Source organism: Trifolium pratense, linkage group LG6 (assembly GCF_020283565.1).
Source record: "Trifolium pratense cultivar HEN17-A07 linkage group LG6, ARS_RC_1.1, whole genome shotgun sequence".
Classification (NCBI taxonomy): Eukaryota; Viridiplantae; Streptophyta; class Magnoliopsida; order Fabales; family Fabaceae; genus Trifolium; species Trifolium pratense.
This window is the reverse complement of record NC_060064.1, coordinates 6,903,481-7,026,356: the sequence shown is the minus strand read 5'-3', so window position 1 is coordinate 7,026,356 and position 122,876 is coordinate 6,903,481. Positions and strand designations below refer to the sequence as shown.

The following is a 122,876-nucleotide window of genomic DNA, read 5'->3' as shown; positions in this document are numbered from 1 at the left end:
AATTGCAATTTCTGAGATGAATCGGAATCGGAGTTTTGCAATTTCTGAGATGAATTGGAATCGGAGTTCGTGAGAGAAGGTGAAGAAGATGAACAGTGATCGCGGATGAACAGTGATCACGTTTTCACTGTTTCGCGTAAGAGAAGATGAACAGTGAATTTTCGTTACAATTATTCTGGAAACCATTGTGCTGGTTAAATGGTTTCAGAGAGTTAAAAAGTGAAACCATTTGTATTATAAAATGGTTTTATGTGTTTATTGAAATCAATATTGTGTTTTTATGGTTTTAAAAATCCTGGAAACCATTATGCTGGTTAAATGGTTTCAGAGAGTTAAAAAGTGAAACCATTTGTATTATAAAATGGTTTTATGTGTTTATTGAAATCAATATTGTGTTTTTATGGTTTTAAAAATCCTGGAAACCATTATGCTGGTTAAATGGTTTCAGAGAGTTAAAAAGTGAAACCATTTGTATTATAAAATGGTTTTATGTATTTATTGAAATCAATATTGTGTTTTTATTGTTTTAAAAATCCTGGAAACCATTATGCTGATTAAATGGTTTCAGAGAGTTAAAAAGTGAAACCATTTGTATTATAAAATGGTTTTATGTGTTTATTGAAATCAATATTGTGTTTTTATGGTTTTAAAAATCCTGGAAACCATTATGCTGGTTAAATGGTTTCAGAGAGTTAAAACGTGAAACCATGTGTATTATAAAATGGTTTTATGTGTTTATTGAAATCAATATTGTGTTTTTAATATTGAAATAATATTCCTTCATTATTATTACTATTACTGAACCAAATTAACATCTCAAGATTCTCTAACCAATAATCACTCAACAATTATAAAAAAAAAAATAAATTAATCACTCTACTTTGTCTCCATTCAACAAAAACACAAATATTTTATCACTAAAAAAAACCTCATCACAAAAAGAAAAACCAAGCTACCCAATTCGATTCTAATTCATACGTTCTTCATTGCCGTTCAAATTCGATTCTGAGGGGTGCGCCTAGAAATCTAAAAAAAAAAAAACTGGGGGTGCGCTAGAAATTGGGGGGCTAGAAAATGGGGGGGCGCGTAGCAATTGGGGGGCGCGCGTAGTAATATGGGCTTTCAGGCCTAGTAGGCTAAAAATAAAAAAAAACGTGTGCATCAGCAGAAAGGGGGTGGGGGGGGGGCGTGAGAAATTTCTGGGGAGCGCGCGAGAAATTCTGGGCTTATGCACCATGCATAAACATCCCCTTATGCATATTAACTTTTGCCGAGGAGAAGGAAGGAGAGCCAAAAGCTCTCTAGGAAGGCAATCTCCCATCATCGGGAGTAGTTTTCCTCGCGCTTCAACGAGGTTATTTCGTATGTGTAATTCTTTAACTCTTTTGTTATAATTATGCTTATGAGTAACTAATTTCCTTAGGTTAGGTTGAGTAGATGAACTTCTCTAGAACTACTTTCATGTAATTGGTTATTATATTATTGCAATTCCGTCTTTATTAATTATTTAATTGTCATCCAGGTTTAATGCTTTTCATTAGTATACGTATTAGTGAAATTGATCGATTGTTTTTGGGAGATTCTTTTGATATTCGAATTGGTGGGATACATAACTTGCGGGCTATTGTAGCGATACATAGTTTGCCGTTGTGACTTTTGAATTAACGTGCATCTTTAAAGCTTTCATAATTTACTACTCACCTAAGGGATTAGGGAGTTTGTTATTAGTGAATAGGGTAATAAGACACGGGAGTGATTGTTACTATTTAAGGGTATAATTTGTCGTGATGAACTAGACTTAATTTGAATCGTGAAATATAATAACAGGTTACCAAGAGGGAAAGGAAAGGGATTTGAAACAACCTAACTATTCTTCTCATCTTTATCTCAAACAAACTTTATTTTTATTGTTCTTTTACGTTCTTGATACAAACAAACTTGAAAACCCCCCATTTCTATTTTTTTAATCCTAATTTAGCTATTATTGAATTGTTGCACACGCAATCCATGTGGAGACGATCTTACTTACTTACTTATTACTTGAACGATTTTGTACACTTGCAAAATAGTCATCAAGTTTTTGGCACCGTTGCCGGGGATTGTTGATTGTTCAACGAGTCAATTTGAGTTAAATTGGGAATTTATTTTTTCAGTATAATATTTTAGAAATCCGAAAAAAAGAAAAAAAAATAATTTACTACTTTTAGTTTGATTTTGTTAGAGTTTATTTAGGATCTTTAGTTATCTTTTGATTCTGTTTTATTTTTGTTCAGATTATACTTTTATTAGTAATATTTATCATAAAAAAAAAACTCTACAAAAAGATTTTATTTTAAAATTAGTTAGATTAGATTTAACTTTTTTGTTTAAAAAAAAATAAAAATAATAATCTAGTCTTTAAATGTATGAAAATTATTAATACATATTTAAAATTGGTATTATCTTTGGTTAGAAAGCAATTTATTGAACGCGATACGCGCCTTTGAGGATATGAGTATTGTCCCGTGAGATTTACGAAATAAATGGTCGAATTGCTTGCACCTTGATCTTATTTTGAAGTGGTCTCATTTTTTCCGTGATGGGAATACGTGTGCGGACAAACTAGCTAGTTTAGGCCATGCTTGTACACAAATGAGGTGGTGTGGTCTTCTTTACCACCCACGGTCCCACACTACTGTACATGATAAGTTAGGACTCCCTCAATATCGTACCACTTAAGCTTGATTTATGTCTTGCTCCTTTGGGGTAAGGTCTAGTCATCCCGTATAATTATTTTCTTATTTTAATAATATGAGCTTCGGGTAAACGACGGGAACGGCGCAGGTGCCAAGTGCCAACATAGTTGAGATGTTGCTTCTTCACTTGATATCTAGACACCGTTAATTTATAAAAAAAATTAATACATACATATTTAAGTATCTCTTTATTTCATGGTTTGATCTTCAAATATGGTTTAATACGTTTTTATAGTTAATCGTTTGATCTTCAAATATATTTTTCCATAATTATTTTATTTCATTATATAGCAATTCTTTTGAGTAATTGTGGATGAATACTATTACTAGTATTACCTTTAGTACCTTTATACTTTTTTTCAGATACTATATTACCTTTAACTTTTTCTGATATTTGTGTTTTAGTGTTTTATAAACATATTTCACCCAAAAGAAATGTTTTCTAAACATGCACAATCATTTAATTATAGTTTGAAAAAATTATTATAAAATGATAAAAAAATTATTATATTGTAGATGTAGATCATTTCACATAAACTAATGGGAAGTTGTAAGCGAAGGAAAAATAAATGAAAAATTCCCTATATAAATGTAAAGTGTGCCCGACAGGAAAAAAATATTTGAAATTACATTAGAAATTAAGTTAAACTCTTTTTTGGCCTTTTTTGAAAAAATGAAAATTATTATTGGACGCATAGTAATATATAAGCTAAATTGCATTTTTGGCCCCCTATATTTCAGAAACTTGCGATTTTAGTCCCTTAATTTTCAAAATAGTGCTTTTGGCCCCCTATGTTTGTTCCCTTTTGCAAAAGGTCAATTTTGACCAAGTCAACGCTGATGTGGCAAGTCACTTAAGTGACTCAACTGCCACGTCAACTTTTTTTTCATTTAATAATTAAAATTAAAAATTTAAAAAATTAAATTAAAAGGAATGGAAGAAGTAAAAAATAGCTGATGGCAAAAACTTAAAATGTCAACCACTTACAAAAAATATGAAGAAATTTCTCATAATCAACCTTATAACGTAGTTGCTGTAAGTTCCTCATTTAAAGAACCTATAAGGTCTGGTCATAATCTTGATGTATTAATAAACAACAAAATGCAAACGATGTGATTTTTTTCTCACCCGACCCGACTGTCCAAAAATGCCGCTGGAGTTTCCGCTGGACTCAAATTTTTTTCTACCCCCCCACCCCCCACCCCCCCACCACCACCACTCTTTCTGACAGCGCATGCGAATGTAATTCTGGCGCGCTGCTCCTGTTAAAGGCTACGCGACGGTGTATGATTTGCTTTGCATCATTATGAAGCTATAAAACCTAATTAAAATTCTTCATGCGTGATTTTTTTGATGATATTCCTCCTATCATTTCTACTTGGTAAGTGCTAATTAACCTCCATCAACAATGGAATCGAAATGCTATTGTAGTTAAATACATCATAATGTAGTTGCTGACAATATGGAAGCTGGAGGATTATTTGTTTTTTTGTTTTAATTTGCCTGGCCTTTTCCATTCCATTTTATTTTTTTAATAATTAATTAGATGACAAAAAAAATGTGATGTGTCAGCTGAGTCACTTAAGTGACTTGCCACATCAGCGTTGATTTGGTCAAAATTGACCTTTTGCAAAAGGGAACAAATATAGGGGGCCAAAAGCGCTATTTTAAAAATTAGGAGACCAAAATTGCAAGTTTCTGAAACATAGAGGGCCAAAAGTGCAATTTAACCTAATATATATTCAATAATTTTTTGACTATTTTTTTTCATGTAGGGGTTGAAAATATATAGATTTATATAACCAGTAACTTAGGACAATTTGTGTTAAGCTAGTTTTTTTTTAATAAATAAAATAATAAATATTACATGAAATTCACACACAATTAAGAGATTTTAGGTTTAAACTAAAACACCACAAATATTATGCTTAAGGATTTAAGTAAAAAAAAGAAAAAGTATTTAAGTATTTTGTCAATCGACTTATAATTTATAGATAATTTTAAAAAAAATATGCAAAGCGATCAATTTTTAAAAGTTTATTTAACAAAATAATAATAATAATAAATAATTAAAAAAATATGCTACAATATTCCACATAAAAAGCTTTTTAGACCAAGACCATATCATTATATATGTTAGTATGAACTAAATCTTTTTTTTAGAAAGTATGAAATAAATCTTAAAGTACATTGACCATTTTATACTTTCAAAGGTAAGCTTCTGAACTAGTTAAATTTATTTATATAAAGTTTAACTAGTCACAACCTATTCTCAAATTTAACTATTTTTTTTTTTTGAAAAGAGAAATTCATCTCATTTAAAATGGTGATTAGATTAACTTATTCTACAAAATCCAGCTCATGTGTGTTCTTGTGATGATATTAAAGCCCTCTCTTCAATTACATTATTTTTAAAGTATTCCTTGTGTTGATTGCAAGGAAATTTTGTATACGTGACTAGACAACTTAGCTTTATCATTAGACTAGCAACAATAATTATGGTTAAATATATCTTACCATGAATTTACATAAAATATTATTTTCCATATATAAACAAGTCTTGAAGAGTCAATTAAATTGCCAATTGCCAATAATTGGAAATTTCAATATAAAAATTCTGAATTCACATGTTATTGAGAGAGTAGGTGTGAATGTGTGATAAGCTTAAATAAAAGGACAATATATCCCCATAGTGTGGAGCACCTATATTAGATTGTTGTAGCCCTGCTGTCCTGGATCCTCTCATGAGAACCAAAATATGATAAAATTAGGAAAATGTTAAACATTGGGATTTAGATTTTTTTGGGGTGTGATTGCATGCGATCAATAAATTTGATCGGTTCAATTTTGATTAGACGGTCAATATTTTTTGACTGTATTGAATTTTTAGTATCTAAAACATTAGTTAAATATATTAATAAGAAAATTTTATTTTCAAACATATAACTATTTTGAGAAACCTTTTAGCATGACACAGAAAATTAAAAATAAAAATATCAAATGGAACTATGAAAGCAAAATGAATATTCCTGGCCTTATTTATAAGCAAAAATCAATAAAAAATTTTGGCCTTAAATATAAGCAAAAGTCACCAAAACCAATTTTATTTAATGCTACTTTTCCAAAATTATCCTCATTAATTATTCTACTTTATAAGATGGTTGTAGAGTCTCAATGCAAAATTAAAATATTATAAGGTCATTTTAGTAATTGTAATAGAACTTTAACATAAAATCAAGACAAAAATGTTTTTCCTTAATAAGTGTGCAAAAGAGAATATTGTCTTATAAATGTGGCCGGAGGGAGTACATATAAAATACTAGGAAATAATGAATTTAGCTAGGGAGAAAATGTTTTTTCCTATTAACAATAATTGTTTTTTCCTATTAACAATAATTGTTATTATGATTATGTTTACATGAAGCAAGTTGATAAAAATACAAATTCCCATCACTTAAGCCGACATAAATAATTTTTGTTACCTAAAATGGGAGTATATTTCTCTTATAGTCAATGAAATCACCAAGTATTGGACCAATGATCAATGAGAATGTTTGAGATGATCCAATGAAAAATAGAAGTGTATTATTGAATCAACTAAGCTATAAGTTTTGGTGGACCATTCAACACAATCACTGCAATGACTCATTAAAGCTTTTGATTATGTGTACCAAAAAGAAGTAGTAGCTTTAATTTCACATTGTAAAATAAAATGTATAAGGAAGCATTTTGTAAATAAGAGAAAAAAATCCATCTCAATCCTCTCATCTTGTAGTGTGATCCTAGCAATTAATTGAACTAGTCGGCTGCCCGTGCGTTGCACGGGTTCGCCGGAACATGATGTTTATACCAATCATGGTTGTTATGCGCCGAGGTAATTAGTCATAAGTATATGGAAATTCCTTAAGGGACATCATTTATATACCAATCATGGATGCTATTAGCCGAAAAAGTTAGTCATGAACATGCGGAAATTATCAAAGGGGGGTGTCATTTAGGTCGCAATTGAAATAGTATCATGTCGCAATTAAAACAACGTAAATGAAGTACAAATTCATATTCAAAAGCTTAACCATTTGTCGATCAATGCAACACCGCGTTTCTTGGATTTTCTCTTTGATGGCAAGAGTGCATCTGGGATGTAAGACAAACGCTTCTCACACCCATATATTTCCAAATAATCATGCTTATGGAGTCGCAACTCATCAAGCATTTTCTCTTTAATAAGTTCATAATCATCCTCACTGTTCCTATCGGCTAAGGCTATCACGCGATAACCGCAATTACCATCACCTTTGACATCAATAATAGACTCAATATAGGGATGCATAAAATCAGGGATGTGTTTACTTTGATTAATTTTAGATATGTCACCATTTCCAACAGCCTTCCTAGCTCTTTTCTTTCCAACAACTGGGTCAACATTGTCCCTATCCGTAGATGAAGCAGCAACATCTAAACCAAATGAAATAGAAGAATCTGAGGTCATATGGTACGATATAAACCAATGGAAAGCAATTAAAATGTTGATTCAATCTAATCAATTTATGCAGTCAGACATACCTAGCATAATATTTTGAAAACAATATATACGAAATGCATATAAGAAAGGGATGATAGTTGTAAAACCTTGTGAAGAACAGCCATGGGACACATATTCTGGGGAAAAGCCAACACCAACTGCAACACTCTTGCAAATATCAGTAGGTGCAATATTTGTTATGTTAGACATGATTTGGGTGATTCAGGAAGATGGACAAAAGATCAAGAGTATGCAGACTGTAAGAATCACCACAAGGATTAAGTTAATATAACTTGTATATCTAACATAAGATTAGTTTATTAGTTGATATGGAATCAGTGGCTAGCAAAAAATCAGTATTTTATTAGATCACTCCTACCATACTTTTAGTTTTAAGTAGTTTATGAAGGCATAGTTTAATGTAATTTAACTGTCAAATATAACAGTAGGCCATAAGATTGCTCGCAATAATACATTAGATTAGTTACTAAGTGATAGCATAGAAGAGTTTGATAAAGGAATTGTACTTCAAACCATTAGCTGACATATGGATTGGATATTGGGCGTTAGACAAATAGGAAGATGAAGGGAAACATCACAATTAAGCAAGTGAGATTGAATAATAGTCTCATTGGTTAAAAAGTTGTAAAGTAAAATAGCTATAGATCACAATCTTCCATGAGAATAGCTGTTCATACGTCATAAACATGGATAGCCAAGGAAGCAAAAAGTTCTTTATGGTTCCAAAGCAAATGCAATTATTATAGAAGAAGAGTGAATGTTCTATGGAAGCAATGTGCAGGTCGCTGGATTGGTCAAGCAAGACACAAGTCATTATTATACTATTGTCTATATAGGTTCTATGGTTAAAGTCATAGGAATTAATTCCATTGGGCAAGATGCACTCTAGTACAGTGTACGTTGACAAATGAAGGGAAGATGAATAGTAGAATGGCTTGATTCATGGAAGGTAGATAGATTGGCATAGAAGTGTCTATCTGAGTAAAGTATTATACTGTTACATAAATAGATGTATAAACGGCGAACATGTCACCTCGAAGATAACAAATTACGTATATCGAAAACCAGACGTGCATATCGCGAAAGAGTGGACGAATAGACTCTAAGTAAAAGGATCGTCTTACAACGTCATATAAATAGATGGGATAAACGGCGAACATGTCAATTTGACAATAAGAGATTATATATATCGAAAACCAATAGTACATTAGGAAAATAAATGGCGAACATGCTGAATCGAACACAAAAAATTACACATATCAAAATCCAGTACTAAATATTACGAAAGATTGGTTCGATCATAAATGTAAACGATATAATCCGAACACATCATCGCATCAACATTATATAAGCAGGAAAATGAACGGCGTACACGTTAAGTATGAATAACTGAGTAAAGTATGAATAATATATTGAAAACCAATCGTGTATAATTCGATTAAGACAACAGGAATAAACGGCGAACATGTCACCCCGAACATAAAAAATTACATATATTGAGAACCAATAGTGCATATTGCGAAAGATTGGACGAACACTCGATAAGTGAAACGACCAACTTATACTGTTACATAAATAGATGTATGAACGGCGAACATGTCACCTCGAAGATAACAAATTACGTATATCGAAAACCAGACGTGCATATCGCGAAAGAGTGGACGAATAGACTCTAAGTAAAAGGATCGTCTTACAACGTCATATAAATAGATGGGGTAAACGGCGAACATGTCAACTTGACAATAAGAGATTATATATATGGAAAACCCATAGTACATTAGGAAAATAAATGGCGAACATGCTGAATCGAACACAAAAAATTACACATATCAAAATCCAGTACTAAATATTACGAAAAATTGGTTCGATCATAAATGTAAACTATATGATCCGAACACATCATCGCACCAACATTATATAAGCAGGGAAATGAACGGCGTACACGTTAAATCGACCGTAAAAAATTGCATCCATGGGGAAAACATAAAGGAAAAGGATTCGTTTGGCAAAAATGCTATGAAAGTTTATACCAATGAAAAATATAAATAACAAAATCGGATCCCATTATAACGGATAGTTTCGTCCATAATGGAGTGGACTATCTATCACAAGGCACGCTACAACCAATCATCCAAATAACTCACATAGATAGATACATTTAAGGAATTCTCAATTTGTTAGACAATAAAATCTATAATTGCTGTGTTCTAAGAGCCATCACTAAAAAAGCCTTGATTTTAATCCAAATTTCACATTTCCCACTCTAATTCTTCTTGTTTCCTTGTTTATATCAGAAGTTAGTCCATTGGTTAGTCCATTACAAGACAAAGAACTATTCTCTGATTGAGGACACAGGTCTAAAAAACTTCAAAACCTTGGAATTATTTCAAGATACATTGATTCATTGACCATCAAGACATGTTGTGAGGATATTTTGTGATCTGAAACTAAGTCACAAGCTTCAAGTGATGGTTGGTGGTATGAAGATATATATTTGTTAAGTTTACCTTGATATACAATATTTGTTGGATTGATTGAATCTAAAGGTATTAAAGTCAAGAACGTTGCTGCATCATTAATACATTACCGTATGAGATGCATTCTTATGATGAATAGACAATTAAGTTCCAAAAACCATACAATGTAATCACAAAAGAGAATACTATATTCATTGGTAAATAAATAGTACAATAGGATCAAATTAGATTCAATTATGATCATGTCCAGGATACAATTAGAAGGTAAGCTACACTGTCTAAAAAATCAAAAGTGAAAACTGAATAGCTACCATCTTGAAAGATTCAAAACTCAGAACGGCACTACAAAATGTTGCTGGGATACATACAAGGGTAAATAAGAACCATCGTTCAAAGGGTAACTGAGAGTGGTTTCTACTCCGATCTGAGGATAAACACAAGCATAGAGGACATGATCCCGTGTAGGCTCGTTGACAGCGAAACGTATTCTGTCACCTTGTAACAGCTGATGTTTTTTACAGAACTCCATCCAATAACCAAACACCTTGCAAGCTAGTTCACCCTCGTCATCAACGCTGAATTGTATGCTACATGGATATCGACATCCAGTATGATCAACCAATACCAATTTGCTAAAAGTAAATGCAAATGCGAATTCACCAAAACCATACCATGGCAAAACCTGCAATGGTATCAATTGATCTGCAAGTTAGTGTTATAATTGTATAAACATTTGTAGGACAGGTAAAAAAAATCACAATAGACAAACCAGAATTCCAGATTCAACATCATACGATGTCAATCTCTTAAAGTAAGAACGGCGGAATGACATCGGAAACACAAAAGGATTGGATGAAATTCGCGGGAGAGTTGCTGAACAAATTTTAGGGTCAACACCTCCAGTAGCCAATAACTGCTTAAAGGGAGGATCATGGAAAGGATATACAACTTCAGTACCCCATCTTGTCATGAGAGTTATGGCCAGAAGCTTGGGACTAACATACTTAAAACTGAGCCAACCTCCAAACCACATATGATAAAAATCCCTAACAGTGGTCCATCCCTGTTCAAAATACATTTCACTACATTTTTTCAAAACCCGGACCTCAATCTCATTGTGTTTTGGATCCTGCAGAATTACATGTTCATCGATCAGGTCACCGAACTCCCGAACAAAGCACTGAGGTAATCTACCAGATCTCTGCATCCAAAACATGCATTCAATCAATTAAGATATGTAACCATAAAGAATAGCAAAAAGGAGATTCAACAAATGAGTGAAACCATCCAAAACAGCACATCCATCAAACATCTAAAGCACATCTTGCAAATCTGGAATTTCAAATATACATGGACATGATATTATCAACACACACCTTCTTCATAACACCAGAACAATCAACATGGAAAAACACTGAGGTAGCCTACATAATACTCGCATCCAAAACATAATATACCATATCTTATTACACAAGTAACTGCCAACATGTTTGGACGCAGTAACATAAACACCAACCAGTAGAAATTTTTTCACACTAAATAGCATGTAACTAATCAATAAACATAGTGGACAATCCAAAAACTACAGTTCCATCAAATAATCAAAGCACATCTTGCAAATGAATAACTTGAAATAAGTATACATATAATAAAAATCAAAATACAATTCCTCAACAACATCAAAACAATCAAGATGACAACATGCAGTGTATAAAAACAAACTACTTGTTCAAAAAAAAAAAAACAATTGACAAATACAAATCTTTATGTAGCAACATATAACAAAACCAGTATAGATAGAATAATTTAGGAAACAGAACCAAACCATAATCTTACAAAACCAAATCATAATCTTACACTGTAAGGATCATACTCCATCTGGTATGTATTGATACTGTTAACAACTCCACATACATAAGAACCATGAACCTGATCAATCTCCTGAGCAGCTTCAACATTGAGAAATGCTGCACAATTAATGAATGCACAATTAGTCTGAGGCATGTTTGGCAAGAGGGATGATGGGCGAGCAAAAGTAAAAGAATGAAGGCAAATAATGAATGAGGAGAGGTTGATGATGAAAATATTGGTTAATAAACCGTGAATGTAGAAGAATGAGAAGCTATAGCCAATGAGAGAAGGAAGAAAACAATGATTACATTATGTGATGGTTAAGTTTGTGAAGCAAGCTACAAGATTGGTTAGCCAATAAGCATCTTAGAAGAACAATGATGATACAATGTGGAAGTTGACTTTGGAAATATAATGAAGTAAGTAGTAGCAAGTTCCAAGGAGGCCAAATGAGTGAATGTGAATCGTTTGGATGGTGATGTATGGATCATCAAACATCATGGATGGATGATAGACACATGGATTAGATGAGAATACAATCTTATGATAACAAATCACTACATAACAAATCACTACATATCACAACACAATTAGAGGATGATGTACATGTTTATGGGATGATACATAATTCTTCATGAGCATACAAGCAATACAAGAAACATATGATGAAAGCATGTACGTGGAACTGAATCATTGGGCGCATATATGAACACATTGGCAAGACACAATTGGTTATGAGACAAATGTGTGAATCACTAATTGGGTAGTTAATTAGGGTTTGCAATTAGGGTTGCAATGTTTATCATCTTTTATATATACTAGCAACCGCCCCGTGCGATGCACGGGTTTGTAGTAACCTCATTTATATAACAATCATGGTTGTTGCCAATCATGAATGCTATGGGTCAAAATAAGCTAGACATAAGCATATCGATATTAATCAAATTGGTTCATTCCACATTTAGTAATTTAATTGCAATATCATTACTTCAAGCATCTCTATTAAATTCATAGTTTTAGCGATTATCTTAAAAATTATAAAGATATTAAGTTATATGTAGAGGTTAATATATGGTGTAGACACTAAGAAACTATCTATTAAAAGTTGGGTTTAAGCAGAGACAATTTTTTAAACTCTATATGCAGCGTGCATAAATTATAGAAAGCGCCCATAAATTACAGGCATATATATTAGAAAGATACAAAACCTCTATATTAGAATGGAAAAAAAATTACAAATATATATTGATAATCGGAGAACAATAAAAAAAAATTGTGAATCTCGATCGACATCCAAAAGTTTATAAATCGGGTAATAAAGTAAGACATCAAATTGTGAGACCCAAGTGATATATAGAGGTTAATATACGGTGTGGAGACTAAGAAACTCTATTAAATTTTGGCCTTTAAGCGGAGTAAAATTTAAAAGCTCTATACGCAGAGATAATCAGAATTACAATCCAGGTGATTGATAATATAGGATCAATAACATTTGTCATGTTCGATCATGTGATTTTCCAGGTATTCCATCAATATGACTCTCATTTTACACAATATTTTCTCTCTCATCACGGCCCAGGATTTGCTAGATTCTATGAACAACGTAACTTTTTTTGTGTAACTGTGTTTAATCTTTTATGTGTTTGTTATCTGTGTTTTTTTGTGGTAATGTCCTTTTTGGCTGTTTATCTATATAGGATCCTAACTCTACTTCATATCCACGAGCACCGGATGTGTTTATCAACAAACGGATGCTCTTCAAAGTTGAATTGACTGATGCCATGAAATTATAATCATATTAAAGGTTTACATTGTTTGACACTTTGACAATCCATTCTCAAACCCTTCCAACTGTGTTATTTAAATGATAAAACACTAAAGATTTGAACTTATTCAAAGAGAAAACACAAAAAAAAAAAATTTGAATTGGAATATGAGTACTATAAAATTGAAAACCTTGAATGCAAATTGAACACATTTCATTAATAAAAGGAAACTGAAAGTTAGTTAGGAACCATGAAATAATTGATTTGAAACATGGTGAATCTAAATTATAAAACTTCAAACTATTAGCCGAAGATTGGATACATTTCATTAAGAGAGTACCAAATATTTCAAACAAAGACACCAATACATTAAAAAGTACATCCTAGTGACCAAAGTACACCAACACAAGTCAAGAGTAGGCCATAAAATACTGTTAATAGTCAATCCTTATGCAAAGATAAAGCTCCTTCTAAATAAACTACTAATATCTCTTCAAAGCCATAGCTTCACTTGCTAACATTCTCATTTACACTAATTAAACTACCACCTAATACAGACTCAAAGCATACGAAAGCGCCTATAGTCTATTTCCTTTACTCAGCAGCACCACCTATAGCTCCAATTGGTGAAGCAGATTCTGCTGCCGTTGTTGTGTGTACTACATGTTCATTCATTCCCGTTGCCAGGTATGCCGAAAGAAATCGAGAAATAAGTAAGGAAAATTCAGTCACTGACTCTTCAAGTAATTGACTATATTATATGATTTCATCAAAATTCAGAATTTCAGATAAATATATACAGCAGACATTCTGTAATCATGTTTACCAAGAAAAACAAAATGAGTTTTCTTACCTGCTTTTGATCGTTTTTTCATCTTTGTTTTTGGGAAAGAAAACTTCCTCAAGGGATGATGATGAAATCACATAAAAGATAATTGATAGTGTTTAAAGAATACCAAAATATAAAAGAGAAGAAATCAAAAGAATCAATAACTTCCTAAAACACTTTATCCACTGTATTTCATGGTATTGGATTCATCTTTGGATCAGCTTTGGACTCATTTGTTATGCTGGACCTGACCTAAGCATGAATGAATTGGTCTATAGCTTCAGTATATCTAAATTTTATGGTTCAGTATATCTAAAATTTTATTACTGTACTCCTAAGTAAATTGTTACATGAGCATGACCAAAAAGAGGGTACAGGTGTGAGGCAGCCCAATGTTTAGAGAAAACCAAATCTGGCCAGTATTCTTTGATAATAGTGTGATCCAGTAATAAAGTTGAATCACTTATTATTACTATAATACTATTAATTATGACCTTTTAAGGTTGAATTCTATTTCTATTTTTTGAAGGTTGAATTCAAATCTGGTGTGGTATAGAATAGACAGGTTCTTGGAATGGACAGGTCTAGGATATGGTTCTTGGAAAGGATTTTATTTAATAATAAAAGCAGTATGTGCTTAGAGGCTCTAAGCACATAACAAAATGATAGAATAAAACTAAGAAATGTTCTCTACTTAGGGTTGCAACTCCCAAAAAGAATTCATACTCAAATTTTTACTTTATAAGAACAAAATAGACATATCAGAGGTGTAATCGAATATGATTCAATTTTAAATTTACCTTTACCATCTTTAAACTCTCGTTTGTATTTCTCGTTACCTCAAAATTTGCACTTTTTTGCTATCTCCTGCAAAACAATATCAACATGTTAATAGCCAAGCATGACATCTCAAACAATGTGTAATGTTTATTCTGAACTTTCATATGTATGTGTGTGTGCAAAAGATCACCGTGAGTGCGTTTTTTGGTTGTTGCTGGTTGGTTGACGGTTGTTCAACAAAAATGACTAATCAAGTTCCTCAGGTATAACCGTAATTCCTATGTATCAATTGTCTCGGTATAACTGTAATTGATTGCAATTCACATCAAATAGATGAAAATTCAGGAACATTAAGAACATATAATACATGTGCTAAATGCTAATTAACTTCGCAAATAAAAAAAAAGATCATAATGTAAGAGATGCAAGAAGAGAAACTACCTCTTATAACAGATGATCAAAACCTTCAAGCTAGATCAAAATCCATCCTTTATCTGCAAAATGCTGCATCAAGCAAGTCTTGTGCAGTTCTTCCTGAAAACCTAAAAAAAAAATGAGGTAAGGATATCATGTCCAATTAACAACATCAAGTGATTATTTAAAGAGAGATGCAGTGTTTATGAAATCTATACCTAGGTATAGCAGTTCTTGGCATCCTGCATTTTTCACAGTAAAACTGGCCTCCAATGAAATTAATTTTGGATGCACATTTGGTGCAAGCCTGATAAAACTAACATGCATCAGTATCAAACTCAGACAGAGCCACAACATATCTCCAACAATAAGATCAAAACTCTGTTTAAACACCAACTAATAGCAATGCCAAGCATATGTTTGGTTAAATGTGCAGTGTCTGCAAAGTCCATACCTAGGTACCGTAGTTTGTGGCATTTTGCACTTGTCACAATAGAGTTGTCCTGCAATAAAATTGATCCTGGAAGCACACCTAGTGCAAATCTGGTAAAACCAACCGGCATCCATATCAAAATCACAGGCCCACGCCAAAACGAAACAACAACATTTCTACACCAATAAGAAGTGTATTGCACTTATAAATTAGCCACCGACCAGGATAATTAAATAGAAAAAACAAAGAATTACATAAAGAAACTAAATGAAATGAGTTCATTTGAAAATAGAAATTCAAGTTGCTCAATCACTAAATGAATCCCTTCCAAGAATTAGAGAGCTTGGCCTCTCACTCTCATAACTATCCAATAATTACTTTCCCCTTTTCTTTTCTTAAAAATAAATAAAAACATAATTGCCAGAATAAGAAGTCTAACATGCACCTTGCTATATATATATATATATGTTAATGCTTAATGCAATGCTGTCGGCTAGTCAGAGTGATACTGATTGACTCAAATCACCTGCATGTATGCATAGATTCCCCAAACTCCATACCAAGAACCAAATGAGAGAGTTTATATTAAAATTAAATCATATTAAACAGCACAAACTAAAGTATAAACCAGAAATAGTTGCTCTTTGTGATAGTGATAAACTGATAACTTTTTTTAGAGCCTTGCTTTGTTGAAACGGTTAAAAATAGTATAGATCAAAGTGATTATGTTGAGACATGACTACAGGCATGAACAAAAAAGTGGAAGAGAGGTCCATGGAAATATAATGCAGCAAAAGCACTTAGATTGAACTGCTTAAATAACCAAACCGTAGATAATGTCAGTTCATAGTAAGATTAAGCAAGTACCTGTTGCAGCTGCAGCAGTAAGAGTTATAAGATCACCCGGTGTTTGAATATCAACTGCAGACTTGACGGTAGAAGCGACACTGTCAAAAGCAATAATTGAAACTGAATCAAAACTACCCTCAAATCAAATTTCATGTTACTCACTCTTGTCCCATGATGGATTCAAGAAATCACATATCAAAACCTACACTAAAAAAAAAACTACAAAATCGGAAATTATCAAAATCTCAATGTAAAAACAACCAAGTGGATAAGTACACTACAAAAAATGATTGAATAAAGTGCACTGAGTTAGATAAACACACTTACTCCAAATCTTCAAGGGTGGCATCCAAGACCTTACATTCAGCTTTTGAAGAAATCTTGATACATAAACCAGTTCTATCCAAAATCATAGTTGATAGATGTGTCCTGCATACAGCAGCAAGAACCAAGTGTCAAATAAAACATTAATTGACTCCTTAAATTGTAAAACTAAAAACACAACTAAAATTTTGATACCATAATCCGGCATTTGTAGAAAGAATAGATGAAATGAGATCTTGCTTCTTCAACTCATGACCACAACTCTAAAAATAAAAAAATAAATAAATAGAATAATGATAAATTTTATAGCTGCCTCATAAATAAGAGAATTGACAGGGAAAAAAGAGAGGAAATAACATGTACAAAATGAATAACATCTGACTTATGACTGCTCTATTAGTATTTATATAGAGAAACACAGTATTATGTTCAATTGTTTGACCCGTATCTGTCCACATAGTATGTCCCTCACTATGTAGTCATCAGAAGCCATTCATCAATGTAGGAGCATTAACTATGGATACAACCAAATTTAGCAAGGTGAACAAATGATAGACCTACATGCTCATACTACAGTCCTATACAATGATATAATAAAAGTAATAATCAAAATAAAAAGATGAACAAATGTATTAGGAAAGGCATGTAATATCTGAAATATTGACACAATTTGCAAAAGTAGAGCAAGGACGAAAAAGAAGTAAGGAAACATGAACAGCATAGATCAAGTTGAGATTTGGATAGACCTATATGAAAGTTCCTTCTCCTTTCAGTGTTTATTAGAAAACCTATTCAGAAGAGAAAGTATTTAAGTATAAGCTTAAGGACAATACAAATTAAAATGGCAGGGGGGCACTTACTCCAAATCTTCAAGGGTGGCATCCAATACCTTACTTATCTACTTGGTACTGTTTCACAATTGTTCCTTCTCTTACGGAAAATACCCATTCCCTTACCCTGCAATTATCATTCAAGAATTCAAGATTAGAAAACAGTATAAAACAATATTGCAATGAAATTAGACGATAACAATATTCATTGTTGTTTATCATCCTCCATCTAGATTTTCTTCCAAACCCAGGAAAAGATGAAAAACTATTTGAAAAAGAACAAAAGAATAGCATATAACAGGCCTCTAAACAGAAGTAATTAAGAACAATAATCACTGACAATAATTCTCAAAATGTTTAACAAAAATAAAATTTACTTGTCTGCAAAATTATAATTCTCAAAATGTTTAACAAAAATAAAATTTACTTGTCTGCAAAATTTCATTTCAATGAAAGAAATTAGAAATGTCGGAAAAAATTGGCTTCATAAATTGATTTTACGCAAATAAGGACCTAAAAACCCTAATTGGAAAGGAAAACCTTTAACAGAACAACACATTATGATTTAACACCAACCAACCTTGATGGGTAAATGACTTCAACACCAGTAACTTCCTTTGATATAGATTTCAAAAAAATCTCTGATGGCTTAACCCTAGACAAAAGCCATACCCCTAATCTGCAAAAACCCAAAACTACATTTAAGAATCAAGAACAAAAATTTCCCAAAAGAACAGAAACAAAAAACTTGAAAATTACTAACCCAGAATCTTCTTCTTGAAAGATCCATCAGGTGCCTTTTCCAAACCAACCCAACCATCATTCATCTGCATCAAAAGAAGTCATTAAAAAACAAACACATACTGTAAAAAATTTAACTAAAAAAAACCACCAACACACAAAAATTAGTAGAATCATCTTTACCTCTTTCTGAAATTGTGGTCATAGTGATTTTTCTATGGAGGAGCCTTATCCTTCTATGGAGCCTGCAAAAAAACAACATAGAAAACCAATTAGAGAGATGAATATTGACAAATTGAGAAAGATGAAATCTAGAAGATGAATTTAGAGATACATCACCATCCACCATAACCACCACATCCTCACCAACAACAAAAAAAAGCAACGAAAAAAAACAAAAATAAATAGAGCATACAATTTGAGATCGAACCAGGAGAAAGAAGGAGCAAGAAGCTTCATGCCGCCGTTGCCAAGCACCGCCGTGTCACCACAAACGGCCACAAGAACTCTCTCGGCCGGAACTCCTCCTCCTCGCCAGAACTTCTCTCCCGCCGGCTTCTCTCACTCGGCCACTCCCTCACTCTTACGAGTGATTGATTTGTAGATGGTGGTGGAGGTTGTGGTGTGGATGTTATGGTGAAGGATGAGATGGGGAGGAGAAAGAGAGATGAAAGTGTGAGGAGAAAGAGTGAGAGCGTACGAGAGGGGGGAGAGAGAGAGAAAAACTTGACAAATGAAAAAACACTGGGAAAGAAATAATAAAACCACAATTGTTTCCATAAACTACTTGTGTCAATTGTTTCTTTAAACCAGCAATCTCAAAACCAGCCATGAGACATGCAAAGAATTATATTAAGCCATGTGTAAGATGTGTAAGATTCATATAAACCTAAACCTAAGCAAACCTAGAGCCACATGTAAGATGGCTATTTGAATGTCCTCCAAACCCTAGATGAAAAGCAACACAGCAAAACCTAAAATGAAATTAAAACCTAGGTGTGTCAAGATTGTATTGGCTGCTAGGAAAAAATGTCAAAAGCCAATTGGACAAAGATTAGGGTTGCAAGTTAGCAAAGGAATTAGGGCTGACAAATCAACCTTGCTTTTAGTATAATAAGATATATAGATTATTATCAGTGTCTTTATAATACTAGCCAAGCATGGCCCAACATCTAAATGCTATATTTGCTATGATGGGACATGGTATCATACAAGGTTCACTCAAACTATGTATAAATGAGGATTTGAGATTGCTCAACAAAAAAAGTGTTAGTAATAAAACAAATTAAAAAAGTGAGGACTTGAGAAAAAGAATTTTGGGCTACATTAAAATTATATTTTTCAATATCCCAATAGTTTGGCTGAAATTGATTTCATTATGATGAAGAGGTTAGTTTCTTACAACACGGTGAAATATTTTTAAATTCTGATTGAAAAATATGTATATATTTAATATCGGAAGACAATATTTTTATTTTTTATTTTTTTCACCCTCTGGTTCCTAAGGGAAGGGGGTCATAGTAGTCCAGAGTTCGGGACGAGTTCTGGCATCAAGTGATTTCAGTTCCCTCCGAAATAAAGTTGCGGGGATCGAATCGTGGTCCTTCATATACCAAGTTCAACGTCAATCACCACTAAACCAACTAACATTTGGTCGGAAGACAATATCTTGAATATGATTATCTCTAGCTAGAGAATTTATGGAAAATATAAAAATAAAGACTTAGGAGGGTGTATTGAATTGAGATTTCAATGGATTTTAAAAGACTTTTTTATAATAAAAATGTCTTGAGGTATTCAATCAAGACTTTTATAAAATGTAAATAAATCTCGTGGTATTCAATTAAGACAATCAAGATTTTTTTTTCAATCCAACGAAATCTATTGGTATTCAATTAAGATTTCTCATGATTTATAAAATGTCTTGTGGTATTCAAAAATATATAGATTTGAATGGATTCTTTCTTTGAATGGATTTTAATGGATTGTGTGAGACTTTTTAGTTGAAAATACATATACATTCTTCTTTCAACAATCTCACGTAAAACATCAAGACTTTTTCAAACTCACTCCAGACTTTTTTTCCTGTGTGTTTCTTGATCGTTCTCTCTCACTCCATATTCTTTTTCTCCACCATCACAATTCCCTAACATATGCAACTCAACCATTCTTTTTCTCCACCTGAAGGTTGCCATGGAAGGGACATACATAATATTTCTATTCCTTTGAAACTCAATTGATCAAAACAATTTTCTGATTATTTTTTTTTTATTGAAAACGATTTTTCTGCTGCCTTATAAAATTGATCTTTAACATAATTTTGTAACCAAGAAATATATATATATATATATATATATATATATATATATATATATATATATATATATAATTTTGCAGCTTTTTATTATGATGAGTGTTTTCTGATAAAGTTTTTAGTTCTCTTGTTCTTTTTTATGATTATTTTAAAAAAAAATTGATTCATTGATTTTATTTGTTTATATTAATTCCTTGATGTTTTTTAAGGAATGATTGATTGATTATTATATTTTTGGAAGAAATTTGTATTGAATTTATTGAGTCATTTAAATGTTAAAATTTCATAAAGTTCTTTGAAATCTCAAAAGTCTATGTTATAAAATCTCACAGAGTCTTGTGTTAAGAATCTTGAATGTAAAAAGTCTTTTAAAAAGTCTTTTAAAATCTTACAAAATCAATATAATCTCATAAAGTCTTTTAAAATCTTCAAGATTTTCTTTTATCAAAATAGTCTTTTGAAATCTCAATCCAATACACCCCCCTTAAATGCAATTTTACCCCATGTTTTGAAAAATGCGGAATTTTACCCCCCTTATTTTATAATTTGTTGGATTTTGCCCCCCACCAAAATTCTGCACAAAATCTGCTTCTGAGCCTCAAGTTCAAAGCTTCGCACATAACTCAATTTGGATCAATAATACACAAAACTGATACCGAAACAACCGTAATCGAGTTAGCTTTTCACAGAATCAAAAATCACACTAAATTTGGAGTTATAGAGAGATTAATTACCGTTTTAATAAAGGTCTGTCCAATTATTAATTCTACAAAAATCTACTTGTGACCTTCAAATTCAACATCGTCTACCGAATGCATCGTAACCCCAAATTAGACGAAATTGAAATGCCAACAAGGGTAATTTCGTTAGCTTTCCATACATGTAAATACTATTCAAAAATGAGCTACAGGGTGAGAGACATGACGAAAATACCAGTAGTAGTTTCATACGATAATTAATTTGAACAGACATTCACTAAAATGGTAATTAATCTCTCTCTGTAACTCCAAATTTACTGGAGTTTGATTATGTGAAAAACTAACAAATCATTAATGCATTTTAAATTTTGAAAATGGTCTATATTTTTTTTTAAAAAAATCGAGCATCTTCTACGCACAACTGTAAAGACTAATCCCTCGAGCCTTGTGGGACCCAAATGGATGACAAACTCTTCCTAAAAGTTTTAACACTATTGCATGCCCAAGTCAGGGATCGAACATAGAGCTTTGGTTAAGCTAGAAGAAACCTGCACCATTTCATCTAAGTGCTCTTGGGTAAAAATGGTCTATATTAAGGGACAAAGAAAAGTTTGAAAAAGATCTTATAATTAAATGCAGCGAAAATAGTAGAATATAATAATTTGAAAGTTGTGCACTCGATCAATATTAATTTCTGTAGTAGAATATGAGAAAAATAAGTAATGTCACATATTTTTAATAGAAAAAAAGAAAAAAACTTACTTCACTTTAACACAAATAAAATGTTAAATACATTTTTCTTAAGGAAAATAAAATGTTAAATACATGTAATGTAAGAAATATAATAATAGCATTGAGGACTGTGAGTATACGTGACTCCCATGCAAAATTGTGAGTACTCACATTTTACTTCCCTTATAGAGAACCCAATGTGTGAGATTTTTCAAAATAAAAACAAAGCAAAAATTGTTAGATCAAAAGCTCTATTGCATTCATTCAACCCAATCAACTGTTTTGGTTACAACATTGAGTGCCAATTTATAGGCAATGTAAACTAACAAACTATGCTAAACTTAAGGTGCAAGCAACAGATCCTAACAAACTAATACAGTTGGCATAACTGCCAAAACCAACTTGTACAATAGTTTTGCAACTGTCAATACAGTTTGCAATCTCAACATTCCCTCCCTTAAACTAGTTGTTCTAACCAACTAAGTTTACAACAAAACTATGATTCAACTTTGAGAGAGAGGATTCATCTGCACTCCAAGCATGCTTCTGAGTTTTTCAAATGCTTCCAACTTCAACGCTTTGGTCATTATGTCTGCAACTTGATCTTGAGAAGCACAATGTACTAATTCAACTTTACCATCACAACATAGATTTCTTAAGAAATGAAACCTTATGTCTATGTGCTTACTCCTACCATGTAACACAGGATTCTTGCTCAATTTGATAGTTGAGCTGTTGTCACAATGCACAGTCAAGCATTTCTTCAATTCAAATCCCATGTTCACTAGTATCCTTTGTAACCAGATTCCTTGGCACACACAATGTGCAGCTGCAATGAACTCAGCTTCAGTGGTGGAGAGAGTCACCACTGGCTGTTTCTTAGAGGACCAAGACACAGCACCAGAACCTATTTTGAACACATATCCAGAGGTGCTTTTCCTATCTTCAGTGTCACCACCATAGTCACTGTCAGTGTAAGCAAGCAATTTAGCTTCTTGCTTTTCCTTTTTGTATCTGATTCCCAGTTCAAGTGTGCCTCTGATGTATCTCAAAATTCTTTTGGCAACCACCATGTGAGACTCCACAGGATGTTCCATGAATCTTGCAATCAAGTTGACTGCAAACATAATGTCTGGCCTAGTAGCAGTCAAGTACATCAAACTTCCTACTATCTGCTTGAACTGAGTAGGATTCACCTCTTCTCCTTCATCATGCTTAGAGAGTTTAGTTCCAGTTACAACAGGACTGCACACAGCATTGCTTTTGTCCATGTTGAACTTTTCTAAAATCTCTTTAGCATATCTCTGCTGACCTATGAATATTCCTTGATCATCTTGTATTACTTCAATGCCTAGAAAATGTCTCATTTTGCCCAAGTCAGTCATATCAAATGTAGTCATCATGGACTCTTTGAATTGACTGAGTGCATTGTTATCATTTCCTGTGAAAATAAGATCATCCACATATAGACTTATAATCAACCAGACATTACCATGTTCCTTCACAAAGAGAGTGTGTTCATGAGAACTCTTTACAAATCCTTCCTTGATGAAGTAAGCTTCAATTTTTGAATACCAAGCCCTAGGTGCATGTTTCAATCCATATAGAGCTTTGTGAAGTTTGTAAACTTGCTTTTCCCTCCCTGCTTTCACATATCCTGCTGGTTGTTCAACATACACAGTTTCTTTCAACTCACCATGAAGAAATGCACTCTTCACATCTAGTTGAAATACATCTCAGCCTCTTGAAGCAGCAATGGCCAATAAGCTTCTAATTGTATCCCACCTAGCTACTGGTGCAAATACTTCTTTGTAATCAGTACCATATCTCTGTGCATATCCTTTTGCTACTAATCTTGCCTTGTACTTTTCTATTTCTCCTCTCTCATTGAGTTTAGTCTTGTAGATCCACTTGACACCAATTACTTTAGCACTTCTGGGAAGATCAGTAAGTTTCCAAGTACCATTTCTTTCAATTGCTTCAATTTCTTTGTCCATAGCAGCTTTCCATGTTGAACTCTTCACAGCCTCTTCATAAGTAGCAGGATCATTGCTCAGACAAGGAGTAACAGTCATCAAATTCATAGAGTCTTCTTCTCCAGTTTCTTCTTCTGTCATAGTAGTATCATAATCAGCATGCCATGGTGGTGGTCTTCTATTTCTCCCTTGATTATTCAAGTTTGAAGTAGAAGTTCCAATGTGATCTATGACTGGAGAGTGAGTATCTGGTGAATTTGGAGGAGTGCTAACTTGACTGTGCACATCTTCATCAGTGTCTGCAGCATCACTGTTTGCAGCATTTTCAATTCCTGCATTGACATTCTCTGCTTCTTCATCACTAATTTCAACAAGTCTTTGTGAGGTTTGTGTACTATCCCATTTCCATTTTGCTTTTTCATCAAATTTAACATCTCTGCTGATGATTATCTTCTTGGTAGTGGGATTGTATAGTCTGTAAGCTTTAGACTCTTCACTCATGCCAAAGAATACACATTTTATACTCTTGTCATCCAGCTTCTTTCTCTGAGCCTCAGGCACATGAACATATGCAATACATCCAAATATTTTGAAGTATTTTACTGAGGGTTTGATAGAACTCCATACCTCTTCTGGTGTCATGTTTTCAACTGCTGCAGTAGGGCTTCTATTAATCAAATGAATTGACCAATTGACAGCTTCTGGCCAGAATTCTTTAGGAACATTTTTGCCTGCCAACATACACCTAACCATCTCCATTATAGTCCTATTCTTCCTTTCTGCTATGCCATTTTGTTGAGGAGTGTAAGCTGCTGTAAGTTGTTTTTTGATTCCATTTAATTCACAGAATTCCTTGAATTCATCAGAATTGAATTCTCCACCCCTATCAGTTCTTAAACAACATATGATCTCACCAGACTCCTTTTCTACCATACATTTGAACCTTTTAAAGTTTTCAAATGCACTAGACTTGTCGACCAGATAGTAAGCCCAAGTTTTCCTGCTGAAATCATCAATAAAAGTGAGCACATATCTCTTGTTACTGTTGGAGGCTGGAGTTATAGGTCCACAAATGTCAGAGTGAATCAGTTCTAACCTCTTTGAAGCTTTCCAATTACTTGACTTAGGAATGCTTTCTCTATGTTGTTTTCCTTTCAGACAATCAGCACACACATGTTTGGAATCTTCTATCCTTGGTAATCCAATCACCATATTCTTCTGCTGCAGGTGTTGAATTCCTTTGATATTTAGATGTCCATATCTACAGTGCCATGTCTGACTTACATCATCACTCTTGGCTTGAAGACATGCTAGTTTTGCTTCAGCAATTATGGGAAAGAGTTTGTTTGAAGCCATCTGTGAACTCATAATCATTCCTTTGTCTTGGTGATAAACTTTACACCAATTGTCTCTGATCACAAAAGCAAGATTCTTCTCTTGTAATTGACCTAGACTCAACAAATTGTTCTTCAATTTTGGTATGTAATACACACCAGTGATGACTTGAACTATGCCATTTAACTGCAGTTTGACATTCCCTCTTCCCATAACATTCATCTTTGAATCGTCTCCTAGCCTCACAGTTTCTCTAAAACTGTCATCAAGATCATGAAACCATGCTTTCACACCACTCATGTGATTACTGCATCCAGAGTCAATAAACCACAATTTGGAATTTGAATTTGATGAATCTTCATCATAGGCCATTAACAAGACCTCTTCACTGTCATCAAATTCAGCATAATTTGCATATCCACCCTCCCCAGATTGACATTCATATTGGAAGTGACCAAGCTTATGACATTTATAACATTCTATACTTTCTTTATTGATTCTTTTACCTCTGCCTTGACTTGTCTTAGCACCTCTTCCTCTACCTCTTCCAGAATTTCTGTCTGCATAGTTAACCTTCAAAGCTTGATCCTCTTCTTTGGCAGGTTTCATCTTTTGTTCATGCACAATTAAAGAACCTTGCAATTCATCAATTTTCAATGTCTCCACATTGCTGGCTTCTTCAATGGCACAGACAACATAGTTGAACTTGCTAGTCATGGACCTAAGAATTTTCTCAACCACAGTTCTTTGTTCCATGACCTCACCTTGAATCTTCATCTTGTTTACAATTGAGAGAGTCCTCCCAAAGTAATCATTCACTGATTCATCTTCTTTCATACGCAAGATTTCAAATTCACCCCTCAAAGCTTGCAATTGAGCCCTCTTGACTTTTGTGGATCCTTCAAATTTCTGCTTCATAGAATCCCAGATAGCCTTAGAGGAGGATTTGTCAAGAATTGTTTCAATGATTGTTCTATCAATCGATTGAAACAAGTAGTTCTTGGCTTTGAGATCTTTCAATTTTGCTTCTTTAGCAATTCTTTGTTCTTCTGCAGTGGCACCTGCTGCAAGAACTGGCACACCAGTTTCAACGATTTCCCAAAACTCCTTTGATTCCAAGAGATTCTTCATCAACATGGACCAATGATCATAGTGACCATCGTATTTTGGTATAGGAAAACCAAATTCTTTGTTTTCTGCCATTGAAGTTTTTTTTGCAAGAACTTCAAGAAACTACAAGATGAAACTGAATGCAACACACACAATCTTTCTACACACACGTGTTTCCCTCCCCAGAAGAAAAAGATTGTAAAACGAGTTGATTTCACACACACACACACTGTTTCCCTTCCCTGGATGATGATGAATGCAGTGCTCTCTCTCTGTGGCTCGATGATACCACTTGTTAGATCAAAAGCTCTATTGCATTCATTCAACCCAATCAACTGTTTTGGTTACAACATTGAGTGCCAATTTATAGGCAATGTAAACTAACAAACTATGCTAAACTTAAGGTGCAAGCAACAGATCCTAACAAACTAATACAGTTGGCATAACTGCCAAAACCAACTTGTACAACTGTTTTGCAACTGTCAATACAGTTTGCAATCTCAACAAAAATTACACCAAACTCGGAAAAAAAATCGATGAAGAATGAAAACCATATACCTAAAATTTGACATCCAACTCAAAAATATTACATTCTTGACATTTAGTTCTATCATCTATAAGCCAATTTGATATAGACCAAAAGCTTCCACTTCATGAGCTGTTAACCGGAGCAAGAACATAGAGTTTAGGCATATATATGAAAGCTACATTCTCATTCCTTAAAATAAAATGGCAACAACATTTTGATCCATGCAAAAAGAAACATCAATATTATTTAAGAAAAAATATAATATTTTTGTTTTACAACCAATATCCGGCTCATTGGATTGAACCACATAATCTGATTCTGACGTCAATTTTGGCATTAAATGGTTTCAACCCCTTCCGATCGTCATTGCGAGGGATCGAACTATGATCTTCCCTACCAAATTCAGTGTCAATTATCATTGGACGAACTAACCATTAATAATATAATACTTATTTTAGGTGGGAAATTAATTATATACTAAAACGACATTTATTTATTTATTTGACAAACAAAACGACATTTATTTATTTTAAAAAGGAAATAAGTGGTTTTGCACAACTGTATGAGGTCCCAATTGAGTGTGAAATCTCATCTCATCTCATATCTCATAAATAATAACAATAGATTTGGTTTGAAATTCATTCCCCATCTCATAGGTATGCCCCAATATTTAGGCCTTGATAATCTTTTTAGTGCTTTATATATATAAGCCAAATGTCTCCCTCTTTAGAGAAAGCATATCAAGATATCAAGATATATATCTCAAATTATTAGAACTATAGGTTTAGAAAAAATATTGTAAATTTATTGAGATATATTATCCTTTTAAGTCCTTCCCTTTAATATCCACCACAACTTAAAACCATTCAATAACTCAATACATGTCCACGATTGTATAAATAAATTATAAATTATATTTATAATATAACCAAACATGTCCCCTTCAAACATCAACCCAAATGTTTCTAAGGTTATCTTTATTTTTCTTTTGTATTATTATTTCATATTTCATATCATATTTTTCTAACACTATGCATAGCGCACCAAATGGGAAAATCTAAATAATTTAGAATCTTAGTCTCTCAAAAACGACAATAAATCAACTTTGGAATGTGACTTTTATTTTACAATGTTTTGTTTGATTGCTTATGTCGTGGACAACTTTTTTGGTTAGAGTCATTCAACAATAGCCACATGGAACAATAAGGTTACCATGACCTTCAATTTAAAGGATTAACATTAAGATTAGGGTATTTTTGGATTCTTGACTATGCAATATAGTACCTAAGTTTGGTCCCAAACTAAAAAAAGCAAATAGGGCACTACACGCTTCTTTGGTCCTATCCCTCTCTCAAAAACAGACACTTTTGTTTTTTATTTTTGTTGCTTTTTTCTTTTTTCCATCTTTTTTCTAATAGACCCCCACCCTTAAAAATATTTTTTTTCTTTGGTCAAACAAAACTTTATTAATTTGGGCCAATTTTATCTTTTATTTTATAGCCTCTTTTTGTTAGCATAAAATGTGGAAATGATGATTAAAAAAAAATCTTTGCCTTTTTCTTTTCTAAGTTTTGAAGCTTGTATGTATATTCTTAGAGTGAGTGGAGTGTGGAACCATACTAAGCTACCTTTTCACAAGGAAAATTCTAGCATGAAGTCACAAAAATCACTTCTTGGAAGAAGTTGCCATTGTGACCAATTAATGAAACAGTTGAATTGGTCAACTGTCACATAAGATTATATGGTACAGAAGACTTATCATACATCTCTTTATCAATTTTTCTTTCAAATAAGTCCCTAACAAATTAAAACTTACAAAATTACCCCAAACTTAATATTGTTTTATTAATTATAATTATTATAAAAACTTAAAATCAATTAAAACATCACAATTTCACAACAACATCATCCTTGTTCAACTTCCATTTCTATTGAAAAAAATTCTCTTCTTCTTGCAACATAAGGTTCATGAATAAATCAAAAAAAAATTCTTCATCTTCATGGTGATTGATCGGATTTGATGTATTAAAGTTTATGGTATAGATGGTTGAAGGTAGTGGCTAGAGTTTCTCTTGACTCTTGATGAGTTATCTTTATGAAAAAAAACATTAAAACAAAAGTTACAAAAATAGTAGATCTGAGTTCATTATCAATCGGTAGAATGAATAGATCTGGATTTAAAGTTGGAAAATAAGAACCAACATACCATAAACGTATTTTGAAAAATTTAATTTTAGGTTTTTTGATTTAGTCCATTTGAATTAAAATTAATATCACAAACGTATTGTAAATAATTTCTGTGATGTTTCTGGATGATTAATCGTTATTTTTGACGTTTAAATGGCTTGAAACCTCCGGGTTTTATGCTGGATTCGCGGGTTGAAACCGGGTTGAAATTACCCGGCTGAAGGTTGAAGATGATGGCTAAATATTTTTATAAGCACTTTTTTTATAAATATTAAGTGACGCAGAGAGTATCACAATTTGTTCATGTGTCGCACTGGTCAGCTTGTCTTACATATCAATGCAAGGTCGTGTGATCGATTCCCTTCCCAGACATTTTTTGAATTTTTTTTTTTAAAACAGCCATTAAATAAAAAAAAAACAAATGAAGAATTTGACACAAGCGAGTTTCGAACACGGTACTAGCAGAAAACGAGACTAAGCACTTAACCACTAGGCTATGCACACTTCTTTGATATGAATCAACTTTGTATATATATATTTCTATTTCTCTATCCTGTTAGGATTAATACATATTATTTGTCAATTTTAATCATGTAATGTATCATGTATGCATTAACATTAATAGCTTATTGATTATGCAATTTAATTATTCTGAATTAAATTTCAATATTATTTATATAAATTCAATTAATAAGGAAGTCATCGAAGACCTGATTTCTATGAAAGGGACGTGAAGTTTGACTAAAATCTACCGACATATACTTCAAATTTTGAATTTTATCAATCCGACCCTTCAAATTCACCTAATTGGACTGATAAACGATTGAGAGTTGAAATTTTCATGATCGAACTCCGAATGCATAGACAGATTGAAATATGAGTGTCGAGATAAACCTAGTTTTTATGAAAGAGTCGTGAAGTTTGACAAAAACAGTCGATATTGCTTGCGAATTTCAAATTTTATCAATCCGATCGTTCAATATCACCTAATTGGACTAACAAAAGATTGAGAATCAGAATTTTTACAATCGGACTCTGAATGGATAGACAAATTGTAATAAGAGTGTCAATGGAAACCTAGTTTATATGAAAAAGGTCATAAAGGTTGATAAAAACTACCGACATTTACGGCAAATTTTGAATTTTATTAATCCGACCGCTCAATATCACCTAATTGGACTGACAAATGACTGACAAATGTTTACAATCCGACTCTGAATGCATGGACAGATTGTAATATGAGTGTCGACGAAAACCTAGTTTTTGTGAAAGGACAGTGAAGTTTGACAAAAACTATCGACATTGATTGCGGATTTCAAATTTTATCAATCCGATCGTTCAATATCACCTAATTTGACTGACAAACAATCGAGAATTGAAATTTTTACGATCGGACTTTGAATGCATATATAGATTATAATATGAGTATCGACGTAAACCTAATTTCTATGAAAAGACTGTGAAGTTTGACTAAAACATTTTTTATAGCCACTTAACCAATATCACTATTTGTTAAAAATTTGATTTTTACATATATCAATACAAACAATGGACAATTTCTATTTTTTTTTCCCAAAAAACAAGCTAACTATTTTCAAATAAAAACAATAATTCTCCTTTAAGTATACATGTAATATGATAAAGGAAAATATATAATTTTTTTATAATCAACTTTGTGTAAGTATTAGTTAAAATAAATCATTGATAATGTTTTTTTTTTAAGAAACTAAAATCATTGATAATGTTGAGTCACTTGACACACGTAAAATATATTTCCGGAATGCAATTTAATTTTTTTATAATCAAATTTGTGTTATTATTTATAACTTAAATTTTTGTATGAAATATAATTATTTGTCTAATTTATATATTATAATTTTTTTAACGGCCCCCCGAATTTTATTTCCTAGTTCCGCCACTAGTTGAGACTACACGACGATCTGTCTATACACCCGGAGTCCGATCATCGAAATTCTTGTTCTCATTTGTTTGTTAGTTTAATTAGGTGATATTGAACGATTGGATTGATAAAATTCGAAATCTCCAGTCAAAATTTGTAGTTTCAGTAGAACTCCACGACATTTTCATCAAAACTTGTTATCTGTTAAGACTGTTAATATGATATGTTTATACATTCTGAGTCTGATCATCAAAATGATTTTACTCATTTGATCATTAGTCCAATTAGGTGATATTGAACGGTTGGATTGATAAAATTCGAAATCTTCAGTCAAAATATGTTGTTTCAGTCGAACTCCACGATCCTTTCATAAAAACTAGTTATCCGTTGAGCTATTATTACGATATGTCTTTACATCCGGAGTCCGATCATCGAAATTTTTTTTCTCATTTGTTTGTTAGTCCAATTAGGTGATATTGAACAGTCGGATTGATAAAATTCGAAATCTTCAGTCAAAATTCGTAATTTCGGTCAAACTCCACGACCCTTTCATAAAAACTAGTTATCCATTGAGACTGTCATTACGATCTGTTTATACATCCAGAGTCCGATCATCAAATTTTTTTTTTCATTTGTTCGTTAGTCCAATTAGGTGATATTGAACGGTCGGATTGATAAAATTTAAAATATCCAGTCAAAAATTGTAGTTTCAGTCGATTAACAAAAGTGACTGAATTAAAATGTGAATTAAAGTGTTGTAACAAAAAAAAAAGAAGTGAATTAAAGTGAAAAAAAGTATTAGATTTCTTTTAATCGATTTTAATATATTAGTAGTAGATTTTTTTTAGCAAAATTACAATGAAATATATAAAAATTGCAACGTGGTTGAATGTAATAAAGATAAATTATTAATTTTGGTGGTAATCAATTTTAATATATTAGTACTCCTTTCGGTCCTATATATAAGAAAAATTCCACTTTTTAAATTCACCGTTGAACTGATGTATCTAGACAATAATATAGTCTAAATACATAAATTTTACAATAAATCTAAAAAGTGAAATGTTTTTTAAATACTCCCTCCGGACACAAATATAAGAAAAAATGAATTTTTTAGATTCATTGAATAATGGATGTATCTGGACTATATATTTGGCCAAATACATTAATTATTCAATGAATCTAAAAAGTACACTTTTTCTTATATTTGTGTCCGGAGGGAGTATATGACCGGAGGAAGTAGTAGATAAGCTGGACAATACAATGCATAGAAGGAAATTTCAACACTTTTTTTTGTTACGGTAATTTCAACACTTATTTGTTTAAGTGACTTTTTGTTTTTTTAAGTGATTTTTTATTAACCCAATATACTTGGGAAACATAATTATGCTATATTTTCAGACTTGGGAAACGTGGTTACCAATATAGCCATGAATAGCTTAATACATAGTGATAATTTAAATACAACAATAATAAAGTTAATTACAACCATATTTTCATAATTACCCTCAGTTAACTTAATAAACTTTCTAAATTGGTGGTTATAACTGTCATTTTCGTTTTAATAATCCAATTTTAACTAGGAGGGAGTAATGTACTCTTGAATAAAATGAATCAAATTCAAACCGTAAACAAACAAACTTATTCAAAAAAAAAAAAAAAAATCCCATTCAAACTAGTAATTACTTTCGCAGGTAGATATCTCGGGGAAACCAAACGTTTGTGAACCATTGTTGATACTTGATAGTCTTACTCCCTCTGTGATGCTTTAAAGTAAATTTCTTTTAACCTGCCTAATCCATTCACCTCTTCAATTACTCCGCTCGTTTTTTTTTTAATAAGTGTGCAGTTAGAATAATAACACAAAATTAAGAAAGTAAATTTTTGCACCTTATATTCCTATTATACCCTCATTTTTATTCATCAATAAATTTTATTTTTTTGCACTCTTTCAAATAAATTTATTGTTGTACAAAAAAAAATATTGGTAACTCGACACTTATAAAAAAACGGAGGGAGTATATTTTAACGGAGGGAGTATATTTTTCACTTTATTATTATTTAATCTCAATGTAATAATAACACTGCCCTATAAAGTATGTACCAAAAAAAAAAAAAACACTGCCCTATAAAGCCACTAGGTTTGGTCTAGTGGTGAGGGGCTTAGGTAATATGTTATAGGTCATGAGTTCGATTCCCACTCATTGTAAACCAAAAAAAATAACACTGCCCTATAGTTTGCCACACTCCAACCGTTTCTCCTTTGAGCTTCCACTTTTAATTTCAAACAACAAATATAAAAATAAGGGTTTTTCCAACCTGTGCAACATTACACAGGATAAGGAGTAATTATTGCACCACTTTATTGATTTCTCCAAATTGTGTTAATGAATCAATTAATGCCTTTTAAAAAAAAAACTATTTCTCTCTCTTATTTTTTCTGAATTTTGAATCTACGTTCTTTATATTCTTTCTCTCTTTCTCTCAACAACCACTCCTATATATAAATTGGCTAAAGATCCTCAACAAAAAAAAAAGGAAAACGAAGCCACAACCGCTGCCATTACAAAAGCGTACAACAAGGTAAAAATCAAAAAGAAAACTGGAGCCACCAACTGCAACACTAAACACAGAAAAAAAAATTTAAAGTTTAACAATAAAAAATCTAATTTAAGCCAGTAAATTTGGTCTAATTTTAAAGGCGAACCACGTTTTTGCCATATATATTTTTTCCGCTGTATTTTGTGAATTATTTTTGTTTTAAAACAACCATGAAAAAAAAAAAACAAATCAAGATTTTGGCACCGAAAAGTTTTGAACACAATACCAGCAAAAAAATAAGGTGAACAACTTAACCACTTGGCTATGAGAATTTTTTGGTAACCTATGCACTCGGTAGCTATATATATGTCTATTTCACTGTGTTGTTAGAATTAATATATAATATTTGTCAATTTTTTTTTTGACGAAATATTTGTCAATTTTAAATTTAATCATGTGATGTATGCATTAAAATTAATTGCTTATTGTTTATCAAATTTAATTATTTTGAATTAAATATTAATAATATTTGTATAAATTTAATTAATAAGGAAGCCATCAAAATCAGTTTTTCTAATATATAGGGCTGTGAAGTTTGACTAAACTCTATCGACATTTTCTGCAAATTCTGAATTTTATCTATCTGACCGTTTAATATCACCTAATTGAACTGACAAACGATTGAGAATTGAAATTATTACGATGGGACTCCAAATGCATAGACAGATTGCGATAAGAGTGTCAAAGGAAACCTTGTTTCAATGAAAGAGCTGTGAAGTTTGACGAAAACTACTGACATTGACTGCAGATTTCAAATTTTATCAATCAGACCGTTCAATATCACATAATTGGACTGACAAACGATTGAGAATATGATTTTTTACGATCAGACTCCGAATGCATAGATAAATTGTAATAAGAGTGTCAGCACAAACCTAGTTTATATGATAGGACCGTGAAATTTGACTAAAACTACAAACATTTACTGTAGTTTTTGAATTTTATCAATCCGACCGTTCAATATTACCTAATTGGACTGACAAACGATCTAAAATTGGAATTTTACGATCGAACTCCGAATCTATAGACAAATTGCAATAAGAGTGTCGAAAGAAACCAAGTTTATATGAAAGTGCTGTGAAGTTTGGCTTAAACTACCGACACTGACTGCAGATTTCAAATTTTATCAATCCGACCGTTCAATATCACCTAATTGGGCTGACAAACGATTGAAAATCGAAATTTTTATGACCGGACTCCGAATGCATAGATAGATTGTAATAAGAGTGTCGATCGGACTCTGAATGCATAGTCAAAGTCTAGGGTTAATAGTGTCTCAGTTGAATCGAAGTACAATCTTAAATAAAAATATACTTTATTTTTAAATTATACTCTATTTATTTAGTTTTTAATTCATTAACTTCAATCGGAGTATAACCATCAACCAAAGTTTAGAGTTAATAGTGCTTTCAGTTGAATCGGAGTGTAATGCTCAGTCAATAACTAGGGTTAATAGTGCTTAAGTTGAGCGAGAGTATAATCTTAAGTTATTTTATATTTTATTTAGTAAAATTGTACTTTGTTTATATAATTTTTAAGTCATTAACTTCAGCCAAATTATAACTATGAGTCAAATACTAGGGTTAATAGTGCTTCAACTTGAACTAGAGTATAATATTCCGTCAAAATCTAGGGTTAATAGTGCTTCAATTGAACCGAAGTATGATCTTACTTTATTTTCAAATTTTACTTTATTTATATACTTTTTAATTCATTAACTTCAATTGAAGTTTAACCGTCCGTCAAAGACTAAGATTAATCGTGCTTTAAATGATAAGTCATTAACTACAAAAGTCTTATTTTTAAAGAGAGAAGTTCTATAATTTTTATTGTAAAAAAATTACTATAATTTTATTTAATTAAATATGCTACAACTACGTCATAATCAATTAATTCTAATCCATATAGGCATGATTAAAATGTAAAAATGGTACAACACAACTTAACAGAAATATGTACATATGGATTGTATAAAATTAGCAAGAAATGTTTGCTGCCAAGCTGGTAAGTGTTGCTGATTTGTAGTTAACAGTTCCTTGTTCGATTCTTGCTTGTACCAGTGTTGCAATTTTTTTTCGCTGTATTTTAATCAAATTGTTTAAAAAAATATAATTTACAAAAAAAGGTTCGAACAGGATTCGAACCGCCGACATGTTGGCAACCTAATAATGAATTTACCGCCGCGACAAGTGAACGTGTTGTTATTTTGTTTGCGTCATGTAATATTTATAAAAGTAGCGTAAGCATATTAAATAAATCGTCTTCAACCTTCAGCCGGGTCACTCCGACCCGGTTTCAGACCCGCGTTGTACCAGCCTCGATTCCAGTAAACACAATAGCTTCAAATTATAACTTCAATTAGATTTTGAATCTCATAATCGATTTTGGATGAAAAATCTTTTTTTGGTTACACTTTGATGATAAATCTAAACTAGAAGGAAAAGTGTTTGAAATTGTCAAACTTGATACAAAATAGATCTGAGTTCACTTGTCTTTGGGCTACAGATCTGGGGTTTGCTTTTGCAATTATCCACACATCAAAAGAATGAGTTTGCTTTTGTTGTTGTTCAATGAAAATGGAGGATTTGGGTGGTGAATGAAGAACACATGAAGAATGGAGATGAGAGATAATGAGGGAATTTGAACTTTTAAAAAACAAATTAAGAGTTGGATATTAGTTTTATGATTTAAATTTAAATAAAATAAGTTTTAATTATTACAATAATTTTAATTAAAACAAGGACTAATATGCAATAACTAAAACTTTCATTAAAGGATTCACCATAGACCTTCATTATACACTAAAGCTTATGTGGAATGAGCTAGCATTCTATTGGACAGTTGACCAGCTTCTTTTAAGAAGTCATTTTTGTGACTTCACCATAGAAGTCATTTGGGCCAATTTTATCTTTTATTTTATAGCCTCTTTTTGTTAGCATAAAATGTGGAAATGATGATTAAAAAAAAATCTTTGCCTTTTTCTTTTCTAAGTTTTGAAGCTTGTATGTATATTCTTAGAGTGAGTGGAGTGTGGAACCATACTAAGCTACCTTTTCACAAATACAAAAATAGAGTCAGCTTTTTTTTATCATGAAATTATTAAAGTGCTCAATATAGTATACATCAAGAATTATTTCATTTAAAAGTTCTGTTGATGTATTAAAAGTCATATTATTGCGATTGTGAGGAGGCTGAAACTACTTTATGTTAAAACTGACTCCCGAACCAGATTAGTTGGTCTAGTGGACCGAAAAAAAAATCATATTATGTATTAGGGTTTTTGTTTGTTTATTTCATAGTCAAAGTATCAAACTAAGGTATAACATCTAAATTAACTACAACAACAACAAAAGAATTAAAAAAAACATGACAAGAACTTTAATGTGGCAAATGCGAGTGAAACTTGTTATTCTATTTCTAGACTTATAGTATAATGTATGAGGAACATTTTGTTAATTACTAGTAATACCATTGTATGAAAAACCCTTTTTGACCTTTTTAGGACATTATATTGTGGCTTTTTAAAACCATGCAATTTGAGAAAACCTTTGCGCTTGCATATATTTCTACTTTCCACTACTTTTGTTTTTTATTTTCACTCCATGCAAATGCAAATGCAATGCAACATATTCAAAAAGTATAGGAACACTAAACAAATGCACATAAACAGTGCAAATGGAAAATTAAATATATGAGAGAAAAACAAAGTAGATCTGAGCTCAATGCATAGAGGTTTGAGCTACTTACCCCATACTCACATGCAGTGGCGTCCCTGAGTTTTCGGGGGCTCTGTGCGAAATATGAAAGTGAGCCTTTAATAAAAAAAAAAACGTAACTTTTTTTTATAAAAAAATCATCATCGATTTAAATTGCAAATAACATAAAATTATAATCATTCTTGTAATAACATAAAAAAGATCCATAGTCGGATCAAATATATCATTCTAGAATCATTCTTGTAATAACTAACAAATCTCGCATTCTAGAATCAAGAGAATCCCAAATAGTTGGATCAAATATATCATAACCAATATCATTCACATCAACATTTTCGGCACGAACAATTTCATTATAATCATCAACATTTTCATTTTCAACATCAACACTTTCATTATCATCAACAACATTTTCAACATCAATATTATTATTAACATTTTCAGCATTTTCAATATCAACAGTTTGAACATCAACAATATCAGCATCAATATTTTCAACATTTTGTGGTTCTTTTATAATAAATTTTTCGATAGCTCTGATGAAAATTTAGCAAGTGTACTAAATAGCCGTCAAGTAGTATAATAAAATCGTTCTTTCCGCAGGGATTGTTGTAAATCAATTGTAAATTGAAGACATACTCATGTAAATTGACATAAATTGTAAAAGGGGGTTCTTGTTTGGTTTCAAGTTCAAATTTTTTAAACTTTGGAATTGCTTTGGTGTTTAGATTGATGTAAGAAAAGCGATTGGTCCTTTTTGGATCATCTAATTACTATTTCTCTTGGTAACGCCATGTATGATAACGAATTATTCAAATTAGTTTCATGATTTGATTAAAACACAATTGATTATGTCCAATGTCTTGGTAACATAATCCTCTCTCATGATCATCAATCCCTAATTTCTTAGTAAGACCTATGATCATGTGAGGAAGAAAAACTTTAATCTTTTAATCTCAATTAACAATCCAAAATTTCTTAAGTGAAAATTAATTGATCAATCGTTCCTAGATCGATGATTTATTCCTATCGTCATAGTAAAACAAATCATTGCAATCATCATATAAGTCGCGAATTCATACAAAGCATTAAGCACAAAGAACAATCAATAGAAACTAACTTCGTAATTCATTAATCATATCATATGACAATCACATAGTTCAAGATCAAAAGTAATTAGAATCACCTAAGGACCAATCATGAGAATTTAGCTAGACATTGCAAATTCAGAAATTACATCAAATAAAATGAAAGAAAGCATGATTACAAGAAGAATCTTGATGTGTTTCCACACTGGAATCCTTGCTTGGTCGCTCTTGATCCTCCAAAATCGCTCCAACAGCTGTTCTTTTGCGTAAAAATTCAATCATGATCCAGATCTGAAGTTTCCCTTTTATAAAACTGATCAAAAATAACGTTTTCCGCCTGAGGCACAGAATTTCCGCCCCAGGCGTAAAAAATTACGTTTCAGGCACAAGAAATTCGCCTGAAACGGCAAAACAGTGAGCAATCTTGGTTCTTCAGCAAAAATTCCGCCTCAGGCGGAAAAACTTCCGCCCCAGGCGTAAAAGTACTTCAATTTCCACCAATTTTTATCTGCTATCTTCCTTCGCATGTAGCTTCAAATCAATGTCTTATTCTTCATGATTTAAGTCAAAAAACCTCTAAAATCACTTGAAAATGGTCTTTATTTCCATGTAATGACTAATGTCATCACAACCCCAAACTTGAACTTTTCCTTGTCCTCAAGGAATATCTCAATCTCCAGGAAAACAAAACACTACCTCGATCCATCTGGCTAAACAAACTCAAACCCAATCAAGTTAGACGTAATTTGCATGATATTTCAATGATCAATTTCGTCATGATTCAAGTACACACAGTTTCAAATTTAGGCAAACAAAGAGCATCAAACAAAGATTGACCATACTTAATTTCTTCACACCCTCTCCGACTCTCCTGTTTAAGGGTAATATAATCACTCAATCAACACATCATAACTAGACTACTATAAATTTGCAGACATTCTCAAAAATCAATCACCATGTCATGAGCACACACATTAGAGGACTTTTAAAGGTTATAACGTGGCCTGGTTAAAAGGTGGATGGTGGCTTTTCTTGGTAAGTGAGTAAAAAAACTTGAAGTCAGATACCACTGAATTGAATAGATACAACACCCCACCCTACTTTGTAAGAATTGATACTAGAGAACAATTTTCTTTCACAAATTTTTCTTTCAAGGAGTTCCTTTTTGTTTTCAAGAAGATCACCATGATTATATATTTTTTTTATTTTTCTTCTTTTTTTTTTTTTTTCGATACTTCTTTTCTTGGTGAACTTCTGAATTTTTCTTTCATAAATTTTTTAGTTCTCATACCCACCCCAAACTTAAGTTGTTGCTAATTCCAAAAGCAACCCCAAACTTAGTGACATGCATTGTGCAAAAACCACTAAAGGTATCTAATTCTCCAAGAAAATCATTTTTTTTTTTTTTTTATATATCTTGGGTCAGATAACAAACAAACATTTTTCTTTAAGCTCAAAAGGGGTTAAACAAAGGATAAACAATGATAAGGGTGGCTAGAACAGGCTCAAGGTACCAAACAACTTGCCTCGTGTGTACATCACAACAATAAATCAATTAAAGAGAACATGCGCAAATTCTAGAGACATAGCTAAGTGTGGAATTCTCATAATCATCAAAAGAAATCAGTGTTTGGGCTCAAAATCTCACAGTTTTTGGCTGAATTAAACTATGGTCAATATTTGTGAGAGTCCCTAAGCCTTGCCTAAATCATCACTATGATGCATCCGAAACAATTAAAAACATCACAAATTCATATCACGCATTTGGTCAACAATTTTGAATCTAAGATGATAGCCAAACAAATTTCCATAGTGTGAGGTTTTCAAAAAGACTAAGACATTCAAAGAAAACAAAACGACTAGCTCAAGTACTTATTATAGACCAACATCAAGCATGCAACAAATTAAACAAAAGAATCATAACACACAGGCCAAAAAGAATCTATAGAGGAGAAGGACAGTAATGGTGAATGGCACAAAACCTCAATCCTGCTCGGGCATGTTATGATCATGATCAAAACGAGGCAGATTTCCAGGAAATTGCATTGATGAGGACCCTCCTTCATCTGGAAGGCCAGCTGCCCTCCTTTGGCGAATGTAGGTAGCACGGTTCATTTCATGTGTAGCCGCCATGCTCCTAACTCTTTGATTGTGAGCTTCATCAAAATCATGCATTGTTGGATATCTCGGATAGAAATATGCCGGGACTTGCTCCCGGTAACGCATGGATTCTTGCCATAAGGCGGATGAAGTGTCATAGTGGTCCGCCATATCAATGCCCTGTTGGGTGCTCATGTCCATTTTCCACACCATGTCAGCAAGAACATTCACCTCAAATTGCGGAGCTGGAAAACTCTCCATTTCAGGAGCCTGTGGCACTTCATGGTGCATCACATTTTCAACATTCTCCTCCCTTTCTTCACCTCCTCCTTCCACCGTGTAATCCATCACATCATCCACATCAGCAAATGGAATGAATGTCTTCCCGAAAGTTTTTCTTCTCACATCTCTCACAAAAGCCGTAGTGACTTTTCTAGGCTCTTCCATTTGATCATCATCAAAAGTAGCAACATTTTGATCCAGACACAGTTTAGTGATCAAACAGAGATGTGTTAGACTATATGACCCGGGATCTTTCTGGATAATTGCAGACAAATCATCACTCAGAATCGTGCCCAAATCTATGTCTTCTCCTAACAATATAGCTTGAAGTGCTAGCCCTACATCCATAGGAATCTCAGAATTGTTCCCACTTGGCTCCACGTTATTTATCCAAAATTCAGCCCAAATCCGTGGAATATCCAACAAATGAGCGGTTTTAAACCGCTGGGGTGGGAGCTGTCTAGATGGTCTCACCCACATACTTCCGGGTGCAGTCAGCTGAGATTTTAAAGCCTCACGCTTATCTGATGCCATGGTTGCCCTATTCTCACGTCGATGATTCAGAACACAGAATTCAGGAACATTAAAACGAAATATCCTATTTATAGTTTCCGGGGAGTAGTCTACATCTACCCCGCGTACTTTAGCAATCCGTGGTGACGAATTTTTCACTCGCCATGCATTACTCAAAAATTCTAATGCTAAAGTACGATTTCCAGACCGAAGACAGAAATTAAACTCATACCAATGCCTGTTGCGGAATTCTGCTTCAATTAAGGGAAATGCTAGCACTTCATCCGTGAGACGCTTTTCAGGTTTGAAGTCCTTACTTTTGAGAGTATGGTACCGATTGTAGGCTGTTGGACGAACAAAACGTGACCGAGGAATTTCAGTCACAACCGGCGTCGGAGGAGGTGGTGATTGCTCTCTAGGCGGTGATGATGGAGGAGAAGGCGAAGGTGACGGTGTAGGAGTTCGGACTACTCTCCTTTTCTTCACCACTTTTGACCTTGATTTTGAAGACCCAACTTCAACTTCTTTATCCTTTGAGGATTTTTTGAATATGTTCTTCATGGTGAGAAAGGTAAAGATTGAGAAGGGTGATGGGTTATGGGTGATTGATGGAAAAGATGAAGATTTATGGTGGTTTTGGATGAATTTTCGTGTAGGGTTTTGAAGGGTTTTTTTTTTTGATTTTTGGTTTTGGAAAAATTTGAAGAATTGGTTGTTGTTGATGATGGGTTTTGAAGAATAGAGTTGGATGGAAGAAATTTTCGTGGGTTTGGTGTTATGGGTGTGAGAGAGGTTGTTGTTTTAATGGGGTTTTGAAGGATTTGGGAGGTTTAGGTTCAAGAGGGGTTTGAGATTTGAGGATGAAATTGGTGAAAGAGAATGGGTGAATTTGTTGTGGTTGTTGTTTTAATGAAGGATTTGTGTTGGGTTTGAAGGTTTGGATGGTTGTTAATGGAGGATTTGTGTGAGGAAGGAGATGAAGTTTTGTGAGAAAGGATAAGGTTTGTTGAAGAAGATGAAGTTTGAGAGAAAGAATGAGGGTTTCACCTTTTTTTACGCCTAAAACGTGATTTTTCCGCCTAGAACGTGGGTTTTTACGCCCCAAACGGCAAAACAGAGAGCAATGTTTTTTTCTTCAAACTTTTCCGCCCCAAACGGCAATGTTTCCGCCCCAAACGGCAAAATATTGAGCAACCCAATTTCTTCAGGATTTTTACGCCCCAAACGTAATTTCTTCCGCCCCAAACGGCAAAACAGTGGGCACCCATTTTTCATCATTATTTTTACGCCTTAGGCGCAATTTCTTCCGCCCCAAACGGCAAAACAGAGAGGACATGAATTTTCTTCAAAATTTTTACGCCTTAGGCTCCATTTTTTCCGCCCCAAACGTAATTTCCTGGTTGTACACTTTTCACACTCCTCTTTTTTTTAATTTGACCTGCAAAACACAAAAAAATCAAAAGAAAAACTATTACGGTTAAATAAAACCTTGGGTTGCCTCCCAAGCAGCGCTACTTTTAGCGTCATTAGCTCGACGGTCTCAAAACCTTAAGGGTCTTCGAAAAGTACTGCCACCTTGTGGCGATTAAAATCTCCTCCCTTATAAAACTTGAGTCTTTGTCCATTTACTTTGAAAGATTTCTCCTCCTCTCCTGGTGTAAAAATTTCCACAGCCCCGTGTGGAAAAACTTCCTTAATGACAAACGGACCAGACCACCGAGACATCAGCTTACCCGGGAACAACCTTAAACGAGAATTGAATAACAAGACTTGCTGTCCTTTCTTAAACTCCTTTCTTACCAACCCTTTATCATGATACTTCTTTGTCCTTGCTTTAAAAATCACGGCATTTTCATATGCTTGCATCCGCCATTCTTCAAGTTCGTTCAGCTTAAGCAATCTTTTCTCACCCGCAAGACCTGCATCAAAATTTAAAAATTTCACAGCCCAATATGCCTTGTGTTCTAGCTCAACCGGTAGGTGACATGATTTGCCATAAACTAGTTGGTACGGAGAGAACCCCAAGTGTGTCTTGAACGCGGTTCTATAAGCCCAAAGTGTATCATTAAGCTTCATTGACCAGTCTTTCCTTGAAGTAGAAACCGTTTTCTCCAGAATTTGTTTCAATTGCCGGTTAGATACTTCAACTTGTCCACTTGTCTGAGGATGGTATGGAGTGGCCACCTTGTGCTTGACATTGTATTTCTCCAAGACATTCTCCAAGTATTTGTTACAAAAATGTTTGCCTCCATCACTAATGAGAATTCTAGGAACCCCAAACCGAGTAAAAATATTTTCTTTAAGGAACTTCACCACGGTATGAGAATCATTCGCTTGGCAAGGAATAGCTTCCACCCATTTTGTAACATAATCTACACACACCAATATATGAAGATTAGACCGTGAAGATGGAAAAGGTCCCATGAAATCAATCCCCCAACAATCAAAAGGTTCTACTTCGAGCATTTGGTTTAGAGGCATCTCTAAATCAACAAGGCAATTGAGTCATACTTTTAAATTTTATTGTTTTATTGATTAAGTTTTTGTTTATTTTAATTATAAATATATATAAAAAAAATATATAATTTCTGAATTTTATTTTCATTTTCATTCTTGTGTAGTGCAGTTGCTTCTTAAGGTATTTTCTGGTTGTTTATGCAAGGTAGGAGAGTAGCAAGAGAACTAATCTTTGATCCTGAAATAGAGAAAACAGCTAAAGCAAACAGAAAAGCAGTTCGGTTAGCCCGAGAGGTTGCCCGGTTAGCAGGTGTTGCACAAGAAAGTAGTGAAGAAGCGGTTTCTAGTCCAAACACATCGGACAACGAAGCCAACATCATGGCTGAGAATCCACCACCACCTCCACCAGTTGTGCCTGAGAGGATGTTAGGTGACTATGGGCAAAGAAACAATGGAGAGCTTGCCAATCTGGGTTTCCAACCGAGAAATCATGTGTCATTTGATATCAAGAATTCAGTGCTCAGCGCCCTCAAAGAGAATCAATACTCAGGGGCAGAAACACAATGTCCAAATCTCCACCTGGAGCATTTCTATGAAGCTTGTGACTATACAGACCCACCAGGAGTATCTGAATCAGATAAAAGATTAAGGCTTTTCAAGTACTCGTTAACTGGAAGAGCTAAAGACTGGCTGGACACAATACCACCTAACACCATCAATACTTGGCAAGAGCTAGAGATGAAGTTCATGGATAGGTACTTCCCAATTCACAAGTATCTTGAAAGAAGAGCTGACATTACAAGTTTTGAGCAAGGAGACTCCGAAACATTGTATGATGCCTGGGAAAGATTCAAACTGAGCCTGAAAAAGTGTCCTAAGCATGGGCTCGATAGTCATACTCAAATGCAGCATTTCACACAAGGATTGAGAGCTCAAACTAGAATGTTTCTAGATGCATCGGCAGGTGGATCTTTGAAAAATAAAAATCAAACTCAAGCTAGAGAGTTGGTGGAATCCATGGCTCAAAATGAGTACAGAGTTGAAAATGATCGTGGTGCAAAGAAGAAAGCAGGCATGATAGAGCTTGATACTCAAACTGCTCTTTTGGCCCAATCTACATTGATGAATTCTCAAATGGCAGCTGTGTTGAAACACCTCACTAGCACTCCTAATGCCCAAATGCCAGTCATGGCAGCTAATGAAGTGAAATGTGATTTTTGTGGACAAGGGCATGCTAATGGCCAATGTTTTCCTGAAGGGTCAGAAGAGGCAAAGTACCTCGCCAACTTCAAAAGGAACAACCCAAAGTATGATCCATATTCAAACACTTATAACCCAGGTTGGAGAGATCATCCAAACTTTGGTTGGGGAGGAAATCAAAACGCAAATCAATCTCAACAACAATCTTCTTCACAAAACTCTCAACAAAGGAGACCTTCTCAATTAGAGGATACACTTACTCAATTCATAAAGGTGACTCAAGGGAACTTCGAAGCTATGAAGGTTAGCCAAGATCAAATGAAAGCCAACCAAGATATTGCCAACAAGAATCATGAAGCTTCAATTAAGAACTTGGAAACTCAAGTTGGACAATTGTCAAGGCAATTCGCGGCTACTCAAAATAATGGTTTTGAAGGTTCTACAAAGGATAATCCGAGGAATGAAAGTTGCAAGGCGATTAATTTGAGAAATAGAGTGGTTCCTTCACCTGAGAATGTAACGAAGAAAAAGAGTGAGTCTAGTGTTGAGGAAGTGAAAGAAAAAAATAACGTTGAGGGAGAAGTTGAACATGAGAATGAGGGAGAAGTTGAGAATGAGTTGGAGAAAATGATTGAGATTGAGAAAGAGGAGTTAGTTGAAGATGAGAAAGAGAAAAAAATTGAAAAAGAGAATGATGAGAAGTTAGTTGAAAAGAAAGGCAAGGGTCTAGAGGAGAAAGAAAGTTCTGTCCATGCCAAATTGCCATATCCGCGCAAGAAGAAGGCAAAGGCTAATGATCACCAACAATTCAAAAAGTTTATGAAGATGCTTCATGATCTCCAAATTAACATTCCTTTTGCTGAAGTGTTGAAACAGATGCCTGTCTATGCCAAATTCATGAAGGAACTTATGACAAAGAAGCGGAAACCTCTTGACGATGATACAGTGGAGATGACAGAGGAATGTAGTGCCATAATCCAAAAGAAACTTCCTCAAAAGAAGAAGGATCCTGGAAGCTTTACCATACCATGTTCAATAGGTAACATCTCCGTTGGTCGAGCTCTATGTGATTTAGGAGCTAGCATCAACCTAATGCCATTGTCAATGATGAAGAAGATACCCGGAGCTGTTGCAAAACCCACAAAGATGCAGCTCTCTTTAGCTGATCGTTCTATTGTACATCCTTACGGTGTACTTCATGATGTGTTGGTAAGAGTTGCGGAGTTTGTTTTCCCGGCAGATTTCGTCATCCTTGATATGGAAGATGATGCAGATGTAGAACCATTGTTGTTGGGTAGACCATTCTTAGCTACCGGAAGAGCATTGATTGATGTTGAGATGGGAGAACTTATGTTGAGAACACATGGGGAACAAGTCATGTTTAACGTGTTCAAAGCTATGAAACACCATGATGATGAGCCACAATGTTACAAGGTTGACGTGATTGAGGAAGTGGTAGAAGATGTCTTAGTGGAAGAAACACCATCCTTACCTTTAGAAAGAGTAATTGTTAATTCCATCGATGATTTGGAAGAGGAATGGGACAAGGAGATTGAAATTTGTCTCCGTCAGCTTGAATCATGTAAAAAAGAAGAAGCACAAAAAGATTTTGAAAATGTGTATGCTGTGGAAGAGAAAGCTAGTGGTAAGGAGGACCTAAAAGTTACTATTCCGGAGTTGAAAGAGCTTCCCCCTCACTTAAAATATGTTTTCTTAGGAGAAGATGCTTCACAACCGGCAATCATAAGCAGCAGGTTGAGTTCTTTGGAAGCAGAGAAGCTAACTAGGGTCTTGCGAGAAAATAAAGAAGCCATGGGTTGGAGCATCTCTGATTTGAAAGGGATTAGTCCCGGATTCTGTATGCATAAGATAAAAATGGAAGATGAATACAAACCTGTGGTGCAACCTCAAAGAAGACTAAATCCAACCATGAAAGAAGTGGTGAAGAAAGAGGTTCTTAAACTTCTAGAAGCTGGTATGATTTATCCAATCTCGGATAGTGCGTGGGTTAGTCCTGTCCATGTGGTCCCGAAAAAAGGTGGTATGACAGTTGTGAGAAATGAAAAAAATGAACTGATACCCACTCGCACCGTCACTGGGTGGCGGATGTGTATAGACTACAGGCGGTTGAACTCGGCAACAAGGAAGGACCATTTTCCTCTTCCATTCATGGACCAAATGTTGGAAAGGCTTGCAGGGCAGGCCTATTATTGCTTCTTGGATGGATATTCTGGGTACAATCAGATTGTGGTAGACCCAGAGGATCAGGAGAAAACAGCTTTTACTTGTCCTTTTGGAGTATTTGCTTACCGGAAGATGCCTTTCGGGTTGTGCAACGCACCGGCCACATTCCAGCGGTGTATGCTATCTATTTTTGCTGATATGATGGAGGACACAATCGAGGTATTTATGGATGATTTTTCTGTGTTTGGTAAGTCTTTTGATAAATGTTTAGCCAATTTGAATGCCGTATTGAAGAGATGCATAAGTACCAATTTAGTTTTAAATTGGGAAAAATGTCATTTTATGGTTAAAGAAGGTATTGTGCTTGGACACAAAATCTCTTCAAAGGGCATTCAAGTTGACCAAGCAAAGATAGAGGTTATTAAGGAATTGCCCCCTCCCGTTAATGTTAAGGGAGTGAGAAGTTTCTTGGGTCATGCCGGTTTCTATCGGCGTTTCATCAAAGACTTTTCGAAAATAGCTAAGCCCTTAAGTAACCTCCTTGTGAAGGAAAATGAATTTAAATTTGATGATGAATGTTTGAATGCTTTTGTTGTGATTAAAGAAAAGTTGGTCACCGCGCCCATAATCGTTGCACCTAATTGGGATCTCCCTTTTGAATTAATGTGTGATGCAAGTGATTATGCGGTTGGAGCGGTGCTTGGCCAACGACATGCGAAATTTTTCCATGCTATATATTATGCAAGCAAGGTTTTGAATGAAAACCAAATCAATTACACAACTACTGAAAAAGAGTTGCTTGCAATAGTATTTGCTTTGGAAAAATTTCGCTCTTATCTAATTGGATCGAAAGTTGTTGTTTTTTCAGATCACTCGGCACTTAAGTACCTCCTCACAAAAGGCGACTCAAAGCCTAGACTCTTGAGGTGGGTACTACTTTTGCAGGAATTTGATTTGGAGATAAAAGACAAGAAAGGTGTGGAGAATGTGGTCGCTGACCATTTGTCAAGGTTAGAAAATCCAATGGTGACCACAAAAGAGAAGTGCATTAACGAAGAGTTCCCGGATGAAAAATTGTTGATGGTTTCTAAAAGGCCTTGGTTTGCTGACATGGCTAATTTCAAAGCAGGAAATGAAATTCCGGAGGACTATTCCTATCAACAAAAGAAGAAATTCTTTAGAGATGCTAACTTCTATTTTTGGGATGATCCATACCTATTTAAGGTGGGGCAAGATGGCTTGATCCGTAGATGTGTTGATGAGGAAGAGGCACAAAGCATAATGTGGCATTGCCACAGTTCTCCGTATGGTGGTCATCATAGTGGTCCACGAACAGCAGCAAAGGTGCTTCAAAGTGGTTTCTTTTGGCCGACACTGTTTGCAGATTGTGTAGAGTTTGCTAGAAGATGTGATAATTACCAGAGGACCGGCAATGTTTCAAAGCGGGATGAGATGCCTCTAAACCAAATGCTCGAAGTAGAACCTTTTGATTGTTGGGGGATTGATTTCATGGGACCTTTTCCATCTTCACGGTCTAATCTTCATATATTGGTGTGTGTAGATTATGTTACAAAATGGGTGGAAGCTATTCCTTGCCAAGCGAATGATTCTCATACCGTGGTGAAGTTCCTTAAAGAAAATATTTTTACTCGGTTTGGGGTTCCTAGAATTCTCATTAGTGATGGAGGCAAACATTTTTGTAACAAATACTTGGAGAATGTCTTGGAGAAATACAATGTCAAGCACAAGGTGGCCACTCCATACCATCCTCAGACAAGTGGACAAGTTGAAGTATCTAACCGGCAATTGAAACAAATTCTGGAGAAAACGGTTTCTACTTCAAGGAAAGACTGGTCAATGAAGCTTAATGATACACTTTGGGCTTATAGAACCGCGTTCAAGACACACTTGGGGTTCTCTCCGTACCAACTAGTTTATGGTAAATCATGTCACCTACCGGTTGAGCTAGAACACAAGGCATATTGGGCTGTGAAGTTGAACAAAAACATTGGCCATTAGCATGCCCTTGTCCACAAAAATCACATTTCACTTCATTAGCTGCCATAAGGCGGATGAAGTGTCATAGTGGTCCGCCATATCAATGCCCTGTTGGGTGCTCATGTCCATTTTCCACACCATGTCAGCAAGAACATTCACCTCAAATTGCGGAGCTGGAAAACTCTCCATTTCAGGAGCCTGTGGCACTTCATGGTGCATCACATTTTCAACATTCTCCTCCCTTTCTTCACCTCCTCCTTCCACCGTGTAATCCATCACATCATTCAAATCCTAAGTAAAATAAATTGCCTTGTCAAAATCACTCAACAATCCCCGGCAACGGCGCCAAAAACTTGATAACAAATTAGCAAGTGTACTAATTTATCGTTAAGTAATAAAATTTATAAAATTCGTATCCGCAGGGATTGTTTCAATATCGACAAAACAATTAAATTAATTTAGGATTAATAATTAAAATGCAAATGGGGGGAGTTTAACTTAGTTTGGATTTTTATCATAAACTTAGAAATAACTTGGGATTCAAATTGATGGAAGAAAAACGATTGATCCTTTCGGTTCATCTAATTACTACTTCTCTTGGTAATTTCATGTATGATTACAAATTAGTCAATTTAGTTTCATGATTAGATTAAATCTCAATTGATTATGCCCAATGTCTTGGTAACATAATCCTCTCCCTTGATCATCGATTCCTAATGTCTTAGGTAATCTATGATCAATTGAGGTTTACAACCTTTAATCTTTTAATCTCAATTAACAATCCGAAATATCTTAAGTGAAAGTTAATTGATCAATCATTCCTAGATCGATCATTCATTCCTATCATCATAGTAAAACAAATAATTGAAATCATCACACAATTGATCAAGTCATGTAAAGCATTAAGCACAAGGAATAATTGAAGAAACTAACTTCGTAATTCATTTATCATATCAAATGATAATCACATTGTTCAAGAGAAATAATAATCAAAATCCTCTAAGAACCAATCAATAGAATTCAGCTTCTCATAATTAAATTAATAAGCAACATAATAAGGAGAAGAACAAGACCATAAACTATGTTGCTGCTTGTTGATACGGCCAGCTCCTTTCGTTCTCCAGGGTGTGCGTGATGTTCCGTTTGCTCTAGGGTGTGCGTGATTCCCTTTTTCTTCTTGTTGTACGTGATTATCCCCGGCCTTTCTCTCTCTCTGCGTAACTCTCCTTCTGTCTCCAGCTCCTCTTACTTATAATAATCAACGAAACCTCCTTGTTTCATGTTGGGCCACACAAGCATAAAGTCCACGTTTCTTTTCTTTTTAGACAAGCCCATCATATTACAATAGTTAACTCCCTCTTTGCTCATCATATGACACACTAAACAATGAGTAAGTAAATTCACAAAATAAAAGCTACACAAAATATATATTAATAGAGAAAAAGACATAATTGATTCAATAAACCAAAAATTGTAATTTATTTAAAATGACTCTAAATTAAACATTAAACTAATAAAATGATATTAAAAACTTAATTAAAAATACTCTAAAAATAGCGACCGGTGAAGACTCATCACAACCCCAAACTTAATTTGTTGCTTGTCCTCAAGGAACAATGCTTTCAAAAGAGTGCAACTCAAACACCCAACCAAACATTCATGTTAATCTATCTCCGTAATCAATAAGAACAAAACACGTCATTTTACATAAATTATCATACTCAAGGTCACTTTCATCTACTAACAACCAATCGGAAATTCAAAACAATTCATCCAACATTCATCCATCAAGCTCAATTCTCTTTTCACACAATCTCACTAAAATTCTCTCAAGTGTTTAGGGACATACACTCAATCAACACAATCTACACCTTTCTACCATAGGCTTGCAAGGACTCTAAAAATCGATCGACATACAATGAATATGCACCTTTCGAGGACTTTTCGGGTTATAGCGTGGCTTAGGTTTATTGAAGGGTGGATATTTTTGGGAAACTAGGTAGAAAAACTTGAAGCATATAAGATCACCTATTTCAAACAAAAGTGGACAAAGCAATTGATCTCCCAAAAATCATCACATTCATACTAGAGAACTTAGTTTTCACAATTTTTTTCCTCATGCAAATGAATTCACAATGTGTGAACTCATTCCATGCTCACATTTTTTTTTTCTCAAAGAAGTCCCTCGACAAATTTTATTTTATTTTTTTATTCATTTTTTTTCCTAACATGGTGTTATGCATTTTGCATTCTCTTTATTTATTTATTTTTCATTTCTTTCACCATTTCCTTTCTTTTCATGAGGGACATTCTCTTCATTTTTTTTTAACACAAACTTTTTCAAAATATTTTTCTTTTAGTTCTCTAGTATCCCACCTCAAACTTAATAGGTTGCAAATCCCAAGAGCAACCCCAAACTTAATGATGAGCATTGTGCTCAAATCACAAGTTAGGTGATCAACTTCAAGAAAATCATCTTCTTTTTTTTTTTTTTGTAAAAATTATGTGGTTTTCAAAAAGAAGTAAGATCAAAACATTTTTCTTTCAATAAGGCTCAAAGGGGCTAGCAAGAGATTGTAATATTCAAGGGTAGGCTACAAAGGCTCAAGCTCACAAAAACGTGCCTCGGTGCATTATTCATCGCAATCAATCAATTAAGAGAATTCAAGCAAGTTCTAGAGAATAGGAGAGACGTGGAACTCACATAGTCAAGAAAGAAATTCAAGTGTTTAGGCTCAAGACCTCACAGTTAGGATAACAGAGAAGAATTAGAGCCATTAGAAATCATGCTAAACAAACAGAAATCATTTCCTCAAAAATCATCAGCAAACTAATATAACCAAAGAGCAATCAATAATGTAAGTTGACAGTTACTACTTAGATGGAGAACAAACTAACAAGCACATTCTAGTTAAATGCTCAAAATCAAGTCACACATAAAATATTAACTCAAACAGATAAGGATAGAGTAGTGACAAATTCATTCAACAGTGCTTTTTATTACTTAATAAAATGCAAAAAAAAAATAAATAAATTAAAGACCGAGTTACCTATCATGGGTTGCCTCCCAAGAAGCGCTTCTTTAACGTCATTAGCTTGACGCCTTAACCACTGTTAGGGTGGCATAAATGATAGCAAGAACACGTCATCCTTCTTCTTCCTCTTGTTGGTTAAGAATTCCATGAACTTAGCATAGAGAAGCAAATGTTCCCATCTTCCAACAACTAAGCTTTTGGAACAAGCACTCTCCCACCTTGGAGAAGAATGAGATTTCTTTTGCAAGAGATTTTTCTCTTTAGACTCCATTGGTTGAGACTCAAACGTTACATAGAGATCAACATGATTTACTCTTCTCATGTCATTCTTCTTGTTTTTCAATTTTTTTTCTTCTCCAATAGCATGATGTTTCATCTCCATCTCAACCAACTTCTCACACTCATTTGCCTTTTCAACAAGATTACCACATTCAACTTCAAATCCATCAAATGAACCTTGATTTGACCTCAAAAATTCCTCCAAAATCTTTTTGAGTTGAAAGTTGTAATCAATGTTGATCAGTTCGCGCTCTTTTTCATTCAAACAATACTCCTCAAAATAGTCATTGTGATGATTCGGTCCACAAAAATCACTTCTTGCCTTCAATCTCGAAATATGTGCATCCAATCTCTCTTGTGCATAAGATAGTAAACATAGTTGATAACAAATGATATTTATTTCTTTGCAATCAACCAATCTATTATCAATCCATTTCATTGCTACAAAACTTAGAGAAAATTTTCAGCAGCAAAGAAAACTAAAGTAGACATAAAGAGAAAATTCATATATACAAGAATAAAAAGAAAATAATAGAAAGGAAAAAAAAAATTAAAAAAAAATCCTAAGTAAAATAAATTGCCTTGTCAAAATCACTCAACAATCCCCGGCAACGGCGCCAAAAACTTGATGAAAATTTAGCAAGTGTACTAAATAGCCGTCAAGTAGTATAATAAAATCGTTCTTTCCGCAGGGATTGTTGTAAATCAATTGTAAATTGAAGACATACTCATGTAAATTGACATAAATTGTAAAAGGGGGTTCTTGTTTGGTTTCAAGTTCAAATTTTTTAAACTTTGGAATTGCTTTGGTGTTTAGATTGATGTAAGAAAAGCGATTGGTCCTTTTTGGATCATCTAATTACTATTTCTCTTGGTAACGCCATGTATGATAACGAATTATTCAAATTAGTTTCATGATTTGATTAAAACACAATTGATTATGTCCAATGTCTTGGTAACATAATCCTCTCTCATGATCATCAATCCCTAATTTCTTAGTAAGACCTATGATCATGTGAGGAAGAAAAACTTTAATCTTTTAATCTCAATTAACAATCCAAAATTTCTTAAGTGAAAATTAATTGATCAATCGTTCCTAGATCGATGATTTATTCCTATCGTCATAGTAAAACAAATCATTGCAATCATCATATAAGTCGCGAATTCATACAAAGCATTAAGCACAAAGAACAATCAATAGAAACTAACTTCGTAATTCATTAATCATATCATATGACAATCACATAGTTCAAGATCAAAAGTAATTAGAATCACCTAAGGACCAATCATGAGAATTTAGCTAGACATTGCAAATTCAGAAATTACATCAAATAAAATGAAAGAAAGCATGATTACAAGAAGAATCTTGATGTGTTTCCACACTGGAATCCTTGCTTGGTCGCTCTTGATCCTCCAAAATCGCTCCAACAGCTGTTCTTTTGCGTAAAAATTCAATCATGATCCAGATCTGAAGTTTCCCTTTTATAAAACTGATCAAAAATAACGTTTTCCGCCTGAGGCACAGAATTTCCGCCCCAGGCGTAAAAAATTACGTTTCAGGCACAAGAAATTCGCCTGAAACGGCAAAACAGTGAGCAATCTTGGTTCTTCAGCAAAAATTCCGCCTCAGGCGGAAAAACTTCCGCCCCAGGCGTAAAAGTACTTCAATTTCCACCAATTTTTATCTGCTATCTTCCTTCGCATGTAGCTTCAAATCAATGTCTTATTCTTCATGATTTAAGTCAAAAAACCTCTAAAATCACTTGAAAATGGTCTTTATTTCCATGTAATGACTAATGTCATCAAGCTCCTGATTGAGATTGAGTTAATTTCTCAAGTCTTATCTTTTTCTTACGCTTTACATATCCACAATCATATTTCCTACCCTTAGGAAGTGACTTAGGAGGCATTGAGGGAAAAAAATAGAACCTGAAAATTCTCACTGTTCTGGATCGATTCCGCAGGACCGCAACATTGAAGTAGAACCAAATAGACAACATTGAAGTTGAACCGGTAAAAAAAGAAAAAAAGAACGTAATTAGCAATTAAAACAATCCAAATAGAACAACACATTATCAAACCAAATAGGACAATAAACATTAAAACATTATCATGTTGAAACTAGGAATCTCCGGCCGGAAGGAATCACATGTTTACATAGAATGGGAGTAGGATTTGTGATTAACATTATAGCTAAGCTACTATAGTTTCAACATTAGTGGAAATTAAAAGAAAATCAGTAGCAAAATTAACACTATTGGTAATTATACTGCATAACTACAGTACGGCTATTGGTAATTAACTAATTATATGGGAACACTATTGGTATCATTACTAGAATAGCAAAATTAACTTTGGGAGAAAAAGAATGATGGGAATTGGGAATTGAGAAACACAATTAAAATAGCAAAATTGTGATTTTACATTGCAAATTTTAGAAACCCTAACTTGTAAAATTTAGTTTTTACCTTTGAGAATAGAAGGAAGGAGGTTAAGTGGTTAACCGACGCCTGGTGATGGTGGCAGGAGGCAGGTCGACGCCGGCCTGGTGGTGAATTAATGGAGGCAGGTCGTAGGTTCTGAAAGTGAAAGAACTTGCGAACACAGAACGCAGAAAGAAGGCAAAAACACATAACGCAAAAAGCTGGCTTCTTCTATTGCTGCTTTTTTTTTTTTGTTAGGAAAACATTGTTGGGTTGGGCCTTTACAACAGTTTCTAACATACATAATTAATTTTTACACCCCCTAACTTACTAATACTACTACCCTATAATTTTTTTTTGAGGCCCTCGATTTTAAGAGACCTTGTGCCACGGCCCATGTCGCACATGGGCCTAGGCCGCCCCTGCTCACATGCAGTTCTATCTGTCATTTGATTCAAAACTAAAGTTTTATGCAGTGGTCCTCTGCCCTTGTTTCATATTAAACTCATTGTTATAGTTACTATGATTAAATATTACTAATACCCAATTATGCTTGGTTGAGATGTTCTCTTTCAGTTTAATCAGACATCTTGGATTCGACTTCGGGTACAATCTTTGAAATGCAATAGTGTTAGAATTTTTGATAGCAAACTTTGTTGCTCATTATAGTTATATTCAACTCAAATGATTAGTCTCTGCAGTTACGTACATATCATATCTAATTTTTAAAAATATTGAATACTATAGCTATAATCACTATTAATATTGTAGTATGCGAGCAACAAACAAATGGTAGCAGCAGTACAATTAGATTTTAACATGTGGCAAGCATGTGAATCTTGGGCCCCTCAACATAATTTAAACATATAGTTTTTATTTTCACTTGGGTCTCTACAAAGTTTGAATTGTTTTTTGTTTTACTAGTAGAAGGGAATATATTCTTTCAAGAGGGAGACTCTGATGGTTCAGAGTTTGATAACCTCACCTAGCTGAAAAAGCTTTTAAGAAAGCTTTGGAGATGTGGGATTTGGATGTTAGCTTCACTTTTAGTTTCACTTTTTAGTTTCTTTTGATGTCAAAATCTCTACCACCAAAAAATAAAGTGTAAATTTTTTAGCATTGTCAATTGGTTAGATAATTATTTTGATTATGAATACACAACTGAAGATTTTGGCATGGCTACAAGGTCCATAACTTTTCATTAAATGTCCTTTTCTTTTATTTATCATCATTCATATCCCATTTTGACCTGTAAAATGGCTGGAAAAGTGGAAAAATAAAGTGGACCAATTATGATAATGAAACTTCTTTGATGTGAGTTGTTGAGTTATTAGAGGCATGCTTATCATCTTCATAGAAAAGATAAAACTTTAATTAATTAAAACAAACATGTTATACATGGGTTGTGCTTATTTTGCATTGTTCAATTAAATATGGGACAAATTAAATATTTTGCTATATGTACAATATATTTACAATGTAAAATATAGCAAGACACCATGTGAACTTAGTAAAGAACCACATCAAATGTGGTGTATGGTCATTGATTGGTGCTACTGTGGAAGGACAAGAGATTGTAAGAAGTAAGTTATTATGACAGAGCACAACATGAGAATATTCCTCCAAATAGGACAAAATTCATAAGACCCTTCTCTACTTGAAACTTGAAAGTTTAATGTGGCTAATTACTAGAAATTTAGTTAGGGGCTTCATTATCAGAATATCCAGTAGCAGTATAGCAAGGGAGTTACTTTTGTCGCCCTATCATTTTCTCAAATATTGTCCGCTACTTAAGTATCGGACAACATTTTTTTCTAAAATTTCTCATTTTATAACATCCGTTACTTAAGTAACGGATGAGTAAAAATAGGGCGCGCGAGAACACGTAAGTCGGCAAAAGTAACTCCCATATAGCAAAACCCAAATATGGTCCCATTTCAGATTTGGGTTAAATAACACACAAAGATAGCCATGGGCCATGGCCCATTAAGGCAATGAGGAATCTTAAGAAATTTTACAAACATTGGGTGTGGAAAGTGAATGAGGCACAGCTGAAAATTATAAAAATGCCAGCACAAACAAGAATTGGATGGGAGTAGTTAACTCTTGAGAAATAACTATGGAATAATTGTAACATAATAAATAGATAGTTGTGGTGAGGAATGATGGATTAATTCCTGCCATCTTATGCTACGATTCTTAATGTTTTGTCCAACTGTTTATGGTTTGATCTAAGTTGTGCTTTATAGTTTTACCACTTATCAGATTATGCTGATTTGGTGCAAGACATAAAATTAACTAGCTACAAAACATTCCTAATGTCTAACAGCAAGGGTAACATTGCAACTAATTTGTGCTTAACATTGCTTTTGTTTTGTTGAGTAGGTAGTGTTCTATTTTGGTGTCATCATCTCAGATTATGCATTAAATTTGCTACTGTGATCATCTACTGGTTCACATCCAGGATTCCTAAATTCTACTTCCACTAATAAATTATATTCTCAAGTATCACAGTTACCAAAAAATTTAGCTTAATCCTTTCAGTTATCCCTTTTAAGTGGAACAACTCGAAGAATAAGATGGTGCAGTGAGATAAAAGCCAAAATCATCAAAGCAAGATGAAGTATGGTAAAAGTACTGCATAAATGGCAATTAACACATTAGATAAATAATGAGGGAAGATTGTTGCAAACTCATTACCCACATGGGATGTTTGGTTTAAACTACCACAAAATTAAGGTGGCAGAAAATGAGGTACCAACCACATAAATTGTGAAAATTGTATCAATGTGGAAAGCATTATTCTGTAGTCTCAATGTGATAAAAGGAGTGTCTAAATTGGGGGAAAAAAAAAAACCAATTTATGCTCCCAATAATTCAAGCATATCAGAAATTTTGTTCGCGTAATAGTCCGGCTGAATATTATTTGAAGGATCTTGCAGAGCTGATTGAGTTGTGCAACCTGTTTGCATAAATAGAAGTAATCACAACATGTTGGGCTAGGTGTCTGTATATGATGCAGAAAAATACAAGGCTCATCATTACCTGAAAGCACTAGAAGAGTTTTGCAACCAGCACTTTGTCCGAACAATATATCAGTATCTAATCTATCACCCACCATACACATCTTGGAGCAACTTAAATTGAATCTGCTTGAAATAGTATGTTATGTTCCGAGAGGAGAAGAATATAAAGTAAAACAAAACTAGTCCCGGTAGACAAAAATCAACAAATTTAAGAATTTAAGTTTCTTACTTCTCAAGTAAAAAGTCCATCATAAAGGTTGATGGTTTCCCAACTACAACAGGCTCCTTCTGGGTTGATCCACACACGGCCGCAACCATACACCCAGCTCCTGAAATACAATTTTTATACATTATTATTAGGACATACAATCCAGTTGCATATTAAATCTTCGCCGCTTAAGAATAAAATGGGATATAATAGAGGACCAGGCCATTCTTGGGAAGGAGTCATATGCCCAACTGCATCACGGTTGGTGGCAATGAAAAGGCATCCTGGATTTTCGCGTATGCAAAGGGTTCCATACCTGTTAGATAACAATGTTTTTGTTTAATCAGAATTTACGAAGATGCTGCCATGAACAGTTATATGAATTTGATGAAAACAAAAATCTACCTATTATCCTACAGTATACTGTTTTCTAAGTCGATCACTTCAAGAAAAAACTTCTTCGGGTTCATTTAACTATTGAGAAACTGCTTTAATACATTATTAATATTCTTAAAAAAACAAAAGGCGATTTGTTAACTATAACATTTTGCAGTGTTGTGAACTTCCACGAATCAACCCTTACAAATCTTTGATGTAAACATACATTTGAGAGAAGGTTTAAAACTTCCATGGACTAGTTAGTGAGGCCAAATTACAATCATTAGAAGTTCAAGTTAAGTCAGCTTGAACAAAAGAAAATGCAATGCGGATGCTTTAGCTTATACTAGCAAGTGGAGTATAGTTCTGCTAGTATCAATACTCTTTTGGGACTACATTAATTTACATTTATAGGTCATCGAGGGTTCTGAACTAAATATTTTGAGACAAAAGGAGCACAAGATAAAGTGCTCAAGAAAAGAACAAAGGAAAATATTTTCTTACTGGAGCTTGTAATAGTTAATTTTTGGATCTATACCAACCACTACAGCTCCAACCTGCAAAAGTGAACTAATCAGTTAACCGCAAGCAGCTATCTCAACAAAGTTAATCAAAGTAACAACGGGCAAGGTGTTACATTACACTCTTATCATGTTCAAAAATTCCGCTCTGCTTCCAGTCTATTGTTTTATCTGCATCTCCCTGCAATTATTGAATGCTTCAGTGAGAATAACTTGAGTAACAATCCTGTGAAACTCACTCCTCTCTGTGCATTGTTTGAAGCATGTATTTTCCTTAAGAAAATGCAGCCTAACAGACTCCATGATTAATTGAGCAAAACTGTTTGTGCAAGGGTTTCTTTTCTAAAAAGACATTCACAATTACATGTTGCTTACCCCTAATTAGTTCCTATTCAATGAAGGTAAAAAATAATCATAGATTACAACAAAAGCGTTGAGTGAAATATAACTTAAGTAAAAAAACTAATCTGGTAGAACAACAATGGATGCATACACGACACTTAAATTTCTCTTCACACACCATGTAATTCGATTTCAATAAGGAACAAAAGGAGATAGACTATTATTTATAAAGACTTACCGGACCACCAAAAGCCGTGAAGCCAGCAAGCTGCAACTCATCCAGTATACCATCCCCACCAATCACATAAACCTGAACATTGAGTAGTAACATTAGCGAGTCTATACACTATACACTATACAGGTAGGTGACTAATTTTGACATGAAATATCTAAAAGCAAACGGAAAACTAGGGACCCTATTCGATATAAGCAAATATTTTTATGTTTTCACGTTCAATTATAAAAAAAGATATACATATATCACTTAATTTTATTTTTGTTTTTAAAAAATAGTACAATGCAGTGACCATTTTATGTAAACCAACCAAGCCATGGCATGCACCATTCTCCATTGGCTACTAGTTTAGTTGGTAACATAAAAAATGAAACAAGTGAAGGCAATGCAAGAACCTTCTTTTGGGTAGGGAAATTGTTGACCTTCAAGTACATAGCAGCTGCAAAAGACGACGAGAATATCTCATCCTGTAAGTAAAACAAAAAAGATTACTTGTAAGCACAGTAGAAATGAGAAAACGTGAAATTGAAATAGAAAGAGAAGCAAACCGGGGAAACAGAAATTCCCAAAGATTTGAACTTTTCAGCGAATTGGCTCCTAGACTTCCAGGAATTATTGGTGACAAACACCAACTTCTTCCCCTAACAAAGAAATTGCAGATTAATATTAATACAGAAGCATTCAATTTTTTTCAAAGGGAAGAAAAAAATGATCGAAAAATATCAAATTTATAAAGATCGGGCAATTTAATCTCTCAAGTTTATGGAATATCAATCAATTTAGTTCATCCATCAGAATATCCTTTAGTAAAGATGCATCAAAACGTATGAAAATCTTTATATTGACTTAAATATCCTCTTGCTGCATCAAAACATGCATACAACATTTAAAACTGTGGTCTAAATATTAGTTAAATTAGTTAGTTAGACTAAGCGGCTGTGTGGACTCTGGATTAACTTATCTGAGTTCATCTACTGACATAAGTTTTGTGAGACTATTTAGAAGAACTTATAAAAACAACTTTGGTAGCATTTTTCAACTTATTTTCATAAGTTCTCCAATATATACTATAGCTTATGAAAAAAATGTAACTTTATTTTGTGTTTGCTATAGAATTAGCTTACGTAACAAATTATGATGATAAGTGTTTGTGGTGTAAGCTGCAAATAAGGTGTTTATCCAAACATGCCTAGTTAAATAGAATAATAATAATAGTAAATTTGATTGTTAATTGAGAAATGGTAATTTAGTGAAAAAGATTGGTTAGTTAGTTAGTTACCTTGGAGCGAAGCATGTGGAGAGTTTGAGAAGCGCCATCGATAAGTTGATCACCCTTCCAAATCACACCTAAATAATAGAGAGAGAGTTAATGAAATGAAACTGTGAAGAAGAAGAAGAAGAAGAAGAAGAAGAAGAATGAAAGAGAGAAATGAAAAACAGTTACCATCGCAATCGAAGAGAAAAGCTTCGACCGAATCAAATAGATCTTTCAAATTATTAACTGAAAGACGCTGCGACGACGAACTCATCAAATCAAATCCAATCAACGAATGAATGAGAATGAAACAACCTTTTTCCCTCCTTCTTCTTTGCGTAACAAACCATCGAATCGAAGCCACACGTGTTTTGTTTTATTATGTTATTTTTATTATTTTAATCTTGTTTCAAAAAATTATAAAAAAATTATTTTAAAATTAATAATAATATTAATATCTATTAATAAAAAAAATGACATTGCTAAAAAAAAATCGAAGACTCAACATTTAAATATTTTATTTATTTAATAAAAAAACATAAATACAATTATTTTGCATTGATATTGATCTAAGTGCCGCATGGTGGAGGTTGACGATTTCGATGGGGCAAGCGGCGACGTGTTTGCAATTGAAGAACCGGTTCTTCTTCTTCTTCGTCTTGTTCTTCTTCGTCTTCATTTGTGTTTAGATCAAATCTCGCATTTTGTCCTGAAGATTGTGGAATGGCAGGACTACCTTGCAACATTTCAGTCATTGAATTCATCCAAGTTGGATTAGTATTCGATTCATGGACAAGTTGTCGGAGAAAGTTATTTTCGAAATCATTCCCTAATTGGAGTTCGGTTGGCGGGAACCCAAAATGTTGTGGTGGTGGTGGTGGGTACCCGAATTGTTGATATGTTGACGGATTGTTGTATTCTTGGGACGGTGGATACTCAAATGGTTGAAATGTTGATGAGGATGGTTGAAATGTCGACGAGGACGCGTAGTGGTGTTGGGTGTTTTGAGTGAATGTGTATGGATTTGTTGTATCTATGTGATGTTGTGGTTGAGATGAACGGAGAGGGGTATAGAAAGCTTCCGTGCTTTGTTGGGTTGGCGGGGGTGGTGATGGATATGTAGTTGGCATTAATTCAACTACGCGCGGGTCTTGAAGTTGTTGAGTTGATGAAAGAAAAGGAGTGAAAGTGGCTCTAAACCAAGACATATAATTGTAGTCTGGTTTAACTTCAACCTCGAAACGCATTGCGCCATTTAAAACACGCGCGTGTCGAAGATTCCAATCTTCAATCTCATTTTTCCATTTTATCCCCCACGAAGTGTCCACTTGTTTTCGCAAGGATAATCTGTGGTACTCTCGCATGTCGGTTGGTTGTTGTGGAATTTCTTGCGGGAATCCAAATTGAAGTTTGACTCGATCAGTTTGGTGCATTTCCACAATTTCAAAAGATATCAGGAAAGTAGTAGCACTCCATATCCAACTTTGTGCAAGTTGAGGTTGATGATTGAACAAAAGATACGGCCTCCAAATAAACTGACATCAAATTTAATAGTTAGTCTTTAATATTTATTAAAAAAAATAAACTTAAAAAATCGAAAGATATATAATATTACATCTGCCTCTAACATATGATCAATGCGTGATCGATAGTCAAATATTTTGTGAAGAGGACTTTTAAGATAATTGTGTCCCGTACCACACCACCTAAAAATATTTTAGAAGTTAGTTTAATGTAAAATATATGACAAAATATAGTAGTAATATATTAGCTATATATATGACAAAAAAAAAATATTAGCTATATATATATATATATTTGTGTGTGTGTATTTGAACAAAAAAAAAATACTTACATTCTTGCCAAAGGAAAATTGATTTCGTAACGACTAATAGGAGCGATAAATGGCAAGCGAGTCCATGCCCACGTTTGTAGCAGAATCATACATCCTGCAATTTGTGTAGCGCCATGTTTTGATGCTTTGCACAATTGATGGTATAACGATGCTAAACACGCCGAACCCGAACTATATTCTCTTACTTTGCTTAAATCACTTAACGCTACAAGATATTTCATATGTATACCGCTTCCCGTAGTATCGGACATTAAAACACTACCAAGTAATAAAAGAATATATGCCCTACAATATTGTTGTTTTTTCCGATTTGACGATTTGGCGGTCAAATCGTAAAAATTGTCTTTCAACCAAGTATTTGGGATTATCTTACCCTTGCCACCATTGTCTGGGGGGACTTTTCCCAATTGATTAACGCAAAAATCTTTATAATACCATTCGGAGAATCCAGTTACTGCAATACCGTCAACTGGTAATCCGATCAACATGCTAACATCTTCCAACATGACTGTACTTTCACCCGTTGGAAAATGAAACGTGTGAGTTTCGGGTCTCCACCGTTCCACCAAAGCAGTGATTAAGTTTGGGTCTATTTTCCATGTTCCTAATTTTATTACCTCTTCAAAACCGGTATTTTCTAATAGCGGTAATAAGTGATCATCTGGATAAACCATAGCATGCGCACGACTTCGTAGTATTTTATAATCCTACAAAATAAATAATAAAGTTAATATGATATAAATATAATAAATAAATTAATTAAAAAATAGTGTAAATAAAATGATTTACTTCAGAATCAATGTGTCTTGATCTATGACTATCTCCCATCCATAAAATTTCATCGGCCATTTGAAACGGATTGAACCTAACTCCACCTCAAAACCATGGTTCAAAGGGGAGGATTGTCCAATCCTATATAAATCCTCACACCGGGTTCATTACTTCCGATGTGGGACTCCAAGTTGGGTTCATGAAGTCCAACTTGCACATGGAAATCGGTAACAAATCCGCCCGCTGAACAACCGGCGTCCCGACGGTTCATTCTTCCCCTTTCTTTTTATAGGGTTCATTCTTCCCGTTCGGTCCCGGCGCCCAAGGATCGAACTTGCTCTGATACCAATTGATACGGATTGAACCTAACTCCACCTCAAAACCATGGTTCAAAGGGGAGGATTGTCCAATCCTATATAAATCCTCACACCGGGTTCATTACTTCCGATGTGGGACTCCAAGTTGGGTTCATGAAGTCCAACTTGCACATGGAAATCGGTAACACCATTTTTGTTTAAAAGAATACTCTATATATTTAAATTTGGAAAAGAGAAGAGTGGTAGAAGAAGAGAGTATTAAAAGAGTTGTGAATGATTTAGAAGTGTAGAGGAAGGGAGTATTTATAGAGATTTAACATTTATCTAATACAGTTATAATTTAACACATTAATACACTATCAATATACTGATTTTTTTTTTACGAAACAATACAGTGATAATCAATCAGTCAGGCATTACAATGAGCTGTATTTATTTTTTTTACTGCAACAATGAGCTGTATTTAGGTGTGCATTCTTTTTCAGATCACGCATGCAAGACTGCAATTTTGTTGTCTTGTGTTTTCCTTTAGAACTCCGCCATGTGGGATGGCTTTTTTCCTGGGCAATTTCTGTTCAAAAAGCATGCAAGACTCAACAAGACGAAGCAGAGAGATTCTTGCGTCAGTTAAAGGGTGTTTTCCTTTAGAATTCCGCCATGGGGGATGGCAAGATTCCTGAACAAGATTCCTATGTCAGATTCCTTTGTGTTTTCCTTTAGAATTCCGCCATGGGGGATGGCAAGATTCCTGAGCAGATTCAACAAGACGAAGCTGAGACAGAGATATTCTGAACGAGATTAATTTTTCTTAGAGATATTCTTACGTGTTGAACACTATAGGCAATACCACTAGGAGAGAAGAAAAAATTCACAACTTTTAACATTTGTGTTGCATTATATAAACCTATTTTGGACTTAGAAAAAATTCACAACCCACTTTCACAACTTGTTTTATCACAGAAATATTTCATTAATTTTCATAACATATTTTTACCTTAGAGATATCTCATTATTTTTCATGGCAACAAACATGTTTGTCTATGTCTACTATAATGGATAAATTCAAAGAAATGATATGGGTATTTATTTTGAAAGTGACGAAACCAAACAAATCAAAGTGAGCAGTAGAAATAATTTCCTTCACAAGAAACACCAACATTTATGGAACACTATTTTGACCCATCATCTTCTCAAATTAACACTTACCAACCATCATTTTCTCAAATTAACAATTATCCATCATCATTTGAACCACCCAACAATATCGAAGTCAATCTCGACCCAACCGAGGAGCCTCACGAAGCCGAAGTCAGTGATGAGAGTGAAGATGAATCATATTAACTTGAACATTCATTTTATGATAGTGAAGGCGAAGAAGACGACGATGTTGAAGATGAAATGATTCCCACAACAGAAGCATATGTTCCACCAAGCTACATGACAAGCACGGACTTGACATATGTTGATCAATATGCTGAATTTGGTCACACACCGACACTTCAAATTGATGGTGATCTGGAAGTTGGAAGACATTTTCATTCCAAAAAAGATTGTAGTCTTGCAATCAGGCAATACCATATTAATCACTTAGGATTGGATTATGAGGTTGTGAAATCTGACACCACCCGAATTATGCTTAAATGTGTAATGCCACAATGTTCATTCAGATTGACTGCATCAGAGAGAAAAAGAAGCGGAAAACAGTGGGTGATTGGTAAACTGGAAAGTCACACATGCACATCTTCTGTCTTGTCACAGGATCACCGCAAGCTCGACTCCAATGTCATATGTGAAAGTATTAAGTCTCTTGTTGAAAAGGATCCATCTATCAAGGTGAATCTAATTATTGCTCACATCCGAGAAAAGTTTAATTATACAACAACATACAAAAAGGCTTGGATTGCAAAAAATAAGGCAATCGAAGAGATTTTTGGGAATTGGGAAACATCTTATCAAGAGCTTCCCCGGTGCTTGATAGCACTACAAACATTTAATCCAAACACTGTTGTACAAATGGAGACATTTCAAGCTGTGGATGCAAATGGTAATATATTGCATGACTTTGGGATCTTCCATCGTCTCTTTTGGGCATTCGATCCATGCATCAAAGGTTTCAAATACTGCAAACCAGTTGTTCAAGTCGATGGAACATGGTTATATGGAAAATATAAAGGGACATTGTTGATGGCTACTGCACAAGATGGGAATGACAATATATTTCCCATCGCGTTTGCTATAGTGGAAGGTGAGACGAAGGACGGCTGGAGTTTTTTCTTGAAAAATCTGAGAAGACAAGTCACACCACAAAGAGGAATTTGCTTGATTTCAGATAGACACGAGTCAATAAAAAGTGCATATAAAAATCCTGAAAATGGCTGGCTAGATCCTCCGTCAAGACATGTGTATTGTGTTCGACACATCGCACAAAATTTCTCGAGAAAGTTCAAAGATATGGATCTTAAGAAACAAGTCACCAATATGGGTAATGATCTCAGTTTTTTTTTTTGGTACATAAATAATCTCAATCTTATTACTACAATATTTACATTTTCATTATCGCTAACATCATATTTGACATTTAATTTTTGATCAAAATAGGATACGCAATGAATAGGTCATCGTTGGAGTACTACCGCGGAGAAATTGGACGTGAAAATCTAGAGGCTGGGAGGTGGGTCGACAATATACCTAGACCGAAATGGACTCAGGCGTATGATGATGGTATGCGTTGGGGCCACATGACAACCAACCTCGCTGAGGCAATGAACTCCGTGTTAAAGGGTGCCCGAAATCTCCCTATTACGGCTTTGGTGAATTCAACCTATTTCAAGTTGGTTGATTTTTTTGTAAAACGGGAAAAGAAATGGGACGTTGTTTTAAATTCTGGTCAAGAATATACAGAAAAATGTATGAAGATGATTAATGAAGAGGCGAAGAAGTCCACCAGTCACAGAGTCACACACTTTGACCGACAAAGTCATACATTTTCCGTTCAAGAAACTGTCCACCCGAATGAGGGTCGACTAATGGGTCATTTCATGGTTGATCTGCTTAACAAGTGTTGTGACTGTGGTAGATTTCAAGCTTTACATCTACCTTGTTCACATGTCATAGCTGCTTGTTCTAGTGTTTACCAAAACTATCAAGTCTATATCTCTGAAGTGTACCAAGTTTCTACTGTATCTAATGTTTACAACGAATCTTTCCAAGTCATCCGTAACGAATCTTTCTTGCCCCCTTTCCAAGGCATCAAACTATATGCAAATGAAGAAATGAAAAGAACCAAAAAAGGTCGTCCAAACAGTACTCGAATACGAACCGAAATGGACGATTTTACAAAACAACCAAAAAATTGCGGGTTATGTGGACTACCTGGTCATAATCGTAATAATTGTCCAAATGTTGGGGGTCCATCTACGCGACGTTAGTTTTTTTTTTTTTATCAATGTATTATCTTAATTATTAGTAGTTTATAATTTTTGCAATATTAATTATATAAGTTAAATGTTCTATGTATTGATATTATTATTAATTTTAAAATAGTTTTTTTATAATTTTTTGAAACAACAAGATTAAAATAATAAAAATAACATAATAAAACAAAAAAAAAAAGGAATCTCACGGAATTCCGTGACTGACAGGGTCAGATTTTGCCTTCAGAGTTCCGCCGTGCCCTATGGCGGAATTGAATAGGAAAATTATTTGGTCAAAGTCGTATCTGAAAGTGTGGCATTTGGGGACTTTTTTTTGAAAGTATGGCAATTTGGGAATTTGCTTTTGAAACCATGGCGTTTCTGTCAAAAACTCGTAACTGAAACCATATCACTCCGACTTGTGTTGATCATTAATGAAAATCACGCCAAAATTCTTCTAACAATGAATGATATAAGAAATCATCTCACTTTGACTTGTGGCAGTTGATTAATGAAAATCATGCCACACCAGAATCAATAACGAATGGTATATAGAAACCGTCGAATGGTAAACTCGCCACAATAAGTAATTACAAAAGCCTAGGACGACCAATGTTGAACGCTAACGTTGAACGCCTCGCCTTTTCGCATAAAAGCTCGCCTAAAATAATCAACGGGTCGTGCTATCTCTGAGGACTAAAAGCTACATTATTTCAAAGGCGACTTAAAAAAGGTCTTGCTATTTATAAGCAATTCGAAGAGTGTCTGACCATGATCTTCATATTTGGTGGCATCTCTAAAAAGAGTTATGACCACGATCATCATATTCATTGGCAACTCGAAGAGAGTTTGGCCACAGTCTTCACCTTCATTGGCAACTCGAGGAGAGCCTCGCCACGATCTCCATTATCATTGGCGACTTAGAAAAAATGTATCACGATCTTTATATAAAATAAATGGCTAACCCATATAAAGTATGAATAAATAAACGACAAAGCGACATTCAAACAAAGATATTACTAGCATAAAGATAAATGACCTTCATACAAAAAGACAATACTTTGGGATGTTTTGATACATCCATATCGCCAACAATGATTACTATATTAAAAACGAGGATATATCGCCATCGCTTATAACTTTAAGTAAATTTAGCATATACTTCTAATTCTGAATATTAAGTTTCAATTTATTCAAAAATAAGGTCATCTCTCCAAAAACTTATTACTGTAAATGTGTAACTATAAATGGGTAATCCAGGATTATTATCGTAAGCAATGCGCCTCCTCAGAGCCTTGTGCTTGGAGGGCTGTGTAACGGACGAAATTATATGAGGCCCATTTGCCTAGAGTTTATGATCCTGCCCATTCATTTGACTAGGCCCAATAAGCCTCAGTATCGTTATCTCGCCCGAAAGATGCTCGCCCCTAACCCGTTGCTCGCCCCAAGGCCCAATAGGCCCATTTAGCTCCTGGACCCGCCATATGGCGCCAAATCTTGAGGACCAAGGAAGAGCATTTTTTGCATGAAGCACATTTCCCTAAATAATAGGGGAGATTATGAGAAACTTGGGGATGAAGGTTGAAGAAAACCCTAATCACCCCACTATAAATAGATAAATTCGCATCCATGAAAAGGCAGACCAAAAATCCATCAAAATAACTCTAAGCTTATTATTAAGCTAATTACTGCTAAATCAACCCCCAAAGTTCTATACCAGAACAATATATATATATATATATATATATATATATATATATATATATATATATATATATATATATATATATATATATATATATATATATATATATATATATATATATATATATATATATATATAAAAATTGGTAGCATGATTTTTGTTAATTTTTTTTTATGAATGGTAGCATCATTCTAGTATAACAACTCTTTTTTATTTATTTGATTCTAATATAATATATTTAAATGGACGATCATGATTGGTTTTATTAAACGATTGAGATTCAAAGAATATTAATGGGACCACATGAAAAAAAAGAGGGAAAAAGTTTTAGGTTAAAGTTAGCGTTTTGGAGCAAGCTTATAATATAAGAGATAACAATTTTTTTTTATTTGATTCTAATATAATATATTTAAATGGACGATCATGATTGATTTTATTAAACGATTGAGATTCAAAGAATATTAATTGGACCACATGAAAAAAGAGAGAGAAAAAGTTTTAGGTTAAATTTAAATTTCGGAGCAAGCTTATAATATAAGAGATAACAACTCTTTTTTATTTATTTGATTCTAATATAATATATTTAAATGGACGATCATGATTGATTTTATTAAACGATTGAGATTCAAAGAATATTAATTGGACCACATGAAAAAAGAGAGAGAAAAAGTTTTAGGTTAAATTTAAATTTCGGAGCAAGCTTATAATATAAGAGATAACAACTCTTTTTTATTTATTTGATTCTAATATAATATATTTAAATGGACGATCATGATTGATTTTATTAAACGATTGAGATTCAAAGAATATTAATTGGACCACATGAAAAAAGAGAGAGAAAAAGTTTTAGGTTAAATTTAAATTTCGGAGCAAGCTTATAATATAAGAGATAACAACTCTTTTTTATTTATTTGATTCTAATATAATATATTTAAATGGACGATCATGATTGATTTTATTAAACGATTGAGATTCAAAGAATATTAATGGGACCACATGAAAAAAGAGAGGGAAAAAGTCTTAGGGCCCGTTTGGTGCACAGGATAAGAGACAGGATAGGATAACTGTATCATATCCTGTCACAATCCAGTGTTTGGTGACACAGCAGGATATGATAAGTTAATCCTGAAGCTTATCCTATCCTATCTCTCTAGTTATAATTCTTATCCTGAATTTGAGTTGGGTTACCAGCAGGATAGGATAAGAAGAAAAAAAAATTACTGATTTATTCTATAAAATATATTTTAAAATAAATAAAATCAAATCAAATAAAATATAAATAATAAAATAATTAATTTTTAAATATATATATATATATATATATATATATATATATATATATATATATATGTGATTTTCTCAGGGGTAATTTTGTAATTAATATATTCAAAAAAATCAAAATTTTACTAAAATTACAATATTTTAAAGTAAAATAATTATTAAAAAATTGAAAAATAGGGATATTAATTTAATTATAAAAAATTAAATATAATTATTTTACAATATTAGTTTTATTATTTACGTATGAGATATATCATATATTTATTTCGCTTATCTAACATGTATATATTATTGAGTTATTTATTTGATCATGATTCATATAAAAAATTAAACTTGATTATTTTCTCATGATTTTTATTTGAAATTACAAAGTTATTTTTGATTACTTATTTATATTTTTTATTTATAAAATTCAAAGTATTAAAAAATAATTTTAAAAAAATAACAATTGTTTTACAAGAGTAACTTTATCATTTAAATTGTTATATATCTTATCATATTATTATGAGCAAGTATGTATTAAAAACAACATATAATAGTTATCATGTTTGTTATCCTGTGTGCACCAAACACAGGATATGATAACTCGGGATAACTGTTATCCTGCTGATATCCTATCCTATTCTTATCCTGTTTTATATCCTATCATGTCACTATCCTATCCTGTGCACCAAACGGGCCCTTAGGTTAAAGTTAGCGTTTCGGAGCAAGCTTATAATATAAGAGATTTGTGAACACAGTTTACTTGAGAAACGGTGGGGCGTAGAAAGAAAATCTCATCTCATCTCATTGTTATAATATTATTATAAGTAGAAAATTGGTCTTTTTGACAAGAGAGAGTTACTTTTCGCACCCCCTGCATACACTCAAACACCCCCTGAAATGACCATACTACCCCTCTCGCCACAGGTTAGGCGAGCAACCCCTCGCCCGCAATGAGACGCGTGTTAAAAATAGGAGACCGTTGGATTTCCCCACCCCCCAGATTAAATACACACGCGCCGGATGTGAGGCGAACCATTTAAAATATTGCTCGCCTTGTGTGAGGCGAGCAAATCTTATATATAAGACTTGCCCAACTTCTTCCCCCCATTTCTGCAGAAACTTCAAAAACGTAAAAACTTCCCAAAACCCTCACAAAATCGCCCTAAACAAAAACAACGGTGAAAACCTTCGATTTTTGGTCGTTTGCGGTCGGAATTAGCAAGGGAGTGAAGATTAATCAAAGGTATTTCGTCATTTTAACGTTTGATGCATTTTTTTTCGATTTTTTTTTTGAGTTTCGCTATTAGATTTCGACCTAGGTGAGGCGAGGGATGTCGCCTTGTGTCTGGCGAGGGTGTTAGATCATTTTGACAGATTTGAATTTTTTTTGACTGTTTGGTTTTGTTTATGGTTTTAGGGTTTAAATATGACGCGAAAAAATGTAGATGAGGGTGGTGAGGGAGGTAAGGGCAAGAGTAAGGAAGTTGCTAAAGGTACTCGGCCGACCAAGGCCACGACATCGGCTCGGAGGCAAAAGGCCCAAGAGAATCCTCCTAAGAAAAGGAGGGCTAATAAGAAGACGGGTGAGGGTGGTTCTTCTAGTGGTGGTGTTGCTGCTGATGCTGGTGATGTTGATGTTGATATTGAGGGTGTTGAGGAGGATGACTTGATACATGAGTTGGAGGTGGAGGAGGACGCACAGGAGAAACTTGGTGTTGATGAGGACGCTCCAGAGAAGGGTAAGCGTAATGTCTGGGTGAATCCCTACGATGGTCAGCCTGAGCCTGACGAGTATCCGGCGGGGCCTACAGAGAAGGAGTTGTTGTGCGATTATGGAAAGATACCGCACATTTCTAGGTGCATCTACGACGGCCACGTAAGTAAAATTAATTTTTCATTCTTCGTTTATTAAATTTAAATTATTATTATTATTATTATTACTGTTAGTTTAAATTAAATAATGAAATTTTTTGTTATTTTTTTTGTTTGTTTTGCAGGATCGTGAGCTGATATAGATCGTTAGCAACCATGGGAAGTGTGACAAGGTGAATGCTGCTCTCCAAGCTCTGCCATGGTGGGAGAAGGCACTACGAGCCACCGGACTGTAAGACCTGTCACTCACAGGGTACAGTTATCTAGACGCTGGCCTGCTTTCCACGTTTGTTGTGAGATGGCACGGTGAGACCGGCACGTTTCATATGCCGAGCGGGGAGATGACTATCACGTTGGATGATGTGAGCTGTCTGCTCCATATCCCCGTTGACGGACGCATGCTGCACCATATATTGCCAACGGGGAAGGACGAGGGTGTTAGGTGGATGGTTGAGATGCTGGGGTCAACTGAGAGGGAAGCACTTGATGAGGTGAAGAAGACGAAGGGAGCACATTGTAGGTTTGTGTACCTTCGGCGGCTGATAGAGCGGCACATTAAAACGACCAAACAAGCTGAGAATGACAAGGATGAGGAGAATTTTGAGAAGTACCAGGAGTACATTGTCAGGGCCTATATGATGCTTTTGGTTGGAACCACCATCTTCTCCAACAAGGCGAAGAACTATGTGGATCTGAAGTTCTTGCCATACTTCCGTGAGTTGGACCTGGTTGGCACATATTCATGGGGCACTACTGCACTGACATTCTTGTTTCATGGCTCACGAATGCATCAGCAGCCTCCTGCAAATATGTGGCTGGATACATGACAATGCTTCAGGTAACCTTTATTTAATTTATTCAAGTTTTATTCTAACTTTATGTTTATTTAATTTTTTCAAGTAATATAAGTTTTGTTTTAACAGTTTATTTTGTTTATTTAAGTTTTAACCGTTAATTTTTTATTTTGTTTAGGCCTGGGTATATGACCACTTTCAGAACATTGGAACATTGTCCTCGAAGTACAGCCAGGAGTTGCCCAGATGCTGCAAATATCTTCCCCCCAAGGGTCAGAGTGATCAGGGGGCCATGAGGATTATGATGGATCGGCTGCTGCCTCATGACATCATCTGGATGCCTTATGACGATCACCGTAGTGTGCGGCCATTTGAGACATGTTCTATCTACTCCGGTTGGATCAGGTGTGGTCCGGCGAAGGTTCCATATTTGTCTGAGAGGGTCCTTCGTCAGTTTGGGCATGTCCAAGAGATCCCACGTCATCCGAACACCCGCCTTGACCACTTGGCCACCCTTGACCAGATATCAGACCACTGGACGCTCCTGGTAGGTCATATCCTGACCCCTGAATTGCTTGGCAGGGAGGTTGCTTACGCGTCCGAGGCATCCCGTGATTACATGGAGTGGTATGTGCGCCATTCACATCCTCACATCATCCGCATCCCGAATGAAGCATATTTGTCGGGTGGGGCGTTTCAGTCCATGGAGGTCCATCGTCTGAGAGGAGTATTGAGTGTTGTCCGGGACAAAAACTACAAGGTGCGGTGAGCTTGACCCAAATCAAGCAATACTCTCGGAGGGGTGGTTCGGGATCGTCATCGGCAGCATCAGGTAGTCAGCAGGGCCCACAGCAGCAGCAACAGGAGTAGTGTCATTAGTTTGCTTGTTTAGTCATTATTTTTTTAAACATTTTGGATGTATATTGGTCGCATCGGCGAATGTATTTTGTGAACATCGGATATGGTTTTTATTTTATGTTAATATGCGTTTTATTCTCGTATTTATATGCTAGTTTATTTTAATATGCGTATTGTTGTTTTTGGTTGTCAAAATTTTAATTTGGTATGATCCGAAGGCGTCCGTAAAAATTGGACAGAGTTGATGCATTTTTGCACCATTCTGCCTCCAGACCTGATGGTTCTCGCCACATGTGCGGCGACCCATATAGTCTTCGCCACACACCTGGGGAACAATTAGAGTAATTCGCTTGGTGTGGGGGGAGAAACATGTTAATTTCTGCACGATGTGGAATTGAGTGGCCACTGTTGTCACAGAGACATGTGTGGTCTAAAATTGGTTGGAAGGTGTATAAATAGGGGTGCTTGGATCAGTAGAAACTGAAGAAGAAGAAGAAGAAAAAAATGGAGAGTGTAGAATATCAACCAAATTCCCGCCTAGCAGCAGTCTACTTTAACGGGGGAAACGCGAATCTCCTTCGAATTCACGAACAAGTTTCACTCGGTGATCTGAAGCAGCAGCTGACCCAAATCAATCGGCGTCTCAACCCCGGAGATCCAAGAACGGTAACTGATGTCGAATACCGTCGTCCGTCGGGGACCTCAAACAATGGAACATTGTTGTTCACAAACGTCAAACTTCGTAACAACGGCGATGTGATAACAATGTTCTTCGTTTTCTCCGAGTTCAGGAGTTATGTGCCGATCGAGCTGGACGCAAAGTTGGTTAGATCTGTGGAAAATATTCTGTCATGCATGATCCCTCCGAATCGTCCCAGGACATACGATGAAATCGCAGCTCCGATGGTTCGGCCTGAAGAGGACGAAGTCGAAGCAATTAGTTTATCTGATCCTTAGTTTATATTATTTTAACTGTATTTTTTTTTAATTAATGGCTTGTTAATGTCATTTAATTAATGTGGTTTATTTTTTTTTCAGTTTATTTAATTTAAATTAATGTCGTTTTTTTCAATTTATTTAAATTAATGTCGTGTTTTTTCAGTTTATTTAAATTAATGTCTTTTTCAGTTAATGTCATTTAATTAATGTCCTATTAATTTAGTTAATGTTATTTTTTCAGTTTTTTTTCTCCATTAAACTGTTTTTTTTTTAAGCGCAAGCTCGCCACATACCTGGCGAGAATATATAACTTCGCTCCATACCTGGCGAGAATATATAAGTTTGCCCCATACCTGGCGAAATATGACAGAAACAGAAAGGAAAAATGGATAAAAATGCAGAGGAATTAAATTTCATTAGACAAAAAAAGTTCATTACAATTGATACAAAAGAAAAGTCTGTATGATATTGATAGGAAATCTTGATAAAGAGAACAAACCCTAATTGCTAGAGTATTGATAGGAAATCTGGATAGTTGAAGAAACCCTAGTGCTAGAGTTTTCCCGAGTTTGGCGTTTGACAAAAAAAGTACATGCAAATATACCAAATTAATCTAAACACCAAAATAAATCGTCATACCTCAATGTCCCTTACATTTAAGGGTCATTTGTATGACAACTCGGATTTGTTTTGACTAGTCATAACATTTTTAATTTGGGGTTTTTTTTTTTACCACCGACACGCTCACCTTGTACCTGGCGAACCCGGGCTCCTGCACATATAGTGATCGGGTTGTTTTGTTAACTTATGATTTTCAGTTGGACCAAAATATTCATTCTTTTTAATTAATTAGCTAAATTACCATTAATGGACGCGGATTCAGTGTCGCGCGCGTACCGCAGGACCATGGTTACAGACCGTCGATTTCCATCACACGGCCATATGTTGATCTCATCAAGGCTATCTGATCAATCAGACAGCCCATATCATCCTGATCCATTAGATTCCAGCGCGTGCAGCACACTGGATTACAGCCTGGAGAGAAGAATCTGCTTCTTATTTATGTGAGAACCGTGAGAATGATTATTAGCCCTTTGATTAAAATTGGTTGGTTGAGATTATTTAATGATACATGTGTCTTTCCACACTCTATTATTTTCATCTTCTCTAGTTTTGTGTCTCGTTCTTCTTTTCCCATCGCCAATGCCATCAACTTCTTCGGTTAGCTTCTTTCGTCTCATGGAACCACCCACCGCCGCCGTATCCACACATCTTTCTCTTTTGTCAGATATGTCTTTTTTGTTAACAAGAGAAAGATTGAAATTTTTTTACCACCGACACGCTCACCTTGTACCTGGCGAACTAGCACCGGCCATTTACTCGCCTGATGTGTGACGAGGGGTGTTTTTAGTAAAAACGTTAATTAACACACGCGCCCCCCCACACACACAGCGAGAGGGGTATAATGAGATTATCAGGGGGTGCGAAAAGTACAAGACAAGATGACTGACAGTTGGGGTCTTAAAGCCCGGCCCAAAATGAAAAGAAAGTAGGTCGGTCAGAAACAAATAAAAATAATATAAATATATACATGAATAGGTACTAGTAGGTGCCGGTGGGTTGAAATTGAAATTGAATTTGAATTGAATTAGGGTTTTTTTTTGTTCCTCCTCGTTGGATTGAATCGATGATGAAAGGAGAAGAAGATGGAGGTAAAGCGGCAGCGAAATCGGGGGGTTTGAAGCCGCAATGCAAATACAAGTTCAATCCAAACATAATCATCTCAGTTCAGGAACCCCTGGTATTCAAAGCAACTTTTGTGTTGAGTGAAGTGAGGCCCCCGAAGAACAGAGGCATCTACCAACCTAAGACTGACGAAACCCGGGCTGCCTATGACCAAATGTTTAGCATCATCGAAGAGTTATTCGCCCTTGAAGATGACTTCCTTGCCGCTAGATTCTACGTTAATAGAATCATCGCACTTCTCAAAACCGATGCCATTGATAACGATCTCAAGAAGAGGGAAGTTAACTCGATTCTTAACAACTCTACCACTGACGATCTGTTTCACCGCCTTGTCTCATTTGCTGATCTTCTTACCGATTTCCATGACCCCCCCGTTCTATGATTGATTCACTCTGCTGCTGCTCCTCGATGAAGAACTAGTAGTAACATTCTATTTATGTATTATGTATTATGTATTATTATTATTATTATTCCAACAAACAATGCACTTTATTATTGTTATTATTATTATTATTATTATTATTATTATTATTATAGAAGAGGAGAAGAAGGAGATAATTATTATTATTACAACAATTGATTATTATTATTATTTATGCATCTATCTAATTTGTGCACATGTTTATTTAACATGTCAATCCATTCAGTTTTTTTAATGAAAATTAGTGAATTGCTGCTTAGTGAGTGAGATATAGAGTTAGTAGTGAGATATAGTAGTTATTAGTGAGACCCGTTTAGAATTTTTTAAAATGTGCTGTGTTGGAGTAATTGAGCTCTTAGTAAGTAAGTATCATTTAGTACTCGGTCGGGGAGTTGAAGTGAAAATTGGTAACAAATTTTGCAATTATGAAGAAGATATACTCATAATGTTTGTGACTGTGGATTCATTCACCCACAATTTATCTTTCTCAATACAGTTCATTCCTGGTAGTGTTGGTGGCTTTTTAAGAATGGCTTAGATTTGGTAAATATAGCTGCTTATGTATGGTCTTAATTTTATAGTGCACTATGTCATCATATTTTATTGAGTTATATGTCCGTTCCATCTTGGCTTACAATTGGTGAAAGGAAGAAAAAATGGCAGAAGCAAACAGCAGAGAGTCCCAAAGAAGAAGAAGAAGAAGAATCCTTCAACAAGGATCTGACCGTCTTGCCTTCATTAAGGGTCACATCCAAACCCTCCCTTCTCCCGATAATTTGCCTCACGCAGAAGAAGAAAACTCGAATTCCGTTTTGCAGAATCACGTTGCTTCTGATAGAAGCATAACCCAAACACCAACTGAAATTGAACCTAGTTCTGAAATTCAACGCGGTGAGAATGAGATTTCAACTTTCCCAAGCTCTGAAATTGAAGCTGAAAGTGTAAATGTACAACCACAATCACTATCACAACCACCAACACTTCCAGATTCATATAATGAAATTTCCCGGCAACAACCGCGTGCCGAGGAGCCTAGAAGTTTCAATTTCATAATCCCGAGCGACGTGAGTAATGCAATTGATGCTTCGAGGGTTACGCGTCTTTGTTGTTCGATTATAGTAGCTATATTGGTTGTTGCATCTTATCTAGGATTCTCTTTGATTAAGAATGTGATAAGCTTTAGGCCACTTTACTTGGTTTTGCTAACAAATTCAACTTTTGTTGTTGCGAAAATTATTACTGGAAAACAACGAGGATCTGATGAGAGGTCGAGGAGAAGACAGAGCAGTGTTGATTCTTCTGATCAATGGAATCAACTTGCTAAAACATTGGAAATTGGCATGGTGGTAAAGAGTGTGGTTGATGCTGTTTTCATCGATTGTGCTGTCTATGCTATTGTACTCATATGCAGCCTTTCGCTTGTGCATACATGACAAAAGGGTTTCTTTTGGTTTGAATTTTGAACCCTTTTACTTTTGTTCATTTACTTTGATATGTGAATTATCACTCAACTAGGATTCGTAACTATTAGTTTACATTTTCTTCCACTTTGTGTTAATTTGATTATTTTTTTGCTTCCACTACTCATTGGCCATCTTGGCTTACAATTATAATCTTACTGAATGGATTCTAGAGAGAATCCTCTAACCTGATAATTTTCTGATTAACCCTATCTGGCTTATATCTTTAAGTTGTCATGCCCAATGATTCCCGTCCCACGGTAAACTGTCTTAATGTTCTTGTCTAATCCTGAGCTTAATTAATTTTATGGCTTTTAAGGGTACCGTACTCGTGTAATTTAGTCACTTATAAAACAACTTTTATATTACTGATACATAAGCTGGAAGGTTTTACAAATTCAGGTTTTATATCACTGAAGGTCTTAATTTTATAGTACACTATATCATATTTTGTATAATACTGCGAAATCAATCAGCTATATCATATTTTGTACTATAGTGTACTATATTTTATAGGACACTATAGTACAAGTTAGCTAGCAATTTTGAGCCATTTGGATTCTTCAAGCTTAATATGAATAAGAGACAGTCTAGATCTCCATGTGTGATCATAGATGCTGTTGATGGTCATAAGGATGTAACATCAATATGCTTTGTTCTCGTTAAATATTTGATTTGATTTGAGATGAAATGAAATGCAATAAAACTTGATTATCACTCTAAAATGTTTTGGATTTCTGTATTGGAATTGTGTATGTCTAAATTAGACCATACTAGCCTCTAATTGTGTACTGTAGTTGCTCTGTTTTCTATGCTGTATTGGAATTCTGTATATCAAAATTGGATACTGTAATTGTATGATTAAATATTATAAATATTTATGCATTGCTCTATTTTTAAAACATTATAAAAAGATTTAGCAATATTATGATTATGCTGTACTTGACACTTGCGTTTGCAGTTTCTGTCTTCGATGAAGCAGATCGAGTCTTGGATGCTGGGTTTCAGAGGAATTGAAATTTATCTTTCAGTTCTTACCAGAAAACTGCCAAAATCTATTCTTTTCTGCAACCACGACTAGTAATCTGCAAAAGTTGCGTGAGCGTTATCAAGATAAGCTGTATGCCTTCATGGCTTATGATCGGTTTAAGACAGTTGAAAGGCTCACTCAACAAATTGTATTCATCCCTAAAAAGGTGAAGGATGTATATGCATATCTTGTCTAAAATGAAAGATATGGGCATTCGTTGTGCAATTGTCTTCGTCTCTACTTGCAGGTACTTCTCTAGATGATTTTTACTGTCTGTATTATTGTAAGCTAAGGTCTGCCGTTGTTACTTCTCACTCTATTATGTTGCCACTTTCAGATCTTACATTGATTAAACAACTCTGCCTACTATCTGTTCTGTAGCTAATATAAAGATGAGTTTCATTTGTTTGTATTCTAAGACAATTTTGAATCATATTTCAAGAGTTAAAATTAAAATGTTAAGCCAAAATAAATGTAAATAGCTTGTAGGTTGGAAAATGGAAGTTGTTTACATATGCAGTACGAACCTATGTGTGCTTTTTATTCTTTTCCTTGCCATCAATAACTAAACTGTTATTCTTGCACATTGGAAAATTAAATACCTATAATATAGGAGTATAGTTGTTGTTCTGATCATGCATGCTTACACTTAGGGTGCAAGTTGAGCTCTAGTAGTTGAAATGTTTATGACAATTATCCCCATTCTAACCGAATATGCTAAGCAATAACATGTCTTATTTTGTAGATACTCTTAACAGTTCCCAAATTGCAGAGATTGTTATTGTTTAAATTTAATGTTGGAAGTGCTTGATCAAGAAGCTGCAGCTCTACATTCATTCAGATCACGGGCTCAAAGGCTTGAAGCACTTCAAGAATTTAAATCTGGAAAGGTTGACTGATGTTTCTGGTCGCGGTTTGGATATTCCTACAGTTGACCTTGTTATCCATTGTGATGTTCCAACTTCCAAGGTTAATTGTTTTTCTCCTTTCCAATTTTGCTATTTTATTCGTTCACTTTTGAAGCATCTACAAGGGTCTCCACTGAGAAACACCATTCAGTTTCACCATTCTGCAATCCGTGTGATTATTCCACTCATACCATTGACAGTTCATACCATGTGCATATGTTTAAACCGAATGGTCACACAGGTTTGCATATTTATTTAGAAATTGAATGGCGAAACTGAATGGTATAAAATGTAAAGATATGCATACTAAAAAAATTGAATTCTATTTAAAAATATGACCAGTTTGCATTAGGGATTAAAACATTAATAGTAGCTATGGATATCACAGTTAACACCAACATTAATAATCTCATTCATTTTGTTGTACATAATTAATGAAAAGAACAACCTTCAATCCGATGTATCAAGAAAAAGAGTGGCAACTTCAAGAATTTCAATGTATCACATTCATTCCCATCAATATCCCTCATGTTATCTCATTCTCAAAATTCACCCGTTGAAAGGCATTGTGTTCTGATCTTCAACTAGTAAATGCTTTGGAGAATACAATTTTTTCTCCCCTAAAAATGTAGTTTTGGGTTAATTTCAGCAAAAACAGTTTCCCAACGACTCCCTTTTTTAATAGGGTCATATACATTATTATACACGAGTACCCAACACTTATCGGCACATGCTCTAGAGATAAGCATAGAATTATCAATAGGGCATTGTAACATAAAGGCATCCATATATTTTCATGTGGTCTTGCTGTTTGCAGAGGCGTTGTTTGGACTGTATCAATTGTGCTGATGGTGTTTCGTACATTAAATGAGATAATTTTTTTAAGGATTCTGATATTTGTTTTGCATTGACTTGTCACCATATAAATTTGACGTTGGCAGAATGATGTTGATCTCATTCGTGAAATAGAGGCCCTTGTCGAAAGGTAGCTTGAAATGATAGAGTACAAAGAAAATGAGGTGCTTTCACTCAAGAAAAAGGTATTGAATTTTATATTACATTTTATTTAATATTTAATTGTGTCTTTGTCATTTTATAGGCTTCTTTCCTAATGATTTTTTTACTTTTGTTGAATTGTAGGTTTTCAGTGCTAAGAATGTTGCTAAAGAGCGGAAGAGAAAGCTAAAGAGCGGAAAAAACATAAATTGAAAATGCTAGTAGGTTTTTATTAGTGTTTTGATATGTATGACTAGATAAATTCCAAGATCATTTCTTTGCTCAATGCGAGTGCATTATGCTCAACTATATTCCTAGAGAAGAAAACTCTACATTTGCTTCCATTCTAGTTGATGCTCATGGATGTATAAACTAATGCACTAAATTTTGAATTTTTGAATTTTTGAAACTACCTGATCATGTTGACCAGAAGAATGCGACTTCGCCGGCGTTTGCGGTGGTTGAGAGCGTTGAGACCCCTGTTGAAGCGGAGGGGGGTTGTGTACCTGCAGGCACTCCGACGCTCAAGTCAGTTTGTGTTTGTGAAGGTTTTCTTAGCTAAATAATGCGTACCTTGCAAATGAAGTGGAGTCACATATATATAGCCCCCAGCGCTGGGCCAAGACCCTTGATGGCATTAATGGCCATCAAGTGGCTGCCGGAAAACGGCTTGGAGGCCTTGATGTGCAGTAAATGCTCATCATTCCGGTTTACGGCCGTTACGATACGTAAGTGTATCAGACCGTTGGAGAGTCGAGCACGTCTCGCGGGCTCTTCATGGTAGGCTTGCTCGGGACGTATTTGTTCGACATCCTCTGGTGCTCGAGCATCTATGCTCGGCCCAGAACAGGAGTCCCCCAAGTTGTTATGCTCGTTGATGAGGATAATAACTTTGAAGCTTGAACGATTCATCTCGTGCTTTTAGGAGATCTTTCGGTTTGTCGAACATAACTATTTCGAGATGGCCCGTCGTGTTTTTCTTCCTTGAGTTTTCGTGATCCCCTTTGGTCAAAGTCAAGCTTTGGAAAAGGGGAAGCGTTTTTACCAAGTGGTCAACCCTAGGTATTAGTAGCCGCCTCTTGTATTTATGGGCCGTTAAACACGATGTTGGGCTTTTTGGGCGGCAAGTTCCCTATAAATACTTGCTGCTTTCTCTTTGCCCTTCACAATTGTGTTTTGAGCATCAGCGATGGATAGGAAGAATACCAAGAAGGTTGCCGTCGAGAGCTTTAAGTCCCAGAGGGGAAAGAAGAAAATTGAGGTGTCCACTGCTATGGTTACTCGTTCCAAGAAGGCGAAGGAGGTTAAGGTGGAGACGATAACTCTCTCTTCAGATATCTCCAGTTCGTCAGGTTCGGATGAGATAGATGGGGATTATGCGGAGTTCCTGAAGACTTATAAGTCTCAGGACTTTTACCCTCTTCTCTCTTCCTCTGACGAAGGGGAGTCCCAGATGACAGTGGAATCCAAGATGAAGCCAGCGGAATTGTTGAAGATTGATTCAGATTCCGAGCATGTGGATTAGATGCTCGGATCCTTTGTAATTTTCTTTCCTTCTGTACTGGCTTTCTATTAATAAAGAATATTAAGTTTTAATCCTTCGAGCATCATTTATTTTTGCAGCTGTGCTTTAATTATGCACTTCCCTTGAATGTATGTTATAACTTCTGAATTAATCGTTCCGAACATATGCTACAGTTTTTTCGAGCGAACCGAGCTTGTCCTCGAGGGTTTTATTTTATTTCGCACTTTAAATTATTTGCTCGCGTTCTTTACCTTTATCTCATCGCGCTTAGATTTAGGTTTTATGCGGCAATTTTCATGCGGTGTTTTTGCTTCTAGCATTGATCGTTCTTGCTTGTAGCTTTAACTTAATTAATTTTCCAAACATTCTATACGCCGAACTATTCGTGTCTTCGCGCTAGTGTGTGTTTAGACGGTGGTCATCGTTATGATAGCTAGTATCGCTGATGCCGAGCTTAGAAGGTGTGGGGAACCATCCTAAGTGTTTGGAGATGTTTATCCAAACTAATAACGAGGAGAGGGGCTGTTGTTAAGCTTTCCTCCTCGGGGTGTGAACATCCCATCGCGAGCTGGGGTTCTACCGGGCGTGTACTACGACGATGGTGTTCCTTGGTCTAGAACTATCCTCGCCAACATCATCGAGCTCCTAATGTCTCGACTTTGTTTTATATTTTTAAGATTCATGCCCGTACCTAAGCACTCCTCCGTTGTATAGGTGTGCTTCTCATGGGCGAAGACACAGCCTTCGTCGAGGGACGGCGTTGAGCTTCCCTCAACTGTAGTATTGTTTGAGCTTTTCGGCATTCCAAGGTCGAGGAATTTCTTTTCCGTAAAGATCTTCCAAATAATAAGCACCGTTTTCGGTTTTGGCTCGGACACGATAAGGTCCTTCCCAATGTGCCGCGAGTTTACCCTCGCGAGAATCCTTTTGGTTACGTCGGAGCACTAGTGTTCCAACGTCGAATTCTCGCTTGATGACCTTTTTATCATGTCGTTTTGCTATTTTTTGTTTCAAAGTAGCTTCTCGGAGGGCTGCGCCGTCTCGGAGTTCCTCCAAGAGGTCGAGCTCCTCTCTGAGCATTTCGTGGTTGTCTTCCCCTTCGAGGGGTACTTCCGTTCGGAAGGAGGATGCTCCGGTTTCTACTGGAATTACGGCCTCCTTAGATCTATGGCCTTCTGTTTCTCCTCGTAGGCGATGTACTTCTTTGCCTTTTCGAAGAATGCATCCAACGTCTTCGGCTCTTCGATACCGACAGCTTTAGCAAAGTCGCTGTCCCGACGTAGTCCCCTGTCGAGGAGATACAGCTTCATGCTCTCCTCGACCTTTACCTCTACGGCTGCTTTGTTGAACCGTTCGAGGTAGGACCTTAGGGGCTCGGTTTCACCTTGAATGATGGCTTCGAGGGTTGCTTCAGTCTTTGGATGACGCCTCGAGGAAGTGAAGTGAGCCCGGAAGCGGGCGCATAGGTCCGACCAGGAATCCACGGATCCTGGTGCCAAGCTGTTATACCAAGCCATAGCGCCTTTCCTCAGAGTCGTGGGAAAGAGCTTACACTTGATAGAGCCTCGTACATTTCTGTACTCGAGGAGAGCTTCCAGATTCTCGATGTGCTCGTCTGGGTCTGTCGAGCCATCGTAAGTATCCATTGCCGGTGGTTTCTCAAGACCGACTGGTAAAGGGAGTTCCCGGATCCTTCGGGATAGGGGGCCTTGGTGGCTGTCCCTTCCCTCGGGGGATCGGTTCCTTTGGCGGCGAGGAGGGTTGTCCCTTCTAGGGGAATGTCTCCTCGGCGGGGTGGAGTTTCGAGATATTGCCTCGCTTCTCCTTGGGCTCGACCTCCTTTCGCTTCTGCGGCGAGGTGGTGAGCGTGACCTGGAGTAGGTTCTGCTCCTCACAGGTGTGGGTGAACGGCGAGCTGAGCGAGCTTGCGCCGTGACCCTCGATTCAGCAATTGCGTCGATGCGACGGCTTTGCTGCTCGAGCCTTTGATTTTGTTGTTCGTATCGCTGGTTCTGCTGCCGTAATAAGTCCGACTGGCGGTTGATTGCATTGACCAGCGCAGCCATCATTTCCTGCATGGGAACGCCCGGGGGGATAGCCACTGCCGGAGTCGCCTGTGGCGGGGTAGCCACAGGGATCTGCGGTTCTTCTGGGTTGTAGGGCTCGTAATGCTCGTCTTGCCCTCCTTGGCCATCTTCCGTTACGAAGGCGAATTGGCCGTCCAGCGGGTGGTACGGCGCGTAGTCCATCGGTGTTCCATGGTTCTCCGCCACGTGCTCCGGGATTTGGTGGTTGTTAACGCCAGCCATTGGTCGTGAAAGAAGTGTTTTGAAGGAAGTTTTTAGTTTTTGGTTTGGTTAAACAGGGAAACTATGGTCCCCACAGACGGCGCCACTGATCGTGTTGACCAGAAGAATGCGACTTCGCCGGCGTTTGCGGTGGTTGAGAGCGTTGAGACCTCTGTTGAAGCGGAGGGGGGTTGTGTACCTGCAGGCACTCCGACGCTCAAGTCAGTTTGTGTTTGTGAAGGTTTTCTTAGCTAAATAATGCGTACCTTGCAAATGAAGTGGAGTCACATATATATAGCCCCCAGCGCTAGGCCAAGACCCTTGATGGCATTAATGGCCATCAAGTGGCTGCCGGAAAACGGCTTGGAGGCCTTGATGTGCAGTAAATGCTCATCATTCCGGTTTACTGCCGTTACGATACGTAAGTGTATCAGACCGTTGGAGAGTCGAGCACGTCTCACGGGCTCTTCATGGTAGGCTTGCTCGGGACGTATTTGTTCGACATCCTCTGGTGCTCGAGCATCTATGCTCGGCCCAGAACACTACCAAATTTACATTTTTATGATATATCTTCTTTCTATCTTTGACCATCGTTTATCATAGGAGTAGTTTCCTTCCAAATCCTTGATGAGGGTGATTAATAATGTCCTATGCTTCACCGAATGTCGTTTTAAAATTCTTTCAGAATGAAGAATTCAAAATAGTACATAAATTTATGAAATTGTCCGAGCTTAACTCGAAACTTTGCTCAAGTTTGACACAAACTCTTTTTAGCTCGAGATCGGCTTAAAGTTCACGAGCAGTTCTGATCGTGAGATTCAATCCGTTAATTCAAATTACATGATTTTAAAGTCAATTTTTTTTGTCAAAATTTCAAATTTTGATCTTTCACCATATAAACCATTTTTCTTTTAAAAGAAAAATCAAATTTGTTAAAAATGTTAGTTAACTACTCGTATAATAGGGTATATGTTCCATAATATTTTCCTAAGGTGGTAATTTTAAAAATGAACTCCTATAGAAATAGTGAAAACTTGGTTTTAAAGTGTCCCCATGAGCTTAGCTCAATTGGTTGGGACATCAGCATTTTATATGCAGGAGCCAGGGTTCGAACCCTGGACACTCCACTTATCCATCTTTAAAGGTGGAATTTCAAGCCACTAGGCTACCTGACCAAAAAAAAAAAAGTGTTCTCTAAACTAACTAATCTAGAAAGTATAGGGTTGAAATCCTATTAAGGATTAGAGTGGGTACGAGATACCCAAATCACATATGATAGAAAGGAATCATCTTGTCCTCGTGAGCTTGGCTCAGTTGGTAAAGGACATCGCAATGTATATGCAGGAGCCCGGGTTCGAACCCGGGATACTCCACTTATTCACCTTTAAGGTGGATTTTCTAGCCACTAGGCTACTTGACCCAAAAAAAAAAAAAAAGGAATCATCTTAATTTTTTTTTTTATCTTAATAAATTTGGCGGCAAAAATTATACAATAATTAAGTGTATAGACGTGGAGAATTGCATATTCGAACTCAGGTCATAACATATCAAATATATGAACTCAGGTCATAATAAAATTTATTTTTTAATATTTCAATTTAAAATATTTAATTTACTCAAATATTATTATAATACAATATTTAATTTAAAATATTTAATTTTTTAATAATTAAATTTACACAAATATTAGTTCGATCCACATTTTTGGTAGGAATAAATTCAAGTTAACACTTCACAACAATAAATATGTAGATACAAATTTTTCAGCAAAAATTAAAGGACTTGGTCCTGTTGGGTCAATCAACGAGGGGGCAGTCAGGGGATCATCCATATTGGGCCTAAGAACAAATTCACAAGTGAGTTGAACACCACATTTTAACCGAAAACCTTAAGGCGTTAAGTTTTATGGGTCTTCTCATTTATAAAGTGTCCAGCCTCCACTGTTTTAAGCAATGTGGGACTTAACTCACTCACACTTGCCACAACAGGTCCAACATAGTTACAATATCAACGTAGTTTTAATTTAACATAAACACGAAGTAGTACAACTCAATGAAATGAGCTTAAAGACCGGTACAAGAAATTGAGAAGCATGGAGAGGTTGTTTCTGCAAAAAAAGAAAAACGAGAAACAATGGTTAAGATAGATATAACTTATAAGATAATCAAATAAATTATTGGAGTTTAAAATAAATATCATGCAATATATGATTACTACCCTTAATTTTACAAACATTAATTTTACAAACATCATCTTTCATAATTAACTGGTAGGATGCACGAGAATAATATATTTGGTCAACAAAGTCAAACTAACGGTCATGTCACCATCATCAAACGATTTTTGCCTTCAAACTAACAACAGAGACTATTGTGACTAACTGAAGTCACTTTCAGATACTTTTAAATGTTTTTTGATGATTCAGGGACAAATGTGACAGCGAGTGCCACTTTCAGGGACCATGTTGACTGTTTAAATAACCATAATGGTCCCTGAAAGTGGCACTGGCTGTCACATTAATTCATGAATCATCAAAAAACATTTAAAAGTCCCTGAAAGTGACTTTCGTTAGTCACAATAGTCACTGTCGTTAGTTTGAAGGCAAAAACTGTTTGCTGATGTTGACGTGGCCGTTGGTTTGACTTTGTTGATTAAATATGTGACATTTTAAAAAAAAAATTGCCACTTAGGCGGGGACCATATTGACGAAAATAAAACAAAGGTTTCAGAAATCATAATCACCATCCTCACGATCCATTATCTTGCTTTGCAAATTTGTAGTCTTGCGCGAGCGCTATAGAATCGTAGCCTTGCGTGAGCTTAGTATCGTGTAACAATGGAGTGATCAGTGCATTTTGGTACATATTTTATAGTATTATAATTTAGCATATTAGTAGTTTTTCTATAATAATATCAAGTTTTTATCATGTTTTTAAGTTTTCGGTCACAATTGAGCCTTAATGAATTTATTTAACCAATTTTCGGATTTAATGACGTATTGACACCTTCTCATTGTGCAGACAATAACTTGAGCTGCGAATTGAGGAGCGGGAAGATGCGTTGGAAAGTTAAGAGAGAGAGCTACAACTTTCATGTTTAAGCCTGAAGCCAATTCAGAGCGCAAATGTGTCAAATAATTGCGTTATGTTCCAGACATTTTGTAATTTAATTATTTTTGACCCAAACTTATGTTTTCGGCCCGTAACTTTTGGAGCCCGTATTATATAAAATGAAACACAGCCTAGGGTAGAGAGAATTCGGAGTTCACGAAAACAGAAAAGAAAGGTTGTTCTCATGGAGAACTAAAAACCCTAGGTTAATCCATTGGTGTACGGAAACATTGTTCATGATTTCTTGAGGTTCGGTTCTTAATAGTAATTCAGTTTACTTGTTTACTGCCTTCTCTTATCAATTCATGCTCTTTATTTCTTTATGAAACTCGAATATGGTGATGCTTAATCTCTGTTTTGAGTTATATTTATGAGACTTTTCGGATTGATTTATCGCTTGTATGATTAGTTCGAATAGGAATTGATATAGGCTATGGCGCTTAGCTATAGGGTTGATCGAATTCAGTCATGATATTAACCGTGTTACTAGTGATGCTTGTTCACTATCCATGGTTAGTTGAACGCATTCTGACGCTTGATCGAATGGAATTCTTATAAAACTGTTATCACTTGTTTAATTAGTTTTATAAATCAACCAAGGCATGAACATAAAAACAATATCTGATGTGAACCTATGATAGAATCATAACAAAGTTTTCCTAAAACCAATGGATTGATCGTCTCTTTATCAATTGAATTTCTAATACTCTTTCAATCTGTACAAACCATAAACCCCCATCTAATTTTATTCTTTATTGTTCTTATTTTTACTAGTTATTAAATCAAAGGTCCTTGTGAGACGACCAAGGTCAACTACCTTGTACTATATTTTATAAAACTTATTTTTGACTGCGTACGACAGCGATCATGGAGGAAGGGTGATTGATGAAGAAGAAGATGCGTGAGAGTTGGTTTCAAAAACTCAAGGGTTTTAAGCGCTATTATGTTGTGTTTGTTTTGCTAGTGTTGTGTTCGATATGTGTTTGGACATATATAAGTCAAAAAATCATACATCTTCCTTTTTTTTTTCTTTCAATATGGTCGCTGCCTACGGGGCAATTTTTTTAAAAAAAATGTCACATATTTGGTCAGCAAACTCAACTGGGCGAAGGAGACGATGAACAGTGCGCGTCGCCCACGCCCACTCTCATCGGCGGTGCGTGGGGACGCGTGCAGCCTCAGGGAGGCTCCATTTTTTTATTTTTTTCTAATAAAATAGTAGATAATATTCTGGAAATTTTGGTATATTTTATGAAAATTTTGAAGACCTGAAACTATTTTTAGTTAATTAAATGAGATAAAAATGTAATTAAAAATATTATAATTCCGTAAAAAATTTCCAAAATTTTATGTAAAGTACTATGAATTATTTAGAACCTTCTTGTGTACCTCACTCTCCCTCGTTCAAGTCATGAAATTATTTTCACAAATCATTTAACAATAATAATGATTTTACAGAGTTGTACTCTGAAACCATTTTTTTTATTTGTTTTTAATAAAATAGTAGATAATATTCTGGAACTTTTGGTATATTTTATGAAATTTTTGGAGACCTGAAACTATTTTTAGTTAATTAAATGAGATAAAACGGTAATTAAAAACTATTGTTTGCTTCTGAAACCATTTTAATGGTAGAATGGTTGCACATAGTTGTATTTTGAAACCATTGTACTGGTAGAATGGTTTCAGTGAGTAATTTCTTAATTGTGTTTGCTTCTGAAACCATTTAGCTGATACAATGGTTTCTGAGAGTTGTACACTAAAACCATTTTGCTGGTAGAATGGTTTCAGTGAGTTGATTCTTAGTTATTTGCTTCTGAAACCATTTTACTGGTAGAATGGTTGCACATAGTTGTATTATGAAACCATTTTACTAGTAGAATGGTTTCAGTGCTTAGATTCTTAATTGTTTGATTATGAAACCATTTAGCTAGTAGAATGGTTTCAGAGAGTTGTACTCTGAAACCATATTGCTAGTAGAATGGTTTCAATGAGTTGATTCTTAGTTTTTTGTTTTTGAAACCATTTAGTTGGTAGAATGGTTTCAGAGAGTTATATTCTGAAACCATTTTGCTGGTATAATGGTTTCAATGAGTTGATTGAGTGGTGCGTGTTAAATTACAAGACACAAGTAACTTACTTAGTACGATACACATAATTTAAAATGCAATAGAACATATAAATAACATAATTAGATGAATTTTGGGCGCTGAAATGATTATTGGAATTAATTTCACTAAAAAAAAGACATTTAACTTCAAAATAAATATTACAGTAATATAAAGATAATAATGAGATTAAGGTAGTGAAAAAATGGGTTTTTTTTAGTGTCCAAATCAAATGAACCAAGTATCTATTTGTAGACAAAAAAAAATTATGAATTTTGGTATAAAAATAAAAAAATAAAAAATTAATTTACAGCGAAATAATTGAGTTTAAAGTATCAAATGAGTAAAAAATCATGCCAGCCAGTCAGCAATTGACACGTGTCCTTCTTTTCAAAAAGCAGATTCTTCTCTCCAGGCTATAATCCAGTGTGGTGCATGCTCTGGAATCTGATGGATCAGGATGATATGGGCTGTCTGATTGATCAGACAACCTTGATGAGATCAGCTGTTGGCCGTGTGATGCAAATTAACGGTCTGTAACAATAGTCCTATGGTAGGCGCGCGACACTGGATCCGCGTCCATCTGATGGTAATTTTGTTATTTAATTAAAAAGAACGGGTATTTTGGTCCAACTGGGTCTAAATTAGCAGCCCCATATATATATATATATATATATATATATATATATATATATATATATATATATATATATATATATATATATGTATATATAATTAACAAAAATATGTATATGATCCGATGGTTAAGGTTAAAAATGTCCAATAGATTTGGGAAATATATATATATATATATATATTTTTTTTTTTGGAACAAAGGGAAATAGTTTTTATATCTTACAGAGTAATAATCATGTTTATACACAAAATGTGCAAGGTTGAAAAATTACAAAACGTAGTTTAGAAAAATCAAAGTCAAATGACACCAAAACCATGATAAAGACTATACAAATAGAATAGATTTACAAAAAGCACTACACTCAAATTTTCATATCTCACAAATAACCAACAAATTACCAATTTGAACCGAAATCATTCCCTGCAGGTCCTGTAGTAGATAAGTTGGTGATTGAAAAATGAAAAAAACTATTTTTTTTTTCAATATAAATTTATAAATTTTGAGTTTCTTAACGTCATTTTTTTTGTTGAGTTAAACGCTAAATTTAATGTCAGAGACTAAAGTGACTAATAGAATGCAAATTAAAGGACTATTTATAGTGTTTCTTCAGTGGGGACCAAAATAACAGCGAGTTACACATTGAGGAATGAAAATGACTATTTGATCTAACAGTTTTTTCTCAGTGAGTAACGTGTACAAAGGTTGTTACCCAAAAGTAGGCTTCCTATTTGATTGGAAAATTTTCTCATGTCTAGTTTTCCAAATTTTCCAACAATTGTTGACAAAAAGGGACCCAACTCATCCGATAGCAGGGGCGGCCCTAAGGGGGTGGTGCAAAAAGCTCTATAGAGCTGGGCCTCCAAATATTTGGGGCCTCAATTTTTTTTAAATTTTTTTACCTGGAGGTGCAAATAGTAAGTATGTGTAAACAATAAGTTATTAATCTACTTCTAGCAGATCAGCCCATTCAATCAGAATGCTGACTTGTTGTTTACACCCTCAGGATAACACTTAATTTCTGTTTATATCCCTAGTTAAATTATTTATTTTGTATTTATTTACAATTTAAATAAAAAATTGCTCTTTTATAACAATTTTCACTTTTTATTATTATTAAGAGTCCATTTTTACGATGAGAGTCGGACCTCTAATTTAATTGGAACGACCCTGCTAATTACTCGGTTTTTTTGATTTTTCTTATATTCTAATTGCTAATTTATTCTTCTACTTTGCTAATTTATGATTGTAGTTGGGAATTGTTAACTATCTCTTAATATTTTTTTGCAGGTTCAATTCAACATTGTTTATAAATCTGTTTTTAACTTCAATGAGAATTATTCTTTTTGTTTCTTAATATATTTATTAGGGTCCACTTTTAACATTTAAGCCGAATCTCCAAATAGTCGGGACCGACACTGTCCAGTAGCATGACGGCGAAACCGATCACAAACATCACCGACAAGAAAATTAGTCGAATTGGAAAAATGACTAGTTATCCAAATCCAGAAATTTGTGATAATCTAATCTAAATAATTTTAGATTATGTTTGCAATTTATTTATTGTGAGTATGTTCATTGTTAAGTAGTTTTTTTTTTTTGATAAAATTCATTGTTAAGTAGTATTTCCCTGTGTGCGTATCGCAATTAAATAGTTATTTTTCTGATGATGTGCTAGTACTACGATAGCTGTAGCCTGCATTGCTTGCATATAGGAGGAATCTGATTTGCTGACGCGGTATGGTTGGCCTATTTTGGTTATACCATTTGAACACTTACGTTTGGTCGCTATTCATTGCTAAAATTCACTTGTTTTGTAACTATTCTAATTTTATTACGAATGTTTGTGTTTAAGTACAAGGATTGCTTTTCTCTGACTTTGTGGCGGGAAAGTTAAGTAACTTTCAGCAAATGTTGTTCTTTTAAATTGGTTCTTGACGAAATCGTTTTTAAAAGATTTTCTTTTAAATCGGTTCTTGACCAAACTGTTTTTAAAAAGATTTTTCTTTTTATTTTTAAACCTTGGATGGATGTTACGCTCTGATACCAGAGTTTTCAGAAAAGGAGTCTGAGTTTTCAGCAGAGGTAGCTGCATTTGCGGAAGGTAATCTTTCGAGGGTCTTTTGAATCCTTGAGAGATTTAAGTCTCTTTGGAGACATTTTTGAAAACTTCTGACGTCGTCTTCATCATATGTTTGGGTTTGTGATGCCCATTCTATAGTGCCTTCAAGGCGCTCTATATTATACTTAACCACATCATAGAATCCGTAGATATGTGTGGGATCTCTTTCTAGAATCATTTTTAGAGTTTTTTGGTATTCTTCTAACTCTAATTCTAAAAGGTATGCCCAAGTTGCTCCAGGCATTTCTTAGATTTTTCTATCTAAATTTTGGACTTGTAAGGATAGTCCTTCTATTGAACTATGTAGCTTACTTAGCTCTTTTTGTTCTGAAATATAAAAATCTTTTTTAGGTGGTGTTATTCTAAGGCTTTTGCTTCTAAATAACGATTTGTCTTCTGTTTCCTCAAACAGATCTCTATCAGCTTCTATCAAAGAACAACTATTCCTTGCTAGACTTCTGAATATAGGTGATTTTAGAGTTACTATAGGTGCAAACAATTCGTCAATATGAATTGTGTCTTTTCCTTTGAATTCTATACTATGATGTGAATTACTCAAAGCATAGTTAATTCTATAGTAAATGGTAAAGGGGTGATTACCTTTTTTCATAAAATTTTTGTTTTTCATTTTATAATGAAAAACTATAGACCTATCAAGATCTTTATCTTTTAGGGATAAACCAATTTGTAAATTTATATCAAATTTGATTTTACCATATTTTAGATTGCAATTTCCTTTTGCAATTGTTGCTTGATCTGTGTCTAGAATTCTGGAGTCTTTTAAGGCTATTTCTAGAGGTGAATTAATACCTTTCATAAAAGTACTTTTAATTAAAATCTGAATGGTCGATATATGAATATAACCAATTTTAGATCTTTCATTTTCTGAAAAGGTTTTAATTCTTTCTTTAAGTTGAGTTGTATCTATAGTAGATATAACTATATTTCCATGAGTAGAATCAATGGGAATTGCTTCTTCTCCTGTCATTATTCCAAATTTCAGAATATTTTTTCTTGAGAAAATATTTTTGAACATGTTATATTTTCTTTTGAAATTTTCTTCTGCAGTTAAAGATAATTCTGCACTTTCTATTTTATTATCACAGATAACATCTGTGTGATAGCTAGATGTTTCTTCGAAATATGATACTTCAGTCATATTGATTTTTGAAATATTTTAACATGTATTTGAACATTATTTAAACAGAACTTTGATATTCTATAGTATTGAAAGATGTTAAATAAATTTAACATAAACATGTTTATACCTGATTTGATATTCTTGAATTTGATTTTGAATTGATGACTTTCGTCTTTGTTATCAGTCCACTACGACCGTCTATGATTCTTTCGAATTTTGATTGGTGAACGCTCCAGAGTATTACCTCAACGTTCTGATAGCTCCAGAGTATTAGCTCAACTATCAACACTAAAATCTTAAGATTTTAGGAGAAATGAAAAACTTCATTCAAACTTAATTTCATTCTGATTACAAACGAGCATCAAGGCTCTTATTTATAGCGGAGTAGGACTTACAAGTAGTTCACATGTCCCTATCCGTGACAGCTATTAAAGCAAAAGAAAAACGCACTAAAGAAAACGGACAAACAATAATTTACATAAAGTAGATGCCTTAGTGATAAGGCAGTCTTATCCGACCCTACATAGTGGGTGGCTGCTTTTCTTTGTCTGCCACTACATTGTGACGTGTTGTTTTCCACTGAGTGCTTCTTTGTCGTTTTGTGCCGACGATTTTGGCGGACAGATTTCACACATGTGACCTTTGTAACTTTGTGTAAAATTTCTACACAGTTCTTCTCTAATTACCATGGGTAATTTTGTGTAGTCTTCCTTTAGCTGGTCAACTCTTTCTTCAAGATTTTTAACAGCCTGTGAATCTTTCTCCTTGGCTGGCTTTCTGGAATCGCTGTAAACGACTGTTGATGGATCGTCGTAAACAACCCTGTAGTTTGTTTGCTGGGTTAACCTGGTAACCTTTTGTCTGAAGTGTTTCATCTGTGCAATGTAACTGGCTGGGTGCCATTCATTTTTTTCTTTTGACATAGTTGGATATGTCTTGTTTGATATCCCTATTTTGATGAGATATTGTGGTTTTATAGTTAAATCCAGAGTAATTTCATCGTACCATGGATATGTTGAATCAATTTGAAGGAATATTTCTTTTCCTTTGGCAAAGAGATTGTTGAATTTTTGTACTAGGTTTTGAAGTTCTTTTGGAAAGTATTTGAGTTCTCCAAAACTTCTTTGTTCTTTTTCTTCGAGATAGATTGTGCTAATCAATCCATTTTGAAAGAATGATAGACAAAGCTGATTGTCTATTCCTGGAAGTAGGACCGTTTTTGAACATCCATACTTGTTTGTTGGGTAGAAGCAATCTGTAGAGAATTCTTCTATATAGTTATTTATCCATTTCCATCTAAGACTAAACTCTGTGAAAGTTGGGTCTGCTAAGTGGAATGTTTTTTGATGTTCTAGCTGGCGGATTTTATCAATTGACAGCTTCTTTTTTGACTCCATTGTTGAAGATCTTTGGATATCTTTTGCTGCTGTAATTTCTTTGTAAGGACCGTAAAGAGCTTGTTCTGCTTCTTTAATGGTTTTGTAGCCTTTGTGGCGTACATTTTTTCCGATAATGTGCTGTTTTGCTATTGCCCATTTTCTGTAGATCCCTTTCATTGGGCCATCGAAAATGACATAAGCTTCGAACTTTCCCATTTCATTGTCTACGGGATCGTTTGTTTGGATAGTTGTTGACAAACCATTTTTTCTTGCCTCATCTTCTTCTTCTACTTCATCAGCCCATGATTTCTTGCTGTCTGAAGTTGTTTCTGAAGATTTTTGTTCCTCTTTCCAATCACTTGGTACTATTGCTTTAATTGGAATCTTCGAGCTTTTTGGAGCTGAATACTTTACATAGTAGTTGTATTTTCCAGAATCTTGTCCAAGCAAGTCCCAATTTTCTTTGGTGTTGCTGCTGCTTTCTTCTTCAGTTGGTTCACTGATGTTTGTATTTGCTGTATATTGTTGCAAATTTTGTAATGTTGTAATTATCTCCCCCTTCTCAGAAGAGAGTTTTGTAAGACGCTGTTGAGTAGCTTCAATCTGTTCGTCTTTTTGTTTCAGATTATGTTGCAAGATCTTTATTGCTTGCTCCATTCCCGTGTAAGAGTATCTGCAAAACTGTTGTTTTCAGATTTTATATACTGAATGTATGGTTGAAATTGTTGTAATTTCATCTGCCAACGAATTAATCGTCCGCTTTTATAATCTGCTTTTATATTATATCTCCAGAATCCTGTTAGATATTTTGAATCTGTTCGCAAAAGAAACCTAGAGGGTAGAAGTTCTACTCTCCATTTTTCTAATACTCGAACACATGCAAGTGTTTCTAACTCAGCTATCGGATATCTTGTTTCTGTATCAGAAAAAGTTCCCGATATGTATTTACAGAGTAATAACTCTTTTTCTTTTATATTAAATTTAGCAGAGTAATCTACCAAATTTTGTTTTTTATCTGTCTTTCTTTCTTTCGAAATTAGATCAGATTGTATATCTGAGGTTATGCTCAGATTTTCACCAAACTCATTGAGTTTTTGTGTTGCTTTTCCGTTAGGGAAAGCTCTCATACATCCTGCCCATGTATCTTTGGATGCATCAATTTCGACAACTAGAAAGTCATCATTTGTGGGATTGTAAAGCTTTGGTAGGACTTGAATTTTACTCTTAATTGTTTTCACAATCTTAGTATCTTCGTCTGTCCATGACCAAGGAATTTTTTCAGAAATTTTCTTTTGTAAAATTTTTCTTTCTTTTGCCAAGTCTTTAAAAAATCCTTCATTGGCAATATAATTCAAACATCCTAAGAATCTTTGAATTTGTTTTCTATCCACTAATACATCAGGGAAAGCGGAAATCTTTTCCTGGGTATGTGGCGCTAAATTGAGTTCTCCATTATCTTTTATGATCATTCCGAGATACTCAATTTCAGTTTTACAAAGTTGTGATTTCTTTTTTGAAATAACAATTCCTTTTTCTTTAATTCTTAAAAGAACTATTTCAACATCCTTGATATGTTGTTCTTTTGTTCCTTTTGTAAAAATAAGTATATCGTCAATATATGCAAGGCATATATGGTCTAATCCTTGTAAAGAATTATCCATAAATCTTTGATATATTGAAGGTGCTTGTTTTAACCCAAAGGGTAAAACATTCCATTCAAAATGTTTTTGTGGCGGACATGAAAATGCCGTTAAAGGTTTTGTTTCATCAGAAAGTCTTAGCTGATAATATCCTGATTTTGCATCAAGGGATGAAAAATAGTTACAACCTTTAATTTTTTCAAAAATAAAATCTTTTCTAGGTAATCCATAAGAATCTCCAATGGTTGCAAGATTGATTTTCTTATAGTTAATCACCATTCTTCTTTTCCCTCTTTTTATCTCGTTATGATTTTCGACATAAAAAGCTGGAGCTGAATGTGGGCTTGAAGAAGGTCTTATTAGTCCTTTTTCAAGTAAATCTTTACACTCAGTTTTGAATTCTTCAACATCCTTAATAGTATATGGAATTCTATTAGGAACGTTGACTTCTTCATTCGGGTTTTTAAGTCGAATTACTATTAATTCATGATTAGTATTTTTCTGATTATCTAATGGATCATCAGAACAAACTTCATTGAGTCTTTCTTCTAAAGTTGAAAAGAATTTATATTCTTCCCAAATAGAACTAAGTTTTTTCAAATTGCCAGAAATCATTTTTAAAATTTCATTTCTAGTAATTATTTTTGTAGTAATCGTTTTCTTTTCGTCTGGATTTCCAAGATTTTTCCATCGAAGAGAAATTGTATTACTCCTTTGAATAAAGGGTTCATATAATTTTAGAAAATTGTTTCCAATGATTAGATCAAGACCTGAATCATGTAAATAAATTGTAGGGATAAAAAACTTATATCCTTCAATTTCTATAGATACATCCTTAAGGCAAAACCATATTTGATGTTTTGACTTGTCTGCAACAACTATTTCTTTTGGCTTTTCTAATCTATCCCAGTTCCTAGAGATTGATTTTCTTCCAAAACAAAGGGTTGCACCTGTATCTATATAGGCTAAAAGGTTTTTATTTTCTAGCACTATTTTTATAAATGTTGCACTTGGATTTCCTTTACCAAGTACTTTCTTCGACATCTAAGTCTATCTCTGAATCTGTCTCTGTGCAGTATTCATAAATTTCCTCATCAGATTCTACATCTGATTCTATAGGTTCATATCCTATTGCGTATATGGCTTGTAAGACATTTTTCTTAGGGTTATCCCTTTTAGGGCACTCATTGGCATAGTGTCCTTCTTCATGACATAACCAACATGTGCATGATTTCTTATCTTGCGGACATGTTTTTCTTTTAGGATAAGGTGGTTTTTTCCTAAAGAATTTCTTATCTCCTTTTCTAAATTTCTTAAAAGGGATTTTTCTGAATTTCTTTTTCTTATAAGACCTTATATTTCTTCTAGATTTCTTTTTAGGATTTCTAGAGTTACACCTATAGTTTCCTACTTTGTTCTGTAACTTATCACAGCAAAGTGATACTTTAGCTTCTCTTTTAGCTATCTTTTCGCTACATTTATCTGTGAGCCACTGTTTTAAAACAGTTATTCTTCCTCCTAGAGTATCATCTACCTTTCCTTCTGATGATATTGAGGTAAAGTATAGTTTGACTTGAGTTGACATTCCTTCTGGAAGCTTATCATAGAGGAGATCTAACAATCCTCTTGATAGTCTTGTTTCATTGTCTATGTTATAATAATAACTCTGAAATTCACAAATAAAGTTATCAATGTAACACATATTGCAAATTTTTAAATTAGTTATTTTCCAAAGATTTTGATCGGAAAATGCTGCTTTTGATTGGACGGTATCCTTCCATCCTTTGAATTCTTTGACTAGTAAACTATATACCCAGTCTGTAACTAAGGATCCTATTAAAGGCATAGTTCCCATAACTTGTGGTGGTAGATTTGAAATGTATTTAAATGCATTTCCTCTAGTTTTATATTGTAGGTAGTTGAAAATATCAACTGATCCTAAATTTCTTAGATCTTCATTCAGATGGACTAATACATTATTTGTATTGTACCAATCTCTAAGATCCTTTGCAGTGTCTAAACTACAATCTATGTCTAAAACACCTTGTCCTTGAAAAGGGTTTTGTGAAGGCTCATAGTAATGAGGTACTTTTTGGAATTTTTGTTTGGTAAATTCCTTTTCAAAATCTGCAGGTCTTTTGGTACCTGAAGTTTCTCCATGTTCTTCTATTTTTACGAAATGAGGATTCTCATTTTCGTTTTCACTAGCTTCTTCTGAGCTAAAATCATAAATGATCTGATTGTTATCTTCAGATTTGTTATCAGGGATCTCCTGATTTTTTCCACTTATATCTAAAGAGACCATAAGTCTTTCTAGGTTTTCTAGTTGCCTATTAAGGGTTTCTTCTGTATCTTCCATTAAAAGTAAGTAGAAGGTGGTCTAATACTTAATTGTTTGGATTCAGAAGTTTTTTCTTTAGGTTGGGTTTGAATTTCTGGTTCCGGTATAACTATTGCTTTTCCCCTATCTTCCCCCCTCTTAAGAATTTGAGTTAACTCATCCTGAGTTAAATATCTTTTTTCTAAAAGTTCTAAAAGGTCTTCTATCCTTTCTTGACTCTTTCTTTGTTCTTCTAGAATCATATCTACCCTTTGATACCATTCTAGCTTAACAGGTTGAATTTCTTCAACAAGTTTCTCTTGACAAAGGTTTCTTATCATGTAAGTTATCATACATGCTATGTTGTTGAGTTGTGGATTTCTTGTATGAAAAAGGTGAGGGTATTTATGACTTTCATCTTCTTCATAGCAGGTGAAACTTTCGTTACTAAAACTCCATGTGTCATGGGGTTTATCTTCTTTAAATTGTCTTTCTAAATAGGATGTTTGTTTTTCTACCCTACTCTGAAGGTCAGAAAAGCTATCCAGAATTTTCTGCAATTTAAGTGTTACACTATCTCCACTCATCTTGCCATAAATTTGAGGTTTTTCTGGAATAGTTTAACCATTTGTCTATATTCTTTAGACAGTTGTTTATCTATATTTTTATAGAAATTTTCTATATCTCTAAACCATCTAATCTGCATCTTATGAAGATTAAGTTTGGCTAGGTTTGGAAAAAAGCTAATCGGGCTACGAATTAACTTTCTATTTGGACTTATTATCCAATTCATATTCTTTATCTTCTAAGCCAGTTGCTAAAAAATACTGATTTAATAGGTACTAATGTACCGGTGCTTTTAGATTAATCTAATGGTAAAAAAATGGTTGAAAGTCATGTGACTTTGGCACTCTAAAGTTAGAGAATATCTTTCCTTAAGTACAACTAGCAGGACACCCGTGCGTCCGCACGGGAGTCGCGGCGTTGCCGCTCCTCACTTGGTAAGATTAAAGGATATAATATTTGGTAAAAAAAATAGAAAAAGAACAATGGTAAAACTATCACAAAAAAACTTTAGGTCTCCGTATTAATTTATGAATATAAATATAGATAATGTAGAAATTATGAAGAAAAAAATAGGATACCTTATTAATAATATATTAGCAAAAACATAGGTGTTGAAAAATCACAAAAAAAACTTATGTCCATGTATTAATATATGAGTATAAATATAGTCCCGTAAAAATTATTAAAAAATAGGCAATCATATTAAAATGTTAGTGAAAATATAGGATAGGTCTCGCCACAGTCATCAAAATAATTAGGTCATCGTATTAAATATGAGTATAACCAGAAAAATTGTAAAAAAAAATAGACAACTTAATTTTTATTTTATTTTTGTTTCAAACAACTTAATTAATATATAATTAAAAGTATAAGTCCCGTAGAAACCACACAAACAAAAAAGTTTCCATATTAATATATGAGTTTAAATATAGGTCCCGCGGATGTTATAAACGAATGGGCAAACTTATTAATATGAGTAAAACACATAGGTCCCCATGGAGTTAGGATCCTCTCCATTTCCAATTCTTTCCATTTCCTCCATTATTATATAGTTTTGGGAATATAAATGCAAAAATGTGACATCAAGTGGGTCCAAATGTCATTTATACACCCCAAAATATTTAAAAACTTTGGTAATGGAAGAAATGGAAAACATAAGAAATGGAGAGGATCTCAACTCGTCCCCATGTACCCAAAAAAAACACATAGGTCCCCAGAAATCAAACAAAAGATTAGGATCTCGTATTAATATATAATTATAAACGTAGGTCTAAAAAAATAGTAAAAAATTGAAAACTTCACTTGATAACATAAAATAGTAATTTATTGGGAAGTAGATTAAAAGATTAAAAAAATAGAAAGATATAATATTTGGTAAAAAAATAGAAAAAGAACAATGGTAAAACTATCACAAAAAAATCTTATGTCTCCGTATTAATATTTGAATATAAATGATAATGTAGAAATTATGGAAAAATAGGTTACCTTATTAATATATTAGTAAAAACACAGGCCTCGTAAAAACTACCAAAAAATTAGGTCTTTGTATTAAATATATGAGTATAAATATATCATTTTAAAATTATTAAAAATAGGTAACCTTGTTAATATGTTAGTGAAAATATAGGTCTCACAAAAATCATCAAAATAATTAGGTCACCGTATTAAATATGAGTATAACCCGTAAAATTGTAAAACAAAATAGGCAACTTAATTAATATATAAATAAAAGTATAAGCCCCGTATAAATCACAAAAAAAAAAAGTTTCCATATTAATATATGAGTATTTTATAGGTTCCGTATATGTTATAAAAGATCGGACAAACGTATTAATCGTATTAATATGAGTAAAAAACATAGGTCCTGCATAAACCACATAGAAGACCAGGTTATCGTATATTAATATATGAGTATAAATTTAAGTTCACAAAAAATAGTTAAAAACTGTAAATTTTATTAATAAGAGTAAAAACATAGGCCCTGCGTACGTGTATGATATAAACTGTTGTTGTTTTGTTTGGCACACCTTGTGTCAATCAGGACTCATTATTAATAATAAAATTCATTTTAGTTTGTTCAAAAAAAAACACAAGCACCGCAGAAATCACACAAAAGATTATATCCTTCTGTTAATGCATGAGTATAAATATATGTCAAGAATGAGCAACCTTATTAATATATTAATAAAAAAAATATGGCTCGTAAAAATGAACAAAATAATTAGGTCTTGTATTAATATTTGATCTAGTATAACCCGTAAAATTATAAAAAAATAAAGAACTTTATTAATATATGATTAAAATTATAAGTCTCGTACAAATAAAAAAAAAAGGTTATCTTATTAATTGATGAGTATAAATATATATAGTCCTACATAAATTATTAAAGAACACGAAATCTTATTAATAAGAGGAAAAACATATGTCACTTTTTGCTTTTTCATAGCCGCCCCACAACAACAACATAGTAAACCCTACTTTTTGCTTTTTATTCTTGTTCATCTTTCAATGAGGGGTTATTTTGGATCAATTTTGATCTAAAATCACCCCTTTTTGATTGTTTTATATTTTTTTTATTTAAATAAGTGATTTTTCACACATTCTTATGTTTCATTTGGGTTTTCTTTTGTTGTTCTTGTCTGATGTTGTTTTAATCCCGTCTTAGTGCAAAGTTTTTTTGTCTTGAGTTCGCGTCTTGGTACGGTGTCCGGTTTAATTCCGTTGTAGTACAATGTTTGTTTTGTTCATATTTGCAGATTTGCTCCGATTCAGATTCAGTGCAGATTCACACGTACTCTACTTACTTGAATAAATGAATATTGTTTGTTGTTAGTCTAAAAAAAAAGAAAAACATAGGTCCCGTAGAATTCACACGAAAGATTATGTCCCCATATTAATATATGACTATAACTTGTAAAATTATAAAAAAAAATAAACAACTTTACTAATATATGAGTAAAAATATAAGACCCGTAAATATATCCAAAAAAATTAGGTTCCCGTATTAATTTGAATATAACCCGTAAAATTATTTAAAAAAAATAGGCAACATAATATTTTAGAAAAATCTCATAAGAATGAAAGTCATATCTTTCTTATTATATCTTTCTTGTGTGATTTGTTTATGGTTTTGTTTCTCTGACTCTTTGTAAACTCTTGTTGTCTTATTTGGTATAATGCACTTATGACGTTGAAATAAAGAATTTCATTGAATCTCTCCTTTTATTTGTACATGAATTTTACTCTCTTATTATAAAAAAAGAAAAAATAAATAAACACTTCCCCTTTCTTCTTTTAACTTAACTCATGTTGATTATATGTTGGTTCCAAAAATATAACAAATTAATTCATATGGCTTAGTGGTAAATCTAATAAGAATTGTAAGTAAAAGGTTAAGGGTTCGATTCCTACTAAGAAATTTTTTAGCATTTTTCTACTAACGTTTTTTAATAAAGACACAAAATAACCCTGAATTGATTATGTGTCAAAAAATGAAAAAGGTTTTAATAAAGACACAAAATAACCCTGAATTGATTATGTGTCAAAAAATGAAAAAGGGGCAAATTAGGAATTTCATAGGTACTTTCTTTTCTTGTATAGTAGATTTTTTAGCATTTTTCTACTAACGTTTTTTAATAAAGACACAAAATAACCCTGAATTGATTATGTGTCAAAAAATGAAAAAGGGGCAAATTAGGAATTTCATAGGTACTTTCTTTTCTTGTATAGTAGATTATTTTATTTTATTTTAATTAAAATCAGGTACAACATTACTTATAAAAAAAAACTTATTAAAAAACAGACATATATCCATCAAAAATTTATTAAATACTCCCTCCGTTCCTTTTTATTTGTCGTTTTAGAAAAAAATATTTGTTCTAAATTGTTTGTCGTTTTTAGAATTTAAGGCTATATTTGTCTATTATACCCTTCTTATAATCTTTTTATTATTTTTTTTGTTCCTCTTTTTTTTGTCTATTACATGTTTATTGAAAAATATTGTTACACAACATTAACAAACTCAAAATAGATCACGAACAATTTTTTTTTTTTGGTAACATAAAATAAAATAAGGATATAAATAGGAAGATACGGTGCAAAACAACATTTTCCTAATTTTTCTTATTTTTTCCTTTTTTTTTCTCAAACGACACATAAAAAGGAACGGAGGGAGTAACTATTTGTGGTCATTGTTTTCTGTTGGACAGTTTTTTGTTTGCTCAAGTGATTAATCAGTTTCTTCTAGGATAAATTGTTTAGGATAATCCGAGTTTAATTTCTCGTGGAAATAATTCTTAGTCAGACTTTACTTACCTCACAGCCGAACTATGAATTAACGGAATCCCTCCTCTAGAAACACGTGAGTTAACACAAAAAAGATCACATAAAATAAGGGATTTTAATAACGAATTTGTTAAAATAGCTTTTACACTTAAAAAAAGCTGGACAAAATAGTACCTTAGTTTGATAACAAATTTGTTCAAAACCTACTTAAATCAACATTACTAATATCACAGTAAATTATTAGTTAGTCCGATGGTAACTGGTGTTGGATTTGATAGAAAAGATCACAATTCAATTCTCGTAACTGGGATCGAAAGGGAGATGAAACTAATTGATACCAAAACTAACCTCCGAAGTCCAAACCAAATTTAGCGGTTTAATAATAGATCGAATATTAATTAACGTGAAAGAAAAACTTTACTAATTTCTATGGTATTTTTTATTTATATTTTATATTTTTGCAAATAGTACATAATTTTGTCCTTATTGTGAATAACCAACCATTAACGAGAGTCCCTCAACATCTTTGTGAGCAAGTTATGTGCCATTTGGAATTGGATCCTCTCCATCCCAACTCTCTCCTTCTCTCTCCTTCTCCAAATATTGTCCATTAGATCAATCAAATGGTTCAAAATATATAAGAGAATAAAATTTAAAAAAGAAATGAATATTTAAATCCCTAACAGCGAAAAGGCACAGCTCGGCGACAAGTTGAAGATGGACGGCGGGTTGCCGGTCGCCGGCGATTTCTGTTGGCGGTTTCCAGTATCAATCTTTTCTCCACATCACCGCCTCCCAAATCAACTCATCATAATCACAACCACCCAATTCCTCAACCTCAACAACAACCGCATCTTCAATAACCACTTGATTTTCCAACACAGGTTCTTCATATCCCTTAATCAATTTCTCACTTCAATTACCCCAAATTAATCCCTTTTCTTAATTTGTTTTTGTCTTATAATTTTTTTTGATTTTTATGTGTTTGTATAAATGCAGAAACAAAATGGAATTGGCCCAATTGGTGTTGGTTGAATTGGTGTTGGCAATACTGTTAGCTTTGATTTATGCACTTCATGTTCTTACAAGTTTGTTCCTTAATCTCTTGTTCTGAACTATGAAGATGGAAGGATATATATACTGATTTTAATTTATTTTTTTTTTTAAAAAAAACGGATCCAGATGCAAGCTCCAAATGAAATCAGATACACACTCCAAATGAATTCAAATGCCCTTGCATTGAGAAATTCTGTAGAGAACAAGAGAGATATGACAACCATTTTGTTTACCGTCAAGTGGAAGAGGAAGAAGAAATACTTCAGTTTACTGTAAAAAGTACAAGCTTTTTTGTTTTTGGGATAACATGCCTTTTTGTTTTTCATCCATTAGATTAATCTAGTGGTCAAGATTTGGAGAAGGAGAGAGAAGGAGAGGGTTGGGGAAGGAGAGAATCCAGATCCGTGCCATTTTGGTTTATATCTTGTGGACCTCACTCCCTCACAGTAATAGTAACAAACTCTCAAGGTTCATTTTTTCCCTCTCTTCTCCTTCCTTTCTCATTTTTGTCTTTATTCTCACTTCACTCTCCAAATTCCAAAACCTTATTCTCTCTCCATCTCCCTCTTCCATTTTTGGTTCTCTCTTCTATCAAAGCCTACACTGTAACAACTACAACAACAACAACAACAAGAATATCTATTGTAAGTATCTCAACAATTTCTCTTTACTTTTCATGCTTTTATACATTTATTAGTGCTAAAAATCGTACCTTGTTTGCTTCCATTTTCTTATTTGCAACTTCTCTAACCATTGTTTTACAACTTTTGTTGAGAAGAAAGCTAGATTGTGTTGTTTTCTTCACTCCTCAAACAACAACGGAAGCTGATTTTGGCTGCAAGCTGGTTTTAGGCACACAAAAAAGGTGACATTTTGTTTTTAGCTCTAAAGTTTTTGTTTTGTTTTTGCTTTTCTAGTGTTTGTGTGTGTGTGTCTATTCATTCTGATTAATTAGTTTAATATGCTTAACCACTTACTTGTGTGTTTTTTTCTTTCTATTTTAACTGTTATAATGAATATATTGTTATGCTTAATCACTTATTTCCAAACTCCATGTGTGCTTTTCTTTCTATTTTAACTTCTCTAGTAAGTTGACATTAGTACTCTACTGCCAATAGACACTTTATGCACCAATTTGTGATCCTGCAAACCAGTAATCTCACCTCAAATCACGTAAAAAGAGTTAATCATTCCCCCACCTCAAAAGAATATTGCCATCTATGAAGCACGGATATAAGACACGACACAAACACTTACATGTCGACACCATTAGTAATTTGAGAAAATGACACAATTCAATGTAATTATAAGTGTCGGTGTGTTATGTCGGTGTCCGACACCGGGACACTCCTAATCCGAGGAGTGTCCGTGCTTCATAGATTATTGCCGTCAACGGAAAACATTGTAAATGTCATAATATGGAAGTTTTGATTAGCAAGTTCACATAAACCAAAACAGCAAAAACTGAAAATAAAAACAGGGTCGTGCTCATTCAATTAAGAGAAGATCTTTTTGTTGGGAAGTACATTAGAATAGGTTAGATTGAAAGGGTATGTATGTATCTACTATCTTCATAATGGAATTATTAAGCAAATCCTTTTCTCCCTTTCGTTGTTAAAATATCCTAACAATAAACAGTAAGCTTATTACATTACTTCAATATCAGTCCTCTCCTCTTATCTTCATATAATGCTATTTCATTCTGCTTTTGATTAAGTTTCATAAAGGACTAAAGTACTTCAAAATTTCATTAAAGAAGGCTCTGTGTGTGTGTGTATTGTGAAAATGTATTGTATGCTTTTTCTTTCTATTTTAACTTCTCTAGTAATTAACGTGAAAAATTCCTGATCAGAAAGAGTAGTCTAAAACAAGTGTTGGTCCTCAATTTGTAGATTATTGTATCAACTTCTGTACTATACCTAATCAAAATGTATTTTATTTTTTGGTGGATCCACAGATGGACTTTGTAAGGCCAGTTATTAATCTTGATGCAACTGTAAAGCCACTTACACGGACTATGTTGGCAGTTGAACTCAAGCTTACTCCTAACTCTCTAAGTCAAACTCTGATGATTGATGTGGTCATGGAGGACCGAGAAACCCCAAATGTCAACCCGAGAACACTTCACCACCAGTTGTATCAGCTGAACCATCGATATGTCAGTCAGACCACCACTTTAAACTTCCTAGTTAGGATGCAATCCCCACTTCCAAAACAATATGTTGTTGAGTTGTATAGTATTTATGTGTTGGATCCTGCTGCCCCCAGGTATATCTTAGAGGTTCCTCTGACACAATTATTCTTACCTCAAGAAGAGATTTCTCGTTTTCGTGCTAATCCATTCAATGTGAAACCGCTACTGCCCGTTACTTCTTTGGGAAATGCAACCTATGAAGCTCTGTATCATAATCAGTTTATCTATTTTAATCATATACAGATGCAGGTCTTCCCAGTTCTCTATAATTCTAATGAAAATGTATTTCTTGCTGCTCTGAATGGAAGTGGCAAGACAACATGCGCTGAGCTTGCAATTTTGAGGAATCATCAAGAAGGTAACATGCGTGTTGTTTACATTGCTGCAACTAGATCTCTTGCTCATAAACAGTGTCGCGAATGGAAGAAGAAATTTGAGGGTGGCCTCAATTTAAGAACGGTTGAATTGACCGGAGAAACCTTTACAGATTTAAAGCTACTTGGGGAAGGGCAGATTATAGTTACTACTTCTCAAATATGGGATGCTTTGTCCTACCATTGGAAGCAGAGAAGCTACATTCGACGTGTCGGTCTTTTCATCATCGACGACCTCCACTTCATTGGAGGTGGTCAAGAGGGTTATGTTTTAGAGAGAGTGATTGTCAGCATAAGAGATGCTATCCATCATCAAAAAAATATTCGAATGGTGGCAATGTCAACTTCAGCTACAAATGCCGAGGATATTGGAGAATGGATTGGAGCTGACTCAAATGGCATTTTTAATTTCCCAATTACTGCTCGTCCTGTTCCTCTGAAAGTATCCTTTAGAGATGTAGAATTTGACGAGTCTGACGACTCTTTCTCCACTAGGTTCAAGTGTATGGCCATGATAACCGATGATTTTATTAGGAAACATGGCAATTATGGTGAACACATTATTGTATATGTACCTACGAGAGATCATGTCCAAACGGCGGTTGAAGCGTTGGCTGAGTTGCGGGAGCCGTTTAGTTTGCAAGAAAAAGACACAATTGCGGCATATGTTCTCGATATTAAAAACGCAGCCTTAAAATCTGTGTTGTCTCTCGGAGTAAGCTTTCTTCATGAGAGCTTGGATGATAGTGATAAGGAAGTTGTCGTCGATTTATTTAATAAGGGTTTAATTAAATTGTGTGTGGCAAGCAGTTATATGGCATGGGAAGAGTCGTTGTTGGCACATCTTGTCGTTGTTATGGGTACACAGTTTAATGACTATGATGGACCGAGCTATTCTGATTTAGATATTTTCAAGATGATGGGTAAAGCCGGTCGCCATTCGAACGATGGAGATCAAAAGGTTTTTATTTTTTGTCCTCCAAATAAGAGGAAGCACTACCAGATGTGTTTGAACGAATCATGGCCTATTGAGAGTTGTCTTCAGCACAATTTGGACATCATTTTAAATTCTGAGATTGTTGCTGGAATTGTTGAAAGTGTTCAAGACGGCATAAATTGTCTTGCAAAAACATTCATGTGTCGGCGCCTCCACAAAAATCCCGGTTATTACAACTTCCAAGGAGTTAGTGACGAAGATGTGGCCAATCACCTCACAACATTAGTTGTGAGAGCAATGAATAAACTGATAGCAAGTGGGATGGTGGTGTTAAATCATGATGAGAATAAGGTTTCTCCTTCCAATCTCGGAAGGATATCATCAGAGAACTACATCAACTATGAAACAATTGAGATATTCTCTACACGGCTGACCCAAAATTCTGATTTGACGGAGGTTTTAGAAACTCTTTGTTTAGCCTCCGAATTTGATGCGCTCCCCATTAGACCGATATTTATCGAAGAGGAGGAAATGCGTAAACTAATCACCCAACAAAGATTTCCTCATCTTAATCAGCAAGTCACCGACCCACAGCTTGTCACTGACCCACATGTAAAAACTAATGCCTTGTTGCAGGCCCATCTCTCAAGGTTGCCTCTTACAAGTGTGAACCTAGCAGCAGACCAGAGGAACATATTGCTTTCATTAGACAGACTCCTAGTTGGACTGATGAAATTTATAAGAGCAAGACACTGGGCAACGTTGCTTCCTCGTGCCATAGAAGTTAATCAGATGATTGTTCAAGCAATATGGCATGACGATTCTCATTTTCTGCAACTTCCTCATCTTACGAGGGAGCTGGTTGCTATATGTAACGAAAATAATATCCACAACTTTAATGACTGGAAAACCATGGAGAATCGTGTGAAAGAACTGTTAAAACTCACAATTTCTCAGTGGTCGGACATCACTTGCTTTATTGAGCGTAGTGGTCTTCCACTATTAAAGTATCGTATCAGTGAGGATGCAATAACCATAGGGGGGCAGAGAACAATTGATTTGATGTTGAGTTGTAAAAGAAAAAGTGAAGAAATAGTCATTCGTTTTCCTTACTATCCTAGTGGGAGGAGACAAAGTTGGTGGATTTTATTATTTGATGCACAAGACCAATTGCTTACGGTCGAATTTGTTTCTTCTTGGACATCTAACACCACAACCCCATTAAGGTTTCAGTGTCCAGTTCAGGCTGAAAATGCTACATATAACCTCATGTTTGTAAGTGAGTCAATTAAGGGTGTTAGTGTAATGCAAAGCTTTATTGTGAATGGTTGGGCCGTGGGGTAAAAGGTGGCTGGCTACATTTGCAATGGTCTTCGGATGAGACATTTTCAGGTACTTTTTTTAGTTTTTTTGTTTGTAAGTTTATGAGTAGGTTTTATAATTTGGTATTTGTAATTGTATTATGTTTGTGTGGTTTTTTTGTTTGTATTATGTTGATAGTTGTATGATAATCTTAAAGAGACATACAGTGGTGATCAATATTGATACTTTGCATGTGGTATGAATATTGTTGGCATATAGTGAGGTGATTAAATGTGACTTATACTTTTTATTTCTTGTTACTGAACAGGTTAGCCAAGAATTGTGATGAGGATCAACACAAGAGTTCATTTCATTATAATTTTGTTTTGGTTTTGTATAATTTTAAGTCTGCACACTGTTGGGATCTTGACCATTTGTTGTGACCCATTTTAAGATTTAAGAATTGTGAGAGAGATGTTATCCTCTTGTAAGGATCTTATTTTAAGAGAGGTGTTTCTTTTAGAGAATTGTGAGAGAGATGTTATCCTCAAGTTTTTAAATTAGAACTTGCTTTAACTTTGTCAATGACTTGTTGTTTATCATTGATATGATTCCTTTTGTCTTATCAATCATATTTGTATTTTTTTTTTACCTGTTTTAATATTTCAACTTATTCCTCAAAGCCAAAAGTTGAGATTGAGGTGTACTGAAGTTGTTACATATAAAGTTCCAAAGCTTAAACATGACCAACAGGGGCCTTTTGAGACATTGAGGAAACTCACAGAGGCTTGTCGAGCATACTTTGGAGCGGATTTAGAAACTGTCATGCAATAGTAATGGCAGCTCCAACCACGAATCCCACAATGGCAGCATCTAATATATAGGAAAACAATAACGAAACCAATGAGTCAATGAGTGTAAGTGTCGGACACCAATAACGAAACCAATGGTCTAAGCTATCTGACATGTGTCGTATAAGTGTCGGACACCAACATGTATCGGACACCGCGACACGCTTAATCATGTGCTTGATAGCCACCGACAAAACCAAATTAACCATCCAAGCAGAATTTCGATGTCCATATCGGCCTGCCCCCAATGAGTCACATGGAAAAAACACCCTCTCTTCCAATTCCAAAGAGTCTCAATTTCTAGGGGTGATAGACAACTCAGATTTTATATGACACAAACATTTCTTGATATTCAGAACCCATTCTTCAGCTAAGTAAACATTTCGACACTAAAAATCAGCAAATCAAGAATCATAATAATCCAAATATGATATGAGAGGGAAGCCATGAAACCTGCTCACATGAATAAATTACGATCATTATATTATTGCACCCAGGCCACTTATATTTCATTCTTAAAAATGAGGATTAGAATTAAGTTATACTTCTAAATTACAACTTATATCATTGTTAAAATTTTAAATATTTTTAAGTATTGATTCACAATATACCACATTACCACTTATAGAAGTGGTGCATATTTTTAGCTTAATTGGCATATATTGCATTATATATGCTTTGTCCGGGTTCGAACTTCGGTCACTTATCCACCTTAAGAATAAAATTTCTAGCCACCGAAGAACTTGATAAAAAAAGGAAGTGGTACATATTGAAATTTCCCTAACAATCACATGATACTTATTTATCAACAACATCAATAATATCATTAATTAAAATAAATCAATAAGTCCCCGTGAGCTTAACTCAGTTGGTAGGGACATCGCACTATATGTGCAGGAGCCCGGGTTCGAACCCTGGACACCCCACTTATTCACCTTTAAGGTGGATTTTCTAGCCACTAGGCTACTTGACCAAAAAAAATCAATAATATCATTAATATATGAATGCATAAAATGTCTCAGGTCGGATTTGGCGACAAATTTTGAATCGATCGAAAATTTGGTAAATTTGTGCATTGTGATGCTTGAAAATTTCGAAATTGCAAATCATCATGCTTTTAAAATTATGTAAATCGATCAAGTAGTTGTACAGCAGACCCGACCCTACAACACATGCAACATGTGCGACGACATCGAGCCTCCAAATTTTGACCAAAATTTCGGCCACAAAATTTCGAGATCTTACATTAATAGTTATATATTGTTAATTTTCATTAAATACTCCCTCCATTCCTTTTTATAAGCAACAAATGACAAAAAACACACATACCAATGACCCTATTTTTTTAATTAAAAAATCTAAAACTTTATACTCTATTTCAATGACAATGCATTATATATGCAGGGGACCGAGGTTCGAATTGCGGTCATCCCACTTATCCACCATATGTGTGAAATTTTTAGCCACTAGGCTACCTAACAAAAAAAAAAAGACACAAAATAATTATCATTGAAAATAACATAAAAAGAGATTTATCATAATCAGGGTCAATTTTAATTTAATTTGAATTAATTAGAGTTAAAATTTTGCAAAAAAATATGAAATTGTTAGGATTTGAGTTTGAGCGACAAACCTTAAACACACAAATATTACAAGTTACAACTAATCTATTAATGCAAATGTGATACTCCCTCCATTCCTTTTACAAGCAATAAATGAGAGGAAAAATTTATTCCTTTTTATAAGCAACAATCTATACACAATTACCCTTCTACCCTTATCAAAATTCATTCTTTTCAAGTCATGCATTAAATACATTACATATTCCCTATAATGATAAATTAATATATCAAGGGTAGTTTTGAAATAGAGTATAAAGTTTTAGAGTTTTTAATTAAAAAAATAGGGTCATTGGTATGTGTGTTTTTTGTCATTTGTTGCTTATAAAAAGAAATGGAGGGAATATTTAATGAAAATTAACAATATATAACTATTAATGTAAGATCTCGAAATTTTGTGGCCTAAATTTTGGTCAAAATTTGGAGGCTCGATGTCGTCGCACATGTTGCATGTGCTGTAGGGTCGGGTCTGCTGTACAACTACTTGATCGATTTACATAATTTTAAAAGCATGTTGATTTGCAATTTCGAAATTTTCAAGCATCACAATTCACAAATTTACCAAATTTTCGATCGATTCAAAATTTGTCGCCAAATCCGACCTGAGACATTTTATGCATTCATATATTAATGATATTATTGATTTTTTTTTGGTCAAGTAACGTAGTGGCTAGAAAATCCACCTTAAAGGTGAATAAGTGGAGTGTCTAGGGTTCGAACCCGGGCTCCTGCACATATAGTGATCGGGTTGTTTTGTTAACTTATGATTTTCAGTTGGACCAAAATATCCATTCTTTTTAATTAATTAGCCAAATTACCATTAATGGACGCGGATTCAGTGTCGCGCGCGTACCGCAGGTCCATAGTTACAGACCGTTGATTTCCATCACACGACCAGATGTTGATCTCATCAAGGCTGTCTGATCAATCAGACAGCCCATATCATCCTGATCCATCAGATTCCAGCGCGTGCAGCACACTTGATTACAACCTGGAGAGAAGAATCTACTTCTTATTTATGTGAGAACCGTGAGAATGATTATTAGCCCTTTGATTAAAATTGGTTGGTTGAGATTATTTAATGATACATGTGTCTTTCCACACTCTATTATTTTCATCTTCTCTAGTTTGCTGTCTCGTTCTTCTTTTCCCATCGCCAATGCCATCAACTTCTTCGGTTAGCTTCTTTCGTCTCATGGAACCACCCACCGCCGCCGTATCCACACATCTTTCTCTTTTGTCAGATATGTCTTTTTTGTTAACAAGAGAAAGATTGAAATTTTTTTACCACCGACACGCTCACCTTGTACCTGGCGAACTAGCACCGGCCATTTACTCGCCTGATGTGTGACGAGGGGTGTTTTTAGTAAAAACGTTAATTATTCATGAGATTATCAGGGGGTGCGAAAAGTACAAGACAAGATGACTGACAGTTGGAGTCTTAAAGCCCGGCCCAAAATGAAAAGAAAGTAGGTCGGTCAGAAACAAATAAAAATAATATAAATATATACATGAATAGGGTAGTACTAGTAGTTGCCGGTGGGTTGAAATTGAAATTGAATTTGAATTGAATTAGGGTTTTTTTTTGTTCCTCCTCGTTGGATTGGATCGATGATGAAAGGAGAAGAAGATGGAGGTAAAGCGGCAGCGAAATCGGGGGGTTTGAAGCCGCAATGCAAATACAAGTTCAATCCAAACAAAATCATCTCAGTTCAGGAACCCCTGGTATTCAAAGCAACTTTTGTGTTGAGTGAAGTGAGGCCCCCGAAGAACAGAGGCATCTACCAACCTAAGACTGACGAAACCCGGGCTGCCTATGACCAAATGTTTAGCATCATCGAAGAGTTCTTCGCCCTTGAAGATGACTTCCTTGCCGCTAGATTCCAGGTTAATAGAATCATCGCACTTCTCAAAACCGATGCCATTGATAACGATCTCAAGAAGAGGGAAGTTAACTCGATTCTTAACAACTCTACCACTGACGATCTGTTTCACCGCCTTGTCTCATTTGCTGATCTTCTTACCGATTTCCATGACCCCCCCGTTCTATGATTGATTCACTCTGCTGCTGCTCCTCGATGAAGAACTAGTAGTAACATTCTATTTATGTATTATTATTATTATTATTCCAACAAACAATGCACTTTATTATTGTTATTATTATTATTATTATTATTATTATTATTATTATTATTATTATTATTATTATTATAGAAGAGGAGAAGAAGGAGATAATTATTATTATTACAACAATTGATTATTATTATTATTATTATTTATGCATCTATCTAATTTGTGCACATGTTTATTTAACATGTCAATCCATTCAGTTTTTTTAATGAAAATTAGTGAATTGCTGCTTAGTGAGTGAGATATAGAGTTAGTAGTGAGATATAGTAGTTACTAGGTGTTCAACCCGTGCGTTGCACGGGTTTGATTAGAATGTTTTAAAAAAAAATGTGTTTTATAATAAATTGTATTAAAAATAATAATTTTTTTAGATGTGTTGAATTATTCTTTGATTATAAAAGTGACTTTTAAAATATTTTTTATTTTTTTTTCTCTATTCAAGTGAATCTATAATAAAGATAGATAGATAGATAAAAATTGATTTAAATATAGACAATGTGTCGTTCAGGTGTACGTATATAGAATTAATAGAAGTGCAGTGGATTAGTTTATTATATTAAAAATTTGTTTTATTAATCTTATTTTTTCTGGGTTTGATTTATATATCTTCAAATTAGTGTAATTTTTATTTTAATATATTTTTTGTTTTTATGAAAATATAGTGGATTATTTTTCTCTGTATCTCTCTATTTTTATCTTAATTATACTCCCATCTCCTTATTATTATCTTATATGAAAAAATGGTTGATACTTGTCTTGACCTTTAATTTATAAGAATAAGATGACATGTTAATTAATGGTAAATTATTTTAAAGTATTAAATTGTTTTATACTTTAAAGAGACTTTTTATATTAGACTAAATATTCAAAGAGTTTCCGAAACAACTTTGTCATGCATATGCAATGTAAGTAGTATTTTATAGGGTTATTAAATATATTTTTAATCATCTAATTATATTTCAAATTAAAGTCAAAACACTATTAAAATGAAAGATTTAATCTCCATACAAAGTCAAAATATTATCAAAACATTTCATTGTCATTCTGCTTGAATAAATTTGTCGTATTGTTGATCAAGCAAAGTGATGAGATTATGAGATCGCTAAGCATGCGAAAGGAGACTTTAAAAAAATGCACTAAAAATGAATATCTTATCGTATATATTTTTATTCTCATCACTATAAATATCTTATTCATTTTAATTTTTATCGGTTTGACATTATTTTGGCAACTTACGGTTCACATCATGAATTTACTAAGCATGTAAAAAAAACACTTATCATAAAGACGTACTATAGTATAGTCTACTAATATATTTTTAAGGATCAACATCGACTTATATCCTCTTTATGTTTCTCGTATTATTTTATTAGTATATAAAAAATATAGACACTTGTCTTTGACCTTTATAAACTCAATTAGTATTTTTAGGTAAATATATAGTGTTTTTATTTGACAAAACAAAAAATAGATATTTAAAGAGCTTTGAAATCAACTTTGTCAAATTTTATATTAGAGTTAGACTTCAAAAGAACATTTTTAATAAAAGAATATATTTTTTTAAAAGAGAAAAGAAATCATACATGATCTAATATTCTTCAGATAAATAAGGGAAATTTATCTAGAACCTCTAGCATTTATAATCATTGATTCAGAATATCTTTTTCTTTTTTCTTTATGAATTTGATAAAATAAAAATTGAAAACACACGATGAATAAATATGGCTAATGATGTCAACTTAATAGAAAGAATACGTAAGGGCAGAGTTATCCTTTCAATTATACTAATAAGTAATCACCACTAACTCTTCTTTTTCCCTCAATTAATTGGTAACAACCATTTGTTATTGTTAATCATCGTCTCTTTCATTTCTACTTCGTTTTTTCCTATCATCATTATAATAAATAAAAATCCTCTTTTTACAATTGCATTTGCATGATGTGGAAATAAGATGATTTTGTTTAAAGGTTAGCTATTATATAAAAATGTAGTTGTCTTTACATTAAAAATTAAAATTTTTATTTTATAATTTGTTTATTGAATAAAATAATATGATATTCAATTTTTTCAATTTTAATAATAGTCTGACCTATAACAATCTTTTAGTTAAAAAAATGTCTATTGACATGCATTGCAACAATGTCTCACTCGTTGAATATGAAAAAGAAGAAAAAAAAGATACAATGAGATCACAAAATTTTAGAAAATTACTATTCTTCTACAACAAACCTAATAACTCTTCCAAGCTCCAAATATAAATTTCAGATGCCCATATATGTATGAGGAGTGATTGTACATAAAAGTCTGACACTCAAAATAAGTACACAAAAAACAACATTAAAAGGGTTATCTTTCACCTTTCATAATTTTTTTTATAGTGCTCGTTAGTAAGCACTATAATTTTATTTGTTATGAGATGAAGCACTATGATTTATGAGATTGCTTTTAGCATATATAACGACTAATAGAATGAGAAATGGTGGATTTTTTTTGTAACTTAAGCTTAATTACATCAATATTAGAGATTACAACATAAAAGCTCACATCATACAAAACCAAAAGAGAAAGTGAGAAGGTTTTCTACAAACCAAAAGAGTTACAACATAAAAGCTCACATCATACAAAACACAGATACAATTGTTTCCCCTCTACATATAGTAAACAATTACCAGACTATATAAGAGAGATTGAAAAGAAAATATATAGCAAGTATAATTAATTCTCATAAAAAGAATTATTAGTTGAAACATTATTTGAATATTTTTTAAAAAAAGTTATGTTTTATAATAAGTTGTATTAAAAATAATATGTTTTTTAGATGTGTTGTTGAATTATTCTTTGATTATAAAAGTGACTTTTAAAATATTTTTAATTGTTTTTCAGGTCAAGTGAATCTATAATATAGATAAGTAGATAAAAATTACTTTTATCATAAACAATGTGTTATTTAGGTGTATATAAAAAACAATAAAAGTGTAGAGATTAGTGTATTATATTAAAAAATTGTTTTATTAATCTTCTTTTTCATGGGTTTGATTTGTTTTAATATATTTTTTGTTTTTATGAAAAAAATAGTGGATTATTTTATTATATTATCTACATCTATCATTTTCTGTATCTCTCAATTCTTTTTATCTTTATCCTAATTATACTCCAATCTCCTTATTATTATTTTATATGAAAAAATTGTAAATAATTGTCTCGACCTTTATAAAAATGAGATGACATGTTAATTAATCGTAAATTTTTTTAAAGTAATAATTATACTTCAAAGAGGCTTTTTCTATTAGACTAAATATTCAAAGAGCTTTCGAAACAACTTTGTCATGCATGTGCAGTGTTAAGTAGTATTTTATAAGGTTATTAAATATATCTTTAACCCTCTAAATATATTTCAAATTAAAGTCAAAACATTATTAAAATGAAATATTTAATCTTCATACCAAAGTCACAATATTACCAAAACATTTCATTGTCATTGTGCTTGAATAAATTTGTCATATTGCTAAAACAAAATGATGAGATTATGAGTGTGCTATGTATGTGAAAGGAGACTAAAAAAAATGCATTAAAAATGAATATCTTGTTCATTTTAATTTTATCGGTTTGACATTATTTTGGAAGCTTACGGTTCACATCATAAGTTCACTAAGCATGAGGAAGAAAACTTATCATAAAAACTATAGTCTACTAATATATTTTTAAGGATCGACATCGACTTATTTCCATTATTCTCTTTATCTTTATCGCATTTTCTCTCTCAATTCTCACTAACTTTATCTTATTTATATTTCAATCTCTTTATTAATAATATTATTATTATTATTATAAAAAAAATGTTAGACACTTATCTTGACCTTTATAAACTCAATTACTGTTTTTATGTAAATAGTATTCTTATTTGATAAAACAAAAAAATAGACATTTAAAGAGCTTTGGAATAAATTTTGTCAAATTTTATATTAGAGCTAGACTTCAAAAGAAGAACACAAATTGTTCGTCGATCAATATAAAGTGCATATATAAACTTTACTCAATCAACTATGTTTAAACTATAGATGATAAATGTATTGAAATTAATCTATTTTGACAACTTCTTAGTCAAGTTACACCAATACTTTTCATGTATATTATATATTACAATTACAATTATAATTAACAATGACGTCACATGAGTAAAAGCATTCAAAAAATTTATTTTCAACTTTTTTTTTTGTTTCTATCATTCTCTTAAGATCCAAGCGGTTCACATACACCTTGTGAAATATAATTCTTTATATCCTATTATAGATCTCCTCATTCACCTAAAATAAATAGACATATTCATATTTATCATTAAAAGAAATCATGAAATAAGAGTAAAAAATTAGATAAACAAATGTTATATCAATAAAAACATGAGCTTAAATATTTGACAATCTACATAATAGAATAATGTAAAATATTTTCTATTTTATATTTTAGTATGTGTTGGGGAAGAAGATGGATATGATTTGGGTATAGATATGTTTGAGAAGAGAGATCAATCTATGCATCCAAAAAGACCGACTTTATCTATATATATAATTCCTAAATAGTTCTCCTAACCCTAATCCACTTAGACCAATCAAATTGTTTCATTTAGACACATCATCTATTTAAATCCAATTAAATCACTCTACAATACCACATCATTTCTACTTATATTATTATTATTATTATTATTATTATTATTATTAATATTATTATTATTAGGGTAAATGATCATTTACCCCCCTGCAAAATAAGCAAATTTTCGTTTACCCCCCTATGCAGATTTTTTTTCTGTTTACCCCCTGCAAAAAATAGATTCATTCATTTTGCCCCCAGTGAATCTATTTTTTGCAGGGGGGTAAACAGAAAAAAAATCTGCATAGGGGGGTAAACGAAAATTTGCTTATTTTGCAGGGGGTAAATGATCATTTACCCTTATTATTATTATTATTATTGTCATCTCTATACTTTTCATATTCTACATTTATATACTTATGGCTTTTTAATATACACTCACTCAAGCCTTTACTTACCCTTTACTTCTTTTGGCAAATATAATAACTTTTGCTTACTATATTATAATAAGGAGAATACAAAAATACACACTAATTAACTTTGTAACTCCTGGTAATATTTTTTCATCTCTTAAGTCACAATTCAATTTTCATCCCTTTGACTCTTCTACCAATATTTTAATATATATGATACAATTGTTTTAATTTGTATCTTATTCATATTTTCCTAACTAACCGTTACGAATGTTAGAAACAAATATTTTCATCCCCTGATGCTCAATCATGTGCTTAACAATATTACCATTTGTTTTTTTGGTTGAACGTGAGAATAGATTTTTTTCATATCTTATATGTGCAATTTCTCTTTCCATTATCTTGCTTCTTCATCTTTTGTGCATCAGGTATAAATACTTATGTTATTTTCTAAAACCATGATTTGTTGTAGTTATTTTATTTTTTGCAAAAATTAACTTTTTGCATAACAAATAAAATTAAGAGAATTTGACATTTTTTGTTTGTTGCAGATTATACAATCAACTTTTGTGTTGCACATCCATTTATAGGTTTAGTTAAGTGCTACTGTATATGTTTATTCATATTCTATTATGTTACAAATTAAATAATATATACTTTATTTTTAATTGAATTATGTAATAGTTGTTTTACTTTCCTTTCCTTTACTTTTTTATTTATTCATTTTTTTTATTGATATACTTATTTTTATAATTTTTTATTTTAGGTTTTGGGTCATCATCTCTTACTCAAAATAACTGAACTGTGAGGTTGGTGCTATTCACATATGTCCCTTTGGAATATTTTTAAAAGGTATGTACCCTTTAATTTTATTTGTTTTATTTGAGTTTTTCTAATTCTGTCACTATTTATATGCCAATTGTATGACTTAGATTTTGCCACATCTCTTTTCATCCAATCCTTTGTGTGTTTTAAATAGATTTATATGTTGTGCGGAGATATATCATATTACTCCTGTATATATAAATTTTAGATAGTTATTTTGTTACTCATGTAAAGTAAACCATAATCCTTAAACCAATAATATTTCTTCATTTAACCACTCACTTACAATGCCACATCACTTTTTCTTAAAAAATAAATCTTTTGAATCTCGGATTCTCTATTTTATTATTATTATTATTTTGATAATATTTAATGTTTCAATTTTATGTAATTGTAAAATAAAAACAATCGCATCACACCCGTGCATCGCACGGGTAAGGGTCTAGTTTGTATAAATATATAATAGTTAGCTTATTCTTATTTATATCAATTAATTATACATTATAGCTCATTATTAGTTTCCGTTATACTCCCTCCGGTCCTTATTATAAGGAACACTTTGGAAAAAATACACATACCAAGAAACCTTATCTTTCTTAATAAAAATTCTAAAATTTTACAATCTATTCCAAAACTAACCTTGGTGTATTAATTTATCCTTAGGGAATATATCACTCTAATTAATGCATAACTTTGGAATGGATACAGTTTAATAAGGGTAAAAATGGAATTGTAAGAATAAATTTAATGATTGCTTCTTATAAAAAGGACCAAATTTTTTTTTCAAATTGTTCCTTATAAAAAGGATCGGAAGGAGTAATAACTCTAATTTGCAGTTGAAAGTGTTTTTGTTCTTCTATTTTTGTCTTAAAACAAAACATGATTGCCCTTTAACGTTTTTTTATATAATTTTTAGCTATATAACTACACAAAAACAATTATAAAGTAGTAACGCATTATCAAATAGTAGACATTATCAAAAAATTTGAGTGATATATAAATAAATAGTAGACATTATCAAAAAATTGGAGTGATATATAAATAAATAGTAGAGATTATCAAATGTCTAATTTTATAGAAAAAACTCAGCTCATATTTCTTAAATTTAACCTATTATTTTTGGATAAATTAAGAAAAAAAATAGTATAATGAATGATTAAAAAAATAGCACAATGAATAACCTTTTTCCTTGTATGTTGATTCAGACACAAAGGTCGAATTTGTAACCTACAAACACACAAAAAAAAATATCAATTTTTTTATGTAAATATCAAATTCTCTTAATCGTAATTGTTATGCTGAAAATTTGAGTGCAAAATTGCAAAAAAAAAGAAGCATCAATTTAAGAAAAAAATAAACTTTTTATTAGAAATAATATATAAATTGGTCAAATGAAAAATAAATCTAGGAACAAAAGAGAAGAAAGAAGAACTACTTGACCCATAGCAAATTAAAGGAGGAGAAGAGCAAAAAACATCTCCTTAGGATTGATGCATTTTGTTATCTGCAAACACACAAAAAATATCAATTTTTTTATGTAAATATCAAATTCTCTTGATCCTAATTGTTATGCAGAAAATTTGAGTGCAAAATTGCAAAAAAAAAAAAAAAAGAAGCATCAATTTAAGAAAACAATAAACTTTTTCTTAGAAATAATATATAAATTGGTCAATTGAAAAATAAATTTAGGAACAAAAGAGAAGAAAGAAGAACTAACCGGCCCATAGCAAATTAAAGGAGAAGAAGAGCAAAAAACATCTCCTTAGGATTGATGTATTTCATGGCAAGAATTTATAGCATAAATCATTTGTATGTTAGGATTGTTTTTTAAAGTCATTGGGGTAGGAATTATTAATGCATACGTTTTTCTTGTGGGAATAATGATGATATTTAGTTACATAATATTATCTATTGATCTTCAAC

General features: G+C 33.7%; 8 protein-coding genes, 2 long non-coding RNA genes and 1 pseudogene across 39 annotated transcripts; 6 read left to right on the top strand and 5 right to left on the bottom strand.

Annotated features, from left to right (window-relative positions):
- Window positions 1-9,923: 9,923 nt before the first annotated feature.
- LOC123890576 lies at window positions 9,924-11,782 on the bottom strand. Its single transcript, XM_045940213.1, has 3 exons — window positions 11,614-11,782; window positions 10,526-10,957; window positions 9,924-10,438 (listed from the first exon to the last, which is right to left on the bottom strand). The coding sequence occupies exons 1-3, from the start codon at window positions 11,758-11,760 to the stop codon at window positions 10,088-10,090; spliced, it is 930 nt and encodes a 309-aa protein (XP_045796169.1). The 5' UTR covers window positions 11,761-11,782; the 3' UTR covers window positions 9,924-10,087.
- A 1,894-nt stretch (window positions 11,783-13,676) lies between these two features.
- On the bottom strand, window positions 13,677-19,681 carry LOC123888537. Of its 30 annotated transcripts, none has more exons than XR_006802169.1 (15): window positions 18,989-19,663; window positions 18,757-18,818; window positions 18,596-18,659; window positions 18,413-18,511; window positions 17,892-17,959; window positions 17,749-17,790; window positions 17,198-17,265; window positions 17,006-17,107; window positions 16,697-16,776; window positions 15,851-15,939; window positions 15,615-15,703; window positions 15,424-15,524; window positions 15,173-15,285; window positions 15,003-15,069; window positions 13,677-14,032 (listed from the first exon to the last, which is right to left on the bottom strand). It is a non-coding gene; the product is annotated as an uncharacterized LOC123888537 (long non-coding RNA). The 30 variants fall into 30 exon arrangements; XR_006802163.1 differs by having other exon boundaries at window positions 17,863-17,959; window positions 19,004-19,662; XR_006802168.1 differs by having other exon boundaries at window positions 19,004-19,399.
- A 30,692-nt stretch (window positions 19,682-50,373) lies between these two features.
- LOC123891626 lies at window positions 50,374-53,429 on the bottom strand. Its single transcript, XM_045941535.1, has 2 exons — window positions 52,544-53,429; window positions 50,374-50,872 (listed from the first exon to the last, which is right to left on the bottom strand). Exon 1 carries the CDS (start codon window positions 53,244-53,246, stop codon window positions 52,608-52,610), a length of 639 nt encoding a protein of 212 aa, XP_045797491.1. The 5' UTR covers window positions 53,247-53,429; the 3' UTR covers window positions 50,374-50,872; window positions 52,544-52,607.
- A 4,425-nt stretch (window positions 53,430-57,854) lies between these two features.
- On the bottom strand, window positions 57,855-61,554 carry LOC123889361 (phosphoglycolate phosphatase 2-like). The gene is made up of 11 exons (XM_045938653.1): window positions 61,385-61,554; window positions 61,220-61,287; window positions 60,489-60,581; window positions 60,336-60,407; window positions 59,944-60,015; window positions 59,485-59,544; window positions 59,347-59,399; window positions 58,683-58,780; window positions 58,486-58,585; window positions 58,276-58,379; window positions 57,855-58,192 (listed from the first exon to the last, which is right to left on the bottom strand). The coding sequence occupies exons 1-11, from the start codon at window positions 61,467-61,469 to the stop codon at window positions 58,092-58,094; spliced, it is 906 nt and encodes a 301-aa protein (XP_045794609.1). The 5' UTR covers window positions 61,470-61,554; the 3' UTR covers window positions 57,855-58,091.
- Window positions 61,555-65,299: 3,745 nt separating this feature from the next.
- On the top strand, window positions 65,300-67,566 carry LOC123891645. Its single transcript, XM_045941560.1, has 3 exons — window positions 65,300-65,459; window positions 65,508-66,620; window positions 66,737-67,566. Exons 1-3 carry the CDS (start codon window positions 65,300-65,302, stop codon window positions 67,564-67,566), a joined length of 2,103 nt encoding a protein of 700 aa, XP_045797516.1.
- A 5,154-nt stretch (window positions 67,567-72,720) lies between these two features.
- LOC123891644 (protein MAIN-LIKE 1-like) lies at window positions 72,721-73,957 on the top strand. Its single transcript, XM_045941559.1, has 2 exons — window positions 72,721-73,122; window positions 73,367-73,957. The coding sequence occupies exons 1-2, from the start codon at window positions 72,721-72,723 to the stop codon at window positions 73,955-73,957; spliced, it is 993 nt and encodes a 330-aa protein (XP_045797515.1).
- Window positions 73,958-74,550: 593 nt separating this feature from the next.
- On the top strand, window positions 74,551-75,003 carry LOC123891643. The gene has a single exon (XM_045941558.1). The coding sequence runs from the start codon at window positions 74,551-74,553 to the stop codon at window positions 75,001-75,003; it is 453 nt and encodes a 150-aa protein (XP_045797514.1).
- Window positions 75,004-77,808: 2,805 nt separating this feature from the next.
- On the top strand, window positions 77,809-78,585 carry LOC123891642. The gene has a single exon (XM_045941557.1). The coding sequence runs from the start codon at window positions 77,809-77,811 to the stop codon at window positions 78,583-78,585; it is 777 nt and encodes a 258-aa protein (XP_045797513.1).
- Window positions 78,586-78,587: 2 nt separating this feature from the next.
- LOC123891233 lies at window positions 78,588-81,955 on the top strand (annotated as a pseudogene).
- An 11,555-nt stretch (window positions 81,956-93,510) lies between these two features.
- On the bottom strand, window positions 93,511-94,690 carry LOC123892561. Its single transcript, XM_045942372.1, has one exon. The coding sequence runs from the start codon at window positions 94,490-94,492 to the stop codon at window positions 93,581-93,583; it is 912 nt and encodes a 303-aa protein (XP_045798328.1). The 5' UTR covers window positions 94,493-94,690; the 3' UTR covers window positions 93,511-93,580.
- A 15,467-nt stretch (window positions 94,691-110,157) lies between these two features.
- On the top strand, window positions 110,158-111,112 carry LOC123890551. The gene is made up of 2 exons (XR_006802859.1): window positions 110,158-110,617; window positions 110,856-111,112. It is a non-coding gene; the product is annotated as an uncharacterized LOC123890551 (long non-coding RNA).
- The last annotated feature ends 11,764 nt before the right edge of the window (window positions 111,113-122,876 follow it).

Bases quoted from the DNA above. Each gene is read 5' to 3' on its own strand.
- LOC123890576 (XM_045940213.1), bottom strand. From the start codon at position 11,760: ATGCCTCAGACTAATTGTGCATTCATTAATTGTGCAGCATTTCTCAAT. The intron at 10,958-11,613 runs GTAAGATTATGA...TTTTGGATGCAG, and splicing joins TGGAGTATGATCCTTACAGT to AGATCTGGTAGATTACCTCA. The intron at 10,439-10,525 runs GTTTGTCTATTG...ATACCATTGCAG, and splicing joins ATGTTGAATCTGGAATTCTG to GTTTTGCCATGGTATGGTTT.
- LOC123891645 (XM_045941560.1), top strand. From the start codon at position 65,300: ATGGAACACTATTTTGACCCATCATCTTCTCAAATTAACACTTACCAA. The intron at 65,460-65,507 runs GTGAAGATGAAT...ATGATAGTGAAG, and splicing joins AGCCGAAGTCAGTGATGAGA to GCGAAGAAGACGACGATGTT. The intron at 66,621-66,736 runs GTAATGATCTCA...TGATCAAAATAG, and splicing joins GAAACAAGTCACCAATATGG to GATACGCAATGAATAGGTCA.
- LOC123891643 (XM_045941558.1), top strand. From the start codon at position 74,551: ATGGAGAGTGTAGAATATCAACCAAATTCCCGCCTAGCAGCAGTCTAC.
- LOC123892561 (XM_045942372.1), bottom strand. From the start codon at position 94,492: ATGACTGAAGTATCATATTTCGAAGAAACATCTAGCTATCACACAGAT.
- LOC123891626 (XM_045941535.1), bottom strand. From the start codon at position 53,246: ATGAAATGGATTGATAATAGATTGGTTGATTGCAAAGAAATAAATATC.
- LOC123889361 (XM_045938653.1), bottom strand. From the start codon at position 61,469: ATGAGTTCGTCGTCGCAGCGTCTTTCAGTTAATAATTTGAAAGATCTA. The intron at 60,016-60,335 runs GTTCTTGCATTG...CTCAATGTTCAG, and splicing joins ATTTCCCTACCCAAAAGAAG to GTTTATGTGATTGGTGGGGA. The intron at 59,400-59,484 runs GTAATGTAACAC...TCACTTTTGCAG, and splicing joins TTTTTGAACATGATAAGAGT to GTTGGAGCTGTAGTGGTTGG.
- LOC123891644 (XM_045941559.1), top strand. From the start codon at position 72,721: ATGCCGAGCGGGGAGATGACTATCACGTTGGATGATGTGAGCTGTCTG. The intron at 73,123-73,366 runs GTTGGCACATAT...TATTTTGTTTAG, and splicing joins ACTTCCGTGAGTTGGACCTG to GCCTGGGTATATGACCACTT.
- LOC123891642 (XM_045941557.1), top strand. From the start codon at position 77,809: ATGGCAGAAGCAAACAGCAGAGAGTCCCAAAGAAGAAGAAGAAGAAGA.